The 103,345-nt window shown below is 25.8% G+C and overlaps 27 protein-coding genes across 28 annotated transcripts; 17 read left to right on the top strand and 10 right to left on the bottom strand.

Moving 5' to 3' along the window:
- Window positions 1-3,183: 3,183 nt before the first annotated feature.
- On the top strand, window positions 3,184-4,944 carry OCT59_020737 (uncharacterized protein; the record flags this gene model as incomplete). The annotated part of the gene is made up of 5 exons (XM_025321504.2): window positions 3,184-3,471; window positions 3,533-3,671; window positions 3,753-4,304; window positions 4,378-4,439; window positions 4,509-4,944. The coding sequence occupies 5 exons, from the start codon at window positions 3,184-3,186 to the stop codon at window positions 4,830-4,832; spliced, it is 1,365 nt and encodes a 454-aa protein (XP_025168734.1). The 3' UTR covers window positions 4,833-4,944.
- OCT59_020736 (uncharacterized protein) lies at window positions 4,813-6,984 on the bottom strand. The gene is made up of 5 exons (XM_025321505.2): window positions 6,929-6,984; window positions 6,733-6,846; window positions 6,588-6,650; window positions 5,230-6,508; window positions 4,813-5,150 (listed from the first exon to the last, which is right to left on the bottom strand). Exons 1-5 carry the CDS (start codon window positions 6,964-6,966, stop codon window positions 4,947-4,949), a joined length of 1,698 nt encoding a protein of 565 aa, XP_025168735.1. The 5' UTR covers window positions 6,967-6,984; the 3' UTR covers window positions 4,813-4,946.
- Window positions 6,985-7,377: 393 nt separating this feature from the next.
- OCT59_020735 (uncharacterized protein) lies at window positions 7,378-9,360 on the top strand (the record flags this gene model as incomplete). The annotated part of the gene is made up of 8 exons (XM_025321506.2): window positions 7,378-7,732; window positions 7,808-8,019; window positions 8,092-8,194; window positions 8,261-8,373; window positions 8,462-8,590; window positions 8,679-8,828; window positions 8,896-8,976; window positions 9,057-9,360. 8 exons carry the CDS (start codon window positions 7,378-7,380, stop codon window positions 9,201-9,203), a joined length of 1,290 nt encoding a protein of 429 aa, XP_025168736.1. The 3' UTR covers window positions 9,204-9,360.
- A 966-nt stretch (window positions 9,361-10,326) lies between these two features.
- On the bottom strand, window positions 10,327-11,527 carry OCT59_020734 (uncharacterized protein). Its single transcript, XM_025311740.2, has one exon. It carries the CDS (start codon window positions 11,224-11,226, stop codon window positions 10,735-10,737), a length of 492 nt encoding a protein of 163 aa, XP_025168738.1. The 5' UTR covers window positions 11,227-11,527; the 3' UTR covers window positions 10,327-10,734.
- Window positions 11,528-12,044: 517 nt separating this feature from the next.
- OCT59_020733 (uncharacterized protein) lies at window positions 12,045-12,704 on the bottom strand. Its single transcript, XM_025321508.2, has 3 exons — window positions 12,549-12,704; window positions 12,318-12,469; window positions 12,045-12,247 (listed from the first exon to the last, which is right to left on the bottom strand). The coding sequence occupies exons 1-3, from the start codon at window positions 12,676-12,678 to the stop codon at window positions 12,116-12,118; spliced, it is 414 nt and encodes a 137-aa protein (XP_025168740.2). The 5' UTR covers window positions 12,679-12,704; the 3' UTR covers window positions 12,045-12,115.
- Window positions 12,705-21,868: 9,164 nt separating this feature from the next.
- On the top strand, window positions 21,869-22,084 carry OCT59_020732 (uncharacterized protein; the record flags this gene model as incomplete). The annotated part of the gene is made up of 1 exon (XM_066149373.1): window positions 21,869-22,084. The coding sequence occupies one exon, from the start codon at window positions 21,869-21,871 to the stop codon at window positions 22,082-22,084; it is 216 nt and encodes a 71-aa protein (XP_065990284.1).
- A 28-nt stretch (window positions 22,085-22,112) lies between these two features.
- OCT59_020731 (uncharacterized protein) lies at window positions 22,113-22,931 on the top strand (the record flags this gene model as incomplete). The annotated part of the gene is made up of 1 exon (XM_066149372.1): window positions 22,113-22,931. The coding sequence occupies one exon, from the start codon at window positions 22,113-22,115 to the stop codon at window positions 22,929-22,931; it is 819 nt and encodes a 272-aa protein (XP_065990283.1).
- A 192-nt stretch (window positions 22,932-23,123) lies between these two features.
- On the top strand, window positions 23,124-23,498 carry OCT59_020730 (uncharacterized protein; the record flags this gene model as incomplete). The annotated part of the gene is made up of 1 exon (XM_066149371.1): window positions 23,124-23,498. One exon carries the CDS (start codon window positions 23,124-23,126, stop codon window positions 23,496-23,498), a length of 375 nt encoding a protein of 124 aa, XP_065990282.1.
- Window positions 23,499-31,700: 8,202 nt separating this feature from the next.
- OCT59_020729 (uncharacterized protein) lies at window positions 31,701-33,361 on the bottom strand. Its single transcript, XM_025321884.2, has 4 exons — window positions 33,226-33,361; window positions 32,889-32,995; window positions 32,629-32,800; window positions 31,701-32,259 (listed from the first exon to the last, which is right to left on the bottom strand). The coding sequence occupies exons 1-4, from the start codon at window positions 33,349-33,351 to the stop codon at window positions 32,146-32,148; spliced, it is 519 nt and encodes a 172-aa protein (XP_025167732.2). The 5' UTR covers window positions 33,352-33,361; the 3' UTR covers window positions 31,701-32,145.
- A 131-nt stretch (window positions 33,362-33,492) lies between these two features.
- OCT59_020728 (uncharacterized protein) lies at window positions 33,493-34,769 on the top strand. The gene has a single exon (XM_025321883.2). It carries the CDS (start codon window positions 33,566-33,568, stop codon window positions 34,145-34,147), a length of 582 nt encoding a protein of 193 aa, XP_025167731.1. The 5' UTR covers window positions 33,493-33,565; the 3' UTR covers window positions 34,148-34,769.
- A 5,491-nt stretch (window positions 34,770-40,260) lies between these two features.
- Window positions 40,261-40,575, top strand: OCT59_020727 (uncharacterized protein; the record flags this gene model as incomplete). Its single annotated transcript, XM_066149370.1, has 1 exon — window positions 40,261-40,575. One exon carries the CDS (start codon window positions 40,261-40,263, stop codon window positions 40,573-40,575), a length of 315 nt encoding a protein of 104 aa, XP_065990281.1.
- A 6,348-nt stretch (window positions 40,576-46,923) lies between these two features.
- On the bottom strand, window positions 46,924-49,118 carry OCT59_020726 (isocitrate dehydrogenase (NAD(+)) idh1). The gene is made up of 8 exons (XM_025309602.2): window positions 49,023-49,118; window positions 48,893-48,943; window positions 48,455-48,671; window positions 48,122-48,312; window positions 47,913-48,046; window positions 47,570-47,825; window positions 47,326-47,481; window positions 46,924-47,244 (listed from the first exon to the last, which is right to left on the bottom strand). The coding sequence occupies exons 1-8, from the start codon at window positions 49,074-49,076 to the stop codon at window positions 47,173-47,175; spliced, it is 1,131 nt and encodes a 376-aa protein (XP_025167728.2). The 5' UTR covers window positions 49,077-49,118; the 3' UTR covers window positions 46,924-47,172.
- Window positions 49,119-51,795: 2,677 nt separating this feature from the next.
- Window positions 51,796-57,896, top strand: OCT59_020725 (uncharacterized protein). The gene is made up of 8 exons (XM_025321880.2): window positions 51,796-52,001; window positions 52,113-52,944; window positions 53,071-54,401; window positions 54,476-54,577; window positions 54,660-54,773; window positions 54,843-54,950; window positions 55,024-56,251; window positions 56,339-57,896. Exons 2-8 carry the CDS (start codon window positions 52,191-52,193, stop codon window positions 57,292-57,294), a joined length of 4,593 nt encoding a protein of 1,530 aa, XP_025167727.2. The 5' UTR covers window positions 51,796-52,001; window positions 52,113-52,190; the 3' UTR covers window positions 57,295-57,896.
- A 299-nt stretch (window positions 57,897-58,195) lies between these two features.
- Window positions 58,196-60,134, top strand: OCT59_020724 (uncharacterized protein; the record flags this gene model as incomplete). Its single annotated transcript, XM_066149369.1, has 5 exons — window positions 58,196-58,322; window positions 58,399-58,481; window positions 58,558-58,752; window positions 58,848-59,744; window positions 59,832-60,134. The coding sequence occupies 5 exons, from the start codon at window positions 58,196-58,198 to the stop codon at window positions 60,132-60,134; spliced, it is 1,605 nt and encodes a 534-aa protein (XP_065990280.1).
- A 155-nt stretch (window positions 60,135-60,289) lies between these two features.
- OCT59_020723 (uncharacterized protein) lies at window positions 60,290-62,604 on the top strand (the record flags this gene model as incomplete). Its single annotated transcript, XM_025321879.2, has 2 exons — window positions 60,290-60,592; window positions 60,673-62,604. The coding sequence occupies 2 exons, from the start codon at window positions 60,290-60,292 to the stop codon at window positions 62,329-62,331; spliced, it is 1,962 nt and encodes a 653-aa protein (XP_025167725.1). The 3' UTR covers window positions 62,332-62,604.
- Window positions 62,605-63,244: 640 nt separating this feature from the next.
- On the bottom strand, window positions 63,245-68,084 carry OCT59_020722 (uncharacterized protein; the record flags this gene model as incomplete). The annotated part of the gene is made up of 9 exons (XM_025328187.2): window positions 63,245-66,501; window positions 66,578-66,647; window positions 66,721-66,730; window positions 66,817-66,922; window positions 67,005-67,119; window positions 67,191-67,303; window positions 67,412-67,663; window positions 67,746-67,802; window positions 67,877-68,084. The coding sequence occupies 9 exons, from the start codon at window positions 68,082-68,084 to the stop codon at window positions 63,245-63,247; spliced, it is 4,188 nt and encodes a 1,395-aa protein (XP_025167724.2).
- Window positions 68,085-69,531: 1,447 nt separating this feature from the next.
- Window positions 69,532-71,634, top strand: OCT59_020721 (uncharacterized protein; the record flags this gene model as incomplete). Its single annotated transcript, XM_025328186.2, has 8 exons — window positions 69,532-69,736; window positions 69,829-69,885; window positions 69,996-70,333; window positions 70,404-70,518; window positions 70,602-70,722; window positions 70,811-70,820; window positions 70,900-70,969; window positions 71,046-71,634. The coding sequence occupies 8 exons, from the start codon at window positions 69,532-69,534 to the stop codon at window positions 71,408-71,410; spliced, it is 1,281 nt and encodes a 426-aa protein (XP_025167723.1). The 3' UTR covers window positions 71,411-71,634.
- A 66-nt stretch (window positions 71,635-71,700) lies between these two features.
- Window positions 71,701-73,005, top strand: OCT59_020720 (uncharacterized protein). 2 transcript variants are annotated; one of them, XM_066149368.1, is made up of 6 exons: window positions 71,701-71,762; window positions 71,839-71,897; window positions 72,023-72,129; window positions 72,211-72,301; window positions 72,381-72,686; window positions 72,805-73,005. In XM_066149368.1, the coding sequence occupies exons 1-6, from the start codon at window positions 71,732-71,734 to the stop codon at window positions 72,826-72,828; spliced, it is 618 nt and encodes a 205-aa protein (XP_065990279.1). In that variant the 5' UTR covers window positions 71,701-71,731; the 3' UTR covers window positions 72,829-73,005. The 2 variants fall into 2 exon arrangements, with proteins under 2 accessions (XP_065990279.1, XP_025167722.1); XM_025321878.2 differs by having other exon boundaries at window positions 72,773-73,002.
- Window positions 73,006-73,224: 219 nt separating this feature from the next.
- On the bottom strand, window positions 73,225-74,231 carry OCT59_020719 (uncharacterized protein; the record flags this gene model as incomplete). The annotated part of the gene is made up of 4 exons (XM_025332748.2): window positions 73,225-73,575; window positions 73,646-73,821; window positions 73,891-73,951; window positions 74,013-74,231. The coding sequence occupies 4 exons, from the start codon at window positions 74,229-74,231 to the stop codon at window positions 73,225-73,227; spliced, it is 807 nt and encodes a 268-aa protein (XP_025167721.1).
- Window positions 74,232-77,572: 3,341 nt separating this feature from the next.
- Window positions 77,573-78,778, top strand: OCT59_020718 (uncharacterized protein; the record flags this gene model as incomplete). The annotated part of the gene is made up of 4 exons (XM_066149367.1): window positions 77,573-77,770; window positions 77,835-77,943; window positions 78,014-78,513; window positions 78,589-78,778. The coding sequence occupies exons 1-4, from the start codon at window positions 77,580-77,582 to the stop codon at window positions 78,776-78,778; spliced, it is 990 nt and encodes a 329-aa protein (XP_065990278.1). The 5' UTR covers window positions 77,573-77,579.
- A 6,440-nt stretch (window positions 78,779-85,218) lies between these two features.
- On the top strand, window positions 85,219-86,473 carry OCT59_020717 (uncharacterized protein; the record flags this gene model as incomplete). The annotated part of the gene is made up of 4 exons (XM_066149366.1): window positions 85,219-85,474; window positions 85,537-85,717; window positions 85,977-86,205; window positions 86,279-86,473. 4 exons carry the CDS (start codon window positions 85,219-85,221, stop codon window positions 86,471-86,473), a joined length of 861 nt encoding a protein of 286 aa, XP_065990277.1.
- A 337-nt stretch (window positions 86,474-86,810) lies between these two features.
- OCT59_020716 (uncharacterized protein) lies at window positions 86,811-87,614 on the top strand (the record flags this gene model as incomplete). The annotated part of the gene is made up of 2 exons (XM_066149365.1): window positions 86,811-87,083; window positions 87,183-87,614. The coding sequence occupies 2 exons, from the start codon at window positions 86,811-86,813 to the stop codon at window positions 87,612-87,614; spliced, it is 705 nt and encodes a 234-aa protein (XP_065990276.1).
- Window positions 87,615-87,647: 33 nt separating this feature from the next.
- OCT59_020715 (uncharacterized protein) lies at window positions 87,648-89,083 on the top strand (the record flags this gene model as incomplete). Its single annotated transcript, XM_066149364.1, has 5 exons — window positions 87,648-87,929; window positions 88,010-88,136; window positions 88,204-88,449; window positions 88,507-88,534; window positions 88,762-89,083. The coding sequence occupies 5 exons, from the start codon at window positions 87,648-87,650 to the stop codon at window positions 89,081-89,083; spliced, it is 1,005 nt and encodes a 334-aa protein (XP_065990275.1).
- A 5,464-nt stretch (window positions 89,084-94,547) lies between these two features.
- Window positions 94,548-96,747, top strand: OCT59_020714 (uncharacterized protein). The gene is made up of 2 exons (XM_025321876.2): window positions 94,548-95,142; window positions 95,259-96,747. The coding sequence occupies exons 1-2, from the start codon at window positions 94,887-94,889 to the stop codon at window positions 96,626-96,628; spliced, it is 1,626 nt and encodes a 541-aa protein (XP_025167718.2). The 5' UTR covers window positions 94,548-94,886; the 3' UTR covers window positions 96,629-96,747.
- A 1,453-nt stretch (window positions 96,748-98,200) lies between these two features.
- Window positions 98,201-99,991, bottom strand: OCT59_020713 (uncharacterized protein; the record flags this gene model as incomplete). Its single annotated transcript, XM_066149363.1, has 3 exons — window positions 98,201-99,261; window positions 99,389-99,574; window positions 99,682-99,991. 3 exons carry the CDS (start codon window positions 99,989-99,991, stop codon window positions 98,201-98,203), a joined length of 1,557 nt encoding a protein of 518 aa, XP_065990274.1.
- Window positions 99,992-100,111: 120 nt separating this feature from the next.
- On the bottom strand, window positions 100,112-100,663 carry OCT59_020712 (uncharacterized protein; the record flags this gene model as incomplete). The annotated part of the gene is made up of 1 exon (XM_066149362.1): window positions 100,112-100,663. The coding sequence occupies one exon, from the start codon at window positions 100,661-100,663 to the stop codon at window positions 100,112-100,114; it is 552 nt and encodes a 183-aa protein (XP_065990273.1).
- Window positions 100,664-100,811: 148 nt separating this feature from the next.
- On the bottom strand, window positions 100,812-101,363 carry OCT59_020711 (uncharacterized protein; the record flags this gene model as incomplete). Its single annotated transcript, XM_066149361.1, has 1 exon — window positions 100,812-101,363. The coding sequence occupies one exon, from the start codon at window positions 101,361-101,363 to the stop codon at window positions 100,812-100,814; it is 552 nt and encodes a 183-aa protein (XP_065990272.1).
- Window positions 101,364-103,345: the final 1,982 nt, after the last annotated feature.

Here is a 103,345-nt window from a genome sequence, read left to right as displayed (position 1 = left end):
ATATTACGTCATCATTTGTATATGACCATATGACGATCATTTTATATGATCACGTGACCACGAAATTGACGAGAAAACTCTTGGAAAAATAAAATATTTCCCAACCTACCATATGAATTTTATTAAATATACGTTCAAATAATAAATATAATGCATTCTATCTACATTTTAACCATTTATTAATATTTCTATATATTTTTATGGACAAAACTTAATGAAAATACCATTTGCTTGATTGATATTGTACATTAAAAATAAATAAATAATAACTCCACAAACGCCAAATATATAATTCAAGGTTATTAAATTAATTTATTTGCCTTTCCATTTCATTATAAAATTATAATAATCTAATTATTACTTCACAACACATGAAATATTTTGTATTTAGTTTAAAGGAACAAATACGCTTATTAAGATAATAAAAAAATAAAATGGTATTAGTAAAAATTTTTATTTGAATATGATGCTTGCTAATTTTTTGATATAAATTATTTAACTAATTACTATATTATTAAGTCTCAAAGTTTCGCAAGTTTTAAGTTAATTTAAAGTTAGTCTAATTAGAGAATTCGCAACTTACCTTAGAGAATTCGCAATTACTGTTAACTTCATATGGTAGTTTTTCGTTGTAAACTATATTTATACTATACTTTTTTAAAGTTTATTTGAAAAACAAGAAACTTTGGCTCTCTAACAGATATTTTAAGCAGGAGTTTGAAAAATATTAAAAAATTTTTTCTTGTAACGAAAGTAAAAAAAAGATGATCTCCAATTTTTTGCCATATATAGGATGACGTAATATACTGGACCCTTAATACTAATCAACAGATTACATAATGATGTAGAGCGGTCTACTTTGTTATGCACATACTTATTTATTGATTCAATCCGCTGCATGCTTTGTGCACTGGCTGTAAATCGTTTGCGGACCTAAGGTACTGCCTATAAATCCTTAGTACAATAAAAGGTATCAGACAAATATTTGACTGCCACTGGATATTGTTTAACTAGCTGATTCCATCGAAGTTCAAATAATTGTTCGTAAAGAGAATTTCGACAAACATAGGATTTATGATGGAATTCCTCAAACTGACTACCCAATTTCCCTTTAAGTTTTTTTTGAAGGTTTAGATCTATATGGAATATACATAGTAGGTGGTGAGTATTGGGATAAATGTCTGTAATTGAACGAATCAAAGAAGGATCTGAATCAGTAAAAACAATTTGTGAAGAAATGCCCGTTTCATTAAGTATACTATCAAATATCTATCAGTAAGTATCTAGAGTTTCATCCTCAATGATTGCACATGCCACGATTCGGGTTCTGTAGTTGTTATCAACTACTGTTACAACACAAAGGATCATCTGAAATCAGTTTGTGTTGTAAGTACTATCTACTATAACAACATCGTTGTATCTATTATATAAGTCTCTTTGCGTGGAGGACATCCACAAAAGTGAAATTAATCTTCTTGAAACTGGATCTAATCGCGTTTTTATAATTCATAGCGGGTCTGAATCTTTTCAATCCATTAACAATTGAAGCATTTGTGAAGCATCACCATCTCCTGGATTATGCTTTTGCCAAAACTGATAAACCGCGTTATACAAATCTTTCTTGTGAATAGGTTGATTTGGATAGTCATGCTTTAATAGGGTATATATGGACGTTGAATCCATCCACCCTTGAACAACATACTTTTCAATATCAGCCAGCATTTCCTTTGTCAACTTCCGAAATCTTGGGACTATTTCTTGAATCATTGAGATAAGTGGATGGTTATATACATTATTAAATGAGTTTATTCTTACGATACCACTTGTCTTTGGACAGGCTACATTAAGTTTCCAGGGACATAGTGTTCGTTAGGAATGAGTATTGCATTGCTTTGTCGGATCCGATATAGTTTGTGAAATATGAGACCCAGATTTTGTGCATTCATAAGTAGCCCTTCTCATTACTCCTTGAATAGTCTTGTTAGTTCTAATCTTATAGTTAAACCCTTCCTTTAACCCAAACATACGTATCCAGTTTCTAAAGTCTTTCCAGTTAGAAAAAGTGAGTCCAGAGGTCAATTCTAAAGGGTTGGATGGCTCATCTGGTCCATCAGACTCATCATCAATAATTGATTGTGGGTTTGTTTCATAAATCTATTAGGCAGATTCTCTTTAATTATATGATAGATAACAAATACAAAGCAACAATCAAGGAAACACTCAAGCACAACAGAAAATAGGTAAAATAAAGAAGTTATATACGTTGGTTCTTGTTGAAGGTGAAGCATCATATTGTTCGTCACATCTAATGTTCTCTTGTTCTGTATTATCCATCATTGTATTCAAGGTTTAACATTGAAATAAGAGACATGAAATAAGCGAACGAGCACTGAACAATGTAATGTTTAACAATAGGAGCTTATGATCACTATGACGTAAACAAATTGTACAATCGATTTGTATCGCGTGATATTAATCGTGATATAATCGCGAGTTCGTGATATAAACAAATACAGAGATAGATATAAATCACGTGATTTTGAAAACCCGTGTTTGTACACTACGTGTAAGCTAAGTTTTTTTCTTAATATATTTATCTATAAATATTCAATCTAAAAAGATAATTTTACTACTAATTGATTTGTCTTAACTTAGCATATTATTAAATAAATTTTTTTTTTTATCAGAAACGGAATATAAGACTAATAAGAGCTTTATTAAAATAAAAATACAAACGTACAATTTCTAGGCCACTTAGTCAGAATGCTATTCCATACGGGGAATACAAGAATTAATTGCTCTAAGAGGCAATCCTAAATATCCAGCCAGCCCATAGCAACTCCTAGCTACCCGTTAGACTACCGGAGGACGTACTAACCTCTTGTGGAAAACACGCCAATAAATACCGCATATAGGTTTTACAATTATAAATAAATACCCTTTAAATTTTACTATTTAAGCTGTCAATCATTACTTTTTTAAAACAGAAATGGAAAAACTATAAAAACCCCGTAATTTTTCCTTTCATAAAAATAAATCATGATCGATTCATTTCCAATAATACTCCTGGTAACATCCATAATATGTTACTTCACCTACAAGTATTATATATATCCATTTTATTTTTCACCATTATGTAAAATTCCAGGTCCATCACCAGATCATTTTCTTTTTGGTAACTTAATGCAAATTATTAAATCAGATGTAGGAATTCCACATATTGCATGGGCAGAAAAGTATGGAGGTATAGTGATGTATAGAGGATTGTTTAATAAACCGAGGATATTTATAACGGATTCTAAAGCTCTACTGCATGTTATGGTCTCTTCTGTGTATGATTACCCTAAACCACCTGGTTTTATCCGTGATTTAAAACCTTTATTGGGAAGTGGAATATTGCTAGCTGAAGGTGATACCCATAAAAGACAACGTAAAATGATGAATCCTGCTTTCAGTTTTACTAATGTTAAGGTAAATAAAGATTTGGGATAATTCAATGAGTAAAAAATTTATTTAGACTTTTATTTATTAGGAAATGATACCAACATTTGCTAAAGTTGGTCATATAATGAAAGATTTGTGGATAAAAGAAATTGGAGATAATGAAAAATCACAAATTGATATTATGACTTATTTATCAAAAGCAACATTAGATGTCATAGGTTTAGTCGGTAAATATAAACATTCAAAATTAAATTCTTTTCAAAGTTGATCATTATTCATTTAACTAAGGTATCCTTATAATATAATAGGCTTTAATTATGAATTTAATTCTCTCACTTCTAAGAATGAATTAGCAGAAGCTTATACGATGATATTCACTCCCCAAAATCGTCGTAGCACTTTACTTCGTATTATGTCGAATTACATCCCTTTCTTTAACAAACTTCCGATAGAATTTAATATTCGTACAAGAGAAGCATCACGTATAATTGACCAAGTTTCCAATAAACTGGTTACCGAAACATTGGATAAAGCAAAACTTGGTGAATTAGAAGGAAACGATTTATTAACAATATTAATTAGACAAAATGAACAAACTGCTATCAAAGAAGATAGAATGACTGAACATGAACTTAAAAATCAAATAATGACTTTTCTTGCCGCTGGTCATGAAACAACCAGTGTTGCTATTGGTTGGGCTTTATATTTTCTTTCAAAAAATATCGAAGTACAAAATACTCTTAGAAATGAATTATTAGAGGCCTTTCCTGATAAGGATTTTATTCCTACTTTTGATCAAATTAATTCTCTGGAATTCCTGAATTGTGTGGTTAAAGAAACACTAAGAGTTAATCCTGCAGGTAATATTATTATAAATATAATAGTTGATAATTATAATCGTTTGAAAAGAAAAATTAATTGTATATTTATTAGTTCCAATGACTATACGTACAACAAAAAAAGACGATGTAATTGGCGGATACATGATCCCAAGGGTAAATTAAATATACTCTTTCTAAGGAATTTCTTCTATCTTAACAACCGATTATTTTTTTATAATATAGGGTACACCAATATTTCTCTTCATGAACACAATCCACCGGCTTCCCTCAATATGGGGTTCAGATGCATCCACTTTTAAACCTTCACGTTGGTTAGATCCTAATCTTACTTCAATTCAAACAAATTATACTTACATCCCTTTCTTAACGGGTCCTCGTTCTTGTATTGGTAACAAATTAGCTTTAAATGAATTTAAAGTTATGCTGGCAATCTTAATTAGAAATTTCAAATTTACGGAAATTGATGGTTTCGAAGTGAAAAGTAAATTAGCAATATCACTTAGACCTGATCCTACTATAAAGCTTTGGGTTGAGAAATTAATTTAAGATTATATTGTATACTTATACATAATTTTTTTTATATTATGTAATAATAATGATAACATGCAACAATTGCAATGCTTTAAATAAATATTAAAAATAAATAAACTTGGTAATTATTTATTCGTGTTTTGCCTTTTTTCGTGAAGATTCACCTTCATCACCATCTCCATATTTTTGTTCCATTATTTTACTAATCTTTTGCCAATCTCTATCTAATTTTTGTTTCTCTGATAATTCTTTACCACTTCTACGCGTTTTACGACCATCAGTTTTCTTGACTCCAAATTGGAATGCTGATTTAGGCATAGCCGTAACATTATCCTAAAAAAAAAGAATTCAAATTCTAGATTTAGTGATATTGTATTAAATCAATTAATTTGCCTATAATCATTTAGCGTACCTTGTATGATAGCCATTCTTCTTCTGTGTCAAAATCCCACCGTGATAATTGTGCTTTCTTATTTTTAGCGACTCCTTGATCTCTTATAGTATGCACTTCTCCTTCGGAATCTGAATCTTCATGTCCAGAATCATATGCATTTTTCCTCGTACCTCCACCACCTAAACTACTTAACCCAAGTCCATAAGTGGAATAATCTCCGTCATAACTGTCAACTTCATATAATCTCTTTTTAATTGTTTCGCTTTTAGTTGAAGATTTGTTATTATCGGTTACTTCAGAACTCTTTACATTCTCTTCAGTCTGTTTGATTCCACTAGCAGATGCTACTTGATTTATTAAAGACTTTAGATCTTCATTTTTCGGTTTTTCTTCATCAATATCCATAGTATCTTCATCGTTATCCATTTTAAAATAATTCTTTGAAGTTTCTACCTCGACTGACTGAGTTGGAGGGCGTGAAGGACCATAAACAGGTTCAATTATCGGCTCATCATCTCTTTTGTCCTCTTCTGGTTCGTCGGGAACGGCTTTGTAATCTCTTCCTGCATCTTCAAATATATCTTCAGTTTCATCAATAGCCGCATATTTCACAGGAGCAATTATTTCGGGTTGTTTTTCCTTTATCCTTTTCCTTAATTTCTTGTCTTTAACCTCTCCGCTTCCATCACGACCTCCTTTCCGTACATAAGCCATAACTCTAGATATCTTTTCTATAACTAAATCGTTTGTAGATTTATCAGTTCCAGTACTATCCACAATGTCTGCCTTACTTCTTATAACTGTTGTTGGAATAGCAAATGGATCACCATAAAATCCATATTCATCTGCCAGTTCAAATATGTAAGCCATACGTCCAGCAACAAATAATTCATTAATTTTTGGAGGTTTTTTCTTTGCATTTACTACAGCCATTTCATAAATATTTTGTGCAATTTTTCCAGTAATTTTAGGCACTTCTTGAGTTTCCTCTTTAATTCTTTCTAGTGTACGCTCCAATTCATCGTCATTTTGATCATCTTTTTGTATTTCATTACGTACTTTATTAAGCAATGCAAAATCGAGACCTTTGACTAAATGTGTATGTTCAGTATCACCACCAAGATACTTCGATTGTTCATAAACTAATTTTGCTTCTAATATTTCACTATTATTTAATGCTTTAAGAATCTGTTCTGTCTCTTGATAATCTGGATTAGCTCCCGTACGACGTTCTGCTGCTCGATCACGATATTTACTATCAGAAGACTTATCTTCTGAAGTCTCATGTCTCTTATATCTATTAAAATAGAAAGAGATGTAAAAGATTGGAAGATAAAGATAGTGAAATTCAAGAATTATTATAAAGTGAAAATAACTTTTTCTTTGATTTAGAAGCTGGTGCTTCTGGTTTGGCAAAACCTCCTGATCCACCCGGTTTTCTACGAAAATATAAAGTTAATAAAATAACAGCTTGCAAAATAGCAACAAAATATTACTTAAAAGAACAACAATCTCACTTACGGAGTTTGTGGAGGTACTCTGTGTTTAGGAGTCGCCATTCCTAAAATTCCCTTAGACGGTATATCTCCAGGTCGAGGCGTTTGTAATAATTTTCGGAAATCATCTTGTTTTAATCTAAATTACAATAAGTTTAATTTCTGAGAAATTACACTTCGAATAAAACATTTTATGACAAGGATTACAAAAACTCAAATACCCTTTTTGTTTGCCTTCCTTTCCGTTTAAATCGGACATTTTCTTAACTTTTATGTTGAAGTATCAAAGTAATGCTGTACCCGAATTAAAAGGTAAAAATCACGTGAATGATTGACTATTGATTCTGATTATCTTTTTTTTTTCGAGATACATTTTTTTTGTTCGAATAATGAAAACTTTATATAATTTTCGTTTATTCCGGTACACAAGTTCCAGTAAGCTTAACTATTACACCGACTTTTCAAATTTCTTTAGAATTTTTTTTCTGATTTTCTCTTAATTCTTGTAAATAATGTCACGTCTTAATAATATTTCTTGTACTCTGATATAGTTTTGAATTTAAGTCCTCTAGTACAATTACCAAGAATTTTAATAATATCGTCGCATAGTCTCTATCCTTTAAGATGTCGTCATCACTTTCATTCATTAAATTTTCGGGAATATTCAATAATGTCAAGAGCACGAAGATTAGCGGGATTGCCACCAAAAGATGATATAGTAATAACATCAAATAATAAATCATCTTATTCATCAAAATTGATCCAACCCATAAAGAAGAAGATCTCAGTGTCAAAAAATTTGAAATCATCCAAAAAATCCAGAATATCATTTACACCACTGGTCAAGAAGAAAGATGTTATGAGATCACACCGGGAGGCGGATTATGAATCAAATAGGAGTATGAAAGAAAAAGAGGCAAAATGGAAGCTAAACAATAATAATTCGTTGAACATTAATGGAATAAATGAGGTACCCAAAATGATATCTCAAAATCAAAAATTTAAATTTCCAATAACGCCAGCTAGTAAGTTTTGGCTTTAATGATCTTATATAATTCATTTACTTGATCATTAGTGGTTTAAAAATAATTATTTGTTAGGCGTTGATGTTATGCTACCAAAAATCCATGAACGTTTTGAACAACCAGAAAATCCGAATTTGCTTAAGATTGTAGTATTAGGAACTCCAAATGCAGGAAAATCTACTATGTTAAATGCATTATTTGGCGAAACGGTATCAATAGTTTCTAATAAAGCACATACAACAAGAAAAAGAATTCCTACAATATTAACTGAAGAGAATAGACAATTAGTAAGTAATCAGATATTATTAAGTTTAAAGAATTGCGAGATTGACTTTTCAATTAAAAATAATTGTTATTAGATATTTATCGATACACCTGGAATTGTTTCTAGACGTAATCGACCAAAATTAAATCGTGGTTTAATTAACGCATCATGGCATTCACTACACGAAGCTGATCATGGTTAGTAAAATTTCGACATCCTTTTTTTTTCATTGAATTTTTATTAATAAAATTACATCCTTTCAGTGTTGGTAATAGTTGACGCGTTCAGAGCTTTATATCATACAACATATTCAGAAAGTTTGTTATTAAGTAGATTAAAAGAATATAAATTACCTGGGACGTTGGTATTAAATAAGGTAAATCACGCTTCCATTAGAATTTATTTAAAATTTTATTTGAATTAGGGATTTCTTATTTTCTTCTTGGATATGGATGGCCTCAAAGATTGATTTATTAGCCAATAGTAAAAATTCAATACCATCCATCTACGAAAAATTTACTGCACATTATCCTTATTTTAAACATAAAATAAGTATAAGTGCATTAAAACGAACAGGAATAACAGAATTGAAGGTAGTTTATTAATTTCTTTTTTTTCAAGTATGATATTTTGTATTAAAATTATGATTAAACACAAATAATATCAATGGATGGTTAAAAGAAAATGTTATTATCAGATACGTACCCTCACGATTGGATTTACCCACCAGATCAAAAGTTAGATATGGCGGATATTAAACTCGTTGAAGATTTTATTAGAGCAGAAATTTATGAGAGGTTACGTGATCATCTACCTTATGTAGTAAGACAGGTAATTGATTAGGAAATAAATAATTTAATAACAGATTAATTAGTGACATTTTACTTCTATATAATAGGAAAATGTTGGATGGACTGATTTACCAAATAATATATTAAGAATTGATCAAAATGTATATGTTGACCATCCATCACAGTTGGTAATATACGTTTTGATCTTTTATTAAGAAATCCTTTTTTTAAGAATGTTATTAACAATTTTTCATATTGATTATATTAGAAAATATTAATAGGAGCAAATGGTACAGTAATAAAAACTATTGGAGTAAGAGCTGCAACAAAATTATCTGCAAAATTTAACAAGACAGTTAGACTATATTTGACTGTTAAAGCGAAATCATTAGAAAAGATTAGAACAAGTTATTAAATTAAGTGAAGAATTATTATTTTTATTACATTTCTTGGAAAGGGTTGAAATCTGATGAAGCTATTGACAAATATTTAGAAATTAGAGTGTTAGAGAAGTGTCATTTAAAATAATAGCGCTTCTTAATAAAAACATGCTAATTTATTTCCCCGTTTCACTATTCCATTGCCATAAAGAGAATGAATATATTTCAGGTATTCCTTGATAAATAAACTTTGTAGTACATACGAAATATGGGTATTTCGAAAGCGATGTTCTAATAGGTACCCATAATTATTCACAATTACGTGCATTTCATGGCTGAACAGAATCCGCTAAAGTGCGAAGAAATCCCTTAAAGATTATTAAAATCATGACATTATAAACCTTGCTCTCAAATTTAAAATTTTTTCCTTAGAAATTACCTTTTTTAAATAATGAATTAATGGTCCATAGAATATATAAGTAATTTCAGTACATAGACGAGTAGTCGTTAAAACTTTCGTGCTACACGTTCTTTTACGTGTTTTCGCGTTATTATCCTTCATTCGTATATGAGTTTTATACATTCATGCAACCTCTACATACTTGGTTTATTTTTAGATGCGACATATCTGGAGTCGACATCATCTCAATTTTATGAATTCGGGTCACAGCAATTTGTTATGTTCGGACCTATCAAATCGATTTGAAGAAGATTAGAGAAAATTTTTAATTTCAGTACTTTCTCGAGTCGTGAAATGCTATTTATTTTAGTCTGGATGCAAACAATTCTTTCCATGTCATTTTCTTTTAAAAATAAATTCCAATTTGCAAAAAACTTATTTTTCAAAACTACAATATGTTTACAAATAGGTATACATTATAAGATTAACAATAAACTAATTCCCGTTCAATCCGACACTCTCAAATCTAAAAACATTGATCGCGAGCTATCAGAAAGTAAAATCAAAAGGGGAATTAGAAAATTAGTAAAAGATATTGAAGATAATGCAACCCAATCGTTCAACGTAGAAAGTTTTAAAGAATTCTGATGACATTATCTAATTTTTAAGTTCAAAAAGTGTAAAATTGAAACATTAAATAAAGTTAACGCTAAAAAGGAGGTGACATATATGTTCTATATTTGGCGAAGTTATAGAGAAGTTAGTTAGTGGTACAGGTGGTGGACTTTAAATTAAAAAAAAAATGGTGAATCTGCGTTTCAATTAGCATCTTTAAAATAATCTTCTGCCATGCGCTAATCGTAACATTTCTCGAAGCTTTCTTTTACTTCTAATGTTAAAATTACTGTAAATATACGTTTCAATACTAACATCATTCCTTCATCGTAAACTTTTTTATAATGTAATTAGTATAATTCGAAGATAGAAAAATATTTTGGTTAATTTGAAAGAAATGTTTTTTTGTGAATTACGTAAAAAATATAACTAATTTATTTAATAAATGTGTATACTAAAAAATTTTGACATAAGTTTCAAATAAATCTAAGAAAGAAATATATATCATAACTATTTGAAGTAAAAGAATATAAACATTGATGTCATTATTTCTAATAATAAGAATAATAATAATCCACCTCCTCCCTCTCCTTTTTATCCTCCTGTTCCCACTTGTCTTCCACTATTCCATCTTTCATATAAGTTTTTATCATATTATCATTTTCTCGCTTAGATTTCTGTTTTTCTTTCTTCGTAATTATTTCTTTCTGATATTTTGTTATTTTACCATCCCCTCCAAAATCTCTTACAAACGGAATATTTTCTTCCTTTTTCTTTTCCAAACGAGCTCTCTTTCCTTCTTCTTCAATCAATTTATTTACTAGATCTTTTGCCTCATTAATTGTATTAATATTTGGTGGAGGGAAATTTGTATTGTACTTAATTTCAATTTTTGCCGGATGTGTTTTATTGACACAAACCAATGTATTAGTTCTCTCACTAATTGGTTTTAGGTTACAATCATTGCTACCAACTAATTTTCCAATTTTAATATGTTTAGGAATTAGAATTATGTCTGAAATGGCGTATTGAGAAGATGGCATTTTATGATTTCTTTGAAGAGTTTTTTGTTTTTTTTTTAAAAGAAAAAGATAAAAAGGACGAGCAGGAAAACATCCTTTTTATAACAAGGGTTTAATTTTCGTTGGTATTTCCTTTACTAGAAATATGCATCATTCAGTTATTGTCATTTGTTTTTGCACTTTGAATTTGGAAACAAAGGCCGCACGTGATTGTAATGATGAGAGATTATCAGTTGTAAATGTTACTTTTTTTTTATTAATCCCATGGATTGTCAAACATGAAACATCAGTTGTATTTTATTCAATCCTTATATTAACCTGCAAAGGGAATTTGCGTTATTGTTTTTATGATTGTTTTTTGGACAAAAATAATTACGATAACTATGTCATTGTTAAGGATAATTGCCTTATTGATACAACAAAAAAGGCAAATAACTTTTTACATGTGATAAAATTTTATAATTTACCTAATAAGTTATATCCGTTTAAGCACCGCCTCCTTTATGAGTGACTGAGTACCATACCTTTACCATACGTCTATTGAAGTAACGGAAATCAGCTGTTCCAAAATAATTGGGTTTTATCGATTGTAAAGATAAATCTATAAAAAAATTTAAATAATGGGATGGAAAAAATTATTTTGTTGGTGCTTTATAATAGGCATTTTCTATAGTCATATTAATTAACTAGACAGTAGGCACTGAAGGTAGAGTATGTATATAAGCGCCACATATGCATTTAGGAGAGTGTACATAATTACGTACATTTATCCTTATTATTCTTATTTAATAAAATTCACGCGATTTGTTTAACGTATATACTGTATATATATATATATATATATTATTAAGATTATTATATGTAACTTTTATTGTTTATATTAAAAATATTAAAATGCAAGAGTTTTTTTTTAGTAAAATTGAATGAAAATGATACTAGTAATGAAAAATAATATGCTAACGAAACTAAAAGATTTATTAATAGAAACACCATCTCCTTGAGATATAACAGTAGGTCTTGGTACAAATGATGGTGAGGGTGTCTGTATGAAAGATAAAATATCGTTAAGTAAAAGCCTTCAATAAATTTTGATTTCGAAATTAATTAATTACCTGAGTTCCAGAACTTGGTGAAGGTTGACTAGAGGGAAATCCTGCAACCGGCGGAGTATTTGAAGGTGTATTTGAAGGTGTTGATGTTGATTGACTCCTTGTTGGAACTGACTGGCTAACTGTTGAATCTGTTGGTAATTCTACCGGGTTATCTATAAAATAAAATATTTGCATTTTAAAAATCAAAGTTCCAATATTAATTTATTGTTAATATATTTGTACTGTATATACCTGAAGGACTACTATCTGAAGAGTCTGAAGAGCCATCATCTGTTGACTGAGAATCGTCTTGTGGTGCAACTAATATGACCATAAATGTTAAAAGAAAAATAGCAAAGAGTGTCACAGTAAACAATTTCATTTTTGAAAAAAAAGGAGAATCCCTCCAAAAACCATTACTTTTTATACTGCCATATTTTATTGTTTTTTCTGCGTACGGAATATTCTTAATTAGGATTTGTGTTACGAATTCTAACAAAAAAACAAAGAAAACTCGTACATTTAAATTCATATTATGCTAAATTAGATGATAAACTATCAGTCTAAGGGTAACGTGTTTGAGAATAATATTCACCAATTAGAAACTAATTTCTATGTTTATCGTTTTATTTACATTATTTTGGAAATTAAAAGTGGATAAAATTCAATTTGTGATATGCAGGAACGATCCGTCCCGTTAGGGGGTAATGAAGGGCTACAAGGCTTTAAATTTATTTACACATATCCTAATTTTTAACTTGTTTGAACAGCTCTTAAATATTTAATCCGAATTATCTTAAATATCCGAAACTCCGGTCCGGTGAAAAATTATAATTTTCATTCAAGTTTTTCACTATTGTGATCCACACCATATTACTAATTCACCACTTACCTCATAGTTAATTTAAAAGGTATCAAGAATATATTATTTGTTATTTAAACTAATTTATTTGTAATAATTCAAAGATAAAATTTCCCCATATGATTAATCGACGCGAAATCCATTATGCTATTTGACACGTACTGTATTTGAAACAGTATTAATAATGTAATAGTGTAAACTCATTTGTAGCAAATAAAAATCTTTAACCAATAAAGAATTTGGGTTTTACAAATTTAAATAATTTCTATTAAAAATATTGAAAGTAGAAATGATAACAATTAATTTCAAATGGTTTGATGAATTAAATATAAGGTTGTTGATTTTAATATAGTAGTTTATTTTGCTACATTTTATATATACTGTATTTAATATAGTTTTGTCATTTTACTAAAAATTTTGCTATAATATCAATTATAATTTTGCCATTGCCATTATTTAATAAACTCATTAAATAAGTTTTGCCCAGTAATATTACTATATTAGTTTTTTTCATTCTCTTTTTTTTATTTTTTATATAATTTTTTACAAAGATTTTTTACTAATTCATTTATTATATAATATAGCCTTTTTCTCTTTACTTACTAAGTACATTTGCCAGTTAGATAAAATATAACTTTCAAAAATAATTCATGTAAATAATTCATGTACTTTATATATATATAGTTTCATAATAAAAATACATTACTTTTATGTAAAGGCCAAAAAATATATATATGATATTTATATATAAAACTGAAATTAGGTTTATAAAAAGTCAAAATAGTTAAAATTAATTTGACTTTAGCCCTTTAAAAGCTAAAATAATTGAATTAAATGTTAAATAATTATCTACAATTATTAAAATTTAATAATAAAAGTATTTTAAGAATATTTTGGCATCTGGTAATCAAAATCTGATAATTTATAAATTATTTCAAGATGAATCAAATGGTAGTAAAATCATATTAATAATATTAATATTGACTATTTTATTTTTACTTAAATGTTTATAATAATTATCTTACTATTTAGTAATTCAATTTAATAAACTTTTTTTTTATTTTGTAACTTATTAAATTAAATTATTAATTAGTAAAATAATTATAAAAAACTGTATATTTTTTAAATAAAAATTGTATTAAAATATTATAATATTTTTTATTTAATACTTTTAATACTTTAATTAAATTTTTTTAATTATTAATTAAAGAATAATTCTAGTTAATATTGCAAATAAATTAGTAGATATAAGATAAAACTAATTATTATATGACTTTATAGAACTATTATATATATATTATACTGATATTTTATACATTATGCTTAATATAAGAATTGAATTTATTATAATTGTATTTGTATATAAAATTATACTTTTTATTACATGATTAGTTATATTAATTTAATATTAAAATCTGAATTTAATATTATTTAATATAAAGTTTATAAAGTTTAATTAATATAATAGTTTATAGATATGCTCAATAATAATTATATTATTATTAAATATATCCATACAATAATATACAATTAATTATAAAAAGAATAAAATTAAAAATTCAATTAGATTAAAAGATTATTTTGTATATTTTTATACAATTTTTAAATTAAATATATATAATATTTAATAATTATAATAAAATTCTTGCTTAAAACTATTAAAAAATACTTTTAGAATTTTATTTAAAAATTTTAAAATATTTATACAATAATAATTTATTTTAAAATATATTATTTAAAATTTATATTAAAAAATTTTATTTTAATTTTATTTTAAAATTTTAAAATTTTTAAAAAATTTCTACTAAAATTTATTTTAAAATATAAAAAATTAATTTATTAAAAATAGGATAATTTTATTTATTTATCATATTTTTTAAAATTCTACTACCTCTATAAATCATCTAATAAAAAAAATTATCAAATTATTAGATTATCAGAAATTATAATTAATAAACATCTAGTAATCTAAATAATAATCTGATAATCTAATAATCTGATAATCATTTTATTGAGTGATTTATATGAAAGGTAGCAGAATTTTGAAATCGTATATACTATACCATTCTGAAATTAAGTAGTACCCAAAAATAAGCACCCCGCATTTTGTATAGTATCTGAAAAAAATAAGCAGTATTAATTTAATATTAATTTTTATTATTAAATTTTGTAAATTAGATTAATATTCATTGATTTCAACTAAATTGCAACGAATTTATTAATAAAATTTTGAATTTACAATAAAAGATAATTCAATGCTACACATCATATTATTTAAATTCTAAGCCACTGATTTTCATCAAAATTAATGAATTTGCTATTGCCATATATAGTATTTATATTTAAATTCGTGTTATATCACGTAAATGGCATAATATAACGTTAAACAATCATTGGATGATTATTAAAGTATTTTATATAGACAATTCGTACTAATAGAAGACAATTCAATACTTTATTTAAAAGTATCTGAAATTAAGCACCTCATAGTAAAAAAAGAACTGCTTAATTTTGGAATGGTATGGTAAATATTTAAATACAAATTTCCAAAAAAGTAAATTTTTTATACTAATTATTGAATTTAATATACTTTTCAAATTCCTGTTATCAGCTTTTTGTATAAATTACCTAATAAAAAAATTATCAGACTATTAGATTATTGGAAATTATAACCAATAATAAGCATCTAATAATCTAAATAATAATCTAATAATCTAATAATTTAATAATTTTTTTTATTAGATAATTTAAAAAAGTTAATAATATACTTTAATTGGGTCTGAATCATTTCACCAACAGACGTTTCATTAACACCTAAATGTCACATACATATCACGTGATAAATATGCGTTAAACATCACGCCCAAGTATTGCCATGCATGTACACGTGACCATTACAGGGGGTGAAAAAAATGTGTTGGTGAAATGTCTGTTAGTGAAATGAACGGTTTCCCTTTAATTATTAGAATCAATAATTATGCAAATTGAATTATTAAATATAGAAAATTAGTGATACTAATTAATGTAATTTTTAATTTATCAAATATGCTTTATTCTTATTTTTTAAATAAATGTAAAATCATCACATATATATTAAGTTATTAATTTTAGTACATTAATGGTACATTAAAGTTTATCAATTTACCTTCAATTTTAATAAAATTTTAAATACAGGTATATTAATTTAACTTTTATTAATTCAGATAATTTGAAATATAGTTTTTATATATAATTTTAGATTTTTCAAACACTTATGTTTAATAAAATATATAGTTATGTTAATTAAAATGTTATTATATATGAATGTTATCATCAGTAATAATTTAATTTTAATAAAAATATATCTGATATACAATTATAGGATGAATTTATTAGCAAAATTTAAAAATATATTAATAGGTAATTATTCAAAAATCAAAATAACGGTATTTTATATTATGTAAAAGAAAATTAAAATATAATCAGCAAAATTCATAAAAAGACTGCTACGCTTGTTAACTCTTAAAAAAAAAATATTTGATTTATTAAAAAAAATAATTTATAAACTGTTTTTTTATATTTTAATACAAGTTAGTATATACTTTTTGATATAAAAAACTTTTTTATAGTAGTAACATAAAAATAAATTTAATATTATATAATATTTGTTTAATAATTAGATAACATAAAGTTGTAAAAATAATTTTCATATCACAATCAGTTTTTTTGAACATAACTATCCAGTTTTTTTTTTTTAGAAAAAAATTTTTAGCCATTTATTATTTATTATTCCAGATTAAAAATTTAGTTTATTGGCTTGAATATTAGAAATCTTAAAATATTAACAAGACTAATGGATATAATATAAAATAAAATTGCTTGCCAAAATTTTACAAATCAATATCAAATGTTAAAATGCTTAAGTAATTTTAATATATCACCAATATTGTAATTCTATACTCATTATTCTGCTAAATTCTACAAGAAAATAAAGGAAAAAATATTAGTTATATTCTTAAAATAAAAAAATAAAAATAAAAATACTTATCATTTTATACTTCTAAAAATTGCTAAACTGCCATTTTAGAAGAAGCAGTTATTTCTAAAGGATTTTAGAAAAAAAAAGTAAGTAATAAATTCTAAAAAAAATAAATAAATAAAAAACAAATAAACTAAAGAAAATTAATTTACTGTGAAAAGTCCATCATTTCTATCTTTATTTTTTTTTATTTAAAATATAACTAATATTTTTTTCTTTATTTTCTTGTAGAAATTAGTATCTTTAAACTTCTGTATAATGAGCATTGTAATAACTGAAAATATAATAAATAAATGACGCAGTAAATCCTGTGGCGCAGTAGGTCACATGATATGGTTACACAAGAAGAAATGGTTGGGAATACAAAAGTCACGTGACAAGTCACATGGCGCAGTAAGTGACGGATAAACATTTAGCCGATGGATAAATAATTAGCCAATAAAATTATATTTATAGTTTAGTTTAGTGTAACAAGAAAGTCATATGATAATACATCTTTTATTTCTTATTATTCTTAGAATTTTGATAGAGAGAAAGAGTAGTAGATAGTAGAAATGATTTTCTTAAAATGTATAAATACAAGTGGATTTCGATAGGAAATTCGCAGTTCAATTTTTGGGAAAAATAAAATTTTTAATTCGCCTTTAATAAAAACTAACACATTCTTTTTGCCTTTTTCTTATGAGTAAAAAGTGCCACATTAATTATTTTAATTAATGGTTTATTAATGTTTTGTAACTAAATTTTATTTTAAACCAAGCATAGATATTATACGAACTCAACACGTCGGTGGCAACATACGATATTTTATCTTAATATCCTATGGGCGGCGTGTCACATTTTGGTGCATGCTCTGAGAAAATAAAAGATTGTTGTCTTCATACAAAATCTAAATAAGAAATAAAAGAAAAGTATATGAGAAAATGAAAGAAAAAATCTGTAAAATTGATAAGAAAGGAAAGATGATATGAGAAATCATCAAAGAAATATAAGAAAGGAAAGATGATATGAGAAATCATCAAAGAAATATAAGAAAGGAAGGATGATATGTAAAATCATCAAAGAAATGATAAGATAAGGAAGACTTATCTGAAATATGAGAAAAATGTTACTATATATGAAAAAGGATATAGTAAAAGTAATATTATGAAAAAGGAATATTACGGAATATATGAGAAATGAAATATACGATATATTGAAAAAGTATATATCAAAAAGATGAATGAAATATTCAAGATAAAAAGAAAAAGATTTAAAAATTGAATGAAAATAAAAATTTATAATGAGAATGAATTTTGTGAATAATAAAAAGTTAATAAATGATTGAAAAATTTGAAAAGTATTATAAGAAAAGAAAAGTTATTAGTGACAAACCCGTAAACTACTATACTTCTATGAAGAAGGTAAAGGCAAGCCCGGTATAGGTTACTAAATGAAAAAGAAAATTAAACGATATTGTAAATATAAGAAATATAGAAATGTTGTTATTTAATATACGAAAAATAATTTTATTACAATAAAAGAATGATATGAAAGATTGTAAAAGATAATAATGAATAATATGAAATAAAATGATATAATAAAAGAAATTGTGTAAGCATGTTGCGTAAACGAAATAAAATGTTGTACAAATCACGTGAATAATGTAAATCACGTGATGAAGCGCAGTAAAAGAAATATATAGCTGCCCTGGGCAGAGGTGACTGATTAATAAAAATATAAATGAATAAGAATATAATAGAAGAAATAGTTGTGTCGCCAGGGGCGTTATGTCAACAGAAATTTTAGTACGTTGATCGCTTAAAAATCCGTGGCTATCCAATTATAATAAGAAAATATTAATGAATTATAAAATGAAATGCGAGAAATAAAATAATATGAAATAGATTTGAAATAAATATTTTGGAAGTTAATATAAGAAAAAGATTAAAAGTCATTAAAAGTTTAATGTTGTGTATGGAACTGGGAGGACCCAGTATAAATAAGCCTTTGTTGGTGATCATATTAGTCTGACACTGGGTGGTTCCCCGGTTATAAATAATCCCTAGCCTTGATCACAGTTATTTGTAAGTATAAATAAGAGTACGATTTGGAGGACCCAGTATAAATAAGCCTTTGTTGTTGATCATATTAGTCTGACGTTAGTAGGCGGCCCGTTATAAATAATCCCTAGCTTCTTGATCGCAGTTTATTTGCGCAAGATATAGAAAGTTTATAAAATCGTGATTATAGATTATAAATTATATTATAGAATGTATAAAGAAATTATAGAATCAAAGCTGGAACTTTGAAAATATTAAAATTTAAATTGTATTTTAAAAGAAGTAAAAGATAAAATAGTAATTTAAATGATGATAAAATTTTATAAAATATAAATAAAAGTGAAATTATGAAATGTTTAAATAAATAAAAAAAAAAAATGTCTGATATATATGATGAGTTAGAAGAGATTAAGAATAGACATGAAATAGAGAAACATAATGAACTAAGAAAGGAATATCAAGTAGACCCTTCATGTCTAAAATGTTATAGTACTGATGAAATAGAGATAGGAGATTGGTTTAAAAGATTTTGGAAGATTTTTCAAAAAGTAATATTAGAAGCGATGAGTTATAACAGAAATACATATATGAAATTAATGGAGTACATAGTACTAACAAAAAAGGATGAGGAAGAAAGTTATCCATCTAGTAGAAAGAAAAGAAATAAAGAATTTGAGAAAATAAGAAAAGAAGGAGAAAAACTGTTAGATATAGTTGTAAGGTCAATTAGGTATAGGAATAAACCAGATTATAGAAAAATAGGAATTATATCGGTAATAAAAGTAATATGTGAACATTACATACTGAGTGAAGATAATGAGTATATATTAGACGACCGAACAGAAGAAAATTTATTAGGAAATAAGGAATTGTTAACATATAGATATATTATAGAAGATAACGAATTAGATATAAGATTTGCAAAATTTGAAGAATGGTTAGAAAAAATAGAATCAGTAACTATTAAGAATAAAGGATATGGTACTATGAAAAATTTTAAAGAAATATTACATTTAGAAGAAAATATTGCAGAAGAAGAAAATAGAGAGAAAATCAAGAAGTTTCAGAAAAGTATAACATATCAATGGTGGGATGGAAATAAATATCCAAAACCATGGATGAATGATGATTTAACAGATAAGATAATAGAGAAAATTGTAGAAACAAAAGGTTTTGTTGAAGAACAAAGTGACGTAGGAGAACTAGAAAGTTCAGATGATTTAGGAGAATCAAGTTCAAATGAAGGAGATGAACATATAGAAAGAATATACAGAAATTATTGGTTAGAGAATGGTTATGAAATTGATATTGAAGAAATAAGACGAATAATAAATTTTAAAGTAGAATATGAAATAATAAAAACTAAAGAATTTATGAGTTTTTACAAAACTATTGAAGAATTAGATGATAAAGGAATAGAAGAAGAATTAAGAATATGGCATTATATGTATACAATAGAATGTCCAACGTGTAATAAAATAATATTAAAGAAAGAAGCAATAGAAGCGGTAGAATACAACAAAGAATTTATAGAAAGAATATGTAAAAGTTGTTATGAAAAAGAATTAGAAAATGTAAAAGATGAGAATGAATTAGATGATGAAACAGAAATAGAGAAAAGACTAGAACAGTTAAAAAATCTAATCAAAGTTTTAGAAATTGAAGTTTCCGATGGAGAATTATTAAGATTAATGAGTATGGGATATAGAAATGTTGATATATTAAGTGCAGACTTTATAAGAAAATTTCAAGAATATAAAAATGAATCAGAAAAAGAAATAAAGAGAATATTAGACGAATATTTAAAGAAATTTGAAATTGAAGAAAGTGAAGAAGAAGTTGAAGAAGAAAATGATGATACAGATAATTCGGAAAAGATTGGAGAAATATTAGATCCAGAAGAATATGAGATTCGGGAAGAAAATACTGAAGATTTTAATAAAAATGAATTTGAGAATGAAAATGAAAATGTTATAAATACAGGAGGTTTTGGTTTGAATCAAAATTCAGATTCGAATAATTCATTGAATATTAAAGATTCTGATAACGAAAGTGAAATATCTGATTATAATTTACAAGATTTATTTCAAGAAAATATATTATTAAATATGGCAACAGAAGCACAAATAAGAAGAATAGTAGAAAATGTTACAGGACTCGCACCTAATGCATTAGATAATGCATTAGGAGCAGGACAAACTTTATTAGATAGAATTCAAACTGCAGGAATGGGAGGAATAGTAGGTATGCCAACTTTTAGTGGAAAAGAAGATGAAGATGTTAACGATTGGATTAGACAATTTGAAGTAGCATTTACAGTAAGTGGAAGAACAGAAGGAAATGTTGGAGGAGGTGTATGTAGTCAAAATAAAGCAAATGTAGCAATAACATGTTTAAGAGGAACCGCATTACAATGGTATAATGAAGAAAAAGAAAGAGTAGCAGCTAATTTAGTAAACTGGTGTGATCATAACGATGATAGAAATTTGAAAAACAAATTAATTAATAGATTTACTAGAGAAGATGTTAAAAGAAGAAAAATGATGGAATTGACAAGAATTAAACAAGAAAAAAATGAAAGTGTTGAAGAGTATACTTAGAAGATTTAGATCAATATTGAATTACAACTAGAGGTCAAGCATTACATGATATGTATCAAGTAAATTATTATATTCAAGGGTTAGAACCTACATTAGGGTACCAAGTTAGAAGAAGTAGTCCAACGAATTTAAATGATGCAATTAATACAGCAAGAAGAGAAGAAGAAGCTAAAAATGAATTGATAATGAAAACAACAGGTGTAAATATAGAACAAATAAGACAGGAAAAGAATATAGAAGAAATTTTAAAAAGAAGAAACGAATAAAAAAGAAGAGAATGAAATATATAAGAAAATGCAAAAACCAGTTAATGAAAAAGATATTGATGAATTAAGTAAAGCGTTAGAACAGTTCAGAGCAGAAAAAATAGCTATGGAAGAAACGTTAAATGAAATAAAAAATCAACAAAGAAGAAATATAAATAGAAATACAAATACAAGAAATGCAAGGATCATGAGATGCTATGAATGCAATGAAGTAGGTCATATAAGACCAGAATGTCCACAATTAAGACAAAGAAATAATTATAGAACGCAAAATAATTTTAATAGGAATAATAATGAAAGAAGAAATAATAATAATAATAATAGAAATATAAATTTAATGGATCACGAAAGATATTATGATAATAATAGATATAATGATAATGAATATTATAATAATCACGAAATATATAATTATGAAAAAGAAATATTTCCAACTTTAAGAAGTGGTAGAAAATATGGAAGAGATTTAGATAATGACTATAATGAAATGGAAATTGAAGATGTCCCAATACCACCAAAAAGAGAATATGATATGAAAATGGATATTGATGGTGAAAGAAAAGGAGGATTTTCTAATAAAGAAGATAGAGATAAAGCATATCAATCAAGAAGAAGACATAACCGATGTGAAAGATGTGGAGTAACAGGTCATTTTATAAGAGAATGTCCAAACCCAGGAATGAAAAGAGGAAATAAAAATATTAGAGTACGAGTTAATGTACCACCAGAAAAATATGTAATGGATATGTATAATGAAAAAGCGAATATAACGTATGGACAAATTTACAATGAAAATCCAAAATTTAGAAGAATAGCTAGAAATTATAATGAAGATGATAATGCATGACTACACTCTGGACCAACAAATAAAAAGTGCAGATAATAAAAGTGAAACTAGAGCGATGAAGTGAAGTTATAATAAAAGGAAAATTAGTATCAATAATAATAGATTCAGGGAGCATCAGTTAGTTTAATATCAGATAGATTAAGAAAAGAATTAAATATTCCAATAATAGAAAAGAGTGATATTAGATTTATAATGGCTAATGGAACAAGAGTTGCATCAAAAGGAAAAATAGAAATAACAATAGAAATAAATGAAAATACAAAAATGAAAATAATTATGGACGTAATTGAATCAGTAGAAAAAGAATTAATATTAGGAAATGATGTGTTAAGAGAAAAGAAAGGAATAATAGATTATAATGAAAAGATATTAATATTAAAAGAAGATGGAAAAGATATTGAAATACCAATAGAATATGAAAATAATGACGAAAATATTAATGACGATAATGATAGTGATGATAGTGAAGATGATGATAGTGAAAATGAATATGAAGAAACAAGTGAACGAGAAATATATTTAATAAATAATGAAGAAAAAGGACATATTATAGAGGAAAACTACTAGGTCTTGGCCATAATAATGGAGAGACATTAAAGATGCACAAAGATTGGACAGACGAAATAAAATATAAAGATTTAGAGAAATTACAAGAGAAAGAATTAAAAGATTTAGTTAAAGAATACGAAGATATTTGTATATATGGGGATAAGAAAATAAGTAAAACAAATATAATAGAATGTAATATAAGATTGAAAGATGAAACGCCAATAAATCAAAAAGCATATAGAGAAAGTACAGAAAATAGAGAAATAATAAAAAGAGAAATAGATAAAATGTTAAAAGAAGGAATAATACAAGAATCATGTAGTCCATGGTCGTCACCAGTAGTAATAGTAAATAAGAAGACAGGAGATAAAAGATTTTGTATAGATTTTAGAAAAATAAATCAAATGACTATAACAGACGCATACCCTTTGCCAAGGATAGACGACTTATTAGAAAAATTTAGAGTAGCAAAATGGTTTACAACAATTGATTTAGCAAGTGGATATTGGCAAATAGAGATGAAAGGAGAAGATAAAGAAAAGACAGCATTTATTTGTAGTCAAGGACTATACGAATTTAATGTTATGCCGTTTGGATTAAAAAACGCACCGGCAATATTTCAAAGAACAATGAATAAAATATTTAAAGAATACTTAGATAAATTTATGAACGTATATATAGATGATATTATAATATATTCGAAAAATTGGAACGAACATTTACAACATATAAAGATAGTATTAGAAGAATTAAGAAAAGCGGATATGATGTTAAAATTAAAGAAATGTGAATGGGCGAAAAAGAATGTAGAATATTTAGGACATATAGTAGGAACAGATGGATTAAAACCAGATAATAAGAAAATAGAGAAGATTAAAAATTTAAAACCGCCAAAGAATATCAAACAAATAAGAGAAATAAATGGATTATGTTCATATTATAGAAAATTTGTGAAAGGATATTCAAAAATAGTAAAACCAATAATGGAATTAACGAGAAAGAATGTTCCTTTTGTATGGACAGATAAACAACAAAAAGCATTAGAAGAATTAAAAGAAAAATTAATAAATTATCCGATATTACAACATCCAAATTTTGAAAAAGAATTTATATTAATAACAGATGCATCAGGAGAAGGATTAGGAGCTATATTAGAACAATTAGATGAAAATAATAGAGAAATAGTTATTAGTTATGCAAGTAGAAGTTTAGTAAATGCAGAAAAGAGATATCCGATAACAGAATTAGAATGTTTAGCAGTATTTTGGGGAATAAAATATTTTCATAAATATTTATTTGGAAGAAAATTTAAAGTAATAACAGACCATGCAGCATTAAAAGGATTTATAAGTACATCAAAAGTTTCTAAAGGAAGAAGAGGAAGATGGATGATGGAATTACAACAATATGATTTTGAGATAATACATAGACCAGGAAAAGAAAATAAGAATGCTGATGCGATGTCAAGGTTAATATGAGAAAGATAAAAGTTTAGAAAATAATAAATAGTAATGAATAATGAGATAAATAAAATTAAAAAATGGTTGAAAGAATAGGATTAGAAATATATATATTTATAATTCATACAAATATAAATTATCATTGCATATTATTTGAAGATAAAGAAATAAAATTTATTTTACCATTTGAAAACGAAATAGAAAATTTATTAACAAATGGATGAAAAAGAATATGATAAAATTGTAAAGAATATAGAAAAAGAAGAAAAATACGTACAAGAAAATGGAGTTTTATATAAAATTAAAGATGAAAATAAATTTAGAGTAATAAGAAGATTTGAATTAGAAGGAATAATGTATATGATGCGTGATCATGAATTATCGGCACATTTTGGGATTCAAGCTACATATGAAAAAGTAAAGGAAAAATATTGGTGGAAGAATATGAAACGAGATGTAGAAAAATATGTAAAAAGTTGTGATAATTGTCAAAGAAGAAATAATCCACAAGGGTTACATGAATTACATCCAATAGAAGTAAAAGAACCTTTTCATATGATTGGAATAGATGTAATAGACATTACCAAGAACAGAAGAAGGAAATAAATATATAGTAGTAGCAATAGATTTCTTTACGAAATGGCCAGAAGCAAAAGCAATAAAAGAAGCAAATGCAAAAGAAATATCAAAATTCATTTATGAAGAAATAATTTGTCGACATGGATGTCCAAAGAAAATACTTACAGATAATGGATCGGAATTTAATAATCAATTAACTAAAAATCTTACAGAAAAATTTAATGTTCAACATAAATTCTCGACTCCTTATCACCCTAAAACAAATGGATTAGTAGAACGATTTAATAAAACATTAATAGAATCATTGGCGAAATTAGTAAAAGAAAAGTTAACGATATATAGAAATAGAGAATATGAAGATAAAAATTGGGATCAAAGAATAGCACCAATATTGTTTGCATATAGAAGTAAAATACAGAAATCAAGTAAAATGACACCATTTTATTTGACTTATGGAAGAAGAGTAATATTACCGAATGATGAAGAAGTTAAAGGAATTACAATGATTAAAAGAATAGAACATATAATAGAAGAATTACCAATAAAAAGACATGAAGCAAAGAAGAATATTGAAAAAGCACAAGAACAACAAAAGAAATATCATGACAAAATTGGAAAACGAAAACAAAACTTTCAAATAGGAGATAAAGTATTATACTTTGATGCGGCGAAATACAAAACACATACAGGAAAACTAGAAGAAAAATGGAAGGGACCGTATTATATACATGAAGTAATAATAAATGGATCGTACAAAATTAAAGAATTAAATGGAAGAATTTTAAGAAGACCAGTAAATGGAGAATTATTAAAGGAATATTTTGATAGAGAAATATTTGAACCATATATAGTAATATAATAAGTTTGAGACCCGAATTCGATTCTTAATTTATGGGACATAAATTTTTTAAGAGGAGGATAAATGTAATAACTGAAAATATAATAAATAAATGACGCAGTAAATCCTGTGGCGCAGTAGGTCACATGATATGGTTACACAAGAAGAAATGGTTGGGAATACAAAAGTCACGTGACAAGTCACATGGCGCAGTAAGTGACGGATAAACATTTAGCCGATGGATAAATAATTAGCCAATAAAATTATATTTATAGTTTAGTTTAGTGTAACAAGAAAGTCATATGATAATACATCTTTTATTTCTTATTATTCTTAGAATTTTGATAGAGAGAAAGAGTAGTAGATAGTAGAAATGATTTTCTTAAAATGTATAAATACAAGTGGATTTCGATAGGAAATTCTGCAGTTCAATTTTTGGGAAAAATAAAATTTTTAATTCGCCTTTAATAAAAACTAACACATTCTTTTTGCCTTTTTCTTATGAGTAAAAAGTGCCACATTAATTATTTTAATTAATGGTTTATTAATGTTTTGTAACTAAATTTTATTTTAAACCTAAAGATAGATATTATACGAACTCAACACGTCGGTGGCAACATACGATATTTTATCTTAATATCCTATGGGTGGCGTGTCACAGCATATATGCATTTAAATTGAAGTTTAAGTAGTATATTATAATTATTAAATTATACTTCTCCGCTAATTAATTACGTTGTATTTCGGCGAACGGACCAATTCACTATTTATTATAAAATTACTATGAATTAATTACGTCTGTCAAAATACATTACGTCTGTCAAAATAAATTTAATTAGTATTTTGTCATTTTGACGAAAAGTATATATTAAATAGGAAGGTTAAAACTGCAAAGCAGTTTGAATAATATCTTAACCACTATATCTAATAATAACTGTATTATTATATAGATACTAATGATTATGCTTTTATTTTTTATATTTATTATATTATTTAAAAGAAAATTTCTTAATTTATATAGGATGTTTATATACATATCATATAACTTTATTAAAAAGTTATGTAAAAATAAATAAAAATATGCAATATATGTATTTTTATCTATTCTGCAAGTTTATTTAAAGTGTCAAAGTTAATTTTGAATATTAATTTTAATTTATTTAACAAATTCTTTTATTTTTTTATTTTTTCATTAAATTTAACTCTATTTAGAGTTGCAATCCGTCAATTCGTAAATAAATACATTTCTGTCATTCTATGAATATTAAGTCAATAAAAAGAATATTTTTTTTTTGAGATATCTTATGAATATCTATCAATACATAATATGATAAAAAAAAATTGTCTTCAAAAATAAAAGTAAAGAGAAAAATTAAAACGGATTGAAATTCATCTGGATTGGATGGAAAATCAATCCGTTTTTATTTTCTCTTTTTTTTTGTATTAAATAGTAATTTTTTAAATTACTAGATTGTGCATTGGAATGCAGTTTTATAATATATAAAAAACAATTTAATCTTTATTAATTAAAATCCATGTATAATTGCCAAAATGTGCCTTTTCAGATTCATCCGGATCGTAACTCTAACTCTGTCTAATATTAAATGATCAGCATAGAAATTTTACTTTTTTGAAAACCCATATTTAAATACTTTATGTACAAATAGAAATTGTCTATTTAAAATATCACAAATAAAGCAAATAAATTTGAAAAGTAAAAAAAATAAGACATTATATACCTTTAATTTATCATTGCTTTATTTTACTTTTTTTTTTGTTTTCTAATAATATCTATATTTTATATTTTAGAATAGTTTAAAAACTTCTACTTTCTAATAAAAAAATTGAATTTTATCATAAATTTTCAAAAGTTAAAAATACAATTAATATGACAAATAATTGGATAAGTTTGTTAAAGAAGTTTTAAAAAGAATAATTATATATTGGTCAAATTCAAAAAGTAGAAAATAAACAAGTTTTAATTGTTTTAATTGAACAATTGTATCTTATTTTACTAATATAAATAAAAAAATAGTTCTAACTATTCTATTAATTCTAGTAGTTTCTTTTACAACTATTAACCACTTTTTTCAATATAATTCAAAAATTAAAAGTATTGATTTATATAATAATATTCATTTTAAAAAGATAAGAAAAGTTGTAGATGGAAAGATTAAATATTTTTCTAATAATGGCAAAGGTGAAATTAAAGGATCAGACTTATTAAAAGTTAATTATGATAGGAAATATACATTACTTAATGCAACTGATTTTGTTAAAAGTAAAAATAATGGATACACTGTTTTAATTTATTGTTTTAAGAATAATCAACATGATAATATATATGTGTGGATAGATAACATATGTATAATTTGCAGTATCTTATACTTATACTTCAGACAATAATCAGAAAAAATAATTATTAGATAAAGTTTCTGGCAAATTTGTTTATATATTATTACAAAATTATAAAAAGTTTCTTCAGTATTTTGTATAAATAAATTATCAAAAAGATAGATAGTAAAGTTGACTTAACTGTAAAATTCCAGGTTTTTCTTACTAATAGAGATAAACTAATTCAGATTATTTACTATTAAAAAAGTAATGCAGACTTTTTCAGAAATTCATACAGATCTTGAATGAAAAAATTACATTATTTCCTATATAAAAGTAATTATGGACTATAGTAAAAGTTTTGTAAAATCTTTCTTTAAAAGAATATGGTATTTAAAATAAAAAAAATAAGAGTTTAGTAAGTATTGAAATCAATTATAGCTTTTTTCTTTGTAACTCTAATAAGTTTTTTATTTGTTTTTTAAATTTTTTCTGTAATTTTAAATAAATGAATAATTATTAATATTTATATACAGTAAATAACTGTTATATTTTACTTAAAATATTATATTAGATAGTATAACAAATTTTTTTTAATTAACTATTATAAATATAATTTTAATTTTAAAAATATACTTTCACTTTTTCTTTAGACTTTAGAGGAATAGAATTCTAACGTTATAAAAGAAGTTGAAAGATCACATGTTCATTATAAATGTGATCGTCACTTCACTTTCTGTTTGTTTCCTCTGTTCCCTATTAATAATTATTTTTAGAATCCTTTAAAAAGTAAAATCGGGTAATAAACATACAATAAACCTCTCCTTAAAAAAATTATAAATACAGTGATTTCCTTGATTTCCTTTTAAAAAAAATATTTTAAATTTTAATTTTTTTAACAATGAATTTTCTAAAAAAAAGACAAACATCGTCTAAATCAAATTCAACAAAAACAACAATAAGTGTATTTTCTTTTTCAAATAAATCAAATAAATCATCATCATCATTTATGAAATTTTTAAAATTTAGGAAAAAGGATCCTAAAATTATTTCTAAAAATTCATTATTTAATATAACAATAAATATTACTGATATTTTTGGTATAGGAATCTTATTTACAACAATATCAACTTTATTAAATAAACATTTTGAATTTCTTTCACAACAACCTAATTTTATTAGATGGTTTATAATAATTTGGGAAATGATAATTATATCTTTATGTATATTATATTTTGGGAAAATACTTGATGTTATATCGATTATAATTAGATTGGCAGATGATGGAATTAGGATTATAATAAGCATTTTAAGTTTACCATTTAAGATAACTTTTAATTTATAGGAAATCTCGAGTTTGTACATTTATTACAATAATTTGAGGAACTCTCGTGTATTCATATCAACAGATCATGAACGCTAATGCTGTTTAATTATAACATTTTACTTATGGAAGAACATCGAGTTCTCGTAGCTAATTATATCATGTTTTACTTATGGAAAAACAACTATTTTCAAATGAGTTCTCGTAACAGACGAATGGGACAAATCATCGACGATGTGTTTATGGAATTACAAGACAATATATATCTGCTTGATTCAAAAATGCTTCAGCTCTTAATAAATTTATTAGTGAGAAATTGGAAAAAAGCTGAGGATTATCGATGCTTATTTTGCGAACTGGTTTGGAAGAGTGATTTTGAGGAGCTGGACTTCGGAGTTCGGAGGTATTGTCTTCTGAACCTTGACTTGGGTTTGAAGCGTTTGGAAGGCACTCTTTACAACACCTTCACAATGATCGTTCGCCACTACTTGGATTATTTCTAATTAAAAAAAAAACTTTTTTCCAAATCCTCAGATCAGCGCAATACTTTATCTGGCATTTTTCATCAAATTTATTTCGCTATTCATTACATTACATGATCTAATGACACGGGAAGAGTAGAGGAGCAAACTTCCAGGAGATTTACGTTTTCGGTATACCGCGCAATACTTTATCTGGCATTTTTCATCAAATTTACTTCGCTATTCATTACATTACATGATCTAACAATATGGACGGGAGGAGTAGAGGAGCAAACTTCCAGGAGATTTATGTTTTCGGTGTACCGCTCGACAGTGCGAGCAAAGATTCCGAAATTTGGTTTACTTGGAACTTTTTTCCAAATCCTCAGATCAGCGCAATACTTTATCTGGCATTTTTCATCAAATTTACTTCGCTATTCATTACATTACATGATCCAATGATATGAACGTGAGGAATAGAGGAGCAAACTGCCAGGTGGCTCTACCGAGATTTACGATTTCGGTGTTCTCAAACTTTTTCTCTCTCTAGAAAAACCTTATCGCTTTAAATAATTATCTCCAAAATGACGACTAAATTGTATGGTTGGAATTTTAATGTTAGTAAAGCAATAATAAAATAAAGATAATATTTAGAATTTTGTGGAATGGAGGAATGGGAGCAGTAGAAGTCGTTGGACCAGAACTGGCCAGCGGTATTATCGGACTTTCAAAACTAGGTTCTGGGAGCGAATATATATTCCACGATGAATGCGGAAATGTTATATATATGAATAATTTGAAGGAACTTGTAATTTGGTTACTTAGTGTAATTGGTTAATTGGTGTAATTTGAAGCTACTTAGAATATTTTGAATTTGAAGCTATTTAGAATAATTTGAAGGAACTTGGTTAATTGATGTAATTTGAAGCTATTTAGAATAATTTGAAGGAACTTGGTTAATTGATGTAATTTGAAGCTACTAGAATAATTCGGTTAATTAGTGTAATTTGAAGCTACTTAGAATAATTTGAAAGAACTTGGTTAATTGAGGTAATTTGAAGCTACTAGAATAATTCGGTTAATTGGTTGATTAGTGTAATTTGAAGCTACTTAAAATAATTTGAAAGAACTTGGTTAATTGATGTAATTTGAAGCTACTAGAATAATTCGGTTAATTAGTGTAATTTGAAGCTACTTGAAATAATTGAAGGAACTTGGTTAATTAGTTGCAAATTAATAAGAAAATTGCTTTATCAAATGCTTTAATTTCAAATTTTTTTTTTTTCAGTATCTATTCCATAATTATAAATCATAACATCATAACATCACCCAAGTTATAAATAATCTAACTGATTAAATTATCAATAGATAGAAAGTTAAGAAAAAAAAAATAGTTGATGTAAATTATTATTGATCTATTTATTTAGTAAATATAAAAACGGAACAATAAAGTTATTAAATTATTATTAGACAAATCCATTTTCTTTTTTATTATTATACATACTTTTTTTAAAAAAATTATTATTTTTTTTTAAAAAAAAAAAATAATTTTTCGTCAAATTTCTGAAACTTTCTCTCTTATAATTATTTTCCTCTGATTAATTATTTCCTCCAATTATTATTATTTAAAAATTCTCCAAAAACTCATTTATCCAATGTCGTAATAAAACTAATCATCTTTGAACACAGAAACACGAGAACTTTCAACACGTTCTATTTTACCAAATCTTGAAAATGGCAGTAATATGTAAGAAACTTTAGCATTAATCAATGCTAATGGTACCTATAATAAAAATAACTCTTGTAAATCATCATTAACTTTTTTTCAATTTATATGTACCAAAATAGTAACACGGTTATGGCCACGACTGGCGAAATTAATTATCATATGTCGTCTTAATGTCGTGATGCCGTAATATTTTTATGGTTATGGCATTGACATACACAGTGAAATTCGATATACCGGATCCTCGATAATCTTGATTGGGATTATCATAACGTATAATTAATTTACCCTCGATATAAGATATAACGGATTTTTGACAAATTTTATTAATGGAACGAAATGGTTCCATTATATCGAATTTCACTATGTATATCATAACACTGACTCAAGAATTTTCGACAACACTTATAAATTAATGCTTCTTACCGGTCCATATTCATTACTATCTTTACTATGAAAGATATCATCACCTTCAATCCAACAATGTCCCTTTGGTATTTTAACAAATTTATCAGGATGAGGAAGTGTGGTGAATACCGTATCACCTTCTAATGCGATTATTCTTTTTGTTATCACACGATCTGGATCATCTGGTGCACTTTTTATAAAAATAAATCAAATAAATTTCAAGATACAAAAAAAAAACGCGTTTTTTTTTAAAAAAAATTTTAATTGAAAATACTTACAATAACGTTACCACATCACCTCTTACATATTCATGTGTAACAGCTATCCAACGATTTAATAAAACAACATCTCTACGGAGTTTGTTTGAATCAGGGTTAAACGTTGGCTAAATTTTTAGATAAGTTTTGATATTTTATTTTTATTTATGTTTTTTTTTTAAGGCCAGTTTTTTTTTTGGTTAATATAAATCATATAAATCACAAAAAAAAATGGATGACCATATTTATTTTATTATTGTTATTTATTACTAGTTCGAACACTAAATTTCGTTATAATTATTAAAAAAGTTACTATATACTATATTGTATATTGTATACCAAATTTATTAAAAGATACCTGCATAGACCTTCCTTGAATAGAACCTATACTAAAACCATGTTCAACAAAAAATAAAATCACAGGACCCCAAGCTGCTGCTCTAATAAAGGTTCGTACATTAAAATTATGAAAAAGGTTTAACATTATTATAATTAGGAAAGGAAAAAAAAAAAAAAATTTAAAAAAAATTGTTCACGTGTAAATATACACAATACCTGATCAAATCTTGATTATCATTTTTCAGGGAGGTATTTAATGACATCAGTCTTACATCTCTATAAAAAAAACTCTCACAGTTTTTTATAACGCACTTTTGTCAATTCCTTTTTGAAATTTTCACCCCAGTTATTTTAATATCATGGATCGTAATGAATACCTCTCGTTTGTTGAAGATTATGAACAAAGAACAAAACAATACGTAAAACCTAGAGAAGAAGAACAAGAACCATCAACATTAACAGTTCAACAAGAAGAGACAACATTTCCAGCAGAGATTCAACGTATAAAGGAAACATTATTGGAAACAAGTAAACATTTATTATTTATTTCTGAAGGGGAGGAACCATATGAATTTATTTTTATACCAAAAGAAGATATAACTGAATTACCAGAAGATTGTACACAATTTAAATCTTTAATAAAACAACAAGATAATAATAATTTGATGATAGCGGAAGAAGAACTTTCTTCTTCAGAGAGTAATAATGTATTAAAATTTCAAGAATTTTTTGATCCTTTTACTTCTGAATTTGCAGAAGATCCTTATGGACAAAAAGATGGGTATAAAGAATTACAAAAAATTATTGAAGCTACTTTTCATGGTAAAGAAAATGTCAAAGTTTATAAAATTGGGGATTATAGAAGAGTTGGAGTTTATTTAGTAGGAGTAATTAAAGGAGTTGGAATTGCTGGTTTGAAAACCTTTAGTATTGAGACGTGATTAGTGAAATGTGTAGTAACTATTATGGTAGATTTATTGATCTTATTATTAGTATACAACTATAGTAACTATAGTAACTACAGTATAACTATAGTATGATTATTATTATTAAAAGATATGATAATGATATAACTGGTTTAAAATCTTTTGATCTTTAAAATTTTTTAATTTTTTTTTATCATGTAATTATTAATTATCAAGGAGACCGATAAAAAAAGATTTAAAAATTTGTAAACTTCATAAAGTATGCATGGGAATGCGTGAAGTACATCAAAATATCAAAATATGCATCAATTAAATTTAAGATCAACTCAAATATTATTTCTTGGCGAAATTATTAAAAAAGAAATGATAAAAAGGAATGATAGAAATTCCTTCATAAATCACTTAGTTGAGTTAGTTTCATAATGAATTTTTTTTTTCTAATCATATTCTTACACATAAAAGATTCATAAATGCAAAGTAAATCAGGAGGAGAATCACACCGCATTATCAAATTATCAGGAATTATTTGAAAATATTTGAAATTTTTTTTGTTACACGATAATCCATAACCGCGTATTCATTAACAATTTCTCTAAATGAAATAATAAACTTAGAATGTAAATAAGGCTGAATAATGAAAAAAAAAAAAAACAATAATAATAATAAAAATTTCTTTGTAATTATTAAGTCACAATAATAAGTCACATATTTTTTTCATTATAAATTCTCCTTTTTTGAAAAAAAAATGGGGGAATGTAAGAAATGTAAGAAATGTAAAGTCGGAAAGTCGGAATCCATAGTCGGAACTTTAATATAAGGTCGATTGATAATTGATAATTTTGAAATTATGATTCGTGATCTTTGCTACGTAATAAATAATAATAAATCAAGGTACACCAGCAAAAAAAAAAAATTCTTGTAAAAAATTAAAAAATTCACCATCACCTAAATCTGGTACAAATGTCAAAGAGATCATACCAATCATAGTTCATTTAAATTAATTAATCGTTAACATATACAATAAAAAGATCATGAAAAAAAACCGAGAGTTCGTGACACAAGTGCACCATGCACATGGAAGTTGATCAAAAAAGAGATAAACTTGGTTCTACCCTTACCCGAAAGAACTTTTTTATTTTTTTTAAGTCTTACCGTTCGTCTTACGTATCATATATATAATTTATATAATTTATTTATTACACTTTACAATCTTACACCGTAATCATATTTGTTTTTATGACCATAAATGAATTTTTTTTCCTTACATAAATGAATTTTACATAAATAATTATTTAATATTTGAAAATAATTAATTATACAGGATTTTTTGTTCAAAAAAGTTCATCAACATTGGTTACATGAACAAAAAAGTTTAGAAAGATTTACAAAAGAATATAATATAATAAATATATTTGTATATTTGTTACAAATACAACAGGTTTACCGAACCAATCGGTAAAAGGTTTGCAAAAGCGGTTTAAATAAATTAAACATTTCGTGTAATTTTTAATTTAATAAATAATGCAATTAAATTTTCGTTTGACAAAAAAATCAAAAATAGTAACGAATTATACGATGATCATCTTAACTTAACATGGTATTCATGTTTCCCGCATGTAATAAATTTCATTTCTTTTTTACATAGATGGTATTTTTTTTTATTATGTATGCACAATTTTTGGTCTCACCAGTTAATTTTTTCTATTTACCCTAAAAAAAAAAAATAAATTTTACTAATTAAAGTAAATTATCATTGAACGAAACCTAAATTGGTATACAAAAATTTATTTCGTGAACATAATAAACCTTTTTGATGCAAAGTTAACATAATATTTGCATATGTTATTTGATCAAAAAATATTAAAAAAGGATTATCGAGATTTACAATTAAATTAACAAGCAAAAAAAAAATATATATATATAATTTTCTTATATAGATTAACAATTTGATTAATTATGATTTGTAGAATAATAAAGTTTTTTTTATCTAAAATGTCAAATGCCAAGCAGTTTTGATTATTAATTAATTAAAAATCTACTAATTTTTTTAAAAAAGAACTAGTTAGACTTTATACAAGTGTGAAACATCTTTAATTTGTGTTCAACACCTTTAATTGTGCTCAATGGTTGTTCAAAATGTGGTGTTACTACAAAAAAAATAAAAAAAAAAAATATATATATATATTTTTTTTTTCCTTCAATAAAATTCCAAAATCTCTCTTCGAATCAAAGAACTTTTGATTTATGCCAAGTTTATTCTCTGGAACATGATTAGTTTTTAATTGACGCATTAAATTGGTGTAAAAAGAAACTGACGCGTACATATAACATACATTTAAATCTATTCTTAGAAAGTGTTTCTTTTTCGTTTTATAAAGTAATATACTGTATGTCTGTATGTAATATTCTATTGAGATCACCAAGACACATAAAAAATCTGGGACCGTCGGGTCAGTTAGGGACCGTTGGGTCACATTTTGTCCGTGGGAAAGGTCGGATAGTACAAACTACAAAGTATTTTTAATATTTTTCTTGTCAAACAATAAAAAGGTGATCCATTTTATTATAATGTCTTAATTTGGTTTATCAGTTTTTAAATGGGGATTGGGGACGTGGGGAAATGAAAAAAAGTAGAAAGAGTAAATATTTGAAATATTTGAATATAAATATATAGATTAAAAATATTTGAATAACATATAGATTAAAAATATTTGAATAACATATAGATTAAAAATATTTGAATAAATACCATAATATTTAAATAATATATAGACTTTATAGTACAAACAAAAATTCTTGAGGTAAAACAAGAAATTAAAATTCTGAAAAAGAATTTCTAAAGGAAATTCAAAAAAAGTAATACAAAGTTACAAATTCGAATATCTTTCATTAAAAATAGTAAAAATTTGTAATATTATTTAAGAAAAAAACTCCCACAAAAATAAAAAATACTCGGGAACTCAGAAGGGATTATATTGCGTGTAAATGTCGCAATTTTTTTTTTTCAAGATAATCGGATTATCATAATTGACAATGATTTCAACTATATCGGTATAAATAACATTATATCACGTATAGATTGTTTGATTGTCACTTCCTTAAAGGATTAAAAACGCGTGAATAAAAACTTTGAAAAGTAATTTTAATAATGAAAATTTGCGCGCGTGACATTTTTAAATGAGGTTTGTACGTGAGTATCGTCATAACGTCAACTTGAATACTACCCACCAAAACGGGTAATGACGAATAAGTCATAGACTCATGTAAGATTGTAAATCAACAAAGTAACACATCATCATCTGATCAAAATGAAGATGTTACAACTTACAAACATACAAACAAATGAGATTTACAATTTACAATTTACAATTTACAACAAAAATCTTTTAAAGAGAGTCCGACCTTTGAAGTTTGAACCAGTAAGCGTCGTCTATAATAACTTTTTTTTGAGATTATCTAAAATAATTTAAAATTTAAAATGATTGTATTGTGAATTGTTTGTTTGTTTTTTGATTTTTTTTTGATCAAAATTAATATATTTTAAAATGATAATTATAAAAAATCTCTGTGATCCAAAATTTTCATGATATCTTTTAAAATTCCATAAAATTCCATAAAATTTTAAACAATATTGTAAAATGTTTAAATTGTCAAACTAATGATATTTTCATGTACTAAAGTATGTATATTTATCGTAATAGTTATTTTTTGATTTACAAAAAAAAGAAAACCTTAAATAATAATAACTAAAAAAATTTGGTGTAACTTTTTTAAGTTCTTTCAAAAATGTATTATTTGGAATTATCGAAATTCCAGTGGAAAAAACTAATTATAAAAATTCATTGATGCAGAATAAAGTCTTTGTCGAGGATCCAAAAGACTCTTGAATCATGAATTCGAATTCAAAACGATCTGTTAAAGAATCGGGTCGATTTTTTTCACCCCAAGATAAAATTATACCTATTATTATTTGATCGTTGTATCACATCATATCAAATTTAGGTAATTAAAATTATCAACTATAAAACTAATTATATTTTTACCCCGATCCTTCGCCTGTTTTTTATTATAAAGGGAATAGTGACCAAACAAAGTAAATTTATAATGACTTAGCCACTTTGTTAACTGTCACCCTTTCAATTTTCATGAATCATGATGTAATGAACTAAAAATAAAAAAAGTACTGACTTTGATTTGCATTCTTTTCACATTATAGAAGCACTTAACCAATGTTATTCTACAGAATTTGACTTCTAAAAAAAAAAATAAAGAATAAAAAAACATGAACACAAAGATGACCTTCTTTTTTAAAATCTACTAAAATCTACACTAAAAAAAGTTCATTTATTTTAAAAAAGAAAATTTTATTCCCTTCGATAATTTAGATTTACAAAGATTTTTTGGCTTATGGCTGTCGTGATTGTGTTGACTAGTTGACTAAAATGAAAAATGTATTTTTAGTAAGATTGATGTTGAACACTGCATAAATTTCAGGTAATAATTATGTGGAAAGATTATTTATTTATTTGTTTATTATAAATTCCAAATTTAGAAAAGAAATTTATTTAAAGAAATATCAACTCTTCGTTTTTTATAAGTAAATTTTTTTTTTTTTTGCATGCATTAATGTTTAGATTTCGGTATTTCAATATTTGCTTTTTTAAACTTGATGTAAGTAAAAATTATTGATTATTATTCGATTACCGAAAAAAAATGAGATTTGAAAGGTTCAAATAAAAAAAACTATGAGAGTTCAAACGGATTTTCTACCATTTAAATCGGGAAATAATAAATTTTTTGCATGAAAAATAAAAAAATAAAATAATAATCACAAAGCATAACTGTTTTTTATTTTTTTTGTTTATTTTTCTTCGTATAACTATGTTTTTTTACAATTGGGAATAAGTATTTTATTATATTTCACTTTTTTTATTTCACTTTTTTATTTTATTTTACTTTATTTTATTTTATTTTATTTTACTTTACTTTATTTTATTTTATTTTATTTTATTTTGTGCTATAATTATCCTTTTTTTTTTTCTATTACCAATTTGATAATTATAAATTGGGAATCATTTAAAAATGTTTCATATAATAATAAATATATTCATTATATTTTTTATAATTAGATCAACTTACGACATCACCTGATGTCCAGTGTTAATATAAGGAAAATCAGGAGACGTATCCGACCCATGACATATATCCGGAGTAATTTCGATTAACACATCATTATACTCAATTTAGAAATTTTATTTTTCGTTTATTTTAAACCTTGTATTATTTTCACGTACTAGCCTATTTTATTATGTGTCGCAATCTTTCCTTTTAGTTATCTTTTCCCCCCTTATATCACTTAATAAAATATCTCATATTACACAAAAATATTTTATGTACATTTTGTACTAAATTGCTTCACAAACAACTGGTGATACACTATTTATATTATTACTTTAAAAAAAAAATTTTTTTTCAAAGGGTAAAAAAAACAGTATAAAGGTAGGGCCTTTTCCTCTCTGTCTCTTCTATTCTCTTCATACGTTTGTTTTAGTTATATAACTTTCAAAAAAAAAAAATAATATTAAAAAAAAAATATATATATATATAATAATATATATAATATATATATATATTTTTACCCTATATCATCCAAAAAATTTTTTTAAAAATTTTTTTTTTTTAAAAAAAAAAAATTCTATAATTTTTCTATCAAAACCATTTGGTAATTTTTTTTAGTATTTGAAATAATTAATTAAGAGGAAAAAAACGCGATAATTTTTTAAAAGGATCAAATAGATTTCTCTCTAATTTTTAGCAAAGGAAGATCATTTAAAAGTTTATTTGTTTATCATCATCAATTAAAATTGTGATTTTATCTCAGTAAAAATAATAATAAAGTTTCTCTCTCATATTTACGATCATAATATCCATAATATTATAATACATAATAATAAGATCAAAGTATAATTTTCGTAAAAAAAAAATAATCTTTGTATTACACTCGAATCAAAATATACTCGAGGGAGGAACTCTTCCAAATTCTTAGTTATAGTTATTTCCTTAGTTATTAGCCAGTTTACCCAGTTTACTCAAGTTTTACCAAATTTACCCAGTTTACTTAAAAAAAGATGTCTGATACAGATTCATGCCCACCATCACCAACAGAATCCTGCATCGCTATATGCGTAGGTGCTACAGATGATAGCGAAGACGAATGTCATCAACATAATCATAGTCGTAAATCCGTACAATTCTCAAGATTTCTAGTAGTTCACGAAACTTGGTGTAACGATGAATACGATCGTACTTCAATGGAACCAGCAAGACTTAATTTCAAAGAATATTCTGAATTACTTCAATTTCGATGTGATTTACGAAGAGAAATGAATAAAATGATGAAAGCTGCAGAAGCTAATGGGTCCGCTTCTAATCAACAAAAGTAACAAAAGTAATAATAATGTTAATCACTTCCAATATATGGCATATATGACAACATATCATCATTCTCCCCTCCCGAATTTGGGACAGGAAATTAGATGGTCATGTTAGGCCGGGAAAAAAAAGGCACAAAAAACAAAAAAAATTGGACACACATACAACAATTTCACGGCTTTTTCTGGCCATGAATGAAAAATTTTATTCCCTTCGTTTCCAATATAATCAACCGTCATACCTTTCCTAGCTTCCTCCTACGTCATTGTATCGCGGCAAAAAAAACAACAAACAATTCTCCTTCCAAACGCCAAATGTTGGATTTTAGTGATTAAAAAATAAAAAAGTAAAAATTTTTTTTTTTTAGAAAAAAATTTTTCTTCCACATTTTCGGATTAGTTTTGTGTACCTAACTAAGTACATCATTTTAATAGAAATAATCGGTTTTTCCGAAATCCTCAACTTTTTTTTTTAGATTGTATAGCATAAAAAAAAAAAAAAAAAATTATATACAGTACTCTTATTATAGCTAATAATCAAATTTCTTTTTTGTAAAAATTACTTCCTTTTATTTTCTTTAATAGAACTTTTAATAATTATATTAATTAATCTTTTATGGGGGTCTTATTACTTTTTTAGTCTATAAATGAAAAAAAATAATTTCTTTTTTCTTTTATAATGTACAGTCAATTTTAATCTATGTTAATTTTTCGAAAAAAAAAATAAAATAAAATAAAAAAAAAAATAATTTCTTTCTAATAATCATTTTATTTCGTTTATGGTTTGAATCATGTTCAATCATGTTTTTTAGGATGTTCAAAAATGAATATTATCAATCATGTTTTTTAGGATGTTCAAAAATGAATATTATTAAGGTCATTTTAATTTACCCAAAATAATCTACTAAAACTGCAGAATTATTATTCATTGTTAGTAAATTTGACAGGTTGATTTTTAAATTAATGTTTCATCATTTTCTGTAAAAAATGCGAATAAAATGCGAAATGTAATATAATAATGTCTCACAAAATTTCATAAAGACAATTTAATTAATACCCGATCATTTCAAAAAAATTAACTTAAAAAAGAATTCTCTATTACGAATAATTTATAATTATCTATAATAATCTTATAATAATCTTATAATAATCCATAATAATCCATAATAATCCATAATAATCTATAATAATCTATAATAATCCATAATAATCTATAATAATCTATCGTTTTCTAAATTATTTTTCGGAAAAATTTACGATTTATGGTATTACTCGAATACATAAAGACTGAAACTGGTGATTTTATTAATGTTTATTAATGTTTATTACGCACGGATCCCACGGGACGTTGTCCCGATGTCAAGAAAATAGTTAAATGGTAATTGATTGTTTCCATGATTTTTTTTCCCACAAAAACCTGGAGATCAATTGGAATAATTTTATTAAGATAAAGAAATTTTTTTGTTGACCTTGTGATAAAAATGTAATATGTATAATTTAGTAATCTTAATTTGGGAAACAAAAATTTCTGAAAAATTTTACACATGAAAATCTATCACGTAATTTATCATAAATTAAATTACTAACGCAAAAATATATTAAAATGGATCGTGTTTTTTTTAAAAAAAATAAAATAAAATATAATTAATAATAAATTTGTGTGACATGAATGTATTATTCTTGGCAGATCCGCGTGTTCATAAATTTAAATCATTGAAATATGCAAAATATCACAATAATTTTTATTGTTTGAATTTCTCCCTTTAATGAAAAATCCTTGGCATATTTTAGAAAAAAAAATTTTTTTTTTTTTTAAAGATAAGGTTTTGATTTACAAATAAAAGCGTAAATGTACACGAAATTTTCCCTCCCTGATTATTTCCCTTTGAATTAAATTATTACACAAATTGATACGATAAACTGATATGATAGACGTACGCCTAAAATCTGTAATACAATAATCTAGATATGAAGATAGTATTCTCATAGTCGATTAAAACAAAACAAAAACAATCAGAATGAATTACTGCGGCTTATCATACCTAACCGGGAAAAAGTCATTCTATGTACCAAAAAGTTTATTTACATCGCGTATGCAAGCGAGCGTGTGAAAAGTATTGTTGTGAAAAGATTTGTTGTGATAAGATTTTTACAATTCTTCCTCACAAAAATTCTTTAAAATATGTGTCACATATATAATAATTTATTTATAGTTTATTGCTTAAAAAGTGTATGATAATAATAAAAATGATTTTTGGGATACTGACTTTTTGTCAACCAAATTAAAAAAGTTTCCCCTATTACTAAAAAAGTCATCATTAATGAGAAAAACTTTAATCTGTTTAAATAATAATAATCTTTTTTTTTATGATTTTAAGATGGCGTAACCAACGGACGGATTTTTACGTGTGATGGTGATTTTGATTGTGATGATTTCAAAAGATCATTTGACGTGTATTTATTTATTTATTTATTTTTAATTGTATAATATTTCATTATTCCGTTTATGAAAAATTTTTCACCGTTTTTTTTCATTCATTAAAACGATTCAGTATTAGAGTAAATCGCGGCCGAAACTAAAGTATTCTTTAATGCCCAAAATTCTTTGCGCCTAAAGCACCTATTTACAGTTTAGTAAGGTTAGTGAGTGTAACAGTTATGATGACATAAAAATAACCAAAAGTGGCGTTCATTTAAATTTACCAAATAAAGTTTAATTAATCTTATTTTTTCAAGAATAATCTATTCTACGTCATCATATCGAATCAAAATTTTTTAGAACTAAAATAATCCTTATCTATCATTTCACTTGATAATTTTCATTTTCAGCCACTTTTTGAAAAAATTACTTTTTACTTTTAGTTAAAATTGGTTAGAAAAGAAAATTATAAGTTTTAATCAATTCACATAATTCACATGGAAAATTAAAAGTATTTTGACCGTTTTTTTTTATTAATTTTATTTTTCTTTTTTAATTGTTCATTAAATAAACTTTTTTGTTCAATGTAAGATTATGTTAATGTATAGAATGATTCTTTTTTTCACGTTACATAACATTTACAACATTCTTCAAACATCAATCTAACTTTTAACGTTCATTTTGTGATGGTGATCCGTAGACAATGCATTTTTTTAGGCTGGTTGTATGCACTCCATTCAAACAAACGATCCCTCTAATGTTTCAAAAGCGCATTTACTTTTAGTTCCATTGCTAAAAACTTTTATGGTTAATTTCAAATATACGGTAATGTTTGAATAATTCCAACTTTGATTATTCACGTGCAATTGATTTTTTTTTTAAAAAAAAAACAATTTACTTTCTATTTATATGACAATATAATAAAAAAAATTGATACAAGGAATTCTCTTCCCCTTTCTGTTCTCCGGTTTTATTACCCCAACTAAAAAAAAAAATTTTTCTTTGTACATACTGTGTATGTTTTGGTAACAAAATTTTTTAAATAAACTGGATTAAACTGGAATTATTTTATTGTGACAATTCGATTTCAAATTCAAATGGTAATTCAAAATGATTCAGTTTTTAAAAATTGTCCAAAGTAGGTATCTCAAATGAGGAAAAAGCTGTTTTTTTTTTCAATCCCGATATTCTAAAATATTTCCCGATGCTTCTAAATATTTCAAAAAGTTCACGGAAAAAGTTTCAATAAAATTGTTAATCCGTGTTTAATTAGAATTGAGGAGTTTTGTTATTTATTTTTACAAATGTTATGTTACAATTGTTACAATATTATATTGAATTGATTATTGTCATATATATTGCAACAACCTTTTTTAATATATGATGATTAGAAAGAAATTAAATAATTTCAAACATATGTTACATAATAAAACTCTAGTAAATTAAATCTGCTTATTAATATGCCTCCTAGGTAAAAAATGCTGGCAATCATTTTTTTCTTATCGATTTGAAATCGCGTAATACTTCTTCAAAAGACAATAATTTACTCAACATCATTCTCTCTTATCGTAATAAAATATTATCAATGATTAAATGATACGATAAGAGTTTGTTAAAAGAAAAAAAACCTCGCCAAAAACCCCATCCAAATGACGAGATTATATCAAATTTATGTAACCAAACTAGTTAAATCATATGGCGTAAGAATGTATGTTGTAACTATGTCATAGGATTGTTCAAAAGATTTTGAAAAAAATTCTTTTTACGAAATCTTATTGAAACGCCAAAATTCAAAAAGTCTAAACTAATAAACCCTTTCTGAAATTATATTGTAGGGAGAACTATAATTGTGGAAGATGTCATATGTCTCAATGTCCTTTTTCTGGAATTATATTGAAATTTATTAAGGAGGATGTAATTCTCGATGTATCGGATGTATCGATGTATTCTCGATGTCACAATGTGTCTTTATTATTAATTGACACGTTAAGTCAAATACAATCAACTCTCTAATTGCACTGTGTACCCCCTTTGGGACCATAATGAAAATGTACATTTAGAGGTGTGCATTTAAAATTTTATATGATTATATATACTTTGGACTGAATAAGAGGGGGAAAATATACCTATAAAAAATTTTTATCCGTTATTTCTGTAAAATTGTAAAAACTCCGTAAAAATGATCCTTTCCCGGATCCATTCACGGAAAAATGTAAATAATTTAATAAATTCCGTGATATAAGGCTATTATATTAATTCCGGAAATATGAGCCTTTTACGGAAAAAAGACGGAATATAAAAAACGGATAGACTTTTTTTACAGGGATATAATGCGTGTGCTTGGAGAGAGAGTTGACTGTACAGTACGTCCTACTTATTTACTTATTAAGGCAGCATTTTAAAATCAGGAAGGTTTTAGCAGGATTGATGTATTTTCTTTCTACATTATGTTTATCACGTGAATATCATCCCATTCACCTTCTTTATTTGAATAAATATCATAAAGTATTAATGAATATCATAAAGTATTAAATATATATATATATATATATATATTAAAGATTATTTGTACTTGCTGATTATTCTCATGAAATTGCATATCGTATGTAAATCACGATTTTTTTTTAACAAGAATTCTCAATTCTCATAGCCAGAACTTCATGATAATTCTTATATTCTATGAATGCTGTATGTTGGCATATATATTATATAGTGCATATCAAATGATTTACCAATATTACAAATATTACAAATTATATTCAATAAATTCAAATCAGGTTGATTCATATGTAAAATTTAACAAAAGGCATAATAAGCCATAAACGTAATTGTCCGTCTTTTAACGTGGTGCGACTTGTAAAAATTCAATTAAATGTAAAAAGTATTGTATAGAATATCTAAAACAAAATCCTAATACATATTTGGACAAGTAGAAAGAAAAAATTGATAATTTCATTCAAGAAAGGCAATTCATTGTTGATGACATTGTCTTGTAGCGCGTCCTGGAAAAAATATTCCCGTATTCCCGTATTCCAGTGTTTCAATGTTTGAAAGTTTAATGACTGAAGATTTAATGACTGAAAGTTTGATGATTGAAGATTTGAAGATTTGAAGATTTGATGACTGAAAATTTGATGACTGAAGATTTTGATGACTGAAAATTTGATTCAAACAAAAAAATTCAATATTCCCAAAGAAAAAAGAAAAAACACCTTAAAGAAAGAGGCCAGCTGATCAATTTCGTTCAAAGTTTATTATAAAGTATTCCAAGTTCCAAAAATTTACTGGAATACTGATCAAACTTTCAGTCATTAAACTTTCAGGACATCTAATTTTCAGACATCCAATTTTTCGTTCAAAGTTTATTAATAATTTTAAAAAGTATTTTAGATTATTCCAAGTTCCAAAAATTTACTGAAAACTTTCAGTCATCTAATTCTCAGTCATCTAATTTTATTTTCAGATCTAATTTTCAGTCATCTAATTTCAATCAAATTTTATAATGCCAGCCTAAATAAAAAAAAAGAATCTTGATTCCAATTATTCCACTACCGTAATATTCCAATATTCCAGTTTTCAATTTCCGGTAAAATTTTCATTGGAAATCAGAATTCCCTTGAATATATATATATACATATTTGGACATTGTATCCTTGCGTAAAGCTTTCTGCTTTGTTTTGTTCTCCATAGTGTCTTACGTTCAAATATGTTAAAAATCAATTGGCCAAAACACTGCCAAAACTATGAATAACTTTTACGATTAATGAATCACCGATAAATTAACGAATTACCGATATTACCGATATTAAAAATAATTTCATATTAATCGACAATCCGTTTGCAAATTGAATGTACGCGTAAAATAAATAAATAAATAAATAAAAATTTGTACGCATATTACAGTCAGAACTCCGATGCGATCACGATAAAGCGATTTATTTATGAACATATAAAAATCGGTATACCAAACTTGATATAGCGACTGTATTTTAATTCACGTGATTATATTCAATCAAATAGTAATATTTAATTATTTCAAGTACACATTAATAATAAATTAAAATATAACACTAATTTTTTTTTAAAGAAAAACAAGATTTAATAATTTCTTAAATAGAATAATTCTTTTTCTATATTTTATTATGAATAATTCAAAATAATCAAATCAATCCACTTATCAATTATTACTACTACAAATTCGAAATTACTGCAAGGGTAAAATCGGTTGTTGTAGATGCTCCGCCCATGTCATGTGTTCTGGCCTAAAAAAAATAATAATAACTAAATTAATAAAAGAATACGTTAAGTATGTTAATATGTTAAATAACAAATAGATTATATACCGATCCGCTTTCAATTGTTTTATATACAGCATTACTAATTCTATTAGCATAATCATTAAGTCCTAAATGTTGCAACATCATAACTCCGGAAAGAATCAATGCAGTTGGGTTAGCAGTATTATTACCCTGAATATCTTTTCCAACATGACGGCATCCCTATAATTTTTAATTCTAATAGTTAGTTATATTTTTACATATGAAGGATATGAAGGCAAAGCAGAGTAAAAACAACGCATCGTCTTACAGGTTCAAATATGACATATTCTCTACCAATATTAGCACCAGGAATGATACCTGCTCCACCAACCAATGCTGCACCTACATTGCTAACAATATTACCATATAAATTTGGCATAACCATCACATCAAATTGTTGAGGTTTAGATACCAATTGCATGGAACAATTGTCAACAATCATATCATCAAATTCAATTCCTGAAGATTTGTAGTCTTTGGCTACTTCACGACAAGTGTTAAGGAAAAGCCCATCTCCAAGTTTCCTAAAAAATTTCAATATGTAAATATGCATGAATAAGAAAAATAATAATTCTTTTTTCATTAAGTTATTTCTTTAATTTTTACTTTACATAATATTAGCCTTATGAACACAAGTAACCTTTTTACGTCCAAATTTAAGAGCAAAATCAAAAGCAAAACGTGCAATACGTTCTGTCTTTGTTCGAGTTACAATCTTGACAGATTCTACAACTCCTGGATATGACTATTTAAATATTTTAATTAAACAAAATATATGAATATAAAAAAAATCAATTAACAAATATTAATTATTCCGTACCTGATGTTCTAACCCAGAATATTCACCCTCAGTGTTCTCACGTATAATTGCAAAATCCACATTTTTATGACGTGCTGGGCAACCTTTAAGATTTTTAATGATAACTAAAGATGCGTAAATATCTAAATCTTTACGCATAGCAACATTAAAAGACTGATGCCCTAATTTTGATATGGGTGTATATAGGATACCTATAATTTTAAAGATAAAATATCAGACTCTTACTTTTACGATCGTTTCATCCGGTTGAATTTTTTTCGACATAACCGATCTCATCTCCATTTCATTTCATTTTTTTTTTTTCAACGTAATAATATAATTATATATACATACCCTTCAACGCAACTTTGTTCCTAACTAAACTATCCACACTTTGCTTAAATAAAAGATCCCCTTCTTGAGTATAGCCTGTAACATCCAATTGTTCCCATTCAACCGGAACATTGGCTGCTCTAAATATTGTCTTGACAGCAGCTGCAGTTTCTTGACCAATTCCATCTCCTGGAATCAACGTTACAGTATATTTTCCTCCATATTTGGTAGTTTTTAACTTAATTAATCAATCAATTAATTTAAGTTAAATTAGCAATAATCATACATCTTAATAATGATTTTATAATTTAAAAGTTTAACCCTTTGATTTCAATCCATATATAAAGTCGCATACTACCATTTAATTGAATTCATTTTCCATTCACACGATCGAAAATTTATAAAATGCTAACGTAATTCACAAAAAGGCTAATGTAGTTCTAAGTAAAATAAACTTACTATAGAAGCTTCATTTGGAGTTACAGTTGTGCTAGCCGCACGAGCGAAATTCTTTGGGGGAAAATTCAAAAGGTGTTAAATACCTTTTCTTTTTGAGAACATACGACGAAAAAAATAAAAACTTTTTTACTTGTTTAGCGAGATTAATAAAAGGTGTAGTTGTTCTAACAAACGCCTTTAACATAATGAGCCCGTTTAAATAAATACAGCAAATGATAAAATGAATTAAATGAATTTCACTAAAAAGGAGACTTAATATTACTTCGTTAATCTCATCTAATCTGTAGACCATGTGCAATCCGGAATCCGCCTATCAATGAAAATTTCAAATGTTGCACAATCATAATTAACTCGTATAATTTTTGCCAGAATTATTATAATTTGTGGAATTTGTGGGTCATAACTTTATAAGTTAATTTATGATCGATCGATCATGTGATTACCGCATATTAAAACAAAAGATCGTAAACTTTATTTAAACTATTTGTCGAAATAATTGTTGGAGCTGAACCAGATTTGAAATTTTAAAAATGATATTTAATTATACCTTTTCCTCTCTTTTTAAAATTTTGTTTATCTTTCCTTGAAAAATATTTAATATTAAATTATTTTTATATTATTAAAAGAATCTCATAAATGACGACTAATTGGAAATTTGACAAATTTCCTGATCGCATTTCTTCAGTTGTGGGCATCTGTCAATTCTGTCTTGTCATACTTCACAATCCTAATCTCAATTGTTAAATATAAAATTTTACTAACAAATCAGTTAAATTCAATATATTCTAGAAAAGAAGTGAAGAACTTGTTGAAGATACTTACATATACTATTTTAAAAAACAACGAAAACGAAAAATGGTGCCAACTTACATCCAAGGAAGTTAAAAGAAAGCAAATCAGATTGCTGTGTTAAAATTATATACATGAAATAATATTTAACACTCATATTGCGGTATTGCGGATGCAGTTCATATTACAGACTCTTGCAAAATAATCGAAGCAAAAACATATGATTGATGAAGAATATTTTAAGGTTTTCATTTATAATTGGTTCTAACTTCCACGATATTATGTTAATAAAGAATTCAACGTTGCAGGAAGATCTCGTAATTGTACAGAAAACCTTTCGTCATAAGCAGATAAAGAAGGTATATAAGTTAACATTATTACCCATTTTTGTATAAAGAAACACTACGTGACATTCCCTGGGTTTCAAGATAGTAATTAGCATATTTCTGGTAGATTAAATCCCAAAAGAAGGATGAATGGGAGAACTGAAGTTGAAATGATTTATATCCTTCATCATTGTTTTACTATTTCAAATTAGAATTTTTAATAAATAAACTCTTTAAACAAAACTGCATTTAATAAATAACAACAATTTAGTGTACAATTGATAGGATAATTGGCATTGTATTACTTTGCATGATGATTTACCGTAACAAACTCATTTTTTATTAAGGTATAGTATAATGCATATTGAGCAATGTAATTGTGGTTTATTTTATTTATAGGACAAACATAATTATTAAGTTACTAGTACTTTTTTAATAGTTGTAACAGTGTGTTCCGAAAATCGAAAAATCATACGCTGATCCGTACCAAATTCTTATCGATTTCAAAAGGTTTGAATAAGAAATGTATTACGTGATGATCATTAATTGCGTTTCAGTTTTCGCCGAGGTTACAAATACTCCAAATACTCTTTGTTCTTTTTAATCTTTTTTAAAAAAGGTGATAAGCAAAATGTATCAGCTTATGATGAGTACAGAATTTACACCAAATATGGGCTTATTAACTCTCAATAGACTCAATTATGTGACAGTTACACGAGGATGTAAATTATACTTTCCATAACAAGTAGTAACGAATAAATCGTGAGTTGGTTCTCCAAATATGGTAATTGGAAGGTTACAAATAATTTGATAAACAATGATTTATGGATCAAAAACCCCAGATAGGTAAATCATTATGATTATTGTACATTTTTAGAGAATTAGGGCTTTATGGCAAAAATTCAAAAAGTTAGTTGTCAAAAAAAAAAACAATGGTGTTATCAATCATTTATTAATAAAGGATTAAAAAAGAAATCCGGCTTGTATATAATGTAGATCTTTTTTTTTTTCTCTCTACGCTCAAGCGCTAAGAGTTTTTGGATTGTTATCATATCCGTAACGTTAAAGGGGAAATTCCTTTTTTGATTAGAAGGGGTAAATAGTGTAATTTCTAACCAAAATAATAATCAACAAGTTATAATCCAGAAAATATGATTTTTTTTGTTCGTTCCTTTTTATGTTTAAGCACATGATAATAATAAATTAGTATTTTTTTTTTTTTTGAAGAAAAAGCAAATGATATTTAATCATGATTGCTACACAAACCCAAAACGATATAAAATCGGTTAAATTCGTTAATTGAACCTAAAAAGAAATCATTTTTTTTTCTTTTTCTTCCCAAAAAAAATTTTTTTTTAATTTTTTTTTTTCATTTTTCCTCTATTTTGAACTGGATTCAAAGAGAGAAAGAAAAAAAAAATTTAAAACCAAGTGATCAACTAACACAACGCGAAAGATCACCTGCTATAAAAATACTTTCCGTACATCATTTAATTTTACGTCATTACAGGGACACTTTTTTTTTACTGTAAGTAGTTATTTTTTTAACGAACCCGTAATAATTGATTAAATGTAGTCGATTATTTTAATTTTTAATTAAATTTAAAAATAACTTTTATTATAACATAATAACATACAACAAATAAATAACGCGCAACTATAGTGTCACATGATTCTTATTTCTACGGTTTATTTCTTTTGTTTCTTTTGTACACGCTGTTTATATAATATATAATTAATTTAATTATTTCTCTCTCATAAAAACTTTTTATTTTTTTTTATTTTTTTTTATATACTTTTCGTTTTCGTGTTTGGTTACATGAACACTCTTTACAATATTATTATTCTAATTTTTTTTCCTTTTTGACTTTTTTCTTCATTTAATTCATTTTACCAAAAAGTTCTTGGTAAGAAAAAAAAAATTTTATTCGTTCGTTATTTTACACGTTTTGGTCTTACAACCTCAACATCAAAAAATCTTCGAACCTCTTTTGGTAAAAAAATTAATTATATATTATTATTATTATTTTCGTTCTTTTGACTAATTTTTAATAACTCGTAAGTTTAATCGCTTTTCCTTCTTTTTTTTTTTAAAAAAAAAACAGTTACCTTTCAATTCAAGAAAAAAGATTTAAAATTTTATTATATAATAATATAATAGTACTGTTTTTTAAAAAAAAAAAATGGAAAACGGTACTATAATGTCAGCACAACAACCTCCACAACAACAGCCACGACCAGAAAGTCACCGTGTCACTGGTTCAGATGGTAGTCTTGGAGAACCTTATTTACAGCAAGTTATAAATGAACGTAATCTATTACGATCACAAAACGATCAATTGTGGAAAATAATAGAAAAACAAAAATCTGTGATAAATAATTTACAGAAAGATAATCATAGAATTGCTAGTGAGAGAGATAAACTTGTTGCTAAACTAAATTCAAGTCGTTCTGAGGATGAAGTGTTATTAAGTGAGAAAAATGGAAGCGAAAGTAAAACACCCGTGGAATCTAATAATTTAATTAATATTAATAATAATGATTCTACTGTGTCGAATCTACAATCTAATAACATGGACAATAATAAATCATCTCGAGATTCAACGCAATCATCTGTTCGTCAATTACCATCAAATTATAATCAATCAAAACATTCTTTCCCACAATTATCTTTATCAGATAAAGAAATTTCTTCAAATACCAATAATTTGGAACTAAAACCTCAATCACAACGTCAAGATTCTACAAATTCTGTATTATCTGATGTATCTAATGTATCTACTAATTCATCTGTATCTGGTCTATTGACAGCTTATGATGGATCAAACTCACGAGTTATTTCTAATGATGATTCTAATAATGCAAATTTAAATCAACGTCAAGAGACTGAAATTAATCAATCACAAAACGATTTTAATCCACCGATGAATGAGAATGGTATCGTCACACAATTTAATGATTCATTTCCATCAAGATCTTCCCTTATAAATAATTCTCATATCCATATTCCTTCATCTCCTACAATTTCTAATATTGTTAAACCTCCTTCCTCTTCCCCACCAGTCCTTCCTCCAAAATCTGTTCAACGGCAATTATCATTACTCAATGATAAACGTACAAGTTCCCCTCAGGAAATTCAAAATATTCAAAATTCTCCTCTCAACTATTTTGAAAATTTCGATTCTTCAGCTTCTCTTAATATTCCATCCCCAACAATTTCAACAAAATCTTCAGAATCTGGTAGTTTAAGCAGTAATGGTGATGCTAGTATTCGTAAACGTAATAGTACGATACAACCTAATGAGAATGAAAACGATGCTCTTGATCAATTTCCTCATCCACCTCTATCCCCTCAATCCCCTCAATCCCCTCAATCCCCTCGATCCCCTCGACTAAAAGAACGTAAAATTCCTGAACCAATTGAATCATCATCAATAATTCCTCCTCGTTCCCCTCGTTCTCCTCGTTCTCCAGGGTTACCTTCTTCACCTAGACCTCCACGCAGTCCTAGTCATGATAGTGAATTTGATTCCTCCAACAATAATAATGTAGTTAATCAGGACAATGTAAATCTTCCCAAAATTTTACCGGTTGCTACATTAGATAAAAATTTACCTGTTAGATCACAATCATTACCATCTCATGAACAACCATCAATATCAGTGTCTGGTAATAATAATTCTGAAGAGGATCAAATAAAATCAAAGAGAGACTCTTTGACGCATAATAATAGTGATTCAAACCTTAGCGGTGCTTATTTAGCTCCAAAAGAATCAAAGCAATTGAGATCTAGTAAATCTTTTACTCACGTACAACCTGGACCAAGAGCTAGAGTTTCTGCTATGCCTCCTCCTAGAGGTGGACAATATCCCGAATTACATTTTCCAGGATCAAATTCTAATACTTTATTAATACCCGGTCAAAATAATCGTCATAGTGTTTTTATGACCCAAGGTCATAGAGATAATCCTGTGAATCAACATAGAAAAAATAAAATGTCACTTCCTGATGCTACTATTGTCACAAATCCATCTTATGGTCAATCACCACAACCACCACCACCACAACAAATGACTCAACAAATACCTGGCTTCGTACAACAACAACAGCAGCAACAGCAGCAGCAACAACAACAACAACAACAACAACAACAGATGCCTCCATTACCACCACGTCCTGAAAAACAACAATCCCTTAGCCTAGATGTTGCTTCTGGTATTGCTGTTAAGGTTATTGGTAGCAATAAAAAGACCAATGACAAGGGTAAGGAAGTGTTAGCATTCGTGATATTAGTTGGACAAGCTAGAATTCTTGATGGTACAATTGTTGGAATTGAGAAAGAATTATGGAGAGTTGAAAAATTATATTCCGACTTTTTGGCTTTGGATTCAAAAGTATGGTTAAAATATAATTTAGTGTTCAAATTTCATAACTTAATTATTAATTTTTTTTTCTCTCGAAATTTTAGTTAAAACAACGCCAAAATAAAGGCACTGCAAATAAAATTGGTAAACTACCAGACAAAAATCTCTTCCACAATAATGCTCCTAGTAAAGTAGATCAAAGAAAGGTTTGTTTTTAGAGAATACTCATTGTTATTGTTATATTGTTTATAGATAGTATTTAAAAAAATTAATTTTTCAAAACAATAGATTGCATTGGAACAGTATCTTCAACATATTATTGCATTACCGTTAAAAGACCCTAAAGATTTATGTGAATTTTTAAGTACGAATATGATTGATCAGGAAGAAAAAGATTATCAGGTATGAATTAAATAGTTATTACTGATTACATATCAATAACAAAAGCTAATTACTTTTAAATATTTTTAGCAATCTGGATTTAAAGAAGGATATCTTACAAAGAAAGGAAAGAATTTTGGCGGTTGGAAATCAAGATTTTTTGTGTTGAATAGTCCCGTGCTTGAATATTATGAAAGTGTGAGTGTAAAGAACCCAATGAATTAATTGTTTGTTCTTTTATTGATATAAATTACTTTTAAAAATTTCATAGAAAGGTGGAAATCATCTAGGTTCTATTCGTTTAACACACGCACAAATTGGACGACAACAAAGTAATGTTAATAATGACACAGAAAAGGATAGTGAAAATTCTTATAGACACGCCTTCTTAATATTGGAGCCGAAGTCTGGTTCTAAGAATACTACTCATACAAAACATGTGTTATGTGCTGAGAGTGATGCAGAAAGAGACGAATGGGTGGAATCTTTACTTCAATATGTTGGTGAAGAAGAACGAGAAATTAAAAAACATTCAAAAAAGAAATTTTCAAAAGATAGTATTGCAAAAGTCAACGCTCAACCAATTTCTCAGTTAGGTAAAACCGATTTAAATACCAAGCTTATTGAAACTGATTCCGTTATTCAGCAGGCTCAAAAAGAAATTCGTCCTGATAGGAGAAAAGGAAATAACGAATCTCTATCAAGTATTAGTATTACTAAAAGCGATAGTATTAGCCATAGTTCACATCATTCACATCATTCACATCATCATCCATCATCATCATTATCATTATCATCTTCACCATCATCTAGTACGAATTCATTACAACAATCAGAATCAAGTGATCAATCAAAAAATTCATTTGGAGGTAATCAACAACAGTCCATGTTGAGTGTTTCCTCGAATCCAATAGTAAAACGTAGTAGTATGTCAGTTAATCGTGAAGATTCGGATCGAAAGGTCTCTCCTGAACCTCGAGATAGTACGTCATCACCTGTCCTTGGTATGAGTGCTAATAATCAACCACAACATGTGAAGCGTCATACTGATGATAACTTTCATCATGAAAAGAGAAAAGGTTCACGTAAAACTTTCTTCGGTAGCATGTTTGGTAGTAGTAATAAGGATGAAAAGAAAAAATATCAAGAATCACGACCTGATATTACTAGAATCGTTTTTGGTGTTCCATTGGATCAGGCCATTGCAATAGCACGAATAAAAGAAGGGTATGAACTTCCTGCTGTAGTGTATCGTTGTATCGAATATTTAGATGCAAAGAATGCTACAGAAGAGGAAGGTATTTACCGTCTAAATGGCGCAGCAGCTACTATTAAATTCTTAAAAGATAGATTTAATACAGAGGGTGATGTTGATTTATTGGGCGATGGTGAATATTATGATGTACATGCTGTGGCTGGTTTATTGAAATTATACCTGAGGGAGTTACCCACAAGTGTTTTAACTCGGGAGTTACATGCAGAGTTTGTTAATGTTATTGGTAAGTAAAATTTCATATTTACGTTTATCAAAAAGTAACTTCATTTTTTTTATTATATATATTAAATGTAATTATTTAAATTATTAGACCTCCTTGATCGACGAGATCGCATAAATGAACTTGGTCGTCTTGTCTCTGCTCTTCCTTTATCAAATTATACATTACTACGAACATTAACTGGACATTTGATACGTGTGGTACAAAATGCAGATGTCAATAAGATGACTGTTCGTAATATTGGAATTGTTTTCTCACCTACACTGGGTATTCCTGCAGGAGTTTTTAGCCTTTTCATGGCTGAATTCGATTATATTTTCTTTACTGATAGTAACGGTACAGCTGCACCTAGAACTATGGAGGCACCACCATCTGAGACAAATGAAAATGAGCGATCCAGTTCTGAGGTGGATGAAAATAATGTATCAGTGGATACTTCGCAACCTGCGACGAAAGTTGGTTCTGATAGCGATCCTATTTCACCTACTGCCTTATCACCAATAACCGCTTTACGAAACAGAAATATTCGTGAAGATGTTACTGGAAGGAGTAATCGTAATAGTATGCATTATATGGATGGTGCACCAGAAAATGTGGTTGGTTTGGAAAGGAAATTAACAGTTTCTAAAACTTTAAAGCGAGATGATTCTTCAGACGAGGAAGAAGTAAATGATCTTGCTCTTCAAGCAGATGATGATGATGCTGAATCTTCTTCGGCAGATGAATCTACCTCTTCACCGCCTAATTCGTCGATACGTTCAGCACCTGTTTCAGCACCTGTTTCACCACGTTTACCTGCTCCAAATGGATTTCATCGACCTAATTCACCTTCAGGTCTTCATGTAGAATTTGCAGATAATGATACTGTTCCAGAAATGGATTCACTCGAGTCACAAAGATTGCATCGATTAACTGTAAGGAACTTTACAGAACGTGATTCTATGTATGAAGTGTTTTCAGAAAATCAAAGGATATTGGATGCTCTAAATGAAGGTGTGAATCAGAATAATAATCAAAATTTGAATATAACTAATAATTCCAGTTAAAAAACTAAGTAGTCTCAAAAGGTGGATTTAGTTAGTGTCAAATGTTACTCTTATAATAACAGATTTTTTGGTGTTCAAAACACTTTCACGCATTTCATTTGAAACTACTACATTTTTAATTTATTCAATGCATTTTATCTTCACTTTTAAAGTGAAATAGAAAAAATATTACATACAAAACTTTTGTTTTATTTATTATTGCCTTCAAGAACTCATACTTGAATTCTAATTAATATATATACATACCTCTTTTTCAATTCATTATTTCATGTTTTTTATTATTTATAAATTATAACTTTGTTCATTTTGTATATATAAATATACTCTATATATATTTCAAAGATTTTTTTTTATTATTATACAAAAATTTTTTGGAGAATATTGTTTTAGTAATATATCTATTTTCTTTAAAAAAACTATTAAAAAATATTTTAATTCTCAAAAACAATTATTGTGCGATGTCTACAAATAAAACAATCTTTTTTTTAAATAGTATATAATATAAATAGAATGAAAATAATACTAAAATTGTGCAAAAATAAAAATAAAAAAGTAATAATATAGGAATTTATATTTAAGGTTCGAAAAAAAAGAAATCAAACTACATATGAACTTGTCTAAAAAAAGTGTAAAAGAAGAAAATTTTCAATTTTTCAATTTTTCCATAAAATGGATTCTTTCACTTTTGAGAAGAAATCGTCATACGTGTACAAGATTTTTTACACGACTGAAATTTCCATAAATTGTTACCATTGTTTACTGGTATGATTTATCAACAATGATTAAAAACAAACTTTTAAATTTTTGTAAAATTATAATAATATTACTCCGTAACATAAGAGGAGTTCAATAATTTTCATTCAAAATTTTTGAATTCAACCCTACAAGTACAGTATACAATATGAATTTTGAAGACTGTACTCATAATCATACAGAAACTTTCGAAGGAAATAAGGTTTGCAGAGATTGTGGAATAGTATTGAACGATATATTTGAACAGCAAGGAGAAATCGTCCCTGACAGATCTGGCAAGTAGTTATTCTTACTATTCAATTATTAAATTGAATTTTAGTTTGTTGACTGGACATTATTTACCCTTTATAGACTTGTATGATGGTCGCACATTCAGACCTGAAACCATAGACGGAGGCACCCAAGATCCGGGGACAGAAAAGAAGAATCCACTTGTAAGTTAATTTTACATATCGTTAATTTTGAATTGATCAATATCGTTTGGATTTAATTAAAATATTAAACTTGCAGGTTGAGCCAATACTTAATCAAACACTTTCGACGCTTGACCTTTTAGATCTTAAGACGCGCGTTATTACATATTATAACGCTGTTGATAAAAATTTCATAATTGGAGAAGGAAAACTTTTACATTACGTGATTGCTGCTTGTGCGTTATTAGTACTTAGAGAAGAAAAGATACCGAGAACATTGAGAGAAATCGCGGTATGTTGTAAATGTTTATCTATTTTTTTTTATTTCTTCAAAACTTTTACATTATATATGCATATCTTTATATTATATTTGTATTTGTATTTTAGTACTTATTGGAGTTAGATCTGAGTCGTCTTTGCGAAGTTTTGTTTATGATTCGATCTAAATTCGCGCCAAATGTTACAAATTTCGTCAGCGTTGAAGATTTGATTATCAGGTCAATTGGAATAATGTTTGAAGATGAAAAACATAAAATTAATTTCCCTTTATACACCGATATAAAACAAATTTGTCATCTTAAAGAAGATATTCACGTTTATGAAAAACGTAAAGAAATAGATTTACCAAATAACACAAATAATATGGAATCTGAAGAATATCGAGAAAAAATGATAAAAATATATCGTGTAGTTTTTACTGGAATATGTATGGAACTCCTCAAATACGCCAATGATGCTTTTATTTTAAGTGGAAGACAACCTTCATTCCTTGGTGCCGCAATTTCTTTGCTTGCGATTGAAGCAACGGAAAAGCCTAGCGTTCAGGAAGTAAAGAAAAGTCGAAAGAATGTGATACATACTATAAGTAAAATATTTATGGTGGATTGTCATTTTGTATTGTTTGAAAGATATAGGGAACTTCTTGATGTAATTTATCATAAGGTTATTAATATTATACCTTGGTGTACCCATGCCAAAGAAAACAAGTCTAGAAGTTATTTATATGTTACTGACCTTGTACAATTTCAAGAATGGATATTGAAAAGTCGTTTAAAAGGAAAAGGAAAAGGAAAAGATAAAGGAGATGTAAACGTTGAAAATAATGATCCTGTTTACAATGAATCGGCTGAAAATAGTACAGGAGTGATTTTAACTTCCACAGACACATCAGGTTTCGCTTCAAGTTTTACTGATAATATTAATGAACGGAATGAACAAAATAATAATGGTGATATAGAATTTGACGAAGCTGAATTGGACGAATACATGAGGGATGAAGAAGAAGTAAGTAATGAATGAAATTAAAATTCATGCGACATTTATTTTTTATAAAGTTATCAGTTATAAAATCGTTATTTAATTTTATAATAGGTTGAAATGTTTAAAAAGGTCTGGGAATCACTACAATCAAATACCATTGAAAAATCTGAAAAAAATAAGAATACTCGACTTAAAAAAACCACAAGACTTAAAAGACTTCGCGAAAAGGATGGTGAAGATAAAACTTCGAATCATATTGAGCATCTTTCTTCTGCTGGTGAATCCTCCCCCATTTGTACAGATAAAAATTCACGCAAGAATAAGCGCGTCAAAGCAGGTCCAAAATCTGACGTAAAAAAATTGAACGTTTCTATAATCGATAACATAAACTATGATGATTTCGATCATATTTAATTGAAACCTCCCTATTATTAAATTAAATTAATATAATAATCTCATGTAAATAATAATCGTAAATGAAAATACTATTGGTCACATGATTTAACCCATTTCACTATTATGCGATTATCTAATTTGATGTGAGATAACCAACTCTTTAAAATCTAAGAATGTCGAAAAACGTGCCGAAATATACAGTTCCTATAAAACCGATTCGAACCCTTATAAACTCAAAATTTGAAGGATATAAGCTGAAAGTATTTGATGAAAAGTCACACTTAATACACTTTCAACTTCCGTTGCCTGCAATAACCATACCTAAAATACCAACAAATTTAAAATTATCATATAAAGAAATTCAAAGTATAATCCATTTTAATCATTTATTTAAAGGCTTTGAAATTAATAAAGGAAAGGGAATTTGTTTTTACTTTGATTCTGAAAATTTTGTAATTTTGGCGGAATATGATCCGGTATTAGAAGATATTATTTTCTTCATTGATAATTTTAAATTAATCAAGCATTTTAATAAACGATTTGATTGGATGTTTAGGAAACAAGTAAAGTCGTAACTCACCGTCTTCTAAAGATCCAACAAACATCAGATTATTCTGGAAATGTTGAAGAAAATTCTTCTCATCATTTATACCCTAATTATCCTTCTTTACGAGCTCTCTCACCAAATTTATTACTTGTAACGAATGGATCTGGGATTATTTTTCTTGTTCAAATTAATAATAATGATAATGTGAGTACATATTCTGGCGAAATTTTATATCAAATTGAATTTCAAGGACATTCAGAATTAAAACAAGGATCTGGTTTAAATGATATACCATGTGTTTTACTCGATGGTAAAATTATAGTAGACGAGCATCCACATATTCTTTTTTTAGTTTATAATACTGTTTTAGACCCAATTTCAAGCGAGTCGACAAAAGAAACGCGAAAAGTTTTATTTGATGTTAGCTTATTGCAACTTTCCATGTCACCACAATATGAAATGAAAATTATTCACGTAATCCGTGGACCCGAAATTCCTTTTTATTGTAATATTGAATTTAATGGGACAGGATATGTGATTGGTAGCAATATGGAATATGAAGTAGTATATAAATCATCAACTCAAAATGAAAACATAAAGCCAATGGATATTGATGATGATCAAATTACCGAGGAACAAGAAGAAAAGTCAACAAATAGAGTATCACCATATATTTGGACACAAACTTCTTCGGATGTTACTATCTGTTTTCAATTACCAAAAGGAACACCAAAAACTGCCATTCATTGCAATTTTTCTCAAACTCATCTTTCATTAACAATTAATCTCGACGATAATCCTAATGTTTCACCTGGACAGCCACCAATTCCTTGTTATGCATTTACTCGTCTATTTGATTTAATTGATCCAAGTGTTTCTTTATGGACTATTGAGCCAACAATTGGTTTACTCACTCTACACCTAGAAAAGCATAATCATAATACGCGTTGGTCACATGTTTTCCAACATGATGATGGAGTTTTTGAAACTCTTGATCCAAACGAATTTGCTGAATTCCGTGAACGGTTGGAAAAATTCACCTCTGATCCAATTCAAGATACTAATGAGCAATCGGACCAATCAGGAGCTTTCAAGCCTCTTCAACATCTGATAGGTCATGAAACGGAAGAATCCATCGATTTCGAAGGAAAATCATCCGTTTTTATGTGGTTTGAACGCGAAGGAGATTTAATAGCAAAATCATCTGGTAATGAATATCTTTGTAGACAATTTGAATGGTGTGAAAATGTCGAGATATCAAACAATATTTCGGTATTACCTTCTGTTTGTCTGAAATCCGATGTCGATGGGACTGTGTATTCAATCGGACATCCAATTGATTCTTCCAAGTTAGATGTATCACCTTTAGTTATAACTCATATAGCAACTTTTAATGCATTCGCATTTGTTCAAGCTTCTAAAAGGGAAAAGCGTTTTATGTTTCATGATCCGAAATATCGGTTCGTAATAATTCTTGAAGGAGATCATCGAGCTTTTGTTTATATGCGTCACGAAGGTCGTGAGAAACATGATGAACAATCTGTAGTGGAATTAACTGCCAGCACTAGTGGCGATCCAGAAATAATTGGTGTACAAATGGCTTCTATTGAAAATGCACATGTTATTATTCTTAAATCAAATTCGTTGTTTATAATCAAATTGCTGTAATTTCTATTCAATGGATTTTATTAAGTATATTTATTTTTTTGGTGGATGGGAACTGATTTCTCGATTATGTTTATTAAATATTTATTGTATTAGTACAAATATTATTATTATACAAATTGATTTAATTAACTTTTTACAAATCGGTTGATCTATTTACTAGAATTCAGACCTATAAAAAGTCAAAGTAGTTCTATTAATAATTTTGTATTGATTTCACTCAAACTATTCAATTTTTACACGACATCTTTGAATAAACATTTGGATTAGTATGGCAAAATATATCAGATTTTACTTTATTATAAATTTTTTAGTGTTAACGGGGCGAAGAGATAAAAAGCGCAAGGTAAATTCAATTTTATTAATTAGTCACGGTTTTTTATAATAGATTTTATCCCAAGCTGTTAATTCGTCGGTCAAATGGAAGTTCTTGACAATATTAAAATAATAAGGTCGCAGATGAATCTTCCATTCATTGACCAAATAAAAACTGTCTCTCCGTACAACCTGGCTGATGTAATAACACTATTGGTTAAAGAAATAGCGGAATCAAACCAAAAATGTAAAAAATGTAAAGCCAAGAAAAAATTATTAAGATTATCGAAGGATAAAATACCTTACGAATCAAATTTTATTTTTTATCTGAGGTCTAGGTTATCTCACAAAATATTAATTTATTTCAAACAATAAAAATCACATTTACCTTCACTTTCGAATAGGACAGATAAAGTACTAACTACTTCTAAATTAAATTACATAATAAAAATTTACTCCGCCTAGTCTAATTTATAGTTATCTATGCTATTATCAAAATTCATAATAATCATTTAACCTAATAATACAAGCAAAATCGACAACTTTAAAACATTATAAATTATAAATCTAATACTAAATGATTAATTTAATTTCTAATACTTCATTTTTTATTTTTCTTAAAGAGTTTTTTAAGTTTAATAGGTAATAATAAAGTTGATTTTGAAGAACTAGATGTAACAGGTATAGCTTCTGTGTTGATAGTTTCATCTTGATTTGTAACCGAATCTTTCAGATTATATTTCTTTGCACTTTTTGATGATCCTTCGCCTACATATACTTCTTGATTTAATTCTTCAACTTCTTCATTATCTTCCATAATAATTGCTGAATTTCTTATACTTTCAACTTCCTCAGATGTAAGTGGATTCCCTTTTTCATCAACATATACCACTGACTTTCTTATGTTTTCAACTTCTTCAGGTGTAATTGGATTCCCTTCTTCGTCAACATATTCTATTGATTTTCTTATACTTTCAACTTCTTCAGGTGTAAGTGGATTCCCTTCTTCATCTACATATATTACTGAATTTCTTATATTTTCAGCTTCTTCAGGTGTAAGTGAATTCCCTTCCTCATCAACATATATTACTGAATTTCTTATATTTTCAGCCTCTTCAGGTGTGAGTAGATTCCCTTCTTCATCAACATATTCTATTGATTTTCTTATATTTTCAGCTTCTTCAGGTGCAAGTGGATTCCCTTCTTCATCAACATATATTACTGATTTTCTTATATTTTCAGCTTCTTCAGGTGTAAGTAGTTTCCCGTTTTCATCAACATATACTACTGATTTCCTTATATTTTCAGCTTCTTCAGGTTTAAGTGAATTCCTTTTTTCATCAACATATATTACTGATTTCCTTATATTTTCAACTTCTTCAGGTGTAAGTGAATTCCCTTTCTCATCAACATATACTACTGATTTCCTTATATTTTCAGCTTCTTCAGGTTTAAGTGAATTCCTTTTTTCATCAACATATATTACTGATTTCCTTATATTTTCAACTTCTTCAGGTGTAAGTGAATTTCCTTTTTCATCAACATATACTACTGATTTCCTTATATTTTCAGCCTCTTCAGGTTTAAGTGAATTCCTTTTTCCATCAACATATATTACTGATTTCCTTATATTTTCAGCTTCTTCAGGTGTAAGTGTTTTCCCTTTTTCATCAACATATACTACTGATTTCCTTATATTTTCAGCCTCTTCAGGTTTAAGTGAATTTCCTTTTTCATCAACATATATTACTGATTTTCTTATATTGACAACTTCTTCAGGTGCAAGTGAATTATCTTGTTCATTAACATATATTATTGATTTTCTTATATTTTCACCATTTTCAAATGATAATGAATCAACATCTTTTTCAGATTCTTTAGGCAACAACAATAAGCCATTATTTTCATTAACATTTGGAGCTATTAATGATATACCAGTTTCTGATTCAATTGGTACATTTTTTGTAGTGGATGATTTACTATCCAGAGCATCTGTATATGGAATTTCTGATGAGATATCAGTTCCTGATCCAGTTGGTAAATTTTTACTATCTGGAATTATTTTATTTGGAGCAGTTGGTGATGCACCAGTTTCTGATTTAGTCGGTAAATTCCTACTAGCAGATGATTTACCATCCGGAGCTCCTGTGTATGGAATTGCTGGTGAAATATCAGTTCCTGATCCGTTTGGTAAATGTGTATTATCTGGAATTATTTTATTTGGAGCGGTTGATGGTACATCAGTTTCTGATTTAGTTGGTAAATTCTTTGAAGTTGACGATTTATTATCCGGGGCACCTATATACGGGATTGCTGATAAAATATCAGTGTCTGATCCAATTGGTGAATTTGTGCTTTCTGGAATTATTTTATTTGGAGCAGTTGGTGATGCACCAGTTTCCGATTTAGTCGGTAAATTCTTACTAGCAGATGATTTACCATCCGGAGCTCCCGTATATGGAATTGCTGGTGAAATATCAGTTCCTGATCCGTTTGGTAAATGTGTATTATCTGAAATTATTTTATTTGGAGCGGCTGATGGTACATCAGTTTCTGATTTAGTTGGTAAATTCTTTGTAGTTGACGATTTATTATCCGGAGCACCTATATACGGGATTGCTGATAAAATATCTGTATCTGATCCAATTGGTTCTGGAAGTTTTTTATTTGGAGCAGTTGACGATGCACCAGTTTCCGATTTAGCCGGTAAATTCTTACTAGCAGATGATTTACCATCCGGAGCTCCTGTATATGGAATTTCTGGTGAAATATCAGTTCCTGATCCAGTTGGTAAATTTTTACTATCTGGAATTATTTTATTTGGAGCAGTTGGTGATCCGCCAGTTTCTGATTTAGTCGGTAAATTCCTACTAGCAGATGATTTACCATCCGGAGCTCCTGTGTATGGAATTGCTGGTGAAATATCAGTTCCTGATCCAGTTGGTAAATTTTTACTATCTGGAATTATTTTATTTGGAGCAGTTGGTGATGCACCAGTTTCCGATTTAGTCGGTAAATTCTTACTAGCAGATGATTTACCATCCGGAGCTCCTGTATATGGAATTTCTGGTGAAATATCAGTTCCTGATCCAGTTGGTAAATTTTTACTATCTGGAATTATTTTATTTGGAGCAGTTGGTGATCCGCCAGTTTCCGATTTAGTCGGTAAATTCTTACTAGTAGATGATTTACCATCCGGAGCTCCTGTATATGGAATTGCTGGTGAAATATCGGTTCCTGACCCAGTTGGTAAATTTGTACTATTTGGAACTTTATTATTTGGAGCAGATGATGATATACCAGTTTCTGATTCCGTTGGTAAATCGTTTGTAGTTGATAAAGTATCATTAGGAGACAGAGTTTTCTTGCCGGGAGATTCAGATTTTGGAAATTTTGACAGGAAAAAAGATAAACGATTGTTTGGAGGAGCATTAGCAGTAGTAAGATTTCCTTTAGCTTCAGGTATAGGAGGTACATTAGGAGTAACTTCATTTTCTTGAGTATTGGTAGAAACAGGTCTTGTTTGAGGCCTTGAATTTGGTCTTGTCATAGGGGCTGTATTAAGAACCGATAAGAAAGATAAAGGTCTAAATTTTGGCTTTTCTTTATCGGGAATTATTTCTTCACCATCTTCAATGTTTGGTGGTTTTGATTCAGGCTTAGCCTGACCTTCTACATTAACTAAAAATAATTTAATAAATTTTTCTAATGCTTCTAAACGATCTAATTTTGGTTGATCTGAACGAAGAGGTGAAATAATTGGTATTCCTCTTGGGAATTTTTCACGTAAATTTGACTTTGATTTACGTTTACAACATGTTGTTTGACAAATTCCCCACGGTAATATAGCAGACCAACCTAAAAATAAAAAAAAATTAGGAGTTGTGAGAAAATGAATTTTATGAAAATATGTCAAAAATATATAAGTTCTTACCAAATAGACAAACATATACTCCCACTAGTAATCCATAAAATGCAGATAATAACGCAAATGAGTCCAATACCTATACATTATAAAATTATGCGTAAATATTTGTTGAATAATAATAATCATACAAAAAAATTAATTCTCCTTACATTTGAAGACCTGTTATGAACATAATTAAAAAGAAAAAGTGGGAATTAATTTCTTTTATGATAGATAAATTTTCATAAAGAATAAAATTCTCTTACCTGAGTTCAGTTTGAATTTCTTCAGTCCAATCTAGAGTACCAACAAATAAACTTCCATACGTATTTCTAGTAAAACTTGAAACTACACCAGGAATTTGTACTGATTCTATAAAAAAAAAAAAAGAATTAATTTACTTAATGAGTGAATTATTATTAAATGAGAAGACTAATTAATTATCTTATCTTACCATAATTTGACTCTATGAATGGTTGAGGAAAATATGTTGGTGGTATACCTAATACAGAAAAGAATGTTGGAATTTGAAACCTTTTCGTTTTTCTACTAACATACATTTTATTAACCTATTTAATACATATAATTAGTAAATTAATAAAGATATATTTAAGTTACGATTTTAATTGAAATAAATTACCTGATGATAACCCATAACATGAAAATTTAAATTTTCTAATCTATCTAAAAAGTATGGATCAAGGCGACTAATTATTTTTCTAACAGAATCAGATAATTGAGAAGGATTAAATACTATGAAAAAGAAACAATAATTAAAAAGTTATGAAAGTTAAAGTTATACCAATTTTCTTTTTTAAAAAAAAAAATAATAATAAAGGTTTATGATGTCAAATCACTTACATTGATCATAAACTCTAACTTGCATTCCATTATCATCGGTAGCATTATATGCTTCATCGGTAATAGTGATTAAAAAAGAAATTCCATATCTTTTGTCAGGTAAACTAAAATTAAATTTATCTTGAATCGGAGGATTAAATAATCCTACACAATGTCCAACAAATACATTATTTGGATCTTGTTCTTTACATTCTGTTGGTACAATATATTTGTTACAATTTGCTCTATCTTCATCCGTTGGTGTTCGAAGATCTATATTAATTATTCAATGAGGTTAGAAAATGTAATCACAAATGGATGGAAAGAATATTGAATGAATAAATTTTAAATTTACCGAGATAATTGTATTCACATGTAATACTAAATGCATATTTTGATGAGATCTTTACAACTAAATTACAAGATCAAAGAAATTAAAAATTAATAATTCAGGACGCGTATATTTTGTCACGTGATTTCCCTTACCAGGTGCAAGAATATAAGATTTAGGAATCAAAATCTTCGATAAAACAGGTTGATCGGTGGCAACAAAAAACATTAATATAGCAAAATAAATAAATAATATGAATAATAAAATTGATAAACATAATCCTCTAACAAATACTAATAAACCAGGTTCGGTTTTTCGATATTTTTTTAGTATTTCTCGGGGTTCACGAACAAATTTCGTCATTTTTGATTATATTAAATAACTCTTAAAATTATCGATTCCACTCTTTTCTTTCAATCTTTAAAGCAGCCGTTTTAGTTTTAGCATATCATTAATTTTTCTTTTTTTTTAAAAAAAAAATAGACCGTCTTAAAAGAAAAGGAAAGAAGAAAGTGGTAAGGAGAAAAAAAGGGAAATTATTCAATATTATTTTAATTTCAAAAAATTATGTAGTGTAACCAAAAGAATTCATTAAAAATTAGTTTCACAAAAAAAGTTGATCCACATGTTGAAAAATAACAATGAATGAAATATAAAAAGTTATAAAATAGAATTTATGTTGTGTAATACTGCACAATTATGGTTAGTAAAAATTATTATTATAATTATGAACTTGATTAAATAAGGAAATAATAAATAGTATTATTATTAACAACTTTGCGCCAGTTATTCTTCGCTTAAATTTTTTTCATTAATCGCGTAAAATAATAGTTATGCTATCTAAGTAAAAAAAAAACTCCTTTTAAAATCTATTTATTCTCAAAAGTAAAAAGAACAACATTGAGAATAACACAAATTAATTTATTTTAACCAAATAATATTTCATTGAAGTCTTGTAGATCAATGGAGACCATTGAGAATTTGAGACACACTTTCGTTGATTCGAAATTACTAAAATTTAAAATAATAGAAATAATCCGTCATAAATAAATAGATTTTCGATTTAAAGATTTTTTATCTATTATTAATTAAGATTTTTCACTAAAAAAAAAAATGATTTCATCGCACCTAAGAAATTTATAAATATTAAGTATTGTGGAAATTTTAAGATGATTAAACTGACTAAAAAAATAATAATTTTAGCAAGCGCCAATCCTTCATAATTAACCAAATAAAGAATTTTTAAATGATATTATTAGCATCGTGGTACATTACAACCTGTACAAAATTCTTTTGTAAATAAATCAGCATAGGACAAAGTTCTGGACGAATGAACGCCAAGATTTTAGTTTCGGTTCGCAAAAATATCATTGATAAATAATTTTATTAAAAGATATATATAAAAGGTAAGTGCGGTGGTTAAAAGAGGTAATTTCCGATATAGAAAAAGTGTGCTAAACTACATTACTATATGAAGCATTAGAATTTACACAATATTGCATTGAAGATTGATCTGTGTCAATGCAAATATGGAAAGCGCCATGTTACAAAAAATAAATATTTAAAAATAGTAATAATCGCTTATACGTTGTCAAATATACTATTTTAATTTATGCTGCATATTTTGCATTATGTAAATCCTTGATATATAGTTGCTTACTACTATCACAAGAATTTTTCACCGCCTCTCTCTTGTTGCTTTCAACTTGTTACAGTTCCTTTAAGAGCGGTTTATTAGTCATTTTATTTTATGAAATTATCATTTAGAAATTACTCTCAAAAAATCCGATTTTAAAATTATTAAGTAAATATGGAATTTATTAATGAAATCCAAGACATCATTCGAAAATATCGAAAAACGGAACCTGTTGTATTAGTATCAGCAAGGGCAACTGCATTATTTATTCTTGTGGCTATATTAGGAGGTTATTTTGCTATTTTGACAGCATTGATTGCATTAGATAAAGGTATTATGATGAGTCAATTACAACCAGCAGAAATAATACCTGTCCCAGGTAAATCGATTGCTGATTTATTACCGGTTTTTTTGTAAGTTTAATACCCAAAGAAATTTCCATTTCTAATTACTAAATGATTTTAAAAAAAGATGTGGAGATTACGTTTAATTATCATTTTAATATTACGTGTGAAGTTCGATATCTAGGTAAGTATTTTTATTTTTCTTTTGTAATTTGTTGTTTCTTTCGTATCACGCAAAATGGTTCCATAAAATTTTTTGGTCTTTCTTCTAACGAAAAACTTCTTCCTGTTTAGATGGAAAGACACCAACACCATGTGACGAAGATTTGGTCACACAACCATCATGTGATCAAAATTCTGAGGATCAACGATGGCATGGTTGGTTTACTTCAATTGACGGTCGACTAAAATTTAACATGTCTGAAAAGTTATATGGGGTTTACTTTACAATAAATATTGATGATCCAAGATATTTAAGAGAAAATGATGCGGGAATGTTTGTAAAAGTTCATGATTCTGATTTTAATCCTCGTACTGTACCACAAAGGGTTCATGATCAAGCATTAAAATTGGATCCAAATTTTTATGCCAAGTTGGATGAATTAAATTATCACGTTATTGGATTTCAACAAGTAAGATATTTTTTTTTTAAAGAAAAAAGAAATTTTTTATAATTAATTGCTAATATTTTATTTTTATTAGATTAATTGGATGTTTATAAATAGGCATATAAAGAAAAAAATGATTACAAATTTTTTTAGTGTTTTGGGGTTTCCGCCAACATATTTCGAAGAACCTTACCTAACTTCTAAATACGGTTAGAATATAATTATTTATTTATAATTTTTTTGTTAAAAAAAAGGAAACAAAAGAATTAAACATAATCTCGAATTTATTTAGAATCGGTTACAGCACCTGATATGATAGAATTCGCTGGTCAGCCTATAACGGGTCAACAGAAATATGCAAATCTTTTCATCGGAACTTTGAATTGGTTTCAAGAAGTTGAAACTGAATCTAGGTAAAAAATCATTTAACTAATTCTTTATTTAAACATAAATATCAAATACTAATGCATATTTATCAAAAATAACAAATGACAAAATTAGAACGCGCCGAGTAAGTATTTTTAATTTACTTAAATTTAAGTTTAATGAAGGTTTTTGTGTATGTTGCTGATGTCTTTTTTCATTTGTAGATTTTGGATTCAATGAGTATGCTTGCTGGATTTTATGGAATCTTAGCAGGACTTTATGTTTTAATTTTTGGTAAGTTTCATATTCTTGATATTTTATAATTTATTTTATTTATTTAACAAAATTCCTTCTCTTTATAATTTCATAGGGTTCTCGCCAATTCGTCCATGGGGAATATTTCAAACCTGTTGTATTCGAAGACGAGTTAAAAACGAACTTCACAAACAGTATCCAAAATCAATCCCACTTTTAGAATTGCCAAGTATTGACGAAACTATAACGGAGAGAATAAATTATTTGGAACAATTTTTAAGTCAACATGTTTGTGATATTGATTATATGAAAGTGATTAAAGGTGAAAAGGATATAGAGGAAGCTGAAAATGTTGAAAAAGACGTTGAACGAGAAATATTTGAAGGTGAAAGCGGAAAAGACGAAACAACTGACGATTTGGGTTCTCATTCTAATTCTAATAGAAGAGGTGGAAAGAAATTTAATCCTTTCCTAGATTAGAATATAATTTGATGCGTTTTTCTTGCGAAATTTCGCGTCTTTATAAAACTTCGTTTTTTTTTAAAAAAAAACAAGACATTTTATTAAACATCATAATATGCATGCTAATTTTCCACATTTCTTTTTAAGTTATCATATAGTTGTATCATTTAATTTAATATTTTTAAGCTATAAAATAAATTTTGATTCCATTACACAAAATCTGTAGTGGTGACGTTTATACCAAATGATATTTCGCAAACTGTGTAACAACACTGTAACATCTAATTGTCAAAAAAAAAACTGTAACTATAAAAAAATTTTTTTCATCTAATTCACATAATGCCGAAATCAAGAAGAAAGAAACAGAACAGTAAATATCAAAATTTATATTTTTGTTAATAGACAGGTAAAACTTCAGTTGATTAAACCAACTATTGTTTTAACAGTTTATTTAACTGAGACTCAAAAGAAAACTCGTGAGGCTAAAACTAAAGCTATCGCTAATGTTTGTTGTCTGATATTAATATTTTTTTTTTTTTACAAAATAAATTCGATTAACCATATTTACTCATCGCAACTTCTTTCTCATAAAATTTTTATTTCCACAAATGTTTACTTAAATTTAAATAGATTCAAGAATGTTTATCCCAATATACATATATATGGAGGATAGTACCTGAGGATATGAGAAACACATATTTACAACAAATTCGAGCAGATTGGAAAGATAAGGGAAAGTAAGTTAATAATTTTATATAGGAGTTCGTTATTTTAATTATTGTTTATAAATTAATATTAATTTTTAATTTGCAAAAAAGACTGTTCTTCACCAAGAATAAGATCATTATAAAAGCATTGGGTAGAGATGAACAGGAAGAACAGGAGTTGAATTTATCCAAATTTTCACAAGTAAATTTAATTTTTAAAAGAACCTTTAGTTTATACGATAAAATTTTATGTTAAATTAAAACAATTTTCCTTATAAAAGGAATTGGTCGGTAATGCAGGAATCTTGTTTACGAACGAACAAGTAGATGACGTTCGTTCTTATTTTTCAAAGACGCAATTTGATGATTATGCTAGAGCTGGAGGACTTGTTGATCAAGATATAGTTATTCCAGCCGGAAAAATAAGATATCATAATACTGGTGAATATGTAATACCTACTCAGAAACCAATATTGGAAAGTTTAGGAATGTCTATTAGGCTGGAGCAAGGTTTTTTGGTTTTAGATCAAGATCATACGATTTGTAAATATGGTGATCAACTTACAGTTGAGCAAGCTCATATGTTGGTAAGTTGCTTAAATTATTAAAAAAAAATTTACATAATTATTTTCATTCAAATAAAATACATCTATTTTTTTATTTTTATTTTTAGAAACAATTGATGTTCAAACTCGCTATATTTAGATTAATACCTACTCACTATTATGATAAAACGACAAATCAGGTGATTGAAGTATAGTTTAGATATTAAAAGGGTTAATCGCATTACGCCTAAGATCGAAGATCAGTCGCCCATCTAAAAATTTTCTTTCTGCTTTATGCGAACAGGTTACTCAATATAAATAAAGTTAATCGGTGCATTTATGCATTCACATTTTTTCTTGGCATTTTCAAAATATATTCCCGATCTAAATCAAAATTGTCAATATACTTACGGCAGAGCGCCCTCAAATGTTTAATTGGTTAGGACTCTCAACGAGCAATTTGAAGTACTTTTTTAACGTAAATTATAATTACGTAAATCAATTTCAATTCTATATATTTATTAATTTATAAAAATTTTCAATAAATTTCACGTGACCTACACACATTTTTTTCAATACTTTAAAAATCGTAAGAATAGATGTAACTTTTCTTGTCATTGTTTAAGTAAACTGGTTCAAGTGGTTTCAATTGTAAATTTGAAATCATCCTTGATTTTTCGCGTATTTCCAAACGATCTTCCTTTAAACATATTTTACTTGAGAGTTGTTCTTTATGTAATGTTTTACGATAATTAGAAAGTTCTAATATAATAACACCTAAACTATGAATATCAGATACTTTATACAAAGTGAATGATGAGCTATTAAATATTTTATTTGAACTAAAATTATTTATGTGCTTGAAGCATTTGGATTTTCCAAAATCTGATATTTTAATGTTCCCATTTTTTACAAGGATATTTTTCGTGTGCTGTTTTATATAATAAAAGTGTGAATAAATCTGTAAATGTATGAATTGGCACATAATTTTTAATATTTACCAGATCTTGGTGAGAAATATTTAATTTATTGTGAAGGTAAGAAAGTCCTTCAGATATTTGAGTTACAAGACGAATTCTTTCTTTTAAATCCATTGAATTTCTCTTGCTTAGGAAATCGCGTAATGTTCCATGATTCGCATATTCCATCACAATATAATATAATTTTTTTTCCGCGTCTTGGAGATAAATATATAAAATTAATTAATTGAAGTGACCTTATTAAGAAAAAAAAATTTTTAACTAACCTCGACTTATTCCATAAAATTGAATTATTCTTTTATGTCGCGCGAGATTGTGAATTCTCACCTAAAAAAATGAATTCGATTCAAATTTAGAATTTCAAAAAAAAAAATAATAATTTACATACCTCATTAATGAAATTCTCGATATATTCTTGATCATTGATATAAAATTCTTTAACAGCTATGTCTCCAAACAAATTACATGTGGTTTTATAAACGATGCCGTATTTACCAAATCCTATTCTTGTTCGTTCTTTATTAATTTGTTCGTATGGTATATCTAATATTCCATTCTCAATAGAGAAATTATCATACCAACTTTTATTAAAATCCATTAAATCCATTAAACTAATTTTTAAAGGATCGATTTTCAGCAAAATAGCAATTAGGGCTGTGCATTTTTTCCACGTTTCGCTGTTTATTAAAGTTTCAAAGCCACCAAAACTTGATATTTTTCAATCGATAAAATATAATACTACAAAAACGGGTTAAAAAATTTCATCATGGCGCAATAATATCATCTATTTTTTGGAATATTTAATATCAAAGGACAAAGAAAAACTTGGTAGAACAATATTTACATTATCTAATTATTATTTTTCTCTTTTAAGGATTTTTTAATTATACCTTCTTTCTTTTTTTGCTATTTTTCTTTATACTGGCCTATCAAAAATTTTCATTAATTATTATTTTATAGCAACTATTCATTTAATCAATTATTAAAAATGATGTCTAAATAATTGGCTTTAATTGAATAAATAAACAAATAAAACAAATAAGTAAATTGCAAATATTTAAATTAAGATGGTAAGTAAGTACATTTCATTGAAATTTACTTTGCTAAAATCTATTTTTTATATATATATATATAGAATGATTTTAATGCTTACTAGGAGTAAAATTCACTTGTAATAATTTTACCATATTATGTAATTTATTAAAATTTAAATTTTTTGTTTTAAAAAAAAAACTAATAATTTTATTTATAAAAGTATTTAAAAAAAGTTTGCTTAAATATATGCTAAAAATACAATTAATTATATGATTTATAATAGATAATATATAATATAATAGAATTCAAATATCTAATATATAAAATTATAATGAACTTTTGGTTAAATTCATCTTTTTTTGCAACTTTCTCAGCATTCAGTAATCCAATTTTGATAAACTTTTTTTAATTGTAAAGTTTAATAAGAACTACAAAATCCAAAAAAATTGCATAATACTAATTTTTAACTTTTTAAAAAATAGGCTATTTTACTAATTTTACTAAAAGTGTAACTTATAACTTGTTTTAAAAATATTTAGAATTCTATATTGTAAAAAGCACTATTCAATTTATCTTATTGAGATAAATCTAATAATTGTTAAATTTTTTAAATTTTATTAAAATTTAATTATTAAATTAGAAGTTATTTGTAATTTTGCATTTTATAAATTTTATTTATAAATAATGGATTTATATATATAAAAGTTGCTTGAATTTCTTTAATATAATTATATTAAAAAAGATTATTATTATAATAGTCTAATTTAACTAATAAATATGCCATTAGCCCATTATATTCCATTTTTAATAAATAATAATTATATTTATTTGTAATATTTATAAAATATATTTTTAAAATATTGTAAATATTTCTAAAATCCATTTATAGTTTAAAATAATAAGTGAGTATAATAATTTTTAAGCATCTTAAAGCAGAAATTTTATTGGATCATTTTTTAAGGTAGAGTTCATTAAGAAAAAGTATTTATATTTTAGGTATTTTAAAATAAAGTTCTAAAAAAAATTATGATTTGTCTTATATAATATATGATATACTTATTAAAAAAAAAGTAAAAAAGTAAAAAAGTTTGATTTTTTCAAAACATTTAAGACAAATTATTTGAAAAAATGTTTTAGCAATTTAAAAGAATTAATTTGCTATTTTGCTAGTATTTTGCTCTTATTTTTTCAATTAATTTTTTCTAAGACAGATTTTTTTAAGGCAAATTTTTCAACAGATTTTTTTAAGACATTTAGCTTTTTTCTATAATAATATGATTTTAAGTAATACTTATCTACATATAAATTATATATGCTATAAATTAAAATAATTAGTTTCTTACAACCTATGCTATTTGTAACGATTTAATTTATTGATCTTTTCTAATAGATTTTACAGCTTTTTTACTTATTACAAGTTTATCTATATGTATTTTCTTTATTAGAAAGATATTGACAGATAAATTCATCTTTTTTTTTTTTTTTTAGCTGCAGCATATTTAAATCCTTTATTAGAATAAAAGCGTTTATAAATCATAATACATTATACAAATAAGAATCATTATCCTGAAAAGGACCCCACGTGTATACTGTTAGGCAAAATTTAGGCTATGAGAGCACTTTCTGCGTTGAGCACATACTCGTTCTTAGAGGAGATCCCTCCTCTTAGTCTTCACCTATAAGGAAATTCTAGCGAAACCCATTATGAAACAGCAAGAAAAAAAGAGGATTTTAAACAAAAAAAACCAGGTAAAAAAAAGGGTTAATATATATGTGAATGATAGCGAGCATTCCATAATCCCAATACTCCATATTTGGCCTAGTCTTCCTGTCAGTTGGCCAGTGATCTTAACAACGTCTGAATTTCAGCCAAAAATAAATTCATCTTTTATTAAATATTTCTTAGAATATTTCTTAATATATTTCTATAATTATTTTTTTTTTTATTTAAATTTTTTTCCAGAATATTATATTTTAAGTATAGGATATAATATAACTTTTAAAAAATTTTTACTATGACCTAATTAGAATTTTAAAGTTTTTGAACATTCTGCTTTTTTTTTGACTAGAAATCTTACTTAAAAAATAACAAGGTAATTTGTTATTTTGATAAAAATTATTTAATTAGTATTCAATCTGTAATAATGATAACTTACTTTATAAAAGGTTTGTTATAAGAAAATTTGTTAATAATCTGATATTACATATATATATAAAATATTTTTTTTTAAAAAAAAAAATTTATAAAAAATCCGTTATAGTATATATATAATGCAATACTATATATATTTATTTGAGTTAGCATTATACCAAAAAAATTTATAATAGAAAGCCTGATTCTAGAAATTACCATAGTATTTATTATTAATTTAATAATCAATTTATATTTATCAATCATGTGCGTATACAGAAAGTTGGACACGGCAAAAATTGATGCCTTGATAAAAGATAATAAAGTAATGTTAAAGAGTCTGAAATTTGAAGTGCTCAGTTATTTCTTAATCTTTTGTATTTTACAGAACGAATTGCCATAATCATTTGATTGACGGAAGAACCGACTGAAGAGGAATCTGAGATTGGACATCCAAGCGGATCGAAGTGGGAGGATGCGTATAACTATTATTATATTTTCGTATAAATCATTATTTTATGTATGACATTTCGCCATTGTTTTTAAAAAGATCACTTTTCTGCACATAGCAATGATACTCATATTACCGGTTCGAATATTTACTTCGTAAGTTGCGGTAAAAAATGGGTATATACAGTTGTAACTATTTTTGCCGGTAGTTAAATGCAATCGAAAAATCTATTTTCCAAGTGTAAAACGTGTAACATTACACAAATACTTTGTGTTACAGCTTTAGCAGTTATAAATAGTGTGCATCCAAAAAAGAATATTTTCTTCCCTGAAAAAACCATGTCAATCGATTCAGCAGCATCGCTTCTTCAGACAGTCAGCACCATTAGTAGCCAATTAAAGAGAGGTTTAACAATTTCGGTGAATAATTCTCATATGCATTATCATTTAAAAAATATGGAATATTGGTCAGAAACCGATTGTTTTAATGCTCCTACATTAAGCATCGATCCTGGTAAATGGGGTGTTGGGTAAATAGAAAATTTCATAAAATTACTAAGTAAAGTATTGGCACTAAATTTTATCAAATATCAGGGCGTTTAGGAGTAAATTTACATGTGGAACAACTGGAATATTATGTTATGAACTTGTACTTGATCAGGGGAATTTGAGTGATAAACTATTTTTACTTATAGGATGGAAGGTAAGTTACTAATATTTGACCACAGATACTCTTCACTTTCTACAAAAAACTTTTTATTTGTTTTTTTTAGGTTCCATTAATGGGAGATAATACATATTTTATTCACATAGCGCATGTACCAGATTCACCAGATTTTCCACGAAACAAATCAGAAAGGAAAAAATTATACAATATGCTAATGAAAAGTGAAGTTAGAGCTGGCAATTCAATTTCTATACATATATGTCCTGAAGTTGAAGATGGTATAATTGTTAAAAACGATAAAGATGGCAAAACCGATAAAGACGACAAGAACGACAAAGACAATAAAAATGAAAATGATAATGAAAATGAACAACACAATGAAAGTGACCAAGACGATGTTAATGAGCAAGGCGATGAAAATGAACAAGACGATGAAAATGAGCAAGACGATGAAAATGAACAAGACGATGAAAATGAACAAGACGATGAAAATGAACAAGACAATAAAGACGATAAAAATGAAAAAAATGACAAAAATAACAAAGACGGTAAAGACAAGACTAAGCCTTTAGCTTCGTTTTCTGTTTGTGCTACAATGGCCACAAGGTAATTCTTTGGCATTACTTGTATGTTAACAAGTTGATCATAATTTTATTAATTTTATTCTAAAAAAAATTTTAGCGCAATAGCAAATATTAAAGTTGAAATAAATCCATATTCTGAACCGATTACGAATAAAATAAAAAGTCCTTTATCAATTTCAATACCCAAACAAAAGTTTTCTTTTGCTAAATATATGGAAGAAAGTTTTCAAAGTGCCGAAAATATAGTTAATGAAGCTTTGAAAAAATATATAGGTATTAATGAGTAAAATATAGAAAAAAAATAGATTTTTAGATTATCTAAGAATTTACAAAAATAAGTTTAGAAGTTTTCATATTTATTTAATGTACTCGTCTATTAAAAAATAAATTAATTGACAGCATTATGAACTAAATCGTTGATATTTAAACATTACAATTAGAAGTTACGTGCAATAATATAGATTAAGAACCAAAAGAGTGATACGTTGCTCTTAGTAGTATATTAAGTTCTGTGAATTCTTTCTTTCTGTTATATAATATCAAGTTCTTTTTAAATTGATTGTCCGTCACTCTAAGATCTTTAATTCTGGCCGAAATATACAGTATTTTTCAGGTTCGTTTTGGTGATTCTAACCGAATAAAAAGTTTTTAAGCTTATTTTTAAAAACTTAATAAAAATCGGATTAAAAAAGTAAAAATTGTACATTTTCCAAAGTGCGATCTATCAGCAAATTATAGAAAAATATTTGGCAACCTCGTAAATCATGGTAAATGTTTCTTCAAATAAAGTGGTAAGTGACTTTATTTATTTTGATTTAGAAATTTTTGTTTTTGGATAAAATTTTCAATTTTTTGGTTAAAACTAATTATTAATTATTTGTTCATAATGTAATAACAATTGAATTTATACTCAATAGTATTCTGTTAAAAATATACATTTGTTTTATAAAAAAAATTGGTTTTTATTATTATCAAAAGTATAATAAAAATAAAGAAAATTTTTTACAAAAAGCTAATTAGCTAATTGATATTTAAAATTCTATTATTTTTTTTAACATAAATTTCAATACAAATTATAAAAAATAATTATTTGAAAACTTTTGAATATATATTATATAGGTAATATCAGTATATTAAAACCAAAAAAATCTAAAACCAAAATATTAAATTAATATAATTCAGATTTATATAAAAATTTCAGTGCAATATATTTATATATATTTAATTTTAAAAAATAGCAATTAAATTAAAATATTTATTAAATCAAATTATTTTAATATATAGTGTAAGAAACTTGGTTATGGTATATTTTGCTGAAAGCCATTTTACTGAAAGGATATTTTGCAAAAAATAGGGACAACATTATGCAGAATTATAAATAACTCAGGCCAGAGATTATTTTTCAGCAAATGGCTTTTGGTGAAATGTCCCAATACCAAGAAACTTATACTCAATAATGTTTCAAATTTTTAATCCATATATGAATAATAAACAGCTAATGAAATTCTTAAAAAAAAAATAAAAAAGGGAGGGAAAATTTTTTTAAATTATGAATGTTAGTATCATTTACTAATATTCCATTTTCTTTTTTTTTATTATAAGACTTTTAAGATATTTTGAAATTGATAAAACATCTTGAAAAGTAAATAAAGAGAGGCGATTTCTTTTAAATTATGGATGCTAATGTTATTTACTAACATTCCATTTTCTTTTTTTTATAATCAAAAATTACTATAAAATATATAGATTTTACAATTTTTAGTATACAGTTGATTTTAAATAATTTTAAATTTAGGATTTTTATAATAAGATAATGTCAAAATTTAAATTCTCCTAGTTAAATGTAAAAAAAAAAAAATACTTTTGCAATAAATCTTTAATTAGAGGGAAATTTAACTATAATTCCATTTGAGATTAAAATACCAGATTTTACATCATTAGTAATCAAAAGCTATGATCATTCTGTAAGTGAAGAAAGATCTTTCATATAATCATATTTATAAAAATGTTTTATAATATATGAAACAGAAAATTTGCCAATTTCTAAATTTTTGGCAATTATTCTGTATAAATCTAATTATGCTCTTTTAAACCTTTTTTTTTCTTTTGTTTTTATAAAGGCTTAATCATTACAGCTATTTAATATAGTAATATTAATCCAAGACTTTTCCAGTCAAATAATGCATTGCTTGAATTATAAGTAATTGGTTCATTGTAGAAAAATGCCTAAAAGGTGATAATAGTAAAACAGAAGGTATTTAAATCGATTATTATTGCAATTTTTGTAATTTAATTTGTATCAAATTAATTTATATATTATTCATTATATTGGACTTTTAAATTATTTTAAAACTAATAAAACATCTCAAAAGATAAATAAAGAGAGGTGTTTTTTTTTAAATTATGAATATTAGTATTATTTACTATTATTCTATTTTTTTTTATTATAGGACTCTTAAAATATTTTAGAAATAATAAAATGTCTCAAAAGGTAATAAAAAAAAAGAGTTATTTTTTTTTTAAATTATAGACATTAGTTTCATTTACTAATATTCCATTTTCTTTTTTTTTTATTATAGAATCCTTAAAATATTTTAGGATTAACAAAATACCTTAAAAAGTATATATTTAAAAAAAGGATAAATTGAAATATTAGTAAATATAACTAATTCTATTTTCAATTTTTTTTAGAAATAATCTTAGATTTCAATATAAATTTTAAATCTGTATGTTTTAAAAATTTTGAAACTTTTAATATTTTTTTTTTTAAAAAAAATATTATATTTAATTTTTTTTCTCTGTTTTTTTAGGTATTATTAGTTCTGATCTTTAGATTTAGATTAATGATAATAAGTTTAAAAAGTTTTATTTTGAAATTTTTTTAATTAAAAAAATATTTAAATTTTTTTTCTTTATTTTTTAAATATTATCAGTTTTTTGAATTTGAATCATCAGTAATAACAAATTTAAAAAAGTTTTATTTTAAAACTTTTTTTAATTAAAAAAATATTTAATTTTTTTTTTCTTTGTTTTTTTAGGTATTATTAGTTTTTTTGAATTTGAATCAGTAATGGCAAGTTTTAAAAAATTTTATTTCAAAACTTTTTTTACCAAATTTTAGAAAAGTTTCAAAAGTATAAGAATATAATAATAGTATTAGTAAATATATAGGCTCTTTGCAATAGAAAGAGAAAAAACTGCTAAAAAAAAATTTTTTTAGTTAATATTAAATATTAATTTTGAACAAATTATAATATTTGGAGTATTTTTAGTATATAAATATAAATTAAATTTTTTAGGTAGTTTTCCCTCTTTTTATTACAGAGCCTATATATGAAATTATTAAATAATATAAATAATTTTTATTATTAATATTTTTAATTTTATAATATTTTAAATAAAGATGTATAGCAATCAGAAGATTTCTTCTTATTATAAATTAATTGAAAAGTTATCAATTGGTATATTAGTATTTAATCAAAAAGTTATTAATTAGTATATTAATATATCAAATAGTAAATATTTGACCAGTAAGTATTTAATAAATAATTAATTTATTATCAATTAGTATATACATTTATATATTATTTGAGCATATTGAATTGTATACTAAATAATAATTAAAAACTAAAAAGTATCTTCTAAAAGAGAATTTAAATGTCTAAAGTCATTTAATAAATGCTGAATATTTACTAATGATAACAAATTAGAAATATCACTCTAATATTATTCAGATATTTAATTGATTTCCAATTTGTTATTATTTAACTGGTATAATTATAAAAAAATAATTTATACTATAATTCATTAGAATTCTTTTATTAAGGACTTTCAAATAATATTAAAATTATTATTTTAATATTAATAAATAATGTTACAGCAATTTGCTATTTATTAATATTAAAAAAAATTTTGATATTATTCAAAAACTTTTAATAAAAGGATTCTAATGAGTTATAGTATATATCATTTTTTTTTAATTACTAAATAATAACAAATTATTGTATAAAAACAATTTTAATCAATTAAAAAAAGCTAAAATAAAACCAAAATTAGAAATATTTAGAATTTTAATTATTTTATTTATAATATATCCTTAAGAAATCATAAATATTAAAAAATTATTTATTATTTTATCGCTATTTTCGATTTAGTTGAAACTGATTAAATTATAAATAAAAATAATAAAATACTGAAAACACTTATGTCACATGTTGATCAACAATGATCAGCCAATGAAATTTAAACACATAATAATTTACTGAATAAAAAAATTATTTTTTGCATTTAAACGTTCAAAAAAAAAAATTTTAATATTATGCCTTTTGCAACCTTACAATAATTAGAAAATTTCACCAACCATTTAAAAACAATAATTACTACTTTATAATATTTCGATTATCTGTAATTTGATTTGAATAATTTTTTATTTAAAGATTTAAAGTTTATATAATTATAATGATTTTTTTTTAAAAAAAAAATCAAAATCTTAGTTTTCTGTTAATTTGTAATTTAAATGATTTTTTAATTTTTGAAAGAAACAAATCTTTTTCTAATCATAATCCAAAAATTGTCCTAACTTAAAAGCACTACCACATTTATCTATAGATATAAATATTTATCTCTAGCTGTATATAAAAATATCTTGTTTATCCAACAAGGTCTATAATAAAATGAATAAAAATAAAAATCAGTAATTATTACTTGCTAATATTACCAATATAATAATAATAAACTTAGTTTACCTTTAAAATAATGTTAAACTTTGCAATCTAAAATACTGGCAAGTACTTTATTATTATTTAATAAGTATTTTCAGTTAAATACTCCAGTTAAATAAAAAAAAAAACAATAATATTTAGTGTGAAGTTACAGTTTTCAGGGAGGGACTGCTATTATACTCCCATTTAATATATTTAATTGGAGTTGAATCGCTAGTAATCTCCCATTAAAACATTATGAAAATAAAAAAAAAACAATAAAAATAATACAGGAGTGGCTTAGCATGATGCGTCAATCAAAATATTTTATATGTTCATATGTGAAACGTGATGCTTTATTAGTACAGTTTCACAAAATTACGAGTTTTCAGTCTTTTTATTATAATTGATCGACAAGCCACAGTTTCAACCAAATTGAAAATGGCGATAATACTGTTAAATATTATTTATTATTATCATATGGGCTGATTTATAGAATTAAGTTTTTATATTCAAAAAACTAACTTTATTAAGCAAATGCAAAATACAAGTTACATGAAAATGATAGATTCACACCAGCTGACATAAATAAAATTGATTTAATTATATTATTTTTTGATTTTTTTTAATAATATCATTAAAATTAAAAAATTTAAATATAATTGTCATGACAAAATATTGAATAACTTAACGTGTATGTATGCTAGACAAATGAATTTATATTCATTAGAAAGAGGTAATCAAGAGCTATCCATAAACCAAATATCGCATGAATTGAATCACAAATTGCTGAATAATTACGTTCAATATATTTATTTTTAACTTTTGACTTTGATCATTAATATCTTCACATCTAGTAATTCGATCTGAATGATCTTTTTTCGTTCAGGTAGAGTAGGTTCTGGGCTTTCATATGAATATAAATATATGTGTTTAGCATGCATGTACGCCGAGATATTAACGATTTTGTTAATTGAATAAAACTCTGACACAAAAATTTTTAAAATTATAATTTTTACCAAAAGATGATCTTTACAGGTATTATTGAGCTCTTTTTACTTTACTTAACAAGGTTTTATTTGCTATTTCTGTTTTAAATTGAATAAATTAATAAAATCAATTTTAAAAAGTAATTAACAAGTAGAATAAAATCAGTATAGTAAAAAACAAAAAAAAAACATCTCAAAAACTCTAAATTATAACTCACATTTTTATTTTGTATATTTTTATTAAAAAAAAGAAGGAACTAAGGTTAAAAATAAATGAAAAAAGATTTTTCTTATTAATATAAATTATTAATATTTTTTCTTACTTACTGATTAAAAAAAACCTGCTATATATGCCTATAAACTTTTCTAAGTCACCTAATAAAAATCTGATTAAAAAGTGATTGAAAAGTGATTTAAAAAGAAAGTAGTTGCTATTGTTATTTTTGAATAAATGTTAAAAATTTTTTTTTATTTTTTGATAGATTTAGATCATCTGATTATGTAAAACATATAATTTAAGCTTGTGAAACATAATTTTTGTTAAAATGTACAAATCTTTATAAAAATCTTAATTTTGGCTAATTCCATGAATTGGCGGATATGTATGGTTATATATGACTATAACATATTTTAATTTTAGATATTTTTTATAGTATATTGACTAAAGTTTATTTATAGTATCAAATATAATTGTTTGTTGATTTAACACGTTATACACATAGCTTATATTTCTTGATTTATTGAAGTAATATAAATAAATATTTTTTTATCTTATAAATACTAAAATATGTTATAATAAAAATTTTTTAATATAAAGCAACAATAAGAAAATAAAGAAAATATTTTTTTTTGATATAGCATTTTCAAAAACAGAGAAATAAATGAAAAAGAATTTTTATTATTTAATTTAAGTCGTGATCCGCGAATGATCGGCATCAGATCATATGAGTTGTGTATAGTAAATTTGGGGATAAGATACATTATAACCAGTTGTAATAAATTTAAATCTCTCGTTGACAACCTTTAAAAACTGTCATAATGGCTCCAACTTTACGCGTTACTTTAATAAAACCAGGAACTATAGTTCCTGAACTTCACTATGGACCTTATTCTTTTTATTGGTGGATAATTTCAAACGAAAATGAAACTTTATTTCCGATTAGGCTGGGACAACAGACTAAAGTTTGTCTTAACAAAGTAGATTTCATTTTAACTATACAAACTGGTTCTGGTAATAACAAATTAATGCCAATGTATTGTTGTCAAAGTGGTTTACATGTTGTTACAGAGCCAAGTATATAAAGGCTATTTCTACAGCTTATAAAAACTGTTTCAATACTTCAACACGCTATTCAGGGTATCAAGCAATGGGTTGGAATGACAAAAATATCCTTAAAACTTTAAAACAAGATATTCAACATATTCCCGTTACTGTTAATGTAGAAAATTGTATAATTTTTATTTATGGTATAGGGACTTCTTCACGCGAAAAATGGCGTTATGCAGGTTCAGGTTTTCAATCATCCCTTCTTCATATGTATGAAAGAAAGCAGTCAATTTTTGTATCATGGATTGAGAAAAAAAAATGCATTGTTGAAATTTACCGAGAATCTGCTTTAATAAAATAATTTAAAGGCGCAACGCCAGATGAAGTGTGGGAAAAAACAGGACAACTGAAAAAATTTACCGGCACACAACTTTATGGTCTTCGATAATCCAATTACAAAAAATCTAATTCAGCAGCATCGAACTCAATGCACTCTTAATGACTGAAATGATGAATATATTTTAGAAAGGTTATTTGATTATCATGTAAAAAGAAGAACTCTGGCAAATGCTAATTGGAAATATTTTTTTACAAGTTGGGTTAAAACTGAAAATCCAATAATTGAATTAGAACCTGCTTTGCATGCTATATATCCAAAAGGATATGAATTTAGTGAACGTGAATTAAGTGCGTGGCAAACCATGCTAAAAGCAGTTGGTGCAACAAATATAACTCCTTGGTTATCTGAAGAATCAAAGGTCAGTAAATTTGTGATATTTTTATTGTTATTTTTTTTATCTTCAAACACTAAAATAAATATTTTTTTATTAGCGTCAATTATGGACAAAATCACCAAATGAAAAAGCAGACAAGGTAGCATTTGCTGCTTTATATAAAAGTGGTTTTCTTACTAGTATTCCAAAGAATATGCCAAACGCAACACATACATTTTGGATGTGTTTTGAACGTGCACACTTGCTAACAACAAAAAAACTCCTGATGGAAAAAGACGTATACTTTCTATAATTTCCAATGAGTTTACCTATGGAGAACTAAAACAAAATTTGAATGTAATATTTTATAGTTTTGCTTTATATGTAAAATTTTAATGTACACGTTCTTGAATTATTTATTCTTTTATTTTTAAAATTATGTAAATAAACTAGACGTAAAAAAGACAATGAAAAATTTGCAAAAAATTATTACTGATACAATAATGTAAAATTTTATATTGTTTTTATAATAAATATATACAGGTTGGTTCGCATACTATTGTAGAATCTCGCAAGCATGCACGTATCAATGGTTATGGATACCCCTACTTGTAAAACCAATAATTTGCCGAAGAAGGTTTACACCTGAAATGCTTGAACAAATTGACAGATTTTTAAATGATAAAGAATTTGTCAATATGAGTTCATACAAAACTGATGCAAAATCAGGAAAACCAATCAAATACTTACAAGACACGAAAAAAGCATTATGGGAAAGATTTGCAGAAGAGTATCCTAATGGTATGCGTCATACATCTTTTATGATATGTCTTGAAGGTGGTCAATATGTGTACCGAGAAAATTTAGGTGGATTATGTTCTACATGTAATGACTGTGGTTATATGGTATTTGGAGATATTGGAGTAATTATTTCTGCCCATGTTATGGATGAACCTCTGAAAATAAAAATAAATTTTATTAAAATTTGCAAGTATGAATTCTAATATATTTTATCTTATTAGAAACGTTTATTAACAAAATTACAAGAATTGTGTCGATACATACGTCGAGAATATTCAAAAGAACTGGAGGTTACAGCAGCTGGTATCGCAGTTCATAATTCCTGTATTAGTCATTGTATACGACATGCCTTTAGAGACTGTAATCTTAATCATCCAGTTACCTGTTCAAAATGTGAAAGTATTTTTAGTTTTTTTGAAGAATTAAAAGCAGCAATAAGTGAAGAGTATTTTGAAATTCTTGATGAATATCAGCAAAAACTCATAGCATGGATGGCACATCATGCCCGTAAAATATACTTGAATATTCATGTACGAACAAATTTAGAAAAATTGGATGAAGAAGGTACTGTAATGATTGTAAATTACAAAATAAGAATATTACCTCAAAGTGCACGTGAGACCAAAACAGAGTTTTTTGGAAAACGTGGTTGAAGTTTTCATTCTGTACTTGTATATACCAAAAATATGGAACAAAATCAACTGGATGTTCAAGTATTTGATCACTGGTCTAACGATACGCGCCAAGATGCATGGTTTACTGCATCTTCCCTCCATACTGTAATTGAAACATTGAATCCAAAACCCAAATGGGTAACAATAATGTCAGATAATGGCATGCATTACCACTGTACAGAGTTAATGTTGATTATTGCACATTGGAAGGAGTGGTATAATATAATTCCTTGCAAATGGATCTTTCTTGAAGCAGGAGAAGCCAAAACTTCGATTGATTCACATCATGCACAGGTGCATTCTGCTATATTATTATATTGAAAGTCAAAGATAATACTGATTGAGTGATTGATCAATTCATTGATAATAATAAGGTTTCTCAAGCAATGAAAAGATACGTAAAGCTTGGATATGATGTTATTTCTGGAGATGATATCGAATTAGCAGTAAAAGGTATAGCAGGCGTCCAAGTTTCTAATTTGAATCCTAACAGAGATAATGGTAAATTGTAGTTCTAATTAGCAAGCTGTAAAACTTGAAATAAATCTAATATTTATTTTCAATTTAGATAAAGCAAAATTGGACACAATTACGGGAATATCCAACCTGCAAGAATGGACTTGGCCCACGGACGAAGAAAAAGTAGGATATATTCATGCACGTGCACTACCAGGAATTGGAGAGTGGAAAGAATGGTCACTTGAAAAAATAGAAAAGATTGTTAAAAAGCGAAAAATTGAAAAACCAAATCCTACTTTTACATCTCATACACAATCAATTAAGCAATGGAATATACCAATTTTAAATAAAGAAAGTGAGTTTACCTGTTTCCATATTATTCCTAAATAAAAGTAACGTATTTGCTTGTTAGACAAACAAGATCCAACACGAGTGAATCGGTAGGTGATATTCAATTCTAGAATTTTCGTTATATTCTTTATTATAATCCTATTTGCTATTATGTATTTGTATTACCAATAATAAGCGCCAAGAATATGTGAACCAAATACTTTCTGATCTGACTAACCTGGAAAACAATAGATCATTGGAAACCAAAAGGTATAAATATTAAACAATCACATCTTTATTTGTTGATTGTATTATTTATTTATTTTTTTTTGCGTAGTCAACAAATGTTTACCAGTGGATGGGCTCTAAAAGAAAATGAAAAAACTCGTCAGCGTGGACCAGTAAAAAGAATATCTCCCCAAGTAAAGTATCTTTTAGAATCAATGTTCCATACTGGAACAGCAAATCCTCGTCAAAAATTAAATGCACAACAGATGCATGAAGAACTTTTAAAGCGTGCAGAACTTGGAGAAATTGAAGAAAATGACATACCTAAAGTAACTACAATAACAAACTGGATTTCAACTTTTTCGCGTAAATGGAAAGAGGCTATGGCTTTGCGTACTTTGGAAGAAAATATGGACTCTGAAAATTCATAATAAATACTTGTAGCAAGTACTTATAAAGAAAGAAATGTAAATAATGTTTAATAAATGTTAAAAATTCGTAAATTGAAAAGGTGAAATTTATGTATTATATATACGTGTACCTTTAAAATCTACAGCTGCTACAAAGAAAAAATTTTTCGTCAAGTCGGTTAAATGAAATTTTTTTTGTCAAACCATATTTTACATTATTGCGCAGCTTGTCATGTGATCTGGTTGAGCTGTGAATTTGTTTTAGTAATACTTGCCTTATTGCGAATGATAGCAGTTATTTTTATTTAATAAATGATCGACAAATTTTTACCCCAAAATTTAATAGTAATTTTGTGTCGATTTTTCACAGATCATGACTTAAATAGATTTTACTGGTAAGTTACAATAGATTTTCTATTATAATCAGTACTATATGATAATAATATTATAGTATATAGGTAATATCACTTATTTTAATATAGATTAATGGATAATCAGTTATAAATTTTGCTACTTATATGGCAAAATTTTAATCAATCATCTATTAACCATGTTAAAATAAATAATATTACTTTTATCTAATGTTGCTACCTGAAACTCATTTAATAATAAAATTCAAAAATCTGAAACTCAAAAACTTTATTTTTAATGAAAAAATTGGTAAATCTGAAACTTTTTTAAATTATAGTAATTAGTTTTGAAAAACATAAAAACAGTTTCAGCAATTAAGTTTATTATAAAAAATAGGTTCAGATTGAATTTTGACAAACTTTTTTAAAATTTTAAAAAATAGTAATTAGTTTTGAAAAAACATAAAAACAGTTTCAGCAATTAAGTTTATTATAAAAAATAGGTTCAGATTGAATTTTGACTAAACTAAAATTTTAAAAAAATAGTTTTTGGTAAATATCCTTACTCTCACCCTGTACTATAATATATTATTATTTATATTAATTTATATATTAATTATTTTGATCTAATAACTTTATTAAGATTTTCTATTTTTAAAAAAGCCTGACATAAAATCTTATACACTTATTATGTATTATAAAAAATCTTATACTATACATATATAATATATTTAATCATTCTACAAGTTTTTTTAATATATTAGAAAGGATTTAGAATATCATTTTTGATTTTTATATATAACATATTATAAGAATATGATATAATACAGATGTAATAAAAAACAAACTCCATTATTTTATATAAATTACTAATTTATTATTTTACAATAATTTAAATATAAATTGAATATTAAATAAATTAAAGGTGAAGTTATTCCCCTAGGTGAGTAATATTATTACTCACCCTATCACGTGATGAAATTGTTTGGTTGGCTTATTTTGATTGGCTAATTATTTTAATTAACGGTTAATAGAATTCTGTGCGTAATAATAGTTTTTTTTACAAAAACATTTTATAAAATAATGTAATTTATTTGTAATTTTATTTTATTAAATAGAAGAATAAAAACAGTTATTTAAAATTAAAACTTTATAATCATTTATTTGACATAATTAGTAACAATAATAATGTAAAAAAAAGAGAAACTTTAATGATAAAAAAAAATTAGGAAATAAAAAGATGAAGAAAATATAATGAAGAATAATAAAGATAAAAGAGAAAAGAAACAAAAATAAAAGAAAAAGGTATCAAAATAAAAATGAAATGGTAAATGAAAGAGAAGAAGGTTGAAGAAAAAAAAAATGAAAGAAAATGAAAGAAAAAGGGAACACAAAATAGAAGGAATACAAAAGAGAGAAAAATAAAAAAAAATAAAAGAAAAACAAAAGAAAATACGAAAAATGAAAGAGAAGAGAAATTAAGAAGGGAAAAATGAAAAGGAAGGGAAATGAAACAAAGGAGAATGAAATAAAATAAAGGGAACAAAAATAAAATAATGAAAAGGTGAAAAAAAAAGAAAAGAAAGATTGTTAGTAATAAAGACAAAGAAATAACAAATAAAAAATAAAAAGCAACAAAAATAAAACCAATTACTCACCCTATTTTAAAAAGAATCAGCAACCTAAAAAAAAATTTTAGGAACTAAAGCAAAAAAAAAAGCTGAAAAGTCTAATATTTATAAAAAATGAAAGGAAAGATTAAGATCAAGAATAAACAATGAAATAGAGTTAGAATAAACCCTAAAAATAAAAAGAAGTGAAAAGTAATAAATGAAAAAAATATATATATACCTTGATCGTAAAATTAGAAGGATATAAAGCTAAAGACCTAAAAAGAAGATAAGTAAGAGTAAAAGAGGATTCTGCATCAACTGTAGAAGAATGCGTTGAACATGCTATACGCTCATGCGCCTTCGTGCTAAAGAGAAGATAGGAATCAGATATGGATAATTCTGAGTGTCTGGTAGCGTAAATTTTTTTTGAATATTTAAGGTGCTTGACAGATTTATCTATAGAAACAAAAATAAAAGAGACAAAGATAAAATAAAAGGAGAAAATGAAAGGGAAAACAAAAATAAAAAAGAACAAAAATAAAAAAGAAAACTGGAATAAAGGGAAAGAAAGAAAGGGGTAAAAATGAATGGAAGCAAACTGGCAAACCATAAAGAAAAAATGAAATAAAGTTAGTAAAAATAAAATGAAAGCAGAAAAAGAAAAAGAAAATTAGAGAAATGAAAAAAAAATATACCTTTGACCACAAAACTGAGAGATTCTAAAAAACCTAAAAGAAAATAATAAAGAAATTAGAGGCAAGAAAGAAATGAAAACATAAAAGAAAAAAAATGAAAAAATGAAATATCTAATATTTGCATACCTTTGACATGAATCTTTGACCGCGAAACTGGAAGATTCTAAAAACCTAAAAGAATTAATAAAGAAATTAGAAACAAGGAAGAAATGAAAACATAAAGAAAAAAAAATGAAAAAATGAAATACCTGGTATCTGCATACCTTCGACACGAAACAAAACTAAAAAACCTAAAAAAAAGAAAAACTACCGGATGTGTAAGTGGACATGTAAACAAATAACTGATTGTTGTGACGTAATTGTAAATCTTGAACAGGCCAATCAGTGATGGGAATGAGGAATAAATTTTCTCATAAATTAATTATATATTTAAAATTTAAAAAAATGTAAAATAGCAAATCATATATATATAATTATTAAAAGAACTGAATATATTTATTAATAAATTTCTAATATATTTCCAATTATTTTTATTGATAATTATTACCTAATAATTTAACAAATTATATTATTAATAAAACAACTTTATTTATTAAAAAATTTTAAATAATAGATAAATTATAAAATAAGAAATATTTGAAAAAAATAATACTAATAATAAAGAATAATCACCTTCAAAAGTTTTATCAAAAAAAGTAATTAAAAAAGTAATTCTATTTTATGAATAATAATTATTTAATAATAGATGTAAAATAACTTTTATATTAATTAAAACTTTTAATATTATAATAATAATCAGTTTTAGTAATTTTTAATTTGTAATTTTATTATATTTTAATTATAATAAATGCAGAATATTACATTTTGAAAAAGTAAATAATAGATATATTTATTATATATATATTATTAAAACATATATGTGTATTTTAAAATAGTCTTATTAATCTGTTGTAAATCAAATTGACATATCACATATATTTTAAAATTAGCATATGATCTAAATTATTAGTTTATTTTAATAATATTTTAAAACTGTACAAATAATACTTTTTTTATATAATTAATTATACTAATTTGGAATATATATTAATTTGATTATAATAAATCTAACCAATTGATCCAGGTAAGAGGTGTATCAATAACATAGTATTAAATTATTAAATCTAACAAATTGTCCTAAGTATAGACTCCAGCAGTAAAAGTAATGGTGATCAGTTTTTTTTAATATAACTCATAAATTTTATAATAAAGCTATAAATTTTTTTATTTTTGGGAAAAAGAGTCAAAAATGCATATATTTTATTATTTAATTAATATTTAATTTGACCTCTATTTGTGTGAATGCATACTTTAACTTTATTTTGCATACTATTATTACAAATAACTTTACTATTAATAATTATGTTATTTTCAAGATTATTTCACTCAATCACTCCTTTCTAAATAAATTGAAAAATAACCTGAAATTTTTTTTTCTTTTTTTTTTGTATTATCATTTTTTTTAATATATTGCTTTAAAAAAAATTCAAATTTTTTATTAGGACTTGAAATTTGGACTTTAAATGAACAAAAAAAACTCATTATTGGAAGATAAATTCTCATATTATGTCAAACATTATGGGAGTTGTTATTTTATATATTTATTATAATAAAAAACTTAACAATAATCTAGAAATTATTTAGTTAATTAAGAATGTATGTTATTCCAATGAAAATTAAATATACAAAATGATTGTCACTTTAATTTTGGCAGTATTTTTTAAGAAATAGCTTTAGTGTGATATTTAGAATAACAAATATTTAAATTTTATCAAGTTTTTAAAAAGAAGAATGCATTGCTTACAGAAATGCAAAAAAATTCCAGTTCAATTAAAAATTACCTAAAATTTTGTTTTAAGAAAAGTTAGTAGCTTTATAAATAAATTTAATTGTAATAGATATTTGAAATTACTTTTTTTTTGTTGCTTTTAAATAATCATTTCACTGTTCAATTTGGTATAACTGATAACAAGTAATGATCTAATTGGAATAGTAATAGCATTATAACCAATTAAGAAGCAGTATTCTCACCACCATTACTTTTATTGGAAACTGTAAAAGAATATGTCAAATTTCAAAAATGCGCCTATATGATGTGAAATTTTTCATATTTAATTATATTTCTTTATAGTTATTATCTAATATAAACTGTTTCAAATATATGACTAAGAAAGTTGATTATATTACCAATTTTTGATTTACTTAATGTAGTAATTATAAATAGACAATAATTAAATAAAAACTGAAGTAATATTTAATTGATATAACTTTAAATAAAAAGTTAAAAAAAATAGAAATAATCTAAAAAAAACATGTCAAAAATTACTTTTAATAATTGTTTCTGGGTTTTTTTTTATATTTTATATATTAATATTTAAATACTTTTAAATTTTTTTTTTTAGTAACATGAGTAACATGAATGTTATATCTTATTCTTTTTTTTATTGCTGTTTTATAAACAAAATACTTGTAAGGATAATTTGCACATGTTTACTTTTTAAGGTTGGATTGCTGTACGTTATTCATCTTATCCATTGTGAGACGCTTCCGCGCTACCTATAAAAAGTTCGGACTTAATTTCTCTTTATTTCCAGGTTCTCATGTGTCATTTTACATTTTCCCACTTTTTTTTTCTTATTGTATGCGTAAAGTGAACAAGATAAAGTACCTAATTTAAATAAAAGTAATAAAAAAATTTTTTTTTCATTAAACTATTGTTTAAAAGTGAATAAAAAACAAAGTTTATAATAAACACTTCTACGCTTTTTCAAAAATTTTTTCTTTTTTTGTGTCGAATTGTGAACAAAGAGAATGTGAGTGGCGAAGTAGTATGAATATAAACTAAGCTTTGCTTAAAACAAAGAATAGTTAGTAAATTCTAAGTGCCCCAGAACACTTCAAAAGTTAATAACATGATAGTGATTTTTTTGTTCGATTTTGCTGAAAATATTATTTATTATATTTTTCTTTTTAACTTGCTTATTACTTGGTTTCTACTTTGCAAATCTCGAACCATTTATCTTTTTTTCTTTTTAACAGCACTTCAAGATTCCAATTTTTTACAATTCACGTGAATTCATAATCATTCGTTTCGCTCTAAATCAAAGTCCAAGAACAATTTGCTTTAATGGAAGGAGAATCAATAACAGCTTCCATTATGGCACCTAGCCAAGCAACCTCACTCGATTCTTTTCAGATTCCTAGACATCAGGAACCATTGCGCAATGCTTCAGATTTAAATTCACAAGATTTAGATTTTGGAATTATTGAGGATTCTGACAGAATACCAATTGATTCTAATGCTAACAATGCTATTCCTGAAATTCCAGCACGAGAAAACGAAGATATTGAAGATTTTGCTGATTTTGCTAATGAATCACTTGGTAATTTATTTATTTTTTCTTTTTTTGTAATTTACTTGTATTGTGAATCATTTCTTTTTGAATTTTCTCCTTCACTCTTCATTTGTGGACATTATTTGCAAATTTCATATTCATAGGAGAAGAATCGGGTTCAGATTCGGATGATGAAGTTGAGATTAATGATAACGAAGATGATACACCTTCTCAACGTCTTGCCAGTTTTCCTGCTAATTTTCGCGTCATGTATATTGGACAAAATGTTTCTAATTCATGTAAACATAGCATTTTCTCCAAAATAAGCGAAAGTATGTCGCAAATTTTTTGGGATGAAGCAGATGGTGTTATGCCAACAAATGATATTGGTTTAGAAAGGAGACTTGTTATATGTCCAGTAAGAAATCTTCCTGAAGATGGTAGACCTCAATTTGAATACCTTCTGGACTTAGGAGTCGCAATTTATGAGGCTGATCTCACGGATAGATCTGATGGATATTTCTCTAGAGCATCAGAATACTTGCAGAAGACATTTGCAGAGAATGATCTAGACAATTTGGTTGATTTATGTATTGTTTTCGTACCTCAGGATGTTGACCGTTTCCCTAATGAACTTTTACTTACAATGAGGAAATTACAAGAGAAAGTTACTTTATTACCAATCATTACCGTGAGTGATAATGAGCTTACTTTCACGAATGAAAGGGAAAAAAAACGTCGAGCAATTGTAAAATTGATCGAAGACAATGGGATTAAAATATTTACATGGAAAGCCGATCAAATGATTGAAGATAGAAGAGATCATAGATGGGTGGAAACTGTATATACTAAAAAAGTTTTGAGCGTAAACGAATTTATTTTTTTTGACAACCAAGCTATTTACGACGATTTACAACTTTTACGTTCACGTGCTATTGAATTCAGAAAGGATCGACTTAATAAAGAACGTGCAAAGAAACGGTCTCGATATTTCGATAAATTAGTTGACAGTTCTAAAAACATTATTAATACCTGTGCGGCTTTTTATATAATTTATTTGTTTGTTACTTGTATCTGGCATTATGCAGAGTGGTCAGTTATTCCTTCTGATTTGGCATCATCTCTTCAAGCTGTGTCAAGAGCGTCTTTAAAAGCCCAAAATAAAATTGTGCCTCAAACAATACCTCTCGATAATGGTGAAACTCAACCTCTTATTGAAGTATTTCAAGAATCTTCGAATAGATTCATGTTTAATATATTGAATAAAAAACAATATTTTGAAAATCGAAATGACTTTGAAGTTGTTGTAACACAAAATTTGGGCCGTTATGATGTCCAGGAAATTGGCAATAGTCGATACATGTTTGACATTGATACTACTGGCTCAAAAGGTGAAGTTTTGGTCGAAATTAAAGAAAAGAATGGATCATCGATAAAAATCGTAACCTGGGTACCGAAGGAAGATAAAACAAAGAGTAATGATATTGAAAATCATGAGAAGGAGTCTACTCTTTTGGATTCATATTCTACATAGATCATTTAATTCCGGCCAAATTTAAACAATCACGTGACACCGGTGCCGGCGATAAATAGCAAACTCCTTATATTTTTCTGATAAAATTACTGTATTATATTAAAAATACATTGAAAGTTATTTCTTTAGAATATTATAAAAAATCTATCAATAGTATATCTTATATAATTAAAGAGTTATTTTTTGCAAATGGAAATAGAATTTATTATTAAAATTAAATCTAATATTTAAAAACTCTGCAATCATTAAACAGGATGGATATACTATACTGTCTATACATGAAGTCAAAATTAAAAGCTGGCCAAATTAGTTCAAACATGGCATAGCGCTTTTATCTTTATTAAATTAATTACTATTTACTAGAAACTTTACAATAAATGAACATACAATACAATTAAAAGAAAAATAAAAATAAACTAACTAAAAAATAAAGCTATACAGTCTCCTAAAAAGTTGTTATAGTAAATTAAAAATCATAGTACATTAACACTTTCTAGATCATCCTCCATAATATATCTCAAACACAGTAGATGCAACTGTACTAATTAAATAACAAACTGTACACCCATTTTTAAAATCTATATCCAATTCTGCAAAAATTGCAGTTATTTAACAGTACTATTAGATGACTTATAAAATCTGAATAAAGATTAAACCAATTTAATCCTTAAGTAATCAAGTTTCTAATCCAATTTTCATCAGCATCATCACATGACAGCTTGTCTTGGATCAGAAGTGGTAAAAAGGAGAAAGATAAATATGATAATTTAGGCAAATTAGAAGGCTGAGGTTGAGACTTGAGAATTATAGTGATATTGATGGAATATTTTTAACAGCTTTTTTAGTATGTACTAAAGCTCCTAATGAGTTGAGTTGAGTCAAGTCACGAGTCAAAAACCTTAATTTTAAAGTACTTTTTATTAAGTTAGAATATAATTAAACAAAAATTTACAATTATGCGAGTCAAAAATGCGAGTTTATGCGAATCATTTTGGAGCTCTAGTATATACAAACATTTTAGATTTATTTACAAAATTTGTGTACAAAATTATTGTAAATGGTAGATAAAACTTTACAAATAGAGGAGCAAAATATATTTAAGTTAAAGAATATTTCAAAAAAACTGTAAAGGAATAAAATCATGTATTAGGCAGCATAGCGGACATCCCTATTTTATCACAATTTTGCCGATCATTTGCCGATCATTTGCCGATCATTTGTTGATCACTATTTTATCATATCACATTTAATATTAGATTTTTTTTAAAGTTAATCTCAGTTATCTCAGCATCCAGTGATCAGAATTTTATGATTTTTAGCTTGTTAGAAAGCTTAGGACTTGATGAATCCGATCATCTTTATTTTACAAAATTTGGAGTTATATATCTTGAGATATTTGCATTCGGAATCTTCTAATTATTTTATTATATAATTTATCTTATTAGTTGGAGTAATTATACAATTATAATTCATTAATTTTCATTAATCAAAATAAAATATTAATTTTTATTATTAAAAAATTTCAATAAAGTGACTTTTGCAATTTAATAAAAATTATTATATTAATACTAATTATATATCATTATAATTTAACCATTGTTGATACATTATATCATATTGATTTTCTACATCACATTCTGTTCTTTCTAATATGTTTTCAATATTCTCTTCTTCATCATTTTCATCATCATTATTATTTTCCTTTTCAAATAAAGGGATTTCATTTTCTTTTAATGATGTCGACAATCTTTGATCCAAACTCTTAATATTTTTCTCAATTCCAGATGATAAATAATCAAAACAAAAATTACATTTATCATCATATAAAGTACTTAAACATTCTTTATGAAAACTGTGTCCACAAAGTAAAACAATTCCATTAGATAAATCTATACTATTTGATAATAAACAATTATTTGCATCGCAAAATTTATCGTCTCTTTGGTATTTTTTGTGTATTATACAAGGAAGTACTTCTACATCAACTTCAATATCAAAACTTGGAAGATAAAATTTTGGATATCTATCATTATTAATTTGTTTTGTATTTCCTATATTCTGATGAATCTTATCAAATATTGAGAATAAAAATAATGAAACCTTTTTTTCTAAAGATTTTAATTCTTTAATTTGAGACTTAGCTGGATTTCTCAAATTAACAAAAGAATTTTTAAAAGGATTATTATTTTTTTCAGCATCAATAATTTTTGCTTTTTGTATAATTTGTAACTCTGAATTTGATTCTGCTGTTTGATGCCTTAAAGAGCTATGAAAATTTTCAACAAAATAATCATTAAAAATTGGTAAATTATTTTTTAAAATATTAATTATTGGATGATTTTTTGAAGTCCAATAAAATACATCACTTAAAAACATAAGTGGTGCTTTATTATAATTATGTCTTCTCAATCTTTGAAATAATATCCAAATTTTTACAGTACTTTCTAAATATCCTTCAAAAAATCCACTTCTAAAAAGTATTGCATATATATCCAAAGTAAGTGGAATAGAATTATCTAATAAATCTATCATCATTTGATATTCTGCATCTTTTAAATTTCCAAATCTTTTTGTAACAATATCACGAATATTTTTCCATCCATGATAAGTTAAATGTAAAATAAGATTGATTACTGTTTGTTTTGGTTTTTAAGATAATATTTTTTTATCTCCAAATAAGTTATGATATAGCATCTCAAAAAAGAAATGATATGTTTGAAATAGTATTTCTCTGCTGTTTAAAGAGACATGAAGTGGGACCTATCATAGGAATTAAATTTAACACTTGCTCTGGAACTCCAGAATTAATGCCTTTCTTAATTCTAAGTGTTATAGCTCTTCTTATATTTACTTGTCCTGGCCAATCAGCAATTACAGGAATGATAAAATTATTTAAATAATTTTCTTCAATATTTTCTAATCTTTCAAATGCTTTAAATACATAATCTAAACATTCAATATAATCCTTAAGATACTATGTAAAGGATGCAAAATAAAGTCTACTAATTTGCTATTAGACATTGATCTTAATTCATGGTAATTTTGAATTCTACCATCATAATTATGAATATTAAGTAGTTCAACTCTATTTTCATAAGAATCTTCAATTAAAAAATTTTTCCATAATTCTTTTTGCATATAATAACTTTTACCTAATTGATTCATAAAATTATTTTTAATGTTATTAATAATTAATCCAGAATCAATTCCTTTAGGATTATGTATTGAAAAATTATTTAATGAATAAAATGGTATTTTTGAAATTTTAGTATTTGTATTCAATAATATTGTTACAAAATGATAAATATTGTGAGTTTGTAACGAATGTTGGTTGATTACGCCTATGAATATTATGGTAATCATCTATATTAAGAATAAACATATTTTCTATATTTTGTAAACAATAATTATCTACAGTTTGTTGGTGTTCATTTGAAATAAAATTTTTTTTACGATTTACTGTTTTTCTTGTTACTGAAACTCCTATATTTGCCAATGTATCATAGAAGAAGAAGAAGCTCCAGAAGTTTCCAAGTATGATCCAATATCAACTTTAATTCCATTAATATATTTATTATTAATGCTAGCTAAAAAATAACGTAAAGAAACTAATTTTTTTTTGTTGTTATTATTTGTTGTTTCAGATTTAGTATTAGGATTAGTTCCAGCATATAATTCATCAAAAAATCCAATTAAATCTTTATCAGCTGTTTCTAACATAGTTTTAAAAGCTATTGGATCATAAATAGGTTTAAGATTTAATCTATGTTGATTATTATAAAGAATATTAGACATTTTTATTATTTTACTACTTAATTTAATTTCACTTGAAATTTTTAATTGTGTCATAATTTCTTGATAATCTGATTCAAATTGTTGTAATTCTTCTCCAGTATATAAGATATCTTTTCTAAATAAATAAGTATGATTTCCTATTTTTGATATATTGTCATTATTATTTTTTCTAGAAATTGGTGCTTTATATTCTTCAGTTTGTAAATATTGAGAATCTTTATCAGTTTTTTTTTTACACATACTGCAAATCATTGCAAGTTCATCTAATTCTAATACTTTAATTAATCTTGTTGGAACTTTTCAAGACTAAATTGTTTTCTTGTATTTTTTGATTGATTTAAGTATTCATCATGTTTTGGATGTTGACAAGTTTTTATTTGTTTAGTTTCTATTGATTCATTTTATGCCAACACATTGATTCATTTTGTATAACTTCTATTGATTCATCTTGTATAGCCTCTATTACTTCATCTTGTATAGTTTCTATTGATTCATCTTGTAAATTATCATTATCATTTAAATTGTTTTTTTTAATTGGAATAGGTGCTTTGTATTTTTCATTTTGTAAATATTCAGAATCTTTATCAGTTTTATTTCTACACATACTACAAATTTCTGAAGATTCATTTAATTCTAAAACTTCAATTAATCTTTTTGGAACCTTTTTAAGATTAAGTTTGCTTGATTTTTTTTTTGTATTTTTTGATTGATTTTTATATTCATCATGTTTTGAATGCTCACAACTCTTATTATAATTAATATTTCTAGTTTCATTTAAAATAAATTGATTGTAATGTATTTGGCATAAATACATTCCAACTGAAATAATTAATTCAGTAGATTTTGGTATTTTAGTGTTATAAGTGATTGGCTTTATTCTTCCATTACATTCAATGGAATCAAAATTGCAAATATTTGAAAAAGTAGAAGTGTTATCCATTTTTTATAATTAAAAATTATGAAAGTATTTAAAAAAATATTGTTTTTTTATTTTAAATTGGATTGGATTTTCTAATTTTGCTAAAGCAATTTTTTTGTCTATTTATAAAAAAACTGATTAAATATAACACATAGAAAACTTTTAAAATAATTAATTTTATCTTATATTTTTAAAATAGTAAACAAAAATAAATTTTAGAAAATATATAAAGTTTTAAAATCAAATAATCATATATTACTTAAAATTGACTAAATATAACATATAAGTAAGTTTTGGTTTCAAGCGAATTAGGATGCCATTTTTTTACCATATATTTCTAAATGGTTAACAAATATATAATGAAAATTTCAAAGTTGGCTTAAAAGTCTGTGGCTTTGTACAAAACTTTGAAGTCTAAAAATTGCAAATTTATTAAAATTGACTAAATATAGTATATAGGTAACTTTTGGTTTCAAGCGAATTAGGATGCCATTTTTTCACCATATATTTCTAAATGGTTAACAAATATATGATGAAAATTTCAGAGTTGGCTTAAAAGTCTGTGGCTTTGTACAAAGTTTTAAAGTCTAAAAATAGTAAATTTCCTAATTAAATACTAAAAATTTATATATAAAATTAATAAATATCAATTTTAGTAATGAAAAAGGTTTATTATTTTATTCTATATCGTTAAAAAACTTAAATTTATCAATTTTTATAGCCCGGCCAAATGTATATCGGTGTAGCCAAGCCAGATCGGCCGATTTTATATAATGTGATAATTCATAATAGAAATACAAAATCGTGAATATCTTGGCATCTAGTGATCCAAAATTAATGAAAATACCACCATTTGACTCGTCTCGATGAGGCGAATCCAATGAGCACAACTTTATCAAAATTGGATGACTGAATTTCGAGATATTGTTTATTGAAGTTTGAAAAATATATATGATCAGCAAAATGATCGGCATGGTGATATAAGCATGTCTGCTATGCTGTATTAGGCTATAAGTGAACCAATTAGTAAAAAAAAAGTCCAATACAAAAACTGTAAAAGTTATGTAATAAAAGGTATAGGATCCAATTCAAAGGCTTTTACTGCTTCTATGATTTTTTGAATTAAATGTGTTGTATGATTATATGATAATGTTTATATAAATATATTAAATTTTTATAAATCATAATGCATAATACAGAAATAGTATATTAAGCTTTTGATATATAAATTAGATTTAAGAAATTTAAGTTTTTCAAGAATTGGCAAATTATCCAATAGCAGCTGATATTTAAAAGTTGTATAATATCCCTATAAAAAAAATTTTACTTAAAATATATTTAAAATATATTTAATTTTCTTATTTATACTTAAAATATACTGAAAATTGAATTTTCACAAAATTTGAATTAAATTGTATTTAATATATACTTAAAATATATTTAATTTACACTTAAATTTTACCCATTTTAGTATATTTTAAGAATATTTAAAATAAGAAAATTTTAAGTATATTATTATATACTTAAATGAATTTTTCTAACTATCACCAGGGGTGATAATCACCGATGACTGAAATTATGACGATCGACCAGCATTAAAAAAATAGAGTGCCAGTAAAATTTGATAATTCTGGCTAACGGTGATCTTCATTTTGAGTGATTTGAAGTAAAAAACTTAAATTATACTTAAATGATATTTAATTTTTACCTATTTTAGTATATTTTAAGTATAAAATAAAATTTTAAATATATTTTAAATATAAAATAAAATTTTAAGTTTATTATAAGTATATTTTGGCAAAAATATTTTTTATAGGGAATAGATTAAATTATTTATAGTATAAAAGACATAATTAATCAAATTATAAATAAGTACTTTTTAAGTAAAATTCCAATTGATATACATATCTGGATTAAGGTTGCTTGTCTAAACCTCTTCAAAATCCTACGATTAGTTTTGTCAAAATTTTACTATAGATTTATTATAGTTTCAGCAGAGTTTT

Source organism: Rhizophagus irregularis, chromosome 3, assembly GCF_026210795.1.
Source record: "Rhizophagus irregularis chromosome 3, complete sequence".
NCBI lineage: Eukaryota > Fungi > Glomeromycota > Glomeromycetes > Glomerales > Glomeraceae > Rhizophagus > Rhizophagus irregularis.
This window is presented reverse-complemented; position numbering and strand designations above follow the sequence as displayed.

Coding starts and splice junctions, on each gene's coding strand:
- OCT59_020729 (XM_025321884.2), bottom strand. CDS start 33,351: ATGTTAAACCTTTTTCATAATTTTAATGTACGAACCTTTATTAGAGCA. Junction 32,801..32,888: donor GGTGATGTGGTAACGTTATT/GTAAGTATTTTC, acceptor TTTTATAAAAAG/TGCACCAGATGATCCAGATC. Junction 32,260..32,628: donor ATAGTAATGAATATGGACCG/GTAAGAAGCATT, acceptor TTTTTATTATAG/GTACCATTAGCATTGATTAA.
- OCT59_020733 (XM_025321508.2), bottom strand. CDS start 12,678: ATGAAATTGTTTACTGTGACACTCTTTGCTATTTTTCTTTTAACATTT. Junction 12,470..12,548: donor TTCAGATAGTAGTCCTTCAG/GTATATACAGTA, acceptor TTTATTTTATAG/ATAACCCGGTAGAATTACCA. Junction 12,248..12,317: donor CACCAAGTTCTGGAACTCAG/GTAATTAATTAA, acceptor TCTTTCATACAG/ACACCCTCACCATCATTTGT.
- OCT59_020736 (XM_025321505.2), bottom strand. CDS start 6,966: ATGTCCGATTTAAACGGAAAGGAAGGCAAACAAAAAGG. Junction 6,847..6,928: donor AAGGAAGGCAAACAAAAAGG/GTATTTGAGTTT, acceptor ATTGTAATTTAG/ATTAAAACAAGATGATTTCC. Junction 6,651..6,732: donor AGAGTACCTCCACAAACTCC/GTAAGTGAGATT, acceptor ATATTTTCGTAG/AAAACCGGGTGGATCAGGAG.
- OCT59_020726 (XM_025309602.2), bottom strand. CDS start 49,076: ATGTTAAAGGCGTTTGTTAGAACAACTACACCTTTTATTAATCTCGCT. Junction 48,944..49,022: donor TTATTAATCTCGCTAAACAA/GTAAAAAAGTTT, acceptor TTTCCCCCAAAG/AATTTCGCTCGTGCGGCTAG. Junction 47,826..47,912: donor GTTCATAAGGCTAATATTAT/GTAAAGTAAAAA, acceptor GAAATTTTTTAG/GAAACTTGGAGATGGGCTTT.
- OCT59_020728 (XM_025321883.2), top strand. CDS start 33,566: ATGGATCGTAATGAATACCTCTCGTTTGTTGAAGATTATGAACAAAGA.
- OCT59_020720 (XM_025321878.2), top strand. CDS start 71,732: ATGCCGAAATCAAGAAGAAAGAAACAGAACA. Junction 72,130..72,210: donor GATTGGAAAGATAAGGGAAA/GTAAGTTAATAA, acceptor TTTGCAAAAAAG/ACTGTTCTTCACCAAGAATA. Junction 72,687..72,772: donor TTGAGCAAGCTCATATGTTG/GTAAGTTGCTTA, acceptor TTTTATTTTTAG/AAACAATTGATGTTCAAACT.
- OCT59_020725 (XM_025321880.2), top strand. CDS start 52,191: ATGGAAAACGGTACTATAATGTCAGCACAACAACCTCCACAACAACAG. Junction 54,402..54,475: donor TTTTGGCTTTGGATTCAAAA/GTATGGTTAAAA, acceptor TCGAAATTTTAG/TTAAAACAACGCCAAAATAA. Junction 54,774..54,842: donor AGGAAGAAAAAGATTATCAG/GTATGAATTAAA, acceptor AAATATTTTTAG/CAATCTGGATTTAAAGAAGG.
- OCT59_020714 (XM_025321876.2), top strand. CDS start 94,887: ATGGAAGGAGAATCAATAACAGCTTCCATTATGGCACCTAGCCAAGCA. Junction 95,143..95,258: donor TTTTGCTAATGAATCACTTG/GTAATTTATTTA, acceptor TCATATTCATAG/GAGAAGAATCGGGTTCAGAT.
- OCT59_020734 (XM_025311740.2), bottom strand. CDS start 11,226: ATGCCATCTTCTCAATACGCCATTTCAGACATAATTCTAATTCCTAAA.